Source organism: Centruroides vittatus, unplaced genomic scaffold (assembly GCF_030686945.1).
Source record: "Centruroides vittatus isolate TY-2023 unplaced genomic scaffold, ASM3068694v2 scaffold_861, whole genome shotgun sequence".
NCBI lineage: Eukaryota > Metazoa > Arthropoda > Arachnida > Scorpiones > Buthidae > Centruroides > Centruroides vittatus.
Genome location: NW_027122718.1, coordinates 10614084 through 10758262, shown reverse-complemented (window position 1 = coordinate 10758262; position 144179 = coordinate 10614084). Strand labels below are relative to the sequence as shown.

Sequence of the window (144179 nt, the reverse complement as noted above, 5' to 3'; positions counted from 1 at the left end):
ATTTAATATTCTGTTTTAATTTAATTTTCATACTTTTAATTTAATATTCTGTTATCTAATAAAACATCTTATCATAAATTTTTTTAGATTAGAGTTATTCAATTAAATTTGTATGCAATTTTTTTAAATACAAGGCAAACAAATAACCATATAACGAAATATGAAGGTAGCAACTATAAAAAATATTATCTAAAGCTGTCTCTAAGTTTTTTTAACGAGTTACATATTGAAAATTTTAATATAAATTATTCAAAATGAATAGAATTTATAAATAAAAGTGCTCTATTATTAAACAAAATTCAATTTAAAATACAACTGAGACTATAATGCAGTACTTAATGCATCTATACTTTGATTTTGTAGCCGAGTAAGAATGTTAATATTAATTACTTGCACTAAATAAACTCTCTAAAGATAATTTAATTAATTTTCTTTATATTTGATTATATAATGTTTTAAATTTTAATTAAACTTAATAAAAATTTACAAAATATATCATTTTATACAATAAATTATGCAATTTTAAGACTATTGTTCTTTCCTTTTAAAATAAAGAAACTTTGTCTTTAAAAGAATATTTTGTGTATATATATATATATATACATATATATATACAAAAACAAAAAGTCTTTTACATTTTTAAAAATTTATTTCAGATAATAAAGACGTTAATTAATATCTACTGAAGATATTTCATATAAGATTAGTTTATTCAAGGAAGAAAAGAAAAGGAAATAAACTGTCGGATCGATATACTGTAGTTGCATTCTTACTTCCATCCGAAAATATCAATTTTCTTGTATTACTGTCATTTGTAGAACTCGGTCCACTCTATTCTCTTTTTACATTTTGTTTATATTCCAGAATATACAAATTATAAAGAAATTTTAGTTATAATTTGGTTAGTAATGTCTGAGTTTCTGCACTTTTATCAAAGTCTTACTCGCGAGGAATTGTTTTTATTTTATACAAAAATTTAATATTAAGATATTTTAAAAATTGATAAGTTTAAAAATAAAACGAAATTCACTTTTATATAACCATTAAAATGTTATATTTTTTTGATATATTTATTTATATTCGTGTATATACAAGCTGTAAGAATTTATATTAAAAGAGATAACAGAAGTTGTTGTTGTTATTATTATAAGAAGTCAATAAAAATATTTGAAAATTTTATTTTAAAACTAGAAAAATGTTTATAATAAAAATATATTTGCATTATAACAAGTTAAAAAGAAACCTCTATATTTAGTAAGTAGGGGTGAAATGGGGCAGTTTCAGCAAACGCATCAATACAAACTCACTACACTAAAATAGTAATAAGAATAATTCAAAAACATTTTTTACATGATGGGTATAAGAAAAGGTCCTTTCGTGCTTACAAAAAGCTCTGTTCCTTACATAGAGTTCTGGTTTTTCTACACCGATTCCAAAGATTTTCACATTGGTTTTATTATTTCGGAAATTTCTAGGGGTAATTCAGCCTTCCGGGGAGCTAAGATTAATTAAGGTAGTCATTACAGGTGGCCAACCACCTGTAATGACTACCACTTTGTGGGTTAGGCCTTGCCCATAACGGACATAATATTAAATTAATTCTAATGCATTTAAAAGTATAAAATAACAAGTTAAGTCATTATTTCTATCATCGTGTTCCTACAGCTGTTGTAAATAAATTTTTATAATTCTAATAATAATGATCCCCGTTACGTAATTCAAATCACCCAATGAACAATGCAGTACGAAAAAAAAAGGATTTTTGGTTGTTGTCTACCTCCTCCATATTAGACTTACTACACATAATAGAGTCCAAACTCCCTCTACTTTTGCACGATCCACTTCTTTCTTTGATCTAATTCACTCCGGGTTACTGTATTCTAGTGTATTATTCTACGTAATTTCTATCTTATTAAATCTCCAACATTCCAATTATAAAATTATATTAAAAATCGAAGCTATTTTTGATATTTAGAGATTATAGAAATTTTAAATATTTTATATAATCTTTCTTCTTTTATATGATCGTTATTCTACAAGATTTTTAAGAAAAGAATTGTTCAAATATGAAATAAAAAATGCTGTATTTACGAGCATTTTTTATTGTGTTTTTCTGTTTATTTTGTCTTTCTATTTTTCAAATAAATTTTATTCATTTATTCTGTCCAATAAATTATTCTTCTATATTTTATTTCTTATATACAAAAGAATTTTATTTATTGCTTTCTAGAGTATTAAAGTATTGTATTCATAAAATATTATTTTATTTTTTAGCCTTGTTGTAGAAGAATATCCATTATTGAAATCAAATCAGTCAAATAGGTTTTCCACTTTTATATCTCCCAATACAATAAACTAAACTACGAATTTAACATAAGATTTTATTTTGAGGAAGATCATTAGGAGTTCATTATTAGAAGCATTTAATATTCCAATTTTAGATGATTTATGTTATTTTTATGAGAAGCCGGGGGTTACAAGTCGTTACTGTCAACCCCCTTTGATCGGTGTCAGTCCGTTGAGGACCGCTCACTGTGTCAGTGAATGGCATTAGTTAATGCATGTTCGAGGTTGTCGTTAAGGTATCGGCGATACACGAGATAATGCAACCATTTAGATAACTTAACAAGTTTTATATAAAAACAAAGGATTACAAGAGAATACTTAACAGTTGCTTGATTTAAAAGGGTCGTTAAGGACCAAATTTCCGAGCAAATCTATCTACTTACAAACTAAAGACCGAGAGAGAGAGAGAGAGAGAGAGAGAGAGAGTTTACAATAAAATAGTCAAACGTAATACCTATTTTAACGTAGTGCCGGTAGAGCGAGAGGTGTCTTTTTCGGGATTAAAGATGGCGACGCGCAAGGGGATGATTCTAAGAACGATGGCGCCGACGATCGGGTGCGAGTCCTTTTTATTCTCTCTGCGCGTGGGAGTAGAATCAGGTGATTTTGATTTAATGTGGTCTAAGGTCGAAATGTGTCACTGGTCTGACTGATACGGGCCGTAACAATTTTACGATTCGGCCGGGTTGTTGATACTTTTGCCAGGTGTTCTAACTCTTTTTATCATATAAGACAAACAAATTCGAGGTTCTTAGATGTCATCAACGAGGTGTTGTGACTCTTCTTACCTCATAATTTAACCGATTTTGACGTTTTCCTCATTAATAACCATTTGTTTGGATTTATTCTCGAAACTTATTCAAAACAACGTTAAAGATTGTTGATTTGTACGGTTATTTGATCGTCTTTCCCTATTGGATCAGAGGTCAACGGAAAGGCCAAGGTGATGAGAGAAGATGGTGGGTTTTTTCCACTTCTTAATTAACTGCATATTAATTTTTAAGCCCTTAATTTTAACTAATTAATCGGCCCAGGATCTCACATTTTAGTAGGAAAAATAAACATATCTGGTCTCGATTTTCGTCTATCTAACTCAGTTCTCTAGATCAACGAAGGACAGGCAACCAAACGGACGACAATGGGAATTTATAGACACGCAATTTGAAAATTGCAACCCAATCATATTGAAAAATCTTATTATCAATACTTAAACATTAAGAAAAACCAAATCTATTCATAAGCATTATAAATATATAAAAATATTTAAAACAAGTAAAACGGTGGGCCACGTTTTGGACCAGACTATGTCTCGTAGAGCGCGCGCAACGCATGCACAAATCTCGCAATCACCCGTTTGTAGAAACGGTCTCAGCATTTCGTATTTTCTTTTGACCCGGTTCTCGGTCCTCTGACTACCTACAAGTCTGGTTTATTTTATTTGCGCACGATTTGGGCACCAAATACTCTGTGCCGAATTGCAACTCCCGATATGTACTGTACTCCTTCATACCTCTAAGGTGTGCAGCCGTTGACAGAAGCGCGATTTTAGAGACTAGACATAGTCTCCTCAATTAATATTTTTAAAGCATTATTTAAATACTTGTATGACCTTTCTTCATTCTTAAGTATGTAAAATTTGTTATATTTACATATGTTTAAAGCCATTTACTTTTCTTTCTTTTATTTTCTATATCATATTTTTCTCTATAATTTAACTTGTTTTTTTTCGTAAAAATAAAAAAAATCCAAAATAAAATCCTTTCTAATTATCAAGTTTAATTATTTTAACGGCATTAAAGCATATTTTTTTGGTTTAGTATAACGTAATAAGATTAAATTCGTTCCATAATAAACGAGATATGTCTTGATAAATATTATTATATAAATAAAATATTCATAAAATATCAATTATTAAAAAGTAATAAAGACAAGCCTATATAATATATAAATAATTTATATAAAGTTTTCTACTTAATACAACTTCATCATAATAAAAGTTTTAATCTTGTATAACAGCAATAAGTGTATATGAGAATTCTATATAGATCCTTTCAAGAATATTAATCTTCGTTACTCTGATTGGTTAAAAGTTAAAAGTTATTGAAGATAGGCGTGGTTACTAAAGTTGTAGATTTCTATCGCTCTCTCTCTTTCGACTAATCACATTATGTAATACAGTCGAGTTCGCTTAAGGGTGTATCTTTGAGAGTGTAACTTTAATATTAATCAATTTTCTCCATTTTTCATGTCTTATAACTTATAATATAACACACTAGTAAACATTAAAATTCATTATTATATAATTTTATTGTAGTTATTGGTTTCCATTCTTATATCACAGTTTTTATTGTTCTATCGAATACAGTATATTCAGCAGTCACATTAGTTTCATTTATTTCCATAAATACAGGAAGAGGACTCGCTCAAAAGATGTGAATATCCTTGCTCCAAAATTTCTGAATGTTCTTGCATAAAAACAAATAAGTACAGTACAAGCCTTCAAAATCTGGAGACTAATCAAAAATAAAATCGTCATTTAGTAAAGATTTCTATTTTACACCTTATCGACGACCTCGCTAACCTTTCCCACTCGCATTAAGTTAACTAACGCCATTCACTGACACAGTGAGCGGTCCTCAACGAACTGACCCCGATCAAAGGGGTTTGACAGCAACGACTTGTAACCCCCGGCTTCTCACAAAAATAAAACAAATCATCTAAAATTAGAATATTAAATGCTTCTAATAATGAACACTTCAATTACTCCTTCCTAATGGATCTTCCTCAAAATAAATTCTTATGTTAAATTGAGAAGTTAATGATTCTATTGAATTAAATTACACATTTATAAAATTACAGTGTTGTATCGATGTAGAGAATTATGTATAAAAAGCGACGTTACTATGTTAGAGTTTTTAAAGACAAGTTTATGCACATTTCTCAAACGTTTGAACGTGTTTAATGTTCGAGAAGTTTAGTAGTGTACGTATGTCACACTATAGTTATTGTAGGTCAGCATTTAGAACAACTTTTGGAGCAGGAATTTTGATATTATGCGGGACTGAAAGGCAGTCCGAATTACACGTAAAAATGTGAATTTCCATCTTGATATATCTGCCAATGCTCAAAATGGTGTAATAAAGTAATATAACCACATTAGAATAATTTTCATATTTATTGTACAGTACATGTGCTATATCCATATGCTATTTTGTGTGTATCATTATATAAAAATGTGTCTATCTTTTTATCTTTATCGTCTACTAGATTTTTGGGGAAAAACGAGGTGTATGCTACAGAAATATTGCTTGTTGAATATATTTAAAATGCATTTCCTTCATTCACATTTCATCTTTTTTTATGGAAAATCTTGGAGACGTTAGCGATTAAAAAGAAATACCAAGGTTATATCCAGGGATGCAGGGAGACTACTGCTAGTTTAAATTGGTAAATGCACAGATGCCCGATATGATAAGGGCTTGAATATCTGGAAACTGTAACGTGATGTGGCATTTTCTTTCTGATTTTCGAAATGTACACATCGGAATTAATAAGAAACCTCCTTTATTTCTCCAGAGATAAAAACCATGTTGGATAGTGTTATTAAGGATATCGAAATACAAAACACTGTTTCTTTATTTAATAAATTTATTAACTTTTAAGGGTAAAAACAAATTGAAGCATAATTAAACTTATTACAGGCTGTAAATATATATAAGAATTCTATTTTTTTTAGTACAAACTCTTCTTTTAAGAAAACTACGTACAGTACATCATTTTACACTACGTACAGTACATCATTAATTCGATTTATAAATTAAGAAATTTTAGATTATGCTCTGTATAATTAATTCTTATTGATATTACATCAATAAGGATTTAGTATTCATAAATGTAAATCCATTTATAAACTCGAAAGAGAATAATTTTAAGTCTTATTCGTTGGAGCAAAGACCGTAGAATCATTGTAAATCATGATCTAGGTAAGAATAAATATTTTTGTATAATAAGATTGTATTATAATAGTCTCACTCCTCGTTAATTTTATTATATAAATTGCAGTTGTGTTATTAAAATACTTTTATCTCTCTCTCTCTGCTTCCCTTACTTCCCAATGAATACACTCTTGTTTTATGAAATGAAACTGTACGCCATTCATCTGTCTTTCTACTTAGTTGTCACGACTCTCAAATTGCTGCCCTTCTATCTTCTGATGCTATCCATCCAACTATTGCTCTCAGTAAGTCCTTCTAAAACTAGTTTGGAAATTCCATCTGCTTTTTTTCTAGATGGCCAAATATTTGTTGTTTCCTTCTTTCAGTGCCAAGATGTTGTCTCTCTCTTACTACCAAGTTACTCGATTCTTCATTCGTTACGTGATCCACATATGATATTCTCAAGGGCCCACGATAACATTTCTTCTCAAAAGCTAACAATTCCTTCTATTGTTTTCAAAGCAGCCCACGTTTCACTTCCATAAAAGAGAACCGAATTGACTAATTAGCAGTGAGTTTTAATCAAGTTTTGATAAATAATTATCACTCGAGAGGTTTGAGTCTCTGGAGTGCCTTTGAAGCATTTCCGATCTTTCACGTCATGTTTTGATCTCTCGTTCTTATTTATCACACTTCCCAGGTAGGTAGGATTTGTTACGTCTTCTAATAGTCATGAAAAGAATGAAAAAAATTTCGGAGGATTTTCTGTATGTATGGATGTTAATGTGTTTGTGCTGGATACGATTTTGTTCACCCATTTTGAAGAAATAGAGGGGTTCATTTGTTGTATCTTGTGAAAATCAAACTATGTATCATATAGGAGAAACGAAAAGATTACTCTAAAAACGAGTAAAAGATCATCGAGCTATCAGATATTATGATGTCACCATGGTATTTACAATATAGTAAAGCAAATTGTAACATCAATACAGATAATATAAAAATTTTGTTTAAAGAAAAAAAAAATACTATTAAAAGAAAAATTAAAGAACATTTTACAATAATAAATAATAAAAAAAACTGTAAATAATATTAATTTAAATAATGAAATAATGTTGATGCATGTTGGAATAGATTTGTAAACTGTAAATACACTGCGCGCGGACTGAATTGTATTAGCACCGGGGAGGCCGAAGCATCGTCGCTTTGGGGAAATACATTTGATAGGTAACTTATAATTGTATGATGAAGCGTAAGAAGTAAAATAACATTTTCCTAATTTAAGTGACGTTTAAATGTTTTTAATCACTTCTAAAGTAGGAAGAGGCTGAGAGTTCTTTTATTCGTATTTTATATGTTTTTAACTAAAATAAAGTAATAACAAAACTGTATAATTAGTAAGATGACAAAACGTTCATACATTGAGCCATTATTTCTTTTTTAATACATTTTTCTTCTTTCTAGTTTAATTTTAGTTACAATAACTCAACAATATAACTTAATTTAACTTCAAAATTTGTAGAAGACGAAGAAAAACAATAAGTTTAATTTACAAAATTATGAATTTAGAACGTTCTCCACTTGAATTAATGACACACAGCCAATTATACCATTGAATTATTTAGCATATAAGACTTTCTATTTTTCATTAATAATCGATATATACGTTACTGTTTTTGAACTAGACCTTTTATATTAAAGTGAAGTGAAAAGCTCATTCATCCTAAATGATAGTCTTATTATCATCGATGAATAAAGAGTATCGACTTTGTGTACAATAATTTAAAACATGTTAAATAAAGTGTTTTTTATCGTTAAATTTTAGAACATCTAAAAGCAATTCTGTTTCTAAGAATAAATAATATTAAAATGTAAGTTTAAAAGATCGTTTAGATTGGTAAATAATTCCCTTAGGTGTTGTGATTTAATTTCATCAAAACATATTTTAAGATTCTTAAACAGAAACAAGATATTTTCTTATTTTCAAAGAAAACTTTTATGTTATTACAATTTAATTCCTTAAAATTGAAGAATAAAAATAACTAATATTCAAAATTTTCCATCAATAAAATATGATTAAAGTTTCTTATAAGCTTTTACTTCAGCATAAAAAAAAATAAAGTAAATTTATTACCAAATTCATTAACTTTTGTTTGTATAACAATATTATATTTAAAAAGAAAGAATCTTTTTTATTTTTTTATTATTGTTAATAATAATAAAAAATAAAATTGTGTGTGGCGCCATCTATTATAAGATTTTATTATAAAAAACGTTTTATATTATAAAATAGTAAAAAACGTAATTTTGAGGATAGAGATTAGTTTTATAACAAATTATAAATGCTAACAACAAGAAAAATCATCATTAAATCCGACCTTACTTGAGATATGACACCTGATCACTCTCTATGTCTCCATCCCTCGACCTTTCATCACCAAAATTTAATAGCATAAACGCCCTTAATACACAAGCTAACGTGCCAAATTTCGTTTCTTAATTTTCATCTCATCCTGAGATATTAAACGAAATAGTCGCCAACACACACACAAACATCCACGGAATTTTCTTTTCCTTTGTTTTGACACTTTGAGTTTGGGAGGGGTCTCAAAACGTGAAGATTTGAAAAAAAACCCGAAAACTCGCAGGTCAAATTTGACCGGATTTCAGTACTTTCCCTTGTTATGTATACATAACAGCCAGAAAAATAATTTGGCTACGATAATAAAATATAATTGTTATTAATTTACAATAAGTTCAGATGATGTAATTAAAGACTGGTACTTTAATAACTGAAACTCAAAAATACGAGGTATTTTAATAAATTATTATGGTAAATTTTAGTCTTAAAAATATAAAAACAAATTGATCTTCTTAGAAAGTACGATTTTTTTGTGTTAAGTAAAGAAAATAAACAAACGGACAGAAATACTTAAAAGTAAGACTTTCACATCAATAAGACTGGATCATATTGTTTTTTTTCGAAGAAGAAAATGTGAAAATTCGAACTTTTACATTATAAAACATAATCTCCCATTATTGATTTCACGTCTACTAGACATAATAGCGGATCCAGAAATCTTTAGAGGAAAGTGAGGAAAAAATATATGCCTTATAAAACTTTTACTATCTGAAGTATCCGACTTTACTCAAGAAAGACCTTCAGAAGGAGTGCAGTTTCGCCCTGTGCACCCTCCTCAGATCTAGCAACTGCCATTAGTATAAGTTAGAGTTTACACAAAATATCCTGGCTTTGAAAACAATATGATTATACAAATAGAGGAAAGCTCGAATGCTTATTCTCTCGTGAATTCACCACTTTATTTAATTGATTTTGGAAGAGCTGACAAAATAAAATAAGTCTATTTTGGATAAACCACGCAAATGGCTTGGTGTTTTTAATTGTTTCAAGCATATAAAGATGAGGCACCTATTTTATAGAGGAAAATTTTTGAATGTCGTACGTTTTCGGGACTTGGTGTTTTGTGTGTCTGTTCAAATGGAGGTAAATGTTAACTATACTGCTGTTTACATTGCTTATTTATACTTTTTGAGTAAACTGTTTATGACACTCGATTAGGCGGGTCTAAATTTCACACGACACCGGAAACAAGAGATGTAGCAAGTTGCAAGTTCGTGCTACATCTCTTGTTTCCGGTGTAGTTAGAAGTAATGCTTGAAAAAGAACGATAATCGATAACTTTATTTGTAGGAAACAAAAGAGATATGGATTAATGGCGATGAACGTCGAAAAATTGGTAAGTGGAAGTACTTAATTAATAGAAAAAAAGATGGTAAGAGCTTTTTCTCGAGTTTCCAGACACTCGAACAAGAGTTAAGTAGACCATGAAGAAAAACCAATTATTTTCAATTATACTACGATATAAATTTAAATAATAACAAAAGCAAAAAGGAGTAATTTTGTTGAATTATGATAAATTTCTTTATTTAAAAAGTATTTAAGTTTGAAAAACACTAAAATAGTTATAAGGTAAAAAGACAAAAGGCTCAAATTTGAGGGTAGAGATAGGTTTTCTTTCTTTTTTTTTTTTTTTTTTTTAAATTGTAAACGCTAATAATTTGTAAAATTTACATTAAGTCTGATCCGACTAGAGATATGGCACGTGACCTTCTCTATCTCACCACCCGTTGACCTTTAAACCCAAAATTTAATAACATCAACTCTCCGAATCAGCGCCGGATTAAGCCTCTAGCGGGCCTTAGACAAAATTTAAATTGGGGCCTCATTTAAATAAGTTGCTTCTAAACAAATCTTAAATAATGTCACTTAAAATTTTTATTAATAATAGAGAATACAAACACTAATACAATAATAATTGTACAGCAAAAGAGTTTCTGATACAACGAAAATGTATATATACTCTAAATTTATCCATTAATCAGCCTTTAAAATATTAAAATTTTTCGTTTTTGGATTTTCATTTGAGAAAATTGATCATTCTAGCCGTTTGAGAGTGTCTCTTTCTTTAGTAAGCATTGTTAAAGACAGCCTTTCCTGTCCTATCGAATTTCTTAAATAATTTTTAACTCGTTTTAAAACAGAGAAAGATTCTGCACCGAAACCGGGCCCCTCCGAATTACGGGCCCTAGACATTTGTCTAATTTGTCTATTGGTTAATCCGGCCATGCTCCGAATATAGAAATAACCGCTCCAAGTTTCAAAAACTTTGGTTCATCTAAGTTTGAGATGTACGCAAAATATAGGCTGACATATAAACACAGTAAACACACACACACACACACACACGGAATTTTGCAACGGTTTGTTTTATACGTTTGGGCTCCTGGAATGTCAAAACACCGAAAAACGCAAAACAACCAGAGCGTCAAAATTCTTATTGGTCTGCAATTTGAAAAAATCGTAAACCTATAAATTCCCGCTGTCGTTCGTCCGTCCGTCTTTCCTTAATCTCGAGAACGGAGTTAGATAGCTGAAAGATGAGACCAGAATGGAAACGTTAGGGGTAGAGGCTAACTATAAAGGAACTTCCGGTCTGGATTGAAAAAATCACGTGATTTCAATTCAAACATTTTTCCCAGAACAGAGTTACATAGATGACCCGCATGATTGTGTTGTTATAACGAAAAGAATGATGTACAGGGGCAAGACACTACTGATTCGAAATCAAGAGCATAAGATATATCTTTTACAAAAAGAAAGAGACAGTACTTTAGTTGGTTTTATGTTAAGGGAAAAAATAAAACTGATATTTATATACTCCAATTACATACTATTAACATTTTAAAAATTGTTGAATTGATATAAAATATGTATAATTCAGTGGCGTAGCGTGGGTGTCAGCCGCCCGGGACGGAGAAAAATTTCACCGCCCCCTTATTTAGGTATTTTTACAAGATATTATTATTTATTGTGAAATTTTGCCGCCCCCTATAAGTGCCACCCCACTACGCCACACCACTGGTATAATCATACACTATGCATTATACTCTATAATAGTATCATGATTAAAGGGATAAATGTAATCTATAATAAAAAAATTTCAATCTAAGAGAATTGATAAATGAGTGCACCTAGACTTTCGTCAACATAATAATATTATTAATTAAATAATTAATAATATAATATAATATTGTATAATAATGCATATATGAGAGTAAAACACGATGATATTATTTTAAATTTATTTTTATGCAAGTATTAAAATGAAATAAAACCACTCCTTATTTAACTATCGAGTTCGGTTCTTACGTCGAGGTCGTTAAGTGAAGTAGTCGATATACGAGAAGCTTAATCATTTTAATTTATTCTGAATAAAGAAATAGTCTAAAGGAAACTCCAGCTTGATAACTTTGCTTTAATTTGCATCTCTTACACATTATAGAATATAAAAATACTGTTGAGATTTAAATCATTTGTCTCCTGATGGAACTGTGCAACCCCTTTGTTTATATGTGTATGTACTGTACTGTACTTTTAAATCTCGTTATTTCTATATCGTTTAATTCGAAATCTTCCATCGTATTATCTGTTTATAAAGATAGTTTTTATGCCCAAGTAGCAGTTTTGGTTTTACCAATTACATTGTTGATTTATTGGACGTTCCTTCAAGGTCATTTGGACATCGTACACGTTGCCAATGAAGAGAGAGAATATTTTTATTTTTATTTTTATGGCGGAAAACTGTTTGGCATTTAATTATTTAGGACCTTTTTACAAAAATCTAATTTTTCGATCATTCCAAAGTCCATTAAACGTGCCTATTCACGATAGAATGCGTGCATAACCTTAGGCCTTAATATAGCTTATCTTCATCAGATGACATGATTTTCGTAATCTCGAAGTCGAGACGGTGAACTTTTCATAAAACTAACCATTGTCCTCTAGACGAAATTCGCGGTAATTCTTATTGAAGCATTTAAGGTTTTTTCGTACGTTATTTTCACCTCTTGCTTTGAACGTAGTTTCATTATGTTTTCATTAAGTACACGTCAACTGACAGAATTTGGAAACGAGCAATTATTTATTGTGACATCGTCACAATGCCGGGCTGCAATTTTTAATCAGGTTTTTAATTTATTTAATTTAATATATATGCTTTCCACCTCAAATTAGTAGTGGCGTGCCCCTTTATATCATACTTTTCCTGTTAGCAAAGGAGTCGTGCCGGTCATCTATGTAACTCTTTTCAGGGGAAAATGTTTGAATTGAAATAACTTAACTTTCGGTATGCACCGGAAGTTCCTATATAATTAATCAGGTTTTCCTGCCCCTAAGCTTTCCATATTTGAGTCTCGTCTGTCATCTATCTAACAAATAGAGAAATTAACTTAGCTAAGTTTAGTTTTCTCCACTTCCGAATAACAAGTTTCTTCTGTTTACTATATATATTTACTTCATAAAATAATCTGTTATGTTGTATACAAGTAAAGTACAGTTCTCATAATTTCAATTTGTCACATCACATAACAAATCAATAAATAAAACCAAGAAAAAACTCTTGGAGGAGAATGTCTACATTCTCACAAACCATTCTATTCTACAAAATTTTAACAATATTCCTGTTTTCTATAATAATAAAGTAATATAAAATTTATTTATTCATTTTTTTTCTTATCGCAAAACTTTTAAAATGACACAATTTCTTGAATAAATAAAACACGAACACGCAGAGATACAATTTTCTTACTTTAAATGTTTAAATTGACACAAAAAAATGTGTAAAAATTTTTAAAAAAGATTTAGAATATTTTAATTTGAAAACATAACCAGATAATGAAAAAAACTGATAAACTTGTACGCAGAGTTTTCTTTTCTGAAGAGGTTCTGAAGTACAATTTATCAATTCACTTGAATATAATTGCATTGTGTTTTATTGTCGACTTAAAAAAAATCATTCTCTTTTAAAATATTAAAACAATTTAAACATTTTAATTGGCTATTTTTAAAAATAACGAATGAATAAATTTCTTGAATTTAGTAAAATAAAATTTAGAATCATTTTTAATGTATTTTTTTCGTATGTAATTCAAATACACTGAAAACTAATCAATTGTAATTATAAATAAATGAGGATAAATTATTTAAATTGAAGAAAATTTCAAAGTCGTTAAACAATAACGAATTGGACCATTAAGACACATGGCTAAAACTACTTTAAATTTTACATTTTAAAGATTTTTTAAAACACTTTTAACACTTTTAAATATTTATTAAAAATAAAAAGAAAAATCAAATACACAATAACAATTCTTAACCTATTTATAAAATGGTTTTAATGACACTTAATTAATCTTTTGGGAAAATTTTATTAAAAATTTAAGAACTATTTATTATTATTTTCTTATAAAATATGTTTACGAATTTAAAAATTTATATTTAATATTATTAAACATATTTAAATAATATATTAGAAAAATAAAATTACTGTAGAGATTTCAAAATCTAAATAAATAAACAGATACGTCCTTTAATACCCCCTACCTCAATGACTGTGTTCATTCTCTATGTAAGTATTAACATTTGTTTTTTTTTTAAATACCTTTTATGATAATTAGAGCATAAATTAAACAATATTACGTTCAAATTAAAAAAAATTCAGTTTGGAATTTTTTTAGCTTTAATAATTTCGTGTTTATTTAATATTTTGCCAATATAATTTAGTTTATAATTGAATACAATGGCCTATTTTCCCAGCACTCTAATTAGTAAAGTATTTAATTATGATAAGTAAAACATAATTTATGGCTCTATCCTTCTAATTTTTATAGTAAAACAATTTTCAATGGCTCACGTAATATTTAAAGTACAGTCTTATTTTACAGTATTTTGCCATTCGGTTGTTCTCTTGAACGTTTTCAAGATGTTTTTGTGGATTTGAATATATTATATATTCAATATTACATAATTTATTTTCATATAATTTTTTTACTACACTTTCAAAACTTGCAGCTACTTTCGGTATTCCAGATGTTAAATCAATTTTTATTAGAGGCAATTTTTGTTTACACTTCTCATCGTAAATATTTTTTACTTTCCAATGTAATTCGATGAAAAGTTTACAGCTTTTTAAAAAAAAATTGGAAATTCAACTAAAGGATTTCTTACAATAATTAAATGGATTTACGTGACAATTAGTTTACTAAATTAAGTAAATTATCTCGAAATGTCAATGCGTATAATTAATTAAATAAATAGTTCAAAGTCGCATGGGAACTGTATTTATTTTTTTCCTTTTCTGATTTATTTATCTAGAAATAAGGATATTTTATGATCGCTTCGCTTTTTCCCCCTTTTTTTTTATATATTTGAGAGCAACCAGTTTCTACTATTAATAAACGACTCGGTTGAAAAGCAAGTGAAAGGTGCTTTGTGCAATTATTCCAAAAATAACTTTCTATCTTCATCTTTAGTGGTATCTATTTCGCTTTTATAAGGCTTTTTTTCTGTGTGTTTGCTAAGGATTTCACAGAAAAGAAAAAGAATAATCAATTTACGATAATTTTATACCATTATAAACTGAAATCTTATTTTTATATTATTTTATACAATATTCTTCTTTTACTTAATATTTTTCACTAGTTATTTCTTTCCCTTTGTTATATATAACAAAGGAAAAGTATGGCAATTGCAAGATTTTTACATTTTTTTTTTGGACTCAGAGGACTTTGAAACGACGAGAAATGTAAGAAGGAATTTTTTTTTCTTTTTCTGTTAGTATGGATGTCTGTGTATGTGTGGAGATATAATTTTGTTTACTCTCTTTGAAGCTTAATAACTCCTGTGTCTTTTGTTGAAAATTTCTGAAATTTTTCAAGGAGGTGTGTATATTAGGGAAATTGATGCCATTAAATTTTTGTAGTTAAAGGTCCAGGGGGTGGGGAGATAGAGGTAGACGTATAACATATTTCGAAGGGGGTTGGACTTAATGAAGATTTTTCTCGTTATTAGCATATACATTTCCCCCTAAAACTCATCCCTGCCTGAAAATTAAGCTTTTTTTTGCCATTTTATTATAATTAATAATATAAAAAGATTTCGTTACTAATATATCATAACAGATGGCGCCAAACGCAATTTTAAGTGTTTTGCCAGGAAAGTTACGCAACTTGTTGCTGGATTTTTAAAAAAAATTGCATTTAATATTGGAATCAAATTTAGATTAGAGGAAAGGAATAAAATTCTATTAAATTATTGTATTAAATATTCATTATTATTTTACTTTTATAATTATAATTTAAAATAATAATTATAATAAAATATAACCATTTGAATTAATAAATGAGTATAATTAAATTGTTAAACTAAATCAACACAATATTTAAATAAAATTACTACAATTAAGAAATGTTTCCTCTATTTTACATAAAGTATAAATGTTAATGTAGTACTTGAATAATTTATATTACTGTTGAAAGTAGTGGAAGTTTAGTTATGAAGAAAACTTTTAACTAAAGTATAAGACTAATATACATAATTTTCATATAAATATTAAAAAGAAGAAGTTTTTGATAGGAAAATCTATAAAACAGTTATAATTAACGAGATATAAATTACATCGCCGTTATCCATAGAAAATTAATTATTGCCGTATTAATATGATCCGAATATGTATTAAAGTGTATTGTTAAATGGAATTTCTTATACTGAATGTTTAAGACCTGTTTTATGACTTAGAAGTGTGAAATTTGTAATAATTTTCTAGTTGAAACTCCGTGTTTCAGTAGAACCTACAAGTAAAGGTCCACCACTGGTAATTGGTTTAAGTTATTTCGTCATATTGTGTTAACTGTATAAAAATTTAAAAACAAATGTAATTAAATTATTGATATAAACTACAAGAAATGTATGAAAATTTAATATTTTATTATTGAAATGTAATATAATTTTAATATTTTAAGTATTTCTAGAAAATAAAATTAAAAATTAAGAAATCTCTTTTCACTAATTCTAAAATTTAAATGATTGAGTATCTTCATATAAAATTTTAAGTATTTACTATAGCGAGAGCACAATCTTAAATAAAACAAAATTATTTTTTATATTAGACTGAGATTATAAGTTTAAAACACGAAATTTTATAGATAATACACAACTTTTAAAAATCTATAAAACATTTACATACAGTACATAATGGCCAGTGTCTGTCTGTCTGTCTGCTCTTCGTTAATCTCGGCAAAAGAATTAGATAGGTGAAAATGGAAAATAGATTAGGGTCAGAAGTCATCTATTAATTTCAATAAAATTCAATAAAAATGGAAATATATAAAAAATTTAGTTCCTAAAGTCATCATCAAAGGGAATGTGATATTATAAATCATAGTCATCTTTCACAAGAATCTTCAACAGGTAAATATGATCCTATTTTCGTTACCAGTGGTATAATCTATAAAGGGCGTTACTAAAAAAAAAGTGAAAAAAGAAGAAAATTGAAGTAATTTTATGAAGCAATACGTGGTTTTTGTTTGTCATAAAATTATAATGATCATTATAGCTATAATTATATACTGTACTTGAAGAAAATTAAATCTCTCATTATTCTAGATTCAATTGTAATCAAATTAGTTTTTTTAGCGTTTTTTAAAATAAAAACGTGAATGAATAAATGGGATGCTTCTATTTTTTTTTCTTCTATTCAATTCCGAAATTCATTAGATTCAAATGATTCTAAAGAAAATCTATATCTAATTTTAATGAGTGGCATCATTATAATTTACTATTCATCCTCCATATTTTTTTTTCAAGTAACTTTAGGAATTAAATCACTTAAACGCACGAATTCTAGTACTTCATGTAAGTTCATTATTATTATTATTATTAAAGTTGGGGGCATTTCAGGCAGTCAGTGGTGTTGGCGTGAATTTTGTGTGAGTCTAACTTGAGAAAGAAGAAGGATTATTTAATGATGATTTTGTAGCGGTCTCAGGCATATTTATTAATAAATACACGGATTTTACTCATTTTGGCCGGAATTGAACAAAACCCCGGGCCTTTATCGCATTCTCCGTCGAAGAGAGAACGGCCTTCATTGACCAAAAGTAATAATGCTGTTAAGGTGTCTAAATATGAAGAAGACGGGAAAAATAATTTTGAATCTACGTTAGTAGATTGTTTTGAGCTGATGGCTCGACCACAGCTAGTTTTCGACAGTTGTCAAAATTAATTCAGACCTCACATAGTTCTATAACTGAACAAATTATGGAAGTGAGAACAGAAATTAGCTCGATACATCAGGATATTAAGGACTTTAAGACCAAGCTTGGTTCATTGGAACAGAAGGTTAATAAATTAGAAACGGTATTACTGGATGTAGACAGGAAATTGGAATCTGAACAATATATGGCAAATAATATCTTAAATATAACCAATCAACTTAATTTAATGTTATTTGGCTATCCGATGAATGATAATAATATTAAAGAAAGCTTAATAAATTTCTTTAGGGAGACGTTGAAGTTGACTGAATTCAAGATGGAGGAAATTACAAGTACTTATATTATAAGAAAGGAAGAGCCCACGATCCTAAAAATTACTTTAAGTACTGTTCAAAGGAAAAATGAAATATTATTAGTCTTTTACAAGTACAAAAAAGTATCTTGTTATGAGAATTATAGCAATTTGCGAGTATTTCCTGATCTCAGTCAAGAGACTAGGGATCGAAGGGCAAAAGTTCTTCCGTTTTTTATTGAAGCAAAGAAAAAACGAATGCAAATTTATTAAGAAATGATTATGTCATTTATAAAAATAAGAAAATTACTTATAGCTTTATAAAGAATTGCTTGGTCGATCTTTTTTAGATGTAGAAATCAATTGACTAATTCATTTAGTATTGTGAATACCAATGTTAACAACAATAGTAGCAATAATTTGGTCGAATTAAATTAAGCATTAGACAAAGACTCTGAGTTCAAAGTCATTAATTGGGATATCCAAGGAATTAGAAATAAGTTTTTTTTTTCTAATTATTTCAAAAAACTATTAAAGAACTAGGTTAATGTTACCTATGGATCCAAAATGGCGGCTCGTCTCTGATTCAAGGAAACAGAAGAAAGAAAACAGTGGGGATGCACGTTCTAACCTAACCTAACCTATTCTAATAAATTACCATAATTATTACCAACCAAATTATTAGAATAGGTTAGGTTAGGTTAGAACGTGCGTTTCCACTGTTTTCTTTCTTGTTTCCTTGAATCAGAGACGAGCTGCCATTTTGGAACCATAGGTAACATTAACCGAGAACTATGAAATTATAGGTCTGGAGGAGACTTGGTAGGCCGAAGGATTGTAATTATAATGGGACTAATCAGGTGGTTTATGATATAAGAAGTTACGATACGGGAATCAATAAGAAAAGGAAATTTATTAATTAAATTTGCTAAAAGCTATGATTATTTTTATTTCGAATGATCGTATGGTAGGAGACTATCCTGGTAGACATATTTTTATTTCGACTAGAGGTGCATCGGTGATTGATTATATTTTAGGTTCTGAATTCATTTTGGACCATTGTGACGGTTTTAAGGTAATTGATAATGATTTATCAGATCACTTTCCAATACAGTTAACTTTCAGATCAAGTACTAAATTACCAACTTCTAATGAGGAGACAAAGGAGTCAATTTACAAAAGAAGAAATATAAATATAACATTGAAAATTTTGAGTCTGAAATAGGCGATAGAATGAAGCTAGTTGAAAGGGTGGGATTCGGTAAAATTTATAATGAAATAAACAAAATTTTTTATGACTATATTATCGAATTGAGCCCTCATAGAATTAAATATTTAAACAAAATGACATCTAAGTTTAAACAGGAGTGGTTTGATTTGGACTGTTATAGGGCCAAGAGACTCAAAGAATATACTCTGGCATTATTTCGTAAAAATGGATCAAGAGAACGTTTAATTGAATATAGTGGTTCAAAAAGAAGATATAATAACCTTATAAAGGCAAAGAAAAGAAGTTATTTTAACCTGTTGATCAAAAAACTGTTATTAGAAAAGAATAACACTTTCTTCCGGTCAATAGTAAAAATATATCGCCCGAGCACCGGGATGGAAAACCAGGATCATATTGATTTTGTTAAATGGTTTGATTTTTTAAGGAGAGGAAATCGGATATACCAATTAATTTATCACAAATAGATGTAGTCGAAAGGTATGGTGATAAGATGGTGATGAATCTGCCAATACAAGCCTCTGAAATGGTAAAAATTATTAATAAACTAAGTGAATCTACTACTGTTGGACCCAATTTAATACCAGTCAGTTTTCTAAAACAATTGCCAATTGAAGCGGCTGAAGTTTTGGTTCTTAGTTACGGTTATATATGAACATGGTATTTTTCCAGTGTCGTGGTGCTCGGCATATTTTCGGATGATATTCAAAAGAGTGATGGGCTGAATCCTAGTAATTGTAGACCCATTGCTATATTGTCTACATTAAGAAAAATCTTTACATCAGTTCTCGCAAATAGGTTTGATCAATGGACAAGAGTGAATTCTTTAATATCTAACTCACAATTTGCATTTGTCAAGGGGAGTGGAATGGAAGTTGCAACATTTGTATTACTCTCAACTATTCAAATTCATCTTTCTAGAAAAAGACGTAAAGTCTACGCAGCGGTTTTAGATCTAGAAAAGGCATTTGATTCGATATCGATAGAAAAAATATGCGCTAAATTAAACATACATGGTGCGGGTCCAATATTCATAACAGCGATAAAATCTTTATTTGGTCACTATTCAGTTACAATTAAAAGTGGTAGGAATACTTAACCTCCTTTTGACATATGCGGAGGTCTCTTGCATGGTGACCCATTATCACCTTATCTATTTAATTTCATGATCCGTGATATTGATAAACAATTCAACAGGGAAGAAGATGGAATTCCAGTGGAAAATCAGACAGTTCATTCAATTCAATATGCAGATGATGTGGTGTTAATTTCGACTACGAAACTTGGTCTACAGAGAAAACTAAATCGGATGCAGAAATATTTTTCTCAGTTGGGAATGAAGATTAACCTCATATTCTTATATTTTGAAGAGGAGGAAGAATGGCTAAACAGGATCACGATTTTTACTTTCTAAATGACAAATTGAATGTAGTCGAAGAAATTTCATATTTAGGAATTCATTTTACTTCAACACTATCTTTTGGAAAACATGTCCTACAAGTACAAAGTAAAGCAAATAGAATAATAAATAATTTAATTTTTTTATTAGTTAAAATGAAAATAAATTCTATACAAAAAACAATTTCAGCTCTTTTCATCAATTGTCTTAAATTCGATACGTTATGCTTTCCCAGTGTGGGGCATGGATTGGTTATGTTATTTCGAGAAAATACAATTATTATTCATAAGAAAAATTTATTGTCTAGTCAGGGCTGTACCTGGTTACACAATTCGTCGTGATACTAATAGGTTACAATTGGAGCCATATATGGTAAGGATTATGAGGTTTTATAAGAGAATGGCCAACAGTGAGAACATATTGATTAACACAACATTGAAAGTACTTAAAAGATTAGCTGAGGTTAAAAGGAATTACACAAATAATTGGTATAATAAATTTAGTCTTATGTTGGCCAGATATGGATTATCATATGTTTTATTTAACAATACGGAAGCCGATTGGAACTTTGGATTTGTTACTTTGGTGGAAAATATGTTTAATAACTCAATTGACCAAGAAATGAAAAAAAAAGTTACAGAATTAGAAATTTCATTCGTGGTATATCAACATTTTAAGCTTTCCTCCTTCGAACAATTATATTAATTTTCAAATCCCATTTGAGATGAAAAGATTTTATATGCACTTAGGTTGAACGGTTTCTATGTAGTAATCGGTGCGAAGTATCTAAATATTAAGAATAGTCAATGCATAATGTGTAAAAATCAATTTTCTATCTATCATATAATTTGTACATGTAATGGATGTATAAATTTCAGAGATCAATTCGGAATTTCTACTTTGACTGTGTGTAAATCTATAGAAGAATTTCACAAAATGGGTCCAACTATGATAACTAGAGTATACAATTTTTTTTTAACAAATATATTAAATTGGCAGAGGATTACAGCGGTAATATAGAAAACGAGCCTCAAGTCTGAATTCACTGATTTAACCGTTTCATCAAGTGCCATGGAAAAATTTCCAACATCATAGGAATTATATTTTTATTTTTGTTCAACTTTTGTTTATAGTGTGTTAATTTATTCTAACCGCCTTGTAACTGAATAAATTCCATAATACGATAATAATTTTGAATTATTATTAAAGTTTGTATAAGGAATTCTTAATAATTAGTAGACAATTATTATAATGTGCGCTCAATAGCCCTTGATAATTTAACAAAACAGAAATAGTTTTATAATAGAAAAAGATAAGAAAGAAAATTCCCATGACAAATACGATAATGTATACTCTACCTGACATCTATCTTTAGAGAGGTCTCACGTCTCTATCAACTAGCGATGAAGATAGATGTGCAATGTTACCATGGAAACAATTGAACACTTAGCAAAATTGATGATAAGACGTCAACAGGGATGCAATCTTAACATTTTAACAGAAACACAATAAAATCATAATTAAATGCAATTTCTTTTATGAAAGTTTCAAATTGTTTCGTAATTAAAGTTTTAAAATTCAATAACATATTTTATTACGTGAAATATATCAACACATTCTGACACTTAATTTCTTAAACTTTAATAATATATATTTAATTAAAAAAGTAAGGCTTTAAGGTTATTTCTTTAAAGGTTTTTCTAAAGCAAAATACTTAAAATTATTAATTATTTATAATTTCTGAATAAATAAAATATTTCTGTTAAATTTATTATATAAATAACCTCTACAATTTGTGCGTGAAAATTACCATTAAAGAGCAATTTTTTAATTCTCTCAAAAATTATTATTATTATTATTAATTTTCGATATGTTTTCTTTGTCTTTATATAAAATTTATTTGAATAAGATTTAAGCGATGTTTTAAAATACCAGGCATTTTAATGTATTGGCTAGTGTTATAAAGAATTTTTTCATTTCTTCCGCGGTATTTTGTTTACTCTTTTTACAGTAATTTCTATTTTTGTGATTTATAATATAACATTTTTATTTTATATGACAACAAACTTCCTAAATGACAATATTTATTTCAAATTTAGAAATAATTTCACTAATAAAATTACAAAACAAGAGTAATTTAGCATGAGAATCTAAGATCTGTGATGGATTCTACACTTCTTTTTTTCACATTTTCTCCTGTTAATTATAATATTTGCTTCTTTTATGCAATATATTTAATATACAGAGTGGTCTTAATTAAATACTAGGTGTTCGGAGCTTTCCTAGAAAGAACTATTGAGGAGAATGAATTTTGGTGCTGCTGTCCACCTTAATTTCAGGTGTAAAAGAAGAGTTCTTCACAATTCTTTAACAGGAAAACAAGACTGTTCACCTGTTCAAATTGAGCACCAAAATTGGTGCTCAATTTGTCTGATGGTACGTGAATTCTACATTTCACCTCTGTAATTGAATTAAAGTTATACACTTTTGTTTCTTAATTCCCAAAATTCGTTAGAAAACGTACGTGATATGCATATTAAGGAGAGGGCATCGCTAAATTTCGCCTCAGTGACTGAATTTTGAAGTAAAATATTTTTCCAAAAATTGAAACTGTGAAAATGTATTTAAATTGATTGAGATTTGCTTAATAGTTCTTTATACAGAGAGCTCCGAACACCTATTTTTTAATTATTATTATCATATATATTTGAAATAATTATTAAGTTATTAAATATAAAAGAAAACCTATTTCTAGATATTAAAAGAATATTTATTGATTCTTGATATATAATTCTATAGTTTGTAATAATTTCTATTATTACCAAATTTCTAAATATTTGGAATGATAGTTAATTATAATAAAGAGAATCCTTAGTTTAATAAGTTCTCTAGTTTTTAAATGAATCAATTTTATTGATTTTACAAATCAGTACCAGATATGGAAAGCTTAGGGAAGGGAGGCCCTGATTAACTATATACGAACTTCCGGTTGAGACCGGAAATTACGCGATTTCAATTCAAAAAGTTTCCCCTGAAAGGAGTTAGATAGATCACTGGCACGACTCTGTTGTTATGAGGAAAAGCATGATGTAAAGGGGCAAGACATTACTAATTTGAGGTGGAGAGCATATATTTTAAATTAAATAAATTAAAAACATGATTAAAAATTGCAGTCCGGCATTTTAATGATGTCATAATAAATAATTCTAGTTTATTTCTGTATGTTTGTCGATGAAACCATTGAGAGTTTTCCTAAAGAGTGTAAGTTATTTGAATAGATTTTATTTTTAAAATAAATTCCCTTTTAAAATTTAACCCAATTGTCTTTTGACGTTTGATTAGAATAAGTGACAACATAAACATGAAGTGATATTATTTGTTTAAAATAAATAATTTAAAAAAAATTAAAAATTATAAAATTTATCATAGAAAATTTAGTGAATTGTTAAAATTTAATTCGTGTTTTAATGAAAATTAAATACTTATATATAATTTCCAAAGATATCTGAACAGTCAATGGATTGATTGAATGACAAGATAAGACAATACAACACATGGCAATCTGCAAAGTGATGTCTGCCACAATAAATTGTATGGAAAATTGGTCCGTATTTAATGTTTATTGACACTATACAACTGGCTGGTAGTAGGCTACCGACAATTATCCTTTTATATGTTACTATCCGTTTTGTTGGCGGCAATTATTAACTTACGGCAGGTGACGGCCGGATGACGCAGTTAAGACATCAGCCTACCGTTCTGGGAACCCGGGATCGAATTTTGACCCCTGATGCAGTGTGTCGTATCCATCACTCACCCGGCCGCCACATTAGGGGCTTGGGATGAGTATAGAAGAAAGACCCGCATTTAAAACCCAAATATTGATCAACACCGAAAGCAACAATACTTAACAATCGGCATCTGACTGTTCACACTAGGAGCGTGTAACCAAAGCGAACAGACACCGACAAGCATAACTTTCTCGCCAAAGGTGATGACAGACAACTTTTAGTGACTGTTGGTGTGAATAGAATTCATTAAAAAATTCACAATATACTGTTCCGTCGGTAGCCTGCTGTGTGAATCAGCCTTTAGGTCTTACGCGTTAGACACACAAAGAAAACACGAAAACCCCACGTGGCCAGACGGTGAGGCGCAAACTCGCGACCAACTATCAGAGTTGAAAGGGTTTATTCAATCGGCTCTCTCAACAATAATTCATCTAAAAGATAAATGTGATTAATGACATTCTGTGTTTGTTTTTAATGTTTGATATAAACAGTATAAATATGTATTAATTTATAACTATAAAAAATGTCTTAAATATATAAAAATTAGTTCAAAAAGATTAAAACTTTCAGATGCGTTGGCGTAAGCGTTAAGACAACCATTCAAAAACTATCGTAAACATTTACCAACAAAATTTATTATATTTGTCATTATTTCCATTAAATTTTATTCGAAAACATAACTCTAAAAAGTGAGATTTTAAAGTAATTTCTTATCTAAAATTTATCATATTTATTATATTATTTTAGTAAACATTCTGGTAATTGTTATTTATTATATTAAAGTAAATTAATAACATTTAAATACAATGAGTTTAATTTTGTTTTACACATTATACATATATACTTTATGTATATTTAAGTAGAGAATTTGTGTACTATAATGCTGTTGGATTATAGAGTAATGACGTTATTCCATAATACATCCTTGTGACTATTTTTGTTCAAGGATTAAATATATTGCTCAAGTTACTCTACCCGCACTAATCTGGAAATGGTAAACAAGTTATAAGCAGGAGTTTCTGACGTATAAGTGACATTCAATAAGTTATAGAAATTTTTATATTCGAATTTTAAAATAAATTTAAAATAATATTCTATTATTAATTCAAAATGTATTAACGATTAACTAGAAAATATCTATCAAAAGATATGTTGGACCTATCACAATTGAAAGGTAGTATTCATTCTAGAATATTTTTCTATTGATTTTTCAAGTCAAGGATGCTGCCTTTTGTTAGTCTTTCGGAACAAAAAAAAACTTTCAGAATAACAAATGTCACCTGTTGAAAAAATATCGTCATTACAAAGATGTGCTTTATGCTTATTATTATTTATTGATAAATATATATTTGCACTGTATATTTTTTTAAAAATATTTTTGTGCGTTTATTCTACAAATAAAATTAAATTTTCAGCTTCAAGATTAATACCAGTCAACCATTCGATTTTATAAAAAAAGTACCGTATTAATATAATTTAACACAACTTAAATTTGTAGCTTACCTAAACACAGCAATATCTTAAAATAAGCACTCTATATATATTTAAATTATATATTTTATAGCATTAAATATCAATAATATTGACTACGTAGATGAAAGAAGATTGAAGTTAGTATTGTGGGCGGAATAGTTGTATATAAAACCGCCAGGGAGCGTCGCAGTCGAGTGCTCTGTAAAGTTACCTCTTCACACACTCCAGTATAAGTCAGACGTTTGTCCTGGCAGCAGCGATATTGCTCCGTTATGGTAGAGATGATTGCTTTTCTATGAAATAACATTAGTGCCAATGACAACTCCTGTAACAGATTACAACTTTACTTCCAATGGGAATTCTACAAATTTCGAAGAAACTCCATATCCAGATTTTACGCAAATTTCTGCCGTTTGTATTACTTTCATAGTTGCATACTTCATAGTTATGTTACTGGCTCTGGTAGGTAACGCAATGGTATTCTACGTGGTGGTCAGTAACAGGAAGATGCACACCGTTGTCAATTATTATATTGTTAATTTGTCAATTTGTGACTTTATGGTCGGAGGGTTTGTATTGCCCGTTAAATTATTAGAACTGACGGCTCCTGCCAATTGGGGTGCCATGAATGATAATTTATGCACTGCTATGTCCTATTTACAGACTATTTTTGTATTTGCCAGCGTTTTGACATTAGTCGCTACCTGTTTAGAAAGGTAAGTTATATATTTCTAATCTAATCTTCTATATTATTTTTTCCTCGATTGCATAGAAGTAAATATTTTTTCGAAGTTTTTTTTTTCTATTAAATCTATTTAATTTGATGTAAATTCGCGCAAACATAAGGCATTTTTAGAAAGTTTTATATTATCTCAAAAAATTCTTTAAATTTACTCTATAATTTGCTATAAACACATATTTAACTACAAAAATTTAAATTGTCACTATGAATTATATATATATATATATATATATATATATAAGGCTGTATCATAAACTGAAACTTATTTGTTCTATTGATTTTACTCTTATGTTTAACTAAATGAACGTAATTATGAAACTAACTTCCGGTTAAGAATAATGAGTTTTCCAATTTGCTTATACAAGTAAAATGAATTAGACATTTACTGTATATACAGTAAAAAATAATCCTTCAAAACATATTTTTTCTACTTTGTTTCGTTGCCAAAATCGTTATTTTAAGAGCAATTTATTTTCTATTTTTGAATAATTAAATTTAATATATTCATCTATACATAATAAATTATAATTTAATAAAATAAAAGTTTTATAATTAATAATAATAAAAGAATTCCAAACATTTGTGTGATAATTTAAATATATTTCAAATATTCAAAATTATTTCTTACAGTCAAATGTTTAGGATTTAATTATATTAAAACAAGAATTTTTTTTACGTTTAATAAAATAGTTTCAAATTAATTAACATTATGATATTAAAATCGTTTAAATTTAATTATTATAACATTTATTAATATAATTTTTAAATCGGTATTTTGATTGACAATGATCTTTTTTAATTAAACAATAATTTTAATTGTTATAGTATAATTATGAGAAATCTTTATTAAGTTAAAAAAGTATATCGTTTAAGTTTAAAAATATTTTTAAATTTATATTGTATACGCTAATAACGAGTAAAATGTTCATTAAGTCCTATCCAATTCCAGATATGACAAATGACCTTCTCTATCCCCCCACCCCTTGACCTTTAAACACTAACATTTAATAGTATCAATCCCCTAATATACATACCACCTTGAGAAATTTCAGAAAATTCCGAGAGAAGGCACAGGAGTTATTAAGCTTTAAAGTGGGCTAACAAAATCGTGCCTCCATACATACATAGACATTCATACTAACTGAAAAAGAAAACCTCCGAATTTTTTTTGCATTTCTTAACTTTTCAAGGTGCCAAATCCAAAAATATAAAAGTTTAGAAGTTAATCTATTAGTTGTTTATCTAGTCACGAGGTAAATCCGTGTGAAAATGAGTGGAGAGTGTTTTCACGCATCACATACTACAGACTAAGAGCAACGATAACAGCTGGCGTAGTATAACTTCAGTAGAAATATATGGAAGAAAATTTAACCAGAACAAATATTTTACATGTCTTTAGGCTCCAACAATACATATTATTGCATTTTTTTTTTTTTTAAATCGAAATTCCTAGTATTTCCAAGAAAATAAGTCCCACCTGTAGGTTTAGCATTTATTCCATTCTCTGTTTCTTGTTATATGTATCTTATTTTTCAAAACAGTTGAGAAATTCATTTAAATTATATATACTTAGGATCAAATGATTATTGATTAATGTAACTGTTGAAAAGTGAAGTGTTTAATTGCGTTGAACACATCACTTTGCAACTTTGTAATTTGCACTTTGCAATTTAATTGTCTCTTAAATACTGAACGAATTTCCTTTACTTATACTAAGAAAATCATAATTCATTTAGGACACATAATTAGGGTCAGTTCTACTTGAATTTTGTGTGTGTATGTGTGTATGAATAATGATTTTTTGGCGAGGTCCAAAATTATTATCGTTATAAAAAAGACGTGTTTTTAATTAAAAACAAACATATATCTGACGTTAATTTCAAGTGCAATATTGTAATTAAAAATAAATATTTTTAATTTTCTTTTGTTAATGTTTTCTATGATATTGCCCTATTATTAAAACTCTCCAGGCTAAGCAGAAGATCGGTTAATAAGTATTACACACTTAATATGAATACATAATATAAATGCATTAGGAATATCGTGAATAAACTGGCCGTTTTTACATCAATTCGCTTCTTCCTACTCGCATATCTTCTCGATCTGAGCCAAATAAGTACCAGTATGCACATATGTAGTGGCATAATGTGCCTGCCAGCAATGTTATTACAACAAAAACGTAATTAGAGAGAATTTTAATGCGTCTTTATGAAGGATAATTTTGATATAAAATCCTCAAGTTCTTTGATGGCCCCGTAATATAAATGCACTACATTTGTTTTGGCAGGGCATCCCTGACATATAGCAGTAAGGAAGTTTCATATAACATACGTTTTCTGAAACTTCCTTATAATAACAATAACAACACTATTAGGGAAAGCGGTGTATATATTTTATTCAAAATAAAACACAATTTTAATATAATTATTAAATTATCACAAATAAACCCGGAAACATTTCTACACAATCGATTGAGACTGATTATTTTATATAAAATATACAATAATTACTCTTAATTGTTAAGTTTGATATGGAGTAAATATTTTCCGTATTTAATCCATAATAGTAGGATAAATAGTAGTAGTTTTCTTTTAAAACTTACTTATTAAGCACTTTTTTTAAACTAAAAAATAAAGTGTAGATCTATACTTTATATTAAAAGGTATGAAATATTTATGAATTAAGATATTTATTCTTAGTCATCAGTAATCACTGTTAAATAACAAACATTCATTTACTACTTAAAAAAAAATCATTTATACTAAAATGAAAAATAAAACAAAACGGAATTTAAGAAAATGAATTGAGGATAGGAACAATTTGTATGCAATTTAAGTGGAAAAATAGTGTTTTTTCGCTTTTGCTTTTGCACGTTTAAAACATTTATTCGTAATAAAATATAAACAATTTTTGTATTTCACATAATAAGTCTGTCAAGAAAATAAATTGTTTGTGACACTAACAGTAAGAATTTTACTCTGTCGAGCCTTAATCGTATATCGACGTGATAACATGTGACTTAATGTTATATTCGTTTTTTCCCCTCATAACGAATCGAAATATTCTACCGCTTTTATAATGTTTATCTTTGTTGTTAAAATTCGGAATGCAATCTCACTATCATACGCATTATTTATCCTAGGAACATCTAAAAAACGATCAGTAAATCCAACTCTGTACGATTGGTTTATTTGTTCCTTTATTCTATTCTCTATCATCTTACCTTTATTCATTTAACTAAAAGTATAAGCTAATATTTAATTTTAACGATAACAAGTATTTTTTAAATATGTCTATTAAATATTGTAAGTTTTAATAATTTTATTTGATTTATAAACTAATTAATAGAAGAGAAATCTCTTGATCTTATTTTAACTTCTGCTATCATCACTACATTTATTTACTAGGAAAGGCGCTTGTTTATTTAACAATTGTCTTCTCTGTTAAAATTCTTTGTTTCCAAGTGATTGAAAGTTTTCATGGCAATTTATTGAAAGAATCTGCATTTAATTGCAATAAATTGATATAAAATGGAGAAAAATAATACAACTAAAATCTTATAGAAGATCAAGAGCTTTTTTATATAAAATTTCTGCAGTTCAGAAATTATTTGTCACTAAATTTTTTTATAAAAATAGTAAATAATTTTTCGCTTCTTGTTTCTAAATCAAAAACACGAAGTATATTGATCATGTCAACATCTTTGGTGACGAATATTGATTAGAATATGCTTTAAAGGTTGTTTCTTTGTTATTTTTTATATATATAAATTTATTTAAACACGCTTAAAAGTTATAGTCAAACTTGCGATATTCTCTATCACAAATTATAATACCAGGTAATCCTCGTAATCCATATTTATACATGAACGAGTTAATTAATTCATAAATTAATGAACGTTTTATTAATAATTTAAAAAAAAAATAAAAACCTTAAAATGTAGGGTTTACAGAACAAAATAAAAGAATAATTAGTGAGAAAAATGAAATTTTGATAATATAAAATGAAAAGATTCTATGCAGTTTTTGTAAAAATGGATATTTTCATTATTCGAAAAATTTATCTTTGTAAAGACTTTTCTTTCTATTAAATTGCTAAATATTGTATTATATAAAGCATATAAAATATTTAAATCCATTGTAATAAAATCTATATTGCTATGAAACTATCCAGTAAAATTATTTTGATTTTCAACAAAGACGAATAAAAAAATAAAGAAAATTTCACAGCGTTAAACTGATTTGCGAATGTATTTCGTTGTGATAATCGAATTTTCGTAAATTAAAACGATTCATTACTTCATAGTTTCGAAATTTGTGTCTAGTTCTGGCTTAACTGCCCATATTCCTCTAATAACATTAAGGTACTACAAAAGGGATTGAACAATTGGTTAATAGGTAAATAATAAAAGAGAATAAATAAAAGTATTGATTAGATTATTCACTTATATACGACATAAGAAAACATGTGAGTTAGATATTTCTTTATTTAATGGTAAGGAAAGGAAAATCAGTTGAAATAATAAATAATTTTGTTTTACTCTAATTAATTAAAATTATCATTACTTGAGAAGTTTATAAAGTTTACTAAATTTCACAACCTCGTGAGAACGAATGGCATAAGTACTAATGATGTGACTAGAAAATAGCGTGAGTAAACTCCACAAGTAGTAATGAGCAAATAGCAACTACTCGTTACTTTTATACCCTTTACTCTCGAGGATTCGAAGTAGTGAATAATCTTTCTTAGAAAGTATTTATTCTCGAAATTAATAAACAAAGGAAAGTGAGTGAATAAACGAATACTGACGACCAGTTTCCATTGCATGTCTTATATTAACTGTTCTATTTAATTATTAAATTTAACAATTGAAAATTATAAACTGTAAAACGAAACTTATATTAACTTATTTGATTTTTAATATCCGTATTAAGTACCTGTAGATTTATATAAATCCCTTTATTGTTGAACTTAAATCAGTTAATTTCATATACGTGACAAATTCAATCGAAAGTGGATGGTTTAAATTGTTTAAGTATAAGATAAAGTATAGGACTTAGTTAATCTTTTCGGAGTAGACCCCTCATAGTGAAACACTGCATACAGTATCCCCTTTTAATGTATGAACTTCAGCTGATAAATTTGTAATCAATATTTCTATTAAAGATTCAAATTAATGCATAACAAAACCTTATATAGTAGCTTCTCTTTTTGGCTCTGCACAGCGATTAAAACTTGTTTTACCTGTAAATACTTTGTAGTTCAAACAGAATTACAACTGCAAAGTTCACATACTTTATTCCACTTCCATGTAGTATTTATCGAACCATGGGGTTTGTTGATATACCTTCTGTAGAAACCACGTCTACAAATGCTATATAAACCTCGGAGGGTCAAATTTGACAATACTTTCCCTTGGTATGTAGCCTATACATAACAACCGGGAAAGTAAAAAACAACTCCAAACCCATCGAGAGCGCTTATTTGAAGCACTAGACATAGCCAAACTATACATTGATTTAAGACGGTCTGTAAACAGATTTCAATTTACTTTTACTTTCCCAGCTGTTATAACACAACAAGAAAAAGTATTGTAATCATCTCAGATTTTAGGGGTGGGGAGATATAGGTGGTGTCATGTCACATCTCGAGAGAGATCGGACTTAATGATTTTACTCGTTATTAACATTTACAATTTTTTTTTCTTTTCTTTTTTATAAAACTCATCTCTACCCTGAAAGTTAAGAGTTATACCATTTTTATAATAATTAATAATATACAAATTTTTTATGATAAAATCTCATAACAGATGGCGCCACACACAACTTAATTATTAATATTATGATTAATAATATAAAAGTTATTTCTTAAAACAAAATCTCTTAACAGCTGGGAAAGTTACGCAACTCGTTGCTGGATTTTTAAAAAAATCTATTATAGAAATATGTGTTTTTTAGGTTAAGATAGCTAAATTTATCTCAGCTTTATCAGCTTTTGTAAGGACAAGTAGAGGTTCCTCAATAAGTTATGTACTTTTTTTAGGATTTCGTATTTTAATATAGAAACATCATCTATTCAAACCAAATAAAAACGATAAAATCTTACTATGTCGAATAATAAAAATAAAAAATAAAAAAAGATTCTAAGCTAGCACGAATTCAATAAAATTCTATTTCAGTAAAAGTTCCAAAATATATTCGATTGGTGTAGTAAATAAGTTACTCAATGAATAGTATCGATAGCAATCTAACTCATCTGTTACCACCCAATGAGTAACGAATACTAACAAGTAAGTAATGAATACAGAGCGTATGAGCGTCTATATCTACCCATTTCTCAAAAGTAACATTGCTAATGAACAAATAAAATGGTGGCTGGAACCTACGAATCATATAATAGAACCAGAACTACTAATATTCTAATTACAGAAGACTTTCGCTAATCCAGTCATTCTTTGCACAGAGGACCATAGCAATAATGGTTATTTTTATAAAAGAAAAATTAAATATAATTTTTTTTGCAATAACGAATCTATTTAATGAACTTAAATAAACAGAAATAATAAATTTAATCATGTTTCCTATACATTAGTACATCCTAAGAGAGTTATTTAGTGATTTCTGCTTTTAAAATCTAATATTGTAAAATATTATAAACATTTTAATGTAATTGAAATATATTATTAAAATTCTGAGATTAAAAAAGATTTCATTTTAAATTTTCTCTTTCTTGAATCTATTTTATGGAGTATTTGTTCTATTTGTTACGGCAATGCGACACTTGGACAATCTGGGGGAACAAGGGAATGCCTCCTGGAAGGACTTTCTATGGGAAATTGGCCCTTATTTAGGTATTAAAAAGGTAAAGAAATCCCGGAAGTCTTCACTTGGCGAGCCCGTTGGCCAAGCGCAAACCCACGACCAATGTTCAGTGGTTTTATCCACTCGGGCACTGGAGTGCATCACACAAATGAAATATTGAAGATGCAATATATATATATATATATATATATATATATATATTTGCATCTTCAATATTTTATAACATAATATAACATTATATATATATATATATATATATATTATATATGTTATTATTTGCAATTTTAATGCTTGGAATAAAAAGAGATTGTGTAGAATGTGTTACTGGTATATGTTAATATTTTAAAGATTCTTTATTGCATGAAAACGAAATATTCATTAAATGAGTTGTGAAAGTCAATTACTCAGTCTAAATTATCGAATGAACATTTGAAGTTCATCATAAATTTCAAATTAATTTAGAGGATAATGCTTTTTTAAGCTGTTTTTGCCACGGGGACACTAAGAGAGCCTTTTTAAAGCAAGCTCATTATGAGTTCGGCCAGGCCCACAATGAGAAGACTGGGTGGAGAGGGATGGGACCCTGCATATTTAGAAGCACCACCTCCGAAAAATTTCTTGGGATTATTGTCTGTATCAAGTATAACTATACTACAAAGATTTTGTATGTAGAAAACTTATCTACAAGAAACTGATTTGCAATAAAATTAAATTTTATAAAATCTAGAAAGGTACTGCCATAGTGGCTGTAAGTAAAACACTTATTTACGATTTTTGTCTGGTTACATTCCGATTTCTTCCCTTCAGCGATACGTGGAATGTGCGTATTGATAGTGTAAAAACATAAAAGTTAAGTATTATGAAAAAATCCAGTTCAATAAAATGCAAATGAGGCTTAGAGAATTTAAAATCACAATATACAACAACAACAAAAAAAACTTTAAATTACTAAAGAAAGCAGTAATAAATAATGTTTATACTTCTATTTTGGAAACATTGAAGAATAATAATTCGATAAATTTCCTTTAAATTATTGCAGTGTCAAACACCACAGTAATTTAAAAGATAAAACTTGTAATTTTTTTCGATATTGCTGTTTTCAGATTCTAATGTTGAGATATTTACATAATCCCGACTTTCTGAAATGTTTAAAACTAAAACATGTGACTTATAATAATCAGTGGGAATTCATTTACTCCATAAAACCACCTTAACATGTATGAAAAAATCAATTTTCATAGATACTTCAATGTGGAAAGATATGGATTATAAAATTGGAACTGTACCTGGTGAAGTCGTATAAAAGTTGTATAGTTTCAATTATATATGTGCTGTATTGACAATGCACGAAACAAATTAACAATAGTAAACTCCGAAAGTTGTTTATTCTAGAAGGGAGTTTAATCTGGTGCTGACCAGCTACAACAATATATTGTTTTTGTTTTTGCATAATACTTTTTGTACAGGGTGATTTATTTAGGACTGAACGCTTATGTGAAATATCTCTGTATAAAACGATGTGCATGAAACACAAACGGAATGATTCTTTATTTCATGATGAAGCAGTCGATCAAGATATGTTACTATCAGTACATGCTATTGTGTAATCATCAGGTATTGAACAAAGTGTTCAGTCATTACTGAATTTCCCTGTATATTCAACAGGTAAATGTAACCTTTATTATTATTATTTTTCTTTGTTTGTTTTAAAGTACTTTTTACCCATTTATCTTTATTAATATCGTACAGTTTGATCAATAGTTAATATTTTTGTAATTATTTGAATTTTGTATAGGCATATTGTTGGTTTGTTTATTTGATGTCTGTTGGTTTGTTCCTCGTATATAGGGTAAAATCTTTCTAATATACAAATAAATAATTTAGTGTATAAAAATAATCGTACGGAATAAAAAATGCAGAAATTTTTACAAATATTATGCTGTTTAGAAAAGAATTTTAAAACACAATAACAATATTTCTTATGCAGACTAAAACCTAAACAACGAATTTTTAAACAAATTTCTCTTTCAGGATTTATTTTAAAAGTAGGAAATACTTTTTACTTTTTAAGTTTGATGATTTTAAGACTTTTAAAATATAATCTCCTATTTTAATAACTTTTCGTAATCTTAATTTACTGTTATTAAAAGGAAATCAATAATAAGTCTGTTTATTTCTTGACTCCTCCTACTCATCGTCATGTCCCCAAATAACATTAGACTGCTACAGAATATCTACCTATTAGTCAAAGATCTTTGATGAAATAAAAGAAATAAAATAAAATTAATAATTCGGGTATTCACTAATGTTAAAAATATAAAATTTTTTAAGGGAATACAACTTAAGTAAAGATGTAATTATCAGACATTTCTTAATTTAGTGGTAAGAAAATGAAATTTAATTAAGACAAATTAATTAAGTCAATAATTTAGGAAACTGCACAACTGCGTTGGAAAAACCCGAGAGAATGAATACACAGTGTGCACGCGACACAGAAAATGGACAGTGGAATCTATAAAATATTCTATTCACCGTAAATGTTGGTTATGTTCAATTGTTTCTTCTCGTAAATTAGAAAGTCAGTTTAAATGAAGTAGCTCGTCATATCGAAATTTTTGTACTGTACATCGATTACTCGTAAATCGGGGCCGAGCTGTACAATATTGCAGCTATTCTCTGTTCTGTACGTAAGGCATTTTAAATATAAACAAAATTTCGGCTTTTTAAAATAAGATTTATGCACGAGTTATTATTTGGAGTTTCGAATACTATCCCTCGAATCCACAGTAAATAAATGTTCAAGACTTAAGTGTTTCTGGCAACACATTGCAAGGTTTATTCATATAATTGGCTTGGCACAAGTAGGTTGACTTGTGGCATGCCAACCCTACTTGTGCCTTGTAATGCATATTGTATTATGAATTCATTCTATTCAAATTTTGAAAATAATAAAATATTTTAAAAAAGCTTTATTATAAAATTTTTCTTAACTTAAAATGCGAAAATAAGCAATAAATTTGAAAATTAATTTCTACTGAATACAGGAAAAACTAATGTTTTATGAATCTTTGTTTTGATACGATCAGCCATTATCAATTTCAAATATAACAAAATATTTTTGTTTTATTATTACAGAAAATGAAAGATATTACTAGAGATCGATCAGATTTTGTAGAAAAATAAACAAGAAAATATAAATAAAAATCTCGCTGAGATTTATACATTTTACAACTTGACGTCTAAATCTTCAATATTGAATATAAAATAAAAGTGATTCTATAAATAAATGAGCATTACAAGTAATTTAGGCAAGATAACATTCTTATTACCAAGTAATGTATTTTCTTATCGTCCTTAAATTGCTTATTTATGTGAAGTTTTATTTTGTAATCTGCAATTTTGATATAAACTATTTAATTAATTTAACATTTTTAGGAATCATATTTTGTGTTATTTATCTACAGTAGCTTAAAATCAAAACAGCTGTTTTTCGTAGCGGATTTCACGAGTAGAATTAATTTAAAAATATGCACTTTCTTTACAGTTTAAATCAACATTAAATGTTGAAGTATATATAATATAGGCAAATAAATTTAATAAATTTGTTTGCCTGTTGTTTCACTGTATTTTAAAGAAGGTAAAGAAAGTAATTATAGGCATAAAATTTGTAGAAATTACAACCGAAATAATACAAAATCAGAAAATTATTAACACAATAGCTACAGTATGTAAAGGTCGCCTTTGGCGGCCTGTGTCAAAGAAACCGCCCGACTGAGGTAATTGCTCCCACCTGGGGTCGGGGCCATAAACGGCCGGAAGGATCAAAGGTGGAGCGTCCCCACTTAAGGGACAATGTGTTGGCCACGTGCCGGCCAGCTTGAGAAAACAAGAATAAATAAAGCACGGACGCAAATGTGAGCTACGTCGGCGGGGGATAGGGCGGACGTCTTGGAAGGCTCTAAGAAGGGGAAGGAAGTGATTGGTCGCAGGAGGCAGTGCCAGAATCCCTTAAATTGGAAGGGTGGCAAAAAAGCGAGGAGAAAGGGCGAGGGACCTGGTACGTGGCGGTCTCTAACAACAGGCAGACCTTTGAGGCGGATAGAGAGAGTGTTCTCCTCTTGGAAAGTCCTCTGGAGAAAGGTTGTTGTAGAGACGGACGGCCACGAGGTTAAGCCATCTCCGGAAGAGTGACTCGTGTTCCCAGGCCAGCTAAGTCGACGTGCTGCATCACAGCTTCGATACTGTAGTGTACGTAATGCTATTACATAGTGTATATCTTTGTAAATATTTGTAAATAAACTGTATATAACTAATTATCGAGTGTGGAGGTGTGACTTTCAACGGACCATTAAACGGACAATCTCGAGGCGTAAAGAACGACTCGGGACGGAACATTTGTAAAGATCACGAGACGAGTAAGAAGGATCTTCACTGGCGCAGTCTTCGACAGGATTTTCTTGCAAATCTTCAGGAGATTCTCGCAAGACGACAGGAAAGTACTGAGCCCACATTCGAGATAGTGAGAACTTTGGATACTTACGGAAGGAAGAGTAGCCGGAAATCAAGGCGGAACAGAACTCAACATTGGTAAGTTGTTCTTGATTATTTGTATTCAGAATGCCGGGACGCGGAAGGACTCAAGGGTCAAAAAGGGGTATGCCATGTTCTGAGGATCAGGGAGGTCGGGCTGATCTTAGTCAATCCCAGGAAATGGATACGGAGCCGGAAAAGGAAATTTTGGACCCCGAGGTCGAGGTCACAGACAACCAGAATGAAATAGAGGGACGTGAGTCTGACGAGTTAGAGAAATTACGCTTGCAGATTAGACTAGCCGAGATAGAAACTAAAAACAAAGAGATAGAAACTAAAAACAAAGAAATAGAATCTAAAACCAAAGAAATGGACATTAGAAAGAGCGAAAAAGAAATGGAAATGCAAATTAGACTAGCCGAAATAGAGTTAGAGAGAGATCGTCTACGAAGTGATTCTAGGACTAGTAATAACTCTGAGCTGGGAGGTAACTTGGATAGCCTAGCTAGAAAAATCAGATGGGCGTTACCTAAAATGCCAGACAAGGAGGCGGAAGTACCGTCGTGGTTTCGGGCCGTAGAGGTAGTGTTACAAACGTACGATGTGCCGGAAGAACTTCAGGGGCAGCTAGTTTTAACGGTGCTATCGGAGAAATGTAAAACGGCGTTAAATAGGCTTACGGCAGACGAGATCAGGGATTACCAAACCTTAAAACAATTCCTACTAGACGAGCTGAGACTGTCTGCCGCTGAGTACCTCAAAGAGTTCACTTCCGCTGAAAAGGGAAGCAAAGAAACGTGGCCCCAATTTGCAGCTAGAATGGAGGATCTATATCGGTATTATCTAAATAGTAGAGGCGTAGATTCTTTTGAGCAGCTAACAAAATTAGTGGTCTCGGATCACCTTAAGACTAAGTTAGATGCCGACACTAAGCGTTATGTTTTGTTGCAAGAAGGTAAAGGCTGGTTCCCACCGGAAGAGTTAGCCAGATACGCAGATAAGCATGCGGAGGCTGTGGAAAAGGGTGACGTTAGACTTATACCTGAACGCGAAAGGGATAGAACAGTCACTAGAACTGGAGGCATGAGCGCGAACAATGGAGGATCAAGAATGAGATGCTATGTCTGTGACCAAATGGGTCATCTCAGAAGGGATTGTCCTCGGAGAAATATTAAAGAGGAAGGACCAAAGCCTAAAGCAACGCGAGCGGTTAAAATAGACGAAACAGTAGAATCGGACGAGCAGCTAGTAGCTAGGGTAAAGGTGAACAGGGAAACGATCAGCGGAAACGTACCCGTTAGTAGAAACGAAAATCTCCTGCTCACTTGTAAAGGTAATAAATTTTCTGCAATAGTGGACACGGGGGTAGATATGACGGTAATTAGGAAATCTGTAGTGCCTGTTTACGTGTCGCGGGCAGCGAGAAAGGTTAAGTTGATCAGCGCATTTGGGCAGCAGGTATCAGCAGTGTTAGCGACAATACCTGTAAGACTAGAAGGGAGGTCGAATAAAAAGAAAAATGATTACGCTCCAGCCTTGATAACTTGCGCATTAACTGACGAACTTAGCTGCGGTACAGATGCATTACTTTCGGCAGCCGATTATTGCGTTTTGAGGAGAGTCGAACGGACGAAAACGAATAGGCGACGGAAACCAGTCGCGAGGGTTACGGTTGCGAAAGAAAGCGGGGAAAATAGGACGAGCCCCACGACAAATAAAAAGAGCGATGCTAGAAAATATTGTAAGGCGGGTCATAGTCGGCAGGCAAGCGTTCCCCTTCGGCTAGTTGACCGCACGCCTCTTAAGGAACAATCGGTCCCTAGGGCATTGGTAGCGCGGGATAATAAGGCAAAAATCGCGCACAGAAGAGGGAAAAATCGTAATGAGATCGACGTACTATCCAGACGGGAAATCAGGAGCAATCCGGAACCCCCAGATCGTACAGACAAGGCAGTTTAATTTCGGTATTAAGTCCTTCGGATAGATGTAATCAGTATCTACCAGGCGATTCTGAATGCAATGTGACGGGACAATTTGCCGAAGATGTTATTGACTGTGTAAAATATCTTTTTCTGTAAAATATTAAATACTGTATATTGTTAGTATAGTTTATTATTTGTAGTAACTTGATCCTTGTAATAAGAAAGGAGGAAGTGTAGTGTAACAAAATAATTTGTACGGTAAAGATTGCTGTGTGTCGCGGTAGTATTGTTTATGTCAAACAGGCTTTTGTTGAAGCGCAGTTTGAACCTTGTCGGTGGGAGGTGTAAAGGTCGCCTTTGGCGGCCTGTGTCAAAGAAACCGCCCGACTGAGGTAATTGCTCCCACCTGGGGTCGGGGCCATAAACGGCCGGAAGGATCAAAGGTGGAGCGTCTCCACTTAAGGGACAATGTGTTGGCCACGTGCCGGCCAGCTTGAGAAAACAAGAATAAATAAAGCACGGACGCAAATGTGAGCTACGTCGGCGGGGGATAGGGCGGACGTCTTGGAAGGCTCTAAGAAGGGGAAGGAAGTGATTGGTCGCAGGAGGCAGTGCCAGAATCCCTTAAATTGGAAGGGTGGCAAAAAAGCGAGGAGAAAGGGCGAGGGACCTGGTACGTGGCGGTCTCTAACAACAGGCAGACCTTTGAGGCGGATAGAGAGAGTGTTCTCCTCTTGGAAAGTCCTCTGGAGAAAGGTTGTTGTAGAGACGGACGGCCACGAGGTTAAGCCATCTCCGGAAGAGTGACTCGTGTTCCCAGGCCAGCTAAGTCGACGTGCTGCATCACAGCTTCGATACTGTAGTGTACGTAATGCTATTACATAGTGTATATCTTTGTAAATATTTGTAAATAAACTGTATATAACTAATTATCGAGTGTGGAGGTGTGACTTTCAACGGACCATTAAACGGACAATCTCGAGGCGTAAAGAACGACTCGGGACGGAAACATTTGTAAAGATCACGAGACGAGTAAGAAGGATCTTCACTCAGTATATGCATCAATTTATCAACTTAATCACTGTTTAAAAATCTCAATAAAAAGTCATTAGGATCTTATGGCATATAACTGGTCTGTATAATTTGTTTTCAGTATTTTCATAATTTCACCTACATAAACGAATTTGTTTATTTATGTCTGTATATTATTTCTAATTTCATGTAATTTCTAACTTATAAGCAACCAAAGGTGTTTAGTAATGATTTTAGTAATTACGAAAGTATTCTACATATGATAATTAATGACCATATCTAATAATATATAACTAATGATCATAAATTAAATTATAATGATGCATTGAATTATTTTTATTTTTTTATAGTGTTATATAATGTAAAATAATTATTATGTATGTTATAATAACTACCAAACTAAACTATGTATTTTACTTTTTTGTGCAATGACCTAAACCACATATCATTTTTGCTTTGACGTTTATATAATAATCTATTATTCTCACAATTTAAATATATAAATTATTGAAAAATATATTTTTATAATTATTAAAACTTTAAATGTATTTTTAACGAATAAATATTTTTAAATTATTAATTTTGTAGAATATGGTATAAGATATTTTCTTGGTAAACTTCATATTTAATTGAATATATTATTGATAAATATGAATTTTATGCTATTTACTATCCATTTATACAATAAAAAATTATAGAAAAAATTATTTGCAGATTGTTTATTAAAATTCAAATTTTACATACAAGCAAATCTCGGTATTCGCATATTTGGTATTCGCAATTGTCAAGTTGTGATCAACCACGTGACTATTCGCGAAACATTTTTGCGTATTCGCGAATCGCTTTTACAATAGTACTTGTAAAATATGGTAGTATTTTCTGTTATCTCCAATTTTTACTTTTTTGACATAAGCAAAGTACAGCAAAGACTATACTTTTAAACTTAAGTTACCGCATTACAGCTATACTGTCTTCTGCCAAATTGTATGTAATAAAGTTTATGCTACATTTATGTAAATAGAGCGTGCGCATTAAATACATAGTTCCATACAATAATAATAATAATAATAATAATCCGATATAATAATATAAAAGACGGGAAAGTAGATAGTCGGTGAGAGATTTGAGGAACGTAGACAAAAGATGGTGAGAGCATACTATACAAGACAGATGAAGAATCACTAAATGAGGAACTGGTCATGATGGCCATAAAAAGCTTCTACCACAGCGAAGAGGGAGATTGTAAACAGGTAAAAACGCTAAAGCTGCCAGTGACAGCTTACAAGCTTTCAAAAATATACAGCACTATTCATAGCTTGTGAAAGGAGTTGCAAAAATCAGATCCTATTCTTGAGAGCGATCTCAACTTTAAGCGAGGTTTGGAAGTAGCGTGGCTTCCATATGCTGAAATCTTGAAGGACACAAATAAAAAAAGGCCGTCAACAACATTAAGTCAGCTTTCACAAATTTTTGTAACTTCTCCACAATCGTCTTAAAATGTAAGAGTAACGTTTTAATATACTGTTTAACGAATATATTATTATATGAATAAAACCAAAAATTATTTTATTGTGACATTGTCGCAATGCTGGGCTGCAATTTTTAATCATATTCTTAATTTATCTAATTTAAAATATATGCTCTCCACCTCAAATTAGTAGTGTCTTGCCCCTGTACATCATACTTTTCCTTTAGAAACGGACTAGTGCCGATCATTTATCTAACTCGTTTCAAGGGAAATTTTTGAATTAAAATTACGTGACTTTCGTTCAAAAAGTGCACTATGTGTTAACTTTATAGTTAACATATACTACACTTCTTGATTAATTTAAATTTGTGCATAGACGTAGACTAATTATTCTGTAATGTAGGAGCACAATTAATTAATTGAAAATCATAAGTCATAAGTTAATTTTATGATTTATAATTCAATTTAAATGCATTTTATGTCAGTCTTAATGATGAAAATTTATCAAATAGTGATAATTACCTCTGTCACATTGTATTATTCAGTCTTATTTCAAATATATAGCTTATTGTTATTATTATAAAGATGAAGAATGTTATTATAAAACGTGTTTTATTTTAAAAAATCAATTAAAATTAAATTTACATATAAAACGATCCTTAATGTATTTTTAAGTATAAATAAAAACAATGATAATTTTTTAAGAGAAAGCTAAATTTATATGATTAATTTTTATACAATTAAAATTGAAGTTACTCATTCGATTTTTATACATTATTTTAATAATAATTCTATCAAATAATTTTTAAATGATTCAAATGTTCACATAGAAATGTATATAAAATTTTTGTCACGAATATTCATAATTTTATTATATCAAATTGAATGTAATAAATGCAATCAAAGTATAATTATGCTACATAAATTATAATAAATTAAATTTTATTTTTCCAAACGAAATATTTTGGTACAACTTTCTCCTTGATGAAGTAATTAGAACACTGTAAAAATGATATAAATTCTTAATTGGTTAGACCATAAAAATAAATATCGATAAATAATTTTATTTTTAGCCAATAAAAATAACGAATATAGTGCTTATTTGAATGCATTTTGTATGTTGCCTATGCCCAATTTATTTAGTTTTTCCTCTAGGCACTCCCCTAGTATACAAGTTCAACCGCAGTGGCTGTTTTAAATCGAAATTCCATTTTAAAATGTACAATATGACGTATTAAAATATATAGAAAAGTTAAATTGAATGGCTAATTAATCAACATTTATAGCTTTTAAAATTTAATATAATGAATAATCTGGTGATATACATATAATTTATTTTACTATATTGAGATGCACTTTTTGGAATGTCAATAAGGCAAACGAAGTGAATGTAAACATTCAACATTCGCTCTTTTTCTAGTTTAGAATTAAAGTGTGCGTTTATGTGAATGCTTAATGATGCATAAGTGAGAGTGAAAGTCAATACAGAAACATGAGGAGATACATAAATACACAGACAAATGAATTTTTAAAAATCTTTAATAATTATGGAAAGAAGTCTCTACCATTATTTTTTAAATTGTTAGATCTGCAAATGGTATCTCAATTTTATCTTATTCAAGTTTTTATATAATAATAAATAAGTTTTCAGAATAATAATGTTCATTATTTTAAAACTTTGTAATTCTTTTTTCCTGTTACAATTAACTAAATTTATTTTCCAAGGTTAAAATTAAGAAAAATAATTGATTTTTTAAAAAGTAATAAATTTGTTAATGTTTGAGATTCATTAACAGAGAGACGATGATTACATAAACCACATTAGTACAAAAACATTTTTACTAATGTTGTTTATATAAAATTATCTTTAATTCGAAAGAATAAACATTTATTTGCACCTGTAATCAATCTCTCAAATTTCATCCACAAATTAAATCAGTATAATAAGTCATATTAACATATTATAGTCACAATAGACTAATATGAATAAAATAATATTTAAAGGATTAGAAACATTAATTAATTAGTGAAAAATGTTTATGAGTTTCTTTCAATCATTATCGTTTTAATTTCGTATTTTTTTATTACGTTTATTAAATTAAAATAACAATTAACTAGCACTTAACTATTTAGTATAAACGAAATTTTTTGTAAATAAAAAAAAAGTTATAACTAAATACAGTATTTTTATTAGATACGTAAACTTGTACAGTTCGTAGACCTTCAGATTGGTTTATTTACACAATATAATTATTTACAGTGATTTTACAGGAGTATTAAACTAGCTAATTATATTTTAACGTGAAATAATATAAAAATCTTAAACTATTTTGTTGATAAGATAAGTTATTGGACTTAATGGAAACAGTAAATATCACATCAACTAAGATCATATCTCGTTAATCGCATGAGTTAATCAATACTCGGAAAGTTATATATTTTTTAATGTTTTATTCATCAAATTCAGAGAACCATTATATCGGCATCGAATAACACAAACATTTCATGAGCTAATATATTTCATTCCTTGAGGCAATTGCCTTTCTTTACCCCATATAAATTTAATATTGATACGAAGAGAAAATTTCCAGAGAGATTTTAACTTATTTAAACAATTTTTGAAAATATTTTATATACGGAGCAATTTTTCAAATACTTATATATATATATAAAATATATAGAATTCGTTATTTTGAATATTTTTTATTAACTTTATTCTTATATATAAAGCGAATGTTTAGCATGTTATAAATTTATTAACATATAAATACAATATTATAAATAAATTATAATATATATATATATTTAAAATAGAGCTATATTATGTTCTCATAATGTTTTGAGATGTTTTGTAAGTTATTATGTTTTCAATTATAAAATATTATCATATTTTCCCTCTATTATACATAACAGTAGGAAAGTAAAAACATGATTTATATTCTACATCTCGTACCTATAAATTTATCTTTATCTTGAAAAGAAATGAAATTTTTACCCCTTTTCACGGTTAATTCATTATAAAATTGATTAATATATTATTAATTATCTTATCAAATAAAATCAAATTATTGTGGATTATTTTTTACATAGAACGATGTTTATTTTACATAAATAATATAGAATTTAAGCAGAAATAAGGTCTATTCGGAAAGGAGATAAATGAAAGATTTTTAGTTTAATTAACGATTAATTTAATTTAATTTAATTTAATTTTTATGAACGATTTTCATTAACTACACAACGATATAATTTTTCCAAATTTTGAACAAATTTGGAAAAATTTTTCGACTGTCGTCCATTTGTCCGTCCTTAATCTGGAGAACGGTGTTAGATAAACAAAATTGAAGACCAGATATGGAAAGCAGGGATAGAAAACCCGATATACGAACTTCCGATGCAAATCGAAAATCACGTTATTTCAATTAAAAATTCCCCATAAAAGGAGTTAGATAGATGACCGGCACGACTCGATTGCTAAAGGAAAAGCATGATGTACAGGGGCAAGCCACTACTAATTTGAGGTGACGAGCATATATGTTAAATTAGAAAATTATTAAAAATATGATTAAAAATTGCAGCTCGGCATTGTGACCATGTCAAAATAAATAATTGCTCGTTGTATGATAATTTTATCAAAACTTTTCTAACAAAGGTTGTTACGCACCAATAAATCTAACAAGCCCAGCAAAAGAATAAAACAATATATTTTAAATATAAATAGAAAATATAAAGCCAAATTTATTCTGGTTGAAAATTTTACTGTAGTACATATAATTTCGTTGTATATATTTTTTCTTTACTACCGCTCGGTCTACACAATATTCTACTTTTATACAATAATAAAATGTCTTATACTTTTCTACCATCTATGGTATTATATAGTCCAATTTGTCGTTTAGAGAAATGTAATTTCTATATATGATACAGAGTCTCTGAAAAATAGAAAGGTTTGTTTTATGATTTCTAGGAACTAGGTATTATATATTAGATTCCCTTTTTCTACGACCTGATGTGCTACGATAGATTAATACAGACATACAAGACTGTTCATATCAATATCATTTATTTTATAAGCATTGAATTAAATTTTAACGAAATTTATAATGAAATATAAAGTCACAAATTTTTTACAATAGTTTTATAATCTTCTTAAGTGGTACAACAATACAGGGAATGATCTTCCATAAAAGTTTCATTAATACACATTCATAATATAATAAAACTCAAATCATTGACCAAAGTTGATCCTGATTATTTTTCGAGCTATTATCTGGACTATCGGAGGTTTAATTAAATAATTTAGAAAACTCTGATAATTAAATTACTTTCAAAATTAATTTCTAAATATTCATATTTAAACAAAGAATGTTTCTTAAACGCATCTCTTATGGAACAAATTCGATATTTAGGAAGTTAAAAATTACCTTTAAAATCGCTTGAGAATAATCAGACAATTTACATTTAGGTTCGTCCAAGATAATTAATAAACGAATGACAGAATTAGGGGAATAAAGGCTATCAAAGGCGTCAAATTACCCAATCGAAAAGATAGAATAGATTAATTTAAATTATTTTTTGGTATATTAAAAAATAGTCATCTTTGCTTTGTTTTCGTAAAAATAAATTGGCTATTGACTTTTAAGTAATAAGATTTTGTTTTTACTGTATTTGGAAAAATTACAATAAATTTGTATACTGAGAGTATTTTGCTTTGTGATTCCACTAATTGAGCCTTTTAGAAACTGCATGATACATTTAACAATTATTAAATAATCATTGAATCTCATTTATGTGCATACCAACAGTTAACAATTAAATATGCAAATCGTGCAGATAAACAAGTATTTTATCGTTAAATATTTTCTCATCATATTGCAAATTAGTAATGGAGATAATTTGCAAATTAATGTAAAGCAAATTTTATTTAACTATTCACTATAAATTAATTTAAATCTATTTAATTTTTAACTTCTGTTTTGTGAAATTAAATTACACACACTTTTTTTTTGAAATGTTTAACAAATTTATTGAACTTTAAAAAATTGCTAAAGGAGCAGACTTCCTGCAGCCAGCAGTGAAATAATAGTTTTGGGTCCTACCCGAAACTATGTGTTCGACCGAGAAAAATAATTATATTCTTGTTTTCATATAAATCAATAAGTAAATAAAGTTTGGTTATGATTTACTTTAGGCTATGCTGACCATAATTTGTCGATATGAAAACACGATTAAGGAGCCGCAGCTGATACAGGACCTCTCTTATTAAAATTTTGTCAATAAATATAGATGAGCATTATTAACAGTAAAGTTAGCGCATTATTACTAATATTGATTTGATGGCGTAAAAAAGATACGTAAATTTCTCTTAGAACATTGCATTTTCGAAAATATAATAACGAAATTGCAATAAAAATAATCACGAATTTAATAATTAAGTTGATATGAAAAGGTTTTATAGAGTCAAACCAAACACTTTTAACTGATTAACTTATTTTGTTTATGTTAATTTGTTTAAATTCTGGTTAATCTCAATTGTATTGTAATTCGCAGTTTTGCTTTATAATAAACATTGCTTTCGTGGCTTTAATATTTAATTTCGACTGGGGAATTCATAAGTGAGAATATTCTTTCTATGAAAGTTGTTGTTCCTGAAAACGAAAGGAATAACTGAATGATGCGATTGAATGAAGAAAAACTTCAAGTGTTTTGTTATTATTGTCTTTATTAACACCCAAATTTAGTCTGTTTCTGTTTTTCTAATGTGTTCCTTAAGTTCGTCGAAACTATTCTGTAAGCTATTTTATGCCATTTCTTACTCAGTATTATCCATTCAAATTTATGACCCTTGTCAACTCAGAATAAACATTTCCAACAGATCACGTGTTCGGAATACGATATACAGATGTGTTTACGATACAAACTAAAAAGCTAAGATTTTTCGTTTTTTTTAAAGGGACGAAAGTCGACGAGATGGCCGGAGACACGACAAAAAACGTTACTGTCCTATTCAAAACAGTTTCTATGGTCAGCTTACAATAGGCCATATATTTCTGAAGACACCAAATTGCAAACGTAAATAAGAATAAAAATTTTACAAAAATTAATATAAAATGAGCATTAATGAAATTAATAACGAAACAGAAGACTGTTTCGTTACTAATTTCTACGAAAAAATGTAAAGGTTCTTAGAGAAGAAACGTTTAATACCTTTGTATAACAAAGTATAAATTAAAATGATAAATTAAATATATTAAACATTTTATTAAAGCGTTTTTAATTTTTAAATAAATTATAAAAATTTTTTTTTCAACTACTCATTCGCGAATCTTATAGTTTGCCATTGCCTAACAGGATAAAAATAAATTAGAAATGATAAGGTTGAGGAAGTGGATCGTATTTGGAGATAAGCTTGCAATTTTAGATAAATTTAGTAGTTTTCAAGTAGGCTTATTTAGAAATCAACTTGCTTTCAAAAAATTGCCTTTATAAAATAATGCTTTTAATTTACAAAATTATATAACTAATTATATTATATTATATTATATTATAAATAACTAATTTTAATTACCATCTTTGGCATTTCCCTTTAATATATTAAAAAAACATCCTCCAAATTCTCTCTTGTTGATTGGAGATATGATTATATAATACAGTAGATCGCGAACTGTCTATTGAGAAACTTTATAATTATAAATTAAATTTCGACATTAAAAGTGTGTTAAAAAACTTATAATCATTTTAATCTCAAATATGACTTAATAGGAATTAATTGAATATTATCAATTTAACAGTATCAATTTTATAACTTTAATCTACAAATGAATTATAGATATTCATTGAAATATTTATAGTTTATTCTTTATATATTGTTTTAAAGTTTATTAATATATTTAGACTTTTATATTTATTTATATATTAATTATAATAAATGTAATTTTTTATGCATCTACAAAAAATGACAGTAAAACGAAATTACAATTAAGAATTGTATTATATTAAAAATCGATGAGAAATTACGTGGTTACAAAATTATAAATATTCAAAAAGTTACTGACTTGAAAACAATAATAATATTAAAATTAAATAAACAGTAATGTAAAAATTACTCAGTTCATACATTACGTTATGTATTTTTATCCTTGTAAACGTGAGATTGCTACTTTATTTACAACCTTAATATATACTGTACCTAATTGCATGTAACATATAGACAATAGGTAAAGTGAAGATCCTTATTACTCGTCACGTGATCTTCACAAATGTTCCGTCCTGAGTTGTCCTTTACGCCTCGAGATTGTCCGTTAGATGGTCCGTGGAAAGTCACACCTCCACACTCGATAAGTAGTTATATACAGTTTATTTACAAATATTTACAAAGATGTACACTATGCAATAACATTACGTACGCTAATGTACCGAAGCTGTGATGCCGCACGTCGGCTTGTCTGGCCGGGGAACACGAGTCACTTTTCCGGAGATGGCTTAACCGCGTGGTCGTCCGTCTCTACACCAACCTTTTTCCAGAGGACTTTCCAAGAGGAGAACACTCTCTCTATACGCCTCAAAGGCCTACCTAGTGTTAGAGACCACCACGTATCTGGTCTCTCGCCCTTTCTCCTCGTTTTTTTGCCACCCTTCCAATTTAAGGGATTCTGCTACTACCTCCTGCGACCAATCAGTTCCTTCCCTTTCTTAGAGCCTTCAAAGACGTCCGCCCTATTTCCCGCCGACGTAGCTAACATTTGCGTCCGTGCTTTATTTACATTTATTTTCCCAAGCTGGCCGGCACGTGGCCAACACATTGACCCTTAAGTGGAGACGCTACACCTTTGATCCTTCCGGCCGTTTATGGCCCCGGCTCCAGGTGGGAGCAATTATCTCAGTCGGGCGGTTTCTTCGACTCAGGCCGCCAAAGGCGACCTTTACAGGTAATTTACAGTGTAAATCGTCGTAACATGTAATCAAATTATATATTATTATTTAATGAACGTGTAAATAAAAAAACTACAGAATTTAATCATTTTATTATGTTACGATCCAAGCTACACCGTAAATTACGTGTTCCCTTTACAGCAAATACATAGGTGTTATGCCCGGAAGCATCCACTAGTGTGTTCCTTTGAACAACTTGTATTTAGCTAGCACATACACTTGTTTTTGGTATTTAAATTTACAAATCGAATTTTCTTTATTATAAACAGGCTACGTTTCTGCAAATATAAGATAAATTTTGTATGAAAAAGTAATAATAAAGACTTAATGCATAGTAGATAAACGTTGTTAAACTTGTTTGAAACAAAGTTGTTCTACGAGATAAATTATTCTATACTCTAAGTAGCCTAATCTGTTGAATAACGGTAACTATAACATTTGTTGTACTTATGTGCTGATCTTCAGATTTCTATTCCGTACAATAGCTTAGGCTTATATAGAATTAAGTTTAGTATTTAACGGTATCAGGTAGGAGCTGTCTTAATAATTTTTTTATACTTGTATACTTCGAAATTGTTTCCCTAATTTTATCCATTAGATAGCTGCACTCCAAGTGTTTATCAAATATTAATCTTAGGCAGGTAGTTTTTCATACAAAGGAAACCTCTGTACTGTCACTTATATATGATTTATCTTCCTTAACTACTTGTTTATTACGCCTAACATAAATATGACAAAAACACACGGAATTATGTAAGGCAAAATTGTACGTATATAAATAATAATCTATGATATCTTAACTAAAATTTTACTAGTGTTGTGGTTAAGGGCTGAAACTCTTTTCTGAAGAAGTAATTAAATTTATATCTCCAGCAAGCATTACTACTTTTTATTTATCCAATCGATATAATACTTGAAAAGCAAAGGGCTTAAAACAGACTTGCAAGACACCTCTGTTTATTTTAAATTTAGAAGAATCGTAACTGTTTGTGGAGATTTACGTTTAAGTCCCATGTGACAGGAGTCTTTCCTATCACATGGGGTAAATGGAAAGATTTGTATGGTTGTTTCTTTATGTCATATTAAGTCTGAATCACCTTGTGCAATTTCTTTAAGTAATCAAAATCAAAAGTTCACAATTTGATTTGAAAAATAGCACTTTAAAACTTTGTAAACTAAATTTATAGTCATCTTTTATCGACTGGATATCATCATTTATAACTTTTAATTGAGAGTTTATTTGCATTAAAATTATTTATATTACGAATAACTATAATAAATAATTCATATTATTATGAAGATAGCGATAAAGGTGAATGGGAATTTAAAATTGACAGATTACGTAAAGAATTACTATAAAAAAACATAGTAAAATCAGATCACAAAATTATATACTGGACGTTTTATTTTATAAATATGGAATATCTTTTAATTCCAAATATGCTTTTGACCTGAAAAGTTTAGAAATGCTAAAAATATATATTTGAATAAATAATAACTAAACACAATTCGTTTACAATAAATTATCTTTTTTGATCCCAGCATGATGGAAAGTTGTATTCAGTTTTATATTTTGAAAATTTTAAATCTCCCATCTCTATTAGATTTGTAGATATAGAAAGCGAAATTGGAATCATTTTTGCTAAAAATTCCATCAAATTTAGTTTCAGGAATACAATATACAAACTTGTAATTTGGAATTTTCAAGATTATAAACTATAATCAAACGAATAACCTACCATAAATTTCATTTACCAAAGATTATTAAATTCTTAAATGTGTTGACTTTCCTCAGAAATTTTGAGTCATTTACTTAACATAATATTGATAAGAAAAGAATAGTAAATTTGATTATTTTAACTCAATATTTCAATAAGTTTGAAAGGGAAAAAAAGGCTTTATTCTTCAACTTATTTCCCACGGGATCAAATTTCCAGTTTCTATTTGAAAGTATCTCATTTAACTCCTGACTTTCATTTATCATATGAAAAAATACCCTTAAAAAATAAGTTTTCTATTCTAAAAACTCTTAAGATGATTTTAAAAAGTTTAATATTAAAGCTCTTTGTGATTACAATGTTATATTTAAATTTACATATATTGAGCTTAAAATATATAAAATGTCTAAAATAAACTTCAATTTAACAAAAATAAACTAAAAATTTTAAGAATATATTTTTTGTGTAAAGTAAAAACTACAAAAATCTGTCCGAAACGCTTTACAATTTAATTTAATGTAAAATTCATTATGCAAAACAGAAAACAATGTACAGTACATTAATTTAATTTAAAGATTAAATAAAATTTTAATTACAAAGATTTTTCTTCTCTTATAATAATGCAAAAAACTTTTTAATGAAACGAAAATTTCACGTGTAAAAAAGTTACGAAATAAGTTTATAAGTTACTTAAATTAATGTATCTTAACAAATTATATAAATATTGTATATAAATTTCACATAGATAAATTTAAATCTGTATAATTCTTCCATAAGAAATATTCATTTTTTTTTTTTTTTTTACATCGATTTCACCATGTTTTCTGACATTTAAACTCAGTTTTAATACCTTTCAGATAATCGGTTAGAAAAGGTGGATTCGGTTTACAATTAAAAAATCCAGTCAAATTCTTCCCTATGGACTTTTCTTTATTTTTTAGTAAGATCCACTACTTAATAAAAAGTTTACCTAATTTCTCAACAAAATATTCCGTTTAACTATACACGAATTGAATGATAAATTCGTGAATATTGACAGTATTTAATCTTACAATTCTTATAATTACGGCAGGAAACTTAAAAAATAAATCATAAAAGTTTTTCCTCTACTATTCAATTACTTCAAATAAAAACAATTTGTCATCCTTTCATCTACGGCAAAGTTTAAATTATATAAAATAACACAAAAATTGCCTAGATCGTATTTTAGAAAAACAATGGATTAGTTTACACAACTAGTCCATTATTTTTACTTGGGGGATATTAATAACCACTTGAAAAAAAGTCGTTGACGTCACACAAACTTCATACTTTTCTATTCGATTACACTTAAGCACGAGATCAAAATCGATTAATCATTCTTTATAAAACTTGTTAAAATTGTTGAGAAATTTCGAAAATATTATACATAAACTTTAATTTATTACTGTTATCTATACAGTAAAATACGTGTTGATTGATGTTTAAAGTTTAATCCCTGATATATGAGAAATTTGCCAAGTTTATTTAACAAAAATTTTAATCGCGTATTTAAATTATAATAACTCATTTAAAGCAAAAGTATTGTATATTATAAATCATACATAATACATATGTAATCATTCCTAAAATCTTCCATTTTTATATTAAAAAAATTATGAGTTTACTGTACGTTTTAGCGCATTTTATGATTAAAACAGACTCACAACTTTGATTAAAAAATCAAAATTTGTAGATTTATGTTTTGATATTTAAGAAAAAGTCAATTCAAATTAATTATTATGTAATTTACTCTGTTCTTAATTCCTTTTACCTCCATATACTTACTCTTAAATTTCTGTGTATATGCTTTCTACTAAGACCTCGTTTATTAATAGGACTTATTATACAGGTGAAAATAAAGATATTTTGTTCTGCTCTCTTTGCTAATCAGAAACGACACCAGTATAATAAGTCTTTTTAATATACAAGGTCCTAGTAGACAGCATATACACAAAAACTTCTGTTCTTCTTTATTTATTTACTTTACGATTTAATAAAATGGCTACTATATATATATATATTAAAATTAAGATTTTAATGAATAAATTTCATTAAGTTTCCTAAACTAGAGTAAACTATAGGTGATAAATAACTATAAAAAAACATAAAATAATAATAAAGTACAATAAAATACAAACAATGAAATGATTTGTGGTGTATTACTCTCAATAGCCTACATAAAATAGTAATTAGTGTGTAATTTTAACCTTATTTTGGATATGTTTTTATTTATTTATCATCAATTCATATGTAAAACACTTCTAAGAAGTTTAAAATTAAAATTTAATTTAAAAGTTAAATAAATATCACACGCAATGATCTGTATAATTTTTTAAAGGATGGACGTGAAATTAGTATTTATATTAATTAATACTGACGTGTTTAAATTGAAATGTAAATAATTTAATAGAACATGTACTGTACAAATATTATGATAAATGTAACGTATTTAAATTAATTCAAAACATTTAAAATGAACGAAATTTTCATACATTAATGATAATTATGTAAAATATATACAGTTTAAGAATAATTCTTAATTTGCTGAAATTTCTTATAATTATTTTATTTGTAATATTTATAATAATTTTTTTTATTAATTTCCGTTAGAATTTTATGTAGAACGAGAATTAAAATTCAAAATAATTTTAAGAAAAATGTTATATAAAATATTTATTTTAATCAAACAAGCAGTTTTTTATTTGTTCTGGATAAAAAATAATAAATAAAAATGAAATGAAAATATTTATTCACTTGTGAAAATAATTTAAATTAAAATTATTTTGACACTTAACACTTCAAAAAAATTATATAAAGTATCTAGAAATCGTTTAGTAACAAAATATTAAATTGTATTAGAATCTATAAAATTTTCGTAAAGGATTGCTTTTAACAGAGTAGGGACAAAAGTGACACGACCTTGTGAATTGGTCCCACCTGGAGTTGTATTTATAAACAGGTGGGGAAACAAAAGGAGCACCGTCTTTGTTCATTGGACTTGTGTGAGAGCGGGCAATGTGTTTGCCACATGTTAGCTTGGTAGAAAAAAATGTAAACAAGTGACGAACGTTATAGTGAGCTTGTTTCGTCAGGAAAACAGCCGACGTTTTGGAAAGCTTCCGATGAAAAAAGAATCGGGATTGGTCGGAAGTTGTCGTCCAGAAAACTCTTTAAATAGTAAGACGAGCAAGAGGAAAAGAGAGAAGGGCAAGAGACTGGTACACGGCAGTCTCAGGCACTTGGGAACCCCGCTGAGCGTAGAGAGAGTGTTCTTCTCTGGTAAACATCTCAGGGACGGGTTAGTGCGGAGACTGGACTGACCGTGCAGTTGAGCCAACTCCACAAGCTGACTGAGGCCTTCCCAGAGTTTAATAGTTCCCGGAAGCCAATCCAATACGTGAGACACCACACTTTGTTGTCCTGTATGTGTTATGTTGTCGAACTTGTACATTCTACGTATTCTGTTTTGTAAATAAACTGTAAATACTCTCTGAATTGAGTGTGGAGGTGTGCTTTCATCGAACCTGAATCAACGATCAGATCGTGATACACACGGAACCCAACTCAACAAGACGGAGTTTGGGAAACAACATCACTAGATCTTCACTAAAACTTCACTATTTAAATACAGTAAAACCTGCGTAAACCGGAATTGTACGGTACCGAATATTTTTGGAAGGTTTTCGTTTTAAACAGGTTTTTTATTTTTTTAACATAGAAAATTACTCCGAAGAATTTTTCCGATTTAAACATGTTTCCGTTTAATACAGGTTCCGTTTTAGACAGGTTTTATTGTATTCTGATTTTATTTTTCTTGTAATAAATAGAATTATAATCAAATTTAATAATTTTTAATATAAATCTCCGATAAGGAATTCATGATTCTTATTTAATTTTGAATTTGTTTTAGACTAATTTCATCGTTTATAAGAGAATTAATTATTTTATTTAATAAAAATTATAAAAATTTATTGAGAATTTAATCTGATAGGCTTATATTAATCACTATTCTTTAAAATATCTCATCTCTTGCTTATGATATATTTATTAAAATATAATTTTATACTTTATCATAACATTTAATTTAACTTCAATATTTTAAAAGAAAAAATAAAATTTTTATTAAATATAACTTTGAGATATATTATAAATTTGATTTATATTTAACTGTGCAGACTGTCTCGAAAGTTTCTAGACATAATAGACATGCATATATCAAATGGTAAAAATCTGATAATTATAATGTTAAGTAAATCTATTTTAATAAGTTTTAGATTATAAACACCGAAAAGTTTATTCAGTTTTGAAAATATAAGACAAAAAACTAAAATATCCGCAATAAGTAACGATACTGATTAAGTAAAATGAGACCAAGTATATATAAGCAAATAATGCATAAACAACAATCTAATATGCATTATCGTATAAATATAACTTAGGTAATTATAAAAATAAAATACCTAATAATATATGCTAGGTAAACAGAGTATATAAAGTGTCTTTAATATGGAAGTTTAAGAGTGATGACCTTTATCTGTCTCAAATTTAATCAAAAGTTTGTAATTGTAAAGCCTCTATTTGCACTCAGATACAGAAAAATAGAATTTGTGAAAGCTACTTCTGAGAGAGATTATCAACAAATCAAACAGTGGGAAATCTAGGAAAATACCGTTTGTTTGCCAATGAGAATTTGAGAATATTGTTTTTAGGAGCGTATCTCTAGGCATCTGCAGACTATTCTTCACATCAGATATGCAACAGTAAAAATCGCCACCAAACACAAGCACTGGACACAAGCGTGGTTTCAAGTACTTTATACTGATGAAAACATTAATCTGGATTGTCTTAAAGATTGGCTCGATTTAAGAACAGAAATTGCCAATTTTTCAACAGACAAGATGGTGACTCAGTAACGGTGTGGGGTTGCTTTCAATTCGGTGGAACATCAGATATTAGTTTTTTCGACGACAATAGAATGCAGACAACTACTAAAATGTGTTTGAGAATAAATGTTACCTGTAGACGAAGTTACTGGGTAAATCAGCAGGTTAATGCATCCGTCCACCGTTCACATTTAACAATGGTATGGATCAATTGCCATCACGTGAAACTATTGAAATGGCCTACTAGCAGTCCTGATCTCAATCCAATGGAGAACTTATGGTCTATATTAGTTAGAGATTTGTATGCAGTATTAGACAATATAATTCTGTAACAGGAACTTAACTTGTAACTCATAAAGAGTTACAAGTTAATGTTCCAACTCTTTATGAGTTACAATAATCTAGATCAGACGTTCTTACAGCACATAATTCTTTCAATACCTGAGAGAGTATTTCAAATAGTTAAAGCAAATAGTGAATAAATTAGAATTTGATTTGTTAATGTTTCTTTTCGTAATTTTAAAATCTATAAACTTTTGAGACAGACTGCAGTCAAGTCTTAAATTTTATAAAATATTATTTCAACAAATATTCCTGAAAATTTACTTTAGATTTTATGTGAACTTATAATAAACGAGCAGTTATTTATTGTGACATCGTCACAATGTCGGGCTGCAATTTGTAATCATATTTTAAATTTACTTAACCTAAAATATATGCTCTCTATCTCAAATTAATAGTGCCCCTGTACATCATGCTTTTCCTTTAGCAATCGAGTCGTACAGGTCATCTATCTAACTTCTTTCAGGAGAAATTTTGACTTGTTTGTAAGTTTTACTTAAATCATTCTGTTCTTCATACTTTTAACAAATAAAATAAAGAACGAACTTAACCATTTTTATAACACGTCCTAAACTTGTAATTAGCAATCAAAGATAACATTTCAAATTCTAGCTAGAGTATTATCTCGTTAAACGAAATAATATTTAGCATCCTACGGCAATATTTCAACATATAAACACGAAATACATTCGTAACTTATTTTAATCGTTATATGTTTTGATTTGCTAGAATAATAATTCAAATTTTCATCTGCCTATTCAGTTTTATAACGTATAAAACAATTTTTACAAAAATGTTAAAAATTTCATAAAAATTATAAAATCTTTTCAACGAATTTGTTAGATTAAACCTAATATAAAAATATTTTATTCATTTTATATTTTTCTAAATTACATTCCTTCTTAGAATACTTTCAAACTTTTCTGAATAAAAATATTTCTAAAAGAAAATTTTCAAAAAGCTACAAAATTAATCCTGTTTTATAATTTGTATTAAAGAATTGCCTTTACTTTAATATTTTTTCACTACAAATTAATTATATTTTCTTCAATCCGTTCTTCTAATTTAAAAAAATCTTTTATTACTTCAATGTTTATTTTATTCTTTTATTCAATTTTATCATTTGAACTTGGAATTATATAATACAAAGCTTGATAAATACTCAAATATTATCCATTCCTGTATAAATTTCTTAATAATACTTTAATCTATTAAATCTTTTTTAAACAGTCTGTATTACTAACCAATTTGATATACTTCTATGTCTAAATAAAATATTATTTTATATTTTATTAATTATATTTCATTGTTTAGACAATACCCTTGGCCAGAATGAAGTTAAGTGCAGTGTCTTTGTGTGGAACAATTATTTAATTGCAATAATGTGATGTATAACATCAAATAACTGAAATCAGCTTTATAATTACATATCATGATAATCGCTTATTAAATGAGTTTCAATGACGTTAATTATAATGTGATTATTTATAAATTATAGTGCAAAAGTATTAAATATAATCAATAACTTCACGTTTAATTTCTAAAAGTAATGAAACTAAATATAACTTTAATTATTTATATGAAAGGTTTTTAATATTTATTAATATATGAATAAATTGAAATGGATTGTAATATGCTTTGCCTAAAATGTAAATAAAACGAGCAATTATTTATTGTGACGTCCGAGCTGCAATTATTAATCTTTTAATTAAAAAAAATCAAGTGACTTGGAAGTTCGTTTATAGTTAATCAGAGCTCTGGGGACCTATTCTGAGTTGTATTGTTAAGCTAACGAATACGATAAAAACCAGTTTCTATCGGAATCACATTAATCAACTGTGAAACTTAGCATTGAACGTCGCGAATCTCGGTTTTTCGTTTTCGAGATAATGCTTTTCGGCTGAATGATACACGCTTTAAAGAACTTTATCGTCTTCCGAAGCCATTACTATTACATTTATGCAATGAATTACGAGAAAAGCTAAAGCCAGGGCTGGATTTACAAGTACACTATGTAAGGATCTTCAACTAGTTTAGAGGGAGCTCAAAAATTTCTAGAAAAAAGAAAATTAAAGTCAAATTTTGTAATAATTTTTTTTTTACAAACCAATAAAATATATTTTACTTTTTATTTTGTATAGTATTTAATTATATTAATAACCAATATTGTTTATATTACATTTCTAGTGATTTCTTCTTTTTAATATAAAATTAATTTGATCTTTAAAGATAGCTTTTCTAAGCTTTTAGTAGCTTTTTTGCCATCAAAAAATGACGAAAACGACATTTTTTGGTGAGGAGCCTCAAGGGCCTCGAAATGCCTAAATCCGACCCTGGCTAGAGCCGAAATTGTTTTAACTAATATCTCGAACTGACAAGTTCGCTGGCTGCGTTGTCCCTTCTTTGATAACACTTTAACACAAAAAAGTATAGTAATTGTATGAGCAATAGTACGGTTTTACACCAGATGTTTTTAATCAATTGAAATAATCGTAATTCCGGAATTTTTCACTTTTTGAATAAAAAACACTGTTAATTATTATAACTTCAAATCCATTTTATAACATTTCTTTTAGAAAATATCACTAATTATAAACAGATCATTTTCTATTGTTTAATCGCTAATGATCTGTACGGTATGTATACAGTACATAAGTTATATATATATTGCAGATGCGTAACTGAAATTGCTTTATAAATGAATAAGCATAAAGTTATAGGATCGAATAAAAGATTCTAGAGCTCTCTGCATATTATCATCAACGAAGATAAACAATTTTCAATTATTGATATTATGAAATTATTTGCAGTTTTCGAGGTTTTATTAATTATAATTATTAATAAACAATTAATGCTTGTTTCTGTTAAAATTTTGAGTACCGATAAACAAGCATTACGTATTTAATAATGACATTAACATACCTATAACTTTATATAACTACATATAATGTAATATAGAGCATATAAATGCTCTATAACTCTGTATAATTTATGCTCTCTAAATAATAAGAAATTATATAGATATAAAGCTATATTTATTTGAATATAGCTTTATATTAGTTATATAGCTTAATACTAACTATTTGAAAAAATAAAGACAATACGAACAATATTCAAGTCCTTTAAATCATCTTTCACTTCATTCAAGAACTAAACTGTAGGATTACACGTCTACAAAACATTAAAAAGATGTTAAAAATTCCCACAATAGCATTCATGTCATATAATCGCACTTATTAACTGAAATCCTCTGGTGGACTTTTTGGGCAATTAAGGATCATTTACATAATCATACATGAGCCCAGGATTATTTTCATTTGAAAAATAGACAATACGAACAATGTCTTATTGTTATTGTCTTTTTTCAAATGAAAATAATCCTGGGCTTATGTATGACTATATGAACTAATTTGATGTAATTTACTTGTCACAATCTACGGTAAACAGTTTAATGACTGAAAAATGAAAAAATCCAGAAACGAGTTTGAAAAGAGAAGAAACTTAATTAAAGAATCCGGAAAAGCTTAATTTTGAGAGTAGGATGGGTTTTACAAAACATTGTACACGCTAATAACGAGTAAAATCGTCATCAAGTCCAACCATAATATACGATCTCTCTCCATCTCTCCATTCCTCGACTTTTAACCACCAAAATTTAATATCATTCATCTCACTAATACACAAACTTCCCTACAAAATTTCAGAAAATTTCGACAAAAAGCACAGGAGTTATTAAGCTTCGAAGAGGATATTCAAAATCGTGCCCCCACACACATTAACATCCATACATACAGAAAAACGACCCCGAATTTGTTTGCATTTCTTGCCTTTCAAAGTCCCCTGAGTCGAAAAACGTAAAAATCTGGTTGGGGGTAATTTTTTGACTATTTAATATTAAACATATATTTAGTTTATTACTTTTTCAGTATAAATTCATTATTCTTTAATTTAAAAAAAATATATTGTCTTAGTTTTAATATTGAATTTTATAAAACTAACTTAATTTAATATCTAAAAAGTTTATTAAAATTCTATTTTCATTTACGATTTTATTTTTTAATATAGTTAATTTATAGTTAATGATATAAAATTAAAAATTTGAAATAAAAATGTATAGTTTAAGTCGTTAATTTTATTCTTCGAGATGCAAAATTAATTCATTAAATTAATCTATCCAATTAAATTTAATTCTATTTAATAGATAAGTAAATTAATTATGATATTATATATATATATATATATATTTGAAAGCAATTCAAAAAAAGCTGAAAAATTAAGCAAGAAAATCTGCATTAAATATTCTAAAAATGTCTCTTTTCAATTGTAATACTGTTTTTTTTTTTGTACGAATTTTGTTGTTAACATTTAAGTTTATTTATTTTACGGAGTTTTCTATAAATATTTAAAAATTATTTTTGTTCTTCGGTAAACTTTCTATTTTTTCCATTTTATCTTCAAAATTGTATAGCTCAATTAGGTTTGCTCTTTTGAAATGTTTCCACCCTCCTGTGTTTTCATTCAGTCTTAATGAGATATAATGCAATATAAGTATCGTATTTATATACTTTTCATCGTGTATTCGGTAAAAGTTTTATTTACACAAAGATAGATTTATAAGATACTAAAGTTATATATAAAAAAAGTTACTTCTAAAGCAATTTATCTCCGTGTAAACGATGAAAAACATTCCAAAAATTTTCAATAAGAGCTTAACTTTCCACTCTTGGTGTTTTTGAGACTTCTTTTGAGTGTTATTAGTGAGAAAAATAGAATTGTGGAATACTTTTTAAGACCATTTATTAAAATATGATTTTTATTCCGAAGATTTATAATTTTTTTAAATGTATTTTTTATTACACGAATAGGAAATTAAATAGCTAACTTTATTCAGAAATTTAAACAAAATGAACAAGATTGAATTTGATATTGAATAATTAGAACTTAACATTGCTTATTTTGTGTTATAAAAACAAAATGACATTCATTAAATCAATTCTAATAAGAAGATTCTTAAACCTTCATTTTAAAATAATTACTTTAATACTAGGAAATTATTTTTAATGCCTTAAATAATGAAAGTAATGATGTTGAAATTAGACATTTTGTTGGGTTAATTCCTTTTAATTGGCAATTAATTATGTTTTTTATTTCAAAAATTCATTGTTCTTTTTAAAACTTTTCTTTATTTTTACATTTTAAAATAAATTAAATATTTTCAGCTTATGAATAATAATTTTTAATTAAAATATTTATATCAAAACTGATTGGAAAAATCTTTTTATGTTATTATTGGGATGCAAGTTTTAAAAAAACTAGACCTATCAAATGCCACTGGTGTTGTCCGTCTGTCTCTCTGTCCTTCAATCTCGAGAATAGAGTTAGACAGACGAAATCAGATAGAAAGATTAGAGGCAAGAGGCCCGCTTTAACTATATACGAACGTCCGATGCAAACCGGAAGTCACGTTATTTAAATTCAAACAGTTTTACCCCGAAAGGAGTTAGATAGATGACCGGCACGACTCTTCTAATAACAGGAAAAGTGTGATGTACAGGGGCACAATATATGCTCTCCATCTCAAATTAGTAGTGTCAACACACTACTAATTTGAGATGGAGAGCATATATTTTAAATTAAATAAATTAAAAATATGATTAAAAGTTGAAGCCCCGGCAATGTGACTATGTAAAAATAAATAATTGCTCGTTTATGATTAAATTTAATATGTAAATATTTTAAAATTTATTTTTTTTTCTATGCAAACTATAATTTTAAAATGTGTTCATAATATAATTTTCACAAATGGATTAAACGAGGAATATAAGAATTGTTATATGTTGCATTAAAAATTGAAAGTTTTAGGCAATAATTCTACTGAAAATTAAATCGTAGAGAATAATCATTAGAAAATCAGGATAGGTTGTACACACGACCGAGGATAATTCTACGAGTATATCATTGGATAAAAATTTTAAGATAAATTTTAGAGATTTGTGTCATGGATTTTGATATAAAATAATTACAATCCTCGATTTTAATTAGATATAACAAATTATATATCACAAGCAGACGTGTATGCAACTATCAAAATTACATTTGATTCGAACTATCCCAGAATTTATAACATATATCAGTAGATATTTCAACAAACAATTTTTATCTGAAGATGGAAAATTTTCTGAATCTTGTTATATCAGTAGCTAATGTAAAAATTCATGTCTTGTTTATATTCTCATATGAGAAATCTGTTTTATTTGAACTCTCGAATCTATGGTTTTTTCAGTCTCGAGAGTAAAATGTAAAATTTTTCTATCTTCAAAATCTTTCTTTAACTTTCACAAATATCAGTTAAATGAATACGATGGAATAAAATATCACAATCTTTAAACAGAATCTTCAAAGTCACTTGAAAATATTAATCACTTCAATAATAGTTTTTGTATGTTTAATACACTATAACAGTAGTGTCCTATTAACTGTAATCTCTGACCATTTTTGAGGAGATTAAAATTTTATCAGCTAATCTATTTCATGAAATAAAAAAAAATAATAAATAAAAACAAAGTATCATAAATTATTCATAAGCCAGAGCAATATTTATAACTTTTTCAACAACTATTAATATACACCACATCATGAATATCATCTATTTTATTGCTTATTTATTTAAATACATTATTCAAATAAATACATGATCATAATAATAAATTCAGGATGTTATAATGTAAATAAGTTTTGTTGTTTTAGACTTTGTTAAAAATTTAAAAAATTCTCACAATTGCCTGGCTATTAAATCATTTTTTTTCAATGATTCATAATATTGCCAATAGCATTATTTGTTTATTTTAATTTAATTGAAAAAGCTTTAAAATGTTGAATTTTAAAATTATATTATGTTTCTGTTTGAGTAAGTTAATTAGCCTTTAAAAAATTATTACAGCTTTTCAATTAGAATTTATTAAATTCATTACAGCAAATTTGCAATTCACAGAATTACTTCTAAATAAAAAGAATGTTTTCGAATTGTTTTCTTATCTTACTAATTAAGATTTATTTTCTTAATTGATTATTACTTGAAAATTTTTTCTAACAATTTAATTATTTTTGTTGCACTTTAAAATTATTTTTTCTATTTTTTATGTTTTATTTAAATTTATAAATTTTATATTATATACTGATTAAGATCAAATTAATTATTAAATAAGTAATATTTAATAACTTTGTATGCACAAAATAATTAATTTCTACATTATTTTCTAATGCTGTTAAATATTTTTATTTGCTTACCTTTTTCATGAAATCACATTTGACTTTTAGACATGTCCGTTTTATTAATACGAGTTTATACTTATGCTCCAGTAATGTTCTAACGCATTAGCAGATAGATAAGATGAATAAGATGATGGATGATCGTTGTTAACAAGGTCTATTCGGAAAAAAGTACTAGAACACCTGGACCTAAAGGCACCGTTCTCTCTTGATATTGATGGTTCCTTCACCATGTGTCCCTTCCGTCAATATCATGAGAAAGCGGGTCCTCACCGGACCCGCTCTCTCATGATATTGAGGGGAGGGACATATGGGGAAGGAACCGAGGAATGAAATGTAGGTTAATGTTACATATGGTTCCAAAATGGCGGCTCGTCTCTGATTCCAGCAAATAGAAGAAAGGAAACAGTGGAAACGCACGTTCTAACCTAACCTAACCTATTCTAATAATTTTGTTGGTAATTTATTAGAATAGGTTAGGTTAGGTTAGAACGTGCGTCCCCATTTTTTCCTTTCTTCTATTTGCTGGAATCAGCGACGAGCCGCCATTTTAGAACCATAGGTAACATTAACCGAGATGTATCCTTCGGAACGGAGGATAAAAGACCGGTCCATCGAGGACAAGAGTGACACGAGCAACGATTTATTAGAATCTTGCTTCTTGTAGTATTCAACCGTATCGTCATAAAATTTCTTTAGTTTTTCAATTTCTTTCACCTATTTAAAATGAATACGATGGAATAAAAACAGAAAATAAAATAATTTATTTGTCTACTATATGCATACAGACGTTTCCGTGATCGAATCGCTGTACGAAGGAAATCAAATGTTACACGCATTCTTCCCAAAAGTCACTATGTTTAAAAAACAATTTCTAGTAAAACTCAAATTATGATTTAAAAAAAATAATATAAAGCTGCTAGAAGAAAAAGTTTTACTTAAACAATAGATTACAAGTGGTTTCAATGGTTAAATATTTAGTAGTAGTACTTTCACGGCAAACTGACTTTAAATCTCATTTGAATATATTTTTAACCAAACATATCTTGCAATAAATAATTTAATTCAGCTGATGGCAAAAATGAATCTTTCGAGCATTAAAAATCAATGTAAGTTATTTAATATGATTATACTCCCCATGTTATGTTACGCTTCACCAGTTTGATCTCTGAAATTTACATTCTAATTTACATACAAAGATGCATGTTATATTCTTACGTAAAATACTAAGAACTGAACTTAATATGCCTGATTACGCCCTCAATCTTGATACAAATAGAGTATGGATCTACCCTTTCATATTAAAAACAACTAAGATACTCAAGAGGATTTACTAAGGGAAATCTTTCAACAGTTAAATAGCAGAGTATAAAATAAAATATAATAATCTCAATAATTTACAACTAAAAACACCTATCAGCAATTTATGGTGAATTTTTAATCTTATTAAATATGACTGGAAAAGATTGGCACTTCGGATCAAAGCTTCCAATACAAAATGACCTGATCATGTATATTAAAGGATCAGGACCTCTAGATGAGATCCTTTAATATACTTGAACAGATTTTGTCTTTTTTCTTACTTACTAAAATTTAATTTTAAACCTACTCACTTTTCAAAAGGATAATTTTAAATTTTAAAGAATTGTTTTTCTTTTTTTTTCTTTTAACAATTAATTAATAAACTCTAGACTTTTTCCTATAAATATATAAAAAATGGTAATATAATTTAAACACTCTTGTTTGTTACTAATTTATATTGTAAAGGCTACTCACATTTTTCTCCCCGAAATGATCTAGAAAGTTTCTTCCATTTCTACGGGATAAACAGATGCCACGCGTGAACGTATCATTTCGAGAATTCGGATTCGAATCTAATCCGAATCTTAGGCGAAATGAGTCAAGAACATTCTTAACTATTTTTGCTTACACTATTCAAGATTAACATTTTCCGTAATGAGCCTAGTTGAGTATAATCATAAAGCATGTAGGCCGTATTCACAAGGACTAAGAAGTTAACCAATTGTAATTCCATTAACTCTGTTTTGAGTTTGTGAATGCTTTTCAATTAACTTCTAAACTCTTGATCCTCGTTATGAATACGGCTGCTAAAGTATTAATGCCATGCAGTATCAAAACCAACTGTTCATTACTGTTTACACTTTTCTGAAAGAAAACCCTGCGTGATTCTATGCATTTCCATACCAACCGCGTTACCAGCTCCAAAAATGCACAGAAATATTGATTGTTCAAATGTTAACTGACTCTTTTCTACCAAATATAAAATAGTATCTTGAATTGCTCCGGCAAGAATAGATAGTTCCAATTCTTCTTATTAGACTGAAAAAAATTATCCATCCTTGACAGTTTCACCAGGTAAATGACGTCGTTTTCCTGCCGATATGTCGGGTTCTGAAAGAGGGATGAGAGGAGTTCTAGACAATGGGCTTGTATTTTGTCGGTCTCCACTACTAAAAAGAATTGTTAATAGAAACAATCAATATTTTTAATTCTTTGAAACGATAAACATCTTGTAAAAGTAGTAACTACAATTGGTTAAACAGCACATTAAGTCGATCAAAGCACTCCCTAGAAATATCGATGCAGACGAATTATAAAACTTTGATAAAATATTTAATTACAGATAGTGATTTTTATTAATAAACGTTTACGTAATGAGTTTTAATTTGCTTTGATTTACTATTTTTAACAAATATTATAAAGAATATTATTTTTGGCCGAACCCATAATGGGCTTGCTAAGAGGGGCCCACTTATTGCCCACAGGGCGAAAAGAATTTCTTTCATTGGAAATTGGAATTTATTACTAATATAAAAAGTATTTTTTAAAATTTTTTCCTGTCTATGGATATGAAAAGGACATTTTTACAGGCCCACCATAGGTTCGTAAGCCGCAATGGGAGTGTTCTGGCGTTGGCGTTGAAGGACGGGACCCGACCTATCCGAAACAAACTACCTCATGAAAAATTCCTGAGATTCCTGATCCTGACTTGAATTCGGTTCAAGTCAGGATCAGGAATCTCTCAAGAACGTTCAGCCATCAAGCGATATGCATGGTTGATTTGGATATAAAATAAAAACAATTCGTAATATTTTAATATTGATCTTACAATGATATTGATTTTGTTAATGCATTTTCTTCGAAATATTTATAATATATCAATATCTAAGTTCTATTTTTAGCGACATTAAATATTTCCTTAATAGATTTTTAAAAATATCTTGAATTTCTACGCCTCATGTAGTGAATAAAGAGGATAAAATGCATTGCAAATAGAGCTTTCACTTAATTAATACAGGTGGTGCGCTGATGTTGCAAGAAAATCGGCTAATTTAATTGACTGAATAAAAAAAATTATTATTAAATGCAGCATACACTTTAAAAAAATTTCCAAATTTGTTTATTTTATTAAAATAATAATAACCATGTGGTTTTGACCTTACCCATCCTCTCCCTACGTGGTCTTCTCCTTCCTCCTCTTAAAGTAGGATACATGCTTTATGGATGAATTCTGATGTACTGTACAAAGAAAAAGCCATTCATGCATCAATCTCGGGTTATTTGTGTATGAAGCAATAAAACGAAATACTGTTTTCTATTCATATCCTTTTCTTAATACAGTCAGCAACGAACAACAAAAAGTCAACATTGTAAAAGAATTACTTTATACTAGTGATGTAACGAATATTCGGTTACTACCTGGTATTTGGCCTATTCGGCCTATTTTTCACTATTCGGTCGAATACCGAATACCTAAAAACAGGAGTAAGAAATAACAAAAACACAGTAAATTAATCATTTTGGTAACTTTTATTAATGCTGAAAATTAAACTATAATTATTAAAGTTAATAAGAAATAGCATCTAACTCTAGTATTAAATTATTTCGTAATTAAATAATATTATAGACTTTATCTAGCCCGATATCTTATGGCATTGATGGCGTGTAGGTTAGAATGTATTGGGCATTAATATTATTGATTAGTTAATTATGTTATATTCGTATTCGCGTATATTTTAATATTTTTTTTACGATATTTTAAAATGATTTACAAAACATTTTATTGAAACTTATCGTATTTAATGAAAAAATCATTTATCTATTTCTAGAAGATGAGTAACTAATATATAATTTATTTTATATATAAAGCAAAGAATGAGCATTTCTCATTATATACAAAAGATAACATTTGAAATCATGTTAAATTTTAAAAATATTGACAAAAACAATAGCAACAAAATATCACAAAACTTCACAAATAGAAAACCCCTAATAATATATTTGAACTGTTCCACAACTGGGCAGAAACTAGACCATATTTCCCCACTAAAGTATATCCTTAGGGCACTATTCAGTCCACAAGTACGTATTAAAAACAAAATTTTAGAGTTAAAAAGATCGATTGCAAATAAAATAACTTATAAGTTATAACTTACATCTAAATACCAACAACTGCCGAATCATATCGGGCTATTTACGGCTATTACATAAATTATAAACCAATTTGGCAGTAGAGGTAGACGTTAGGCTCCATCTCATATTAACTTTAATAATTATAATTTAATTAATTAATTTAAATAATTTAGACCTACTGGAAGAAAAAAACGTAGTGACAGCGGGCCAATAGAGAGCAGAGTGCGCGATCCTTGCCATAATGCGGTTTGCGCGACAATTTTCGTACTTGCGTTAATCAAGCCGAATAGTTTGGCCAAATATTCGGCCATTCAGCCACGCTCCTGGCCGAATATTCGGTATTCGGCCACGCTCCTAGCCGAATATTCGGTATTCGGCTGAGGCCAAATATACTATTCGTTACATCACTACTTTATAATTGCCTCTATAAGCTGGGAATAGAGCTAGTGGAACTGAGTTGAGCGCCACCTGTACGCAGGCAAAGAAAACTGCTTCGGGAAATCACGTGCGTCTTTGGGTTGGATACGCAATGAAACGCGGTGCTTGTTTTATACCTGTGATAATGAACCACAGCTTTCTGCCATACAAAACTTCAAAAAATAACTGTTCTGTGGTCGGTTGTAGTGTTACCTATATTTAACTATATTACTGCGCCGCCAGGTACAAAGTTTTATTCGTTCCCGAATGAACAATGCCCTGGGAGGAAAGAGAAATGGCTGGCTGCAATTTAATTCCTGAGGTTAATTATATAATGATGTGTTGCATTCTAACCAATCTTCTGTTATAAAACCTCAGTTGGTTCTATTTTAAATTTAGTTCTCTGATGTAAACTTTAGTAATTTTCTTTTTTTCTTTTATATTATTTTGTTAATCTGACAGATATTAATTGGCATATGATGTGATATTTGAATTTAAGAGATCTGTGGAAGAAAGCAGTAAGAAGCAAAATTAGTATTTTGAGAAAATGAAGGTAAAAGGTCTCCCTGTTAATACAATACTATTAGCTACTGCCATGGTCCTTATTGAAGCTCCTCTATATATATGGTTAGTTATAAATTTCATTATTTACCATGCAATGGATATATAGTTTGCTTCTTCCACACCACCCTTTAAATCGTACAAAATTAAGAGTATAATAAATATCAGAATATTAATACTGCTCAGTCCTAATGATCTACAGTCATTTCTCGAGTTATGACGAAAAACTTTCACAAAAAATTTTTTTAAATGTATTAATTTTTTATAGTTTTTGTCAAATATATATCATATACATATATATTTTGCACGCTTCTGACGATTGTTTGCGTCATCTTTAGTTTTGTTGTACCGTGTGCTTATGTAAGATGGCTAACTGTTTTGTTTTAAGTACAGTCACTTTTCGACTTACGTCCGAAGTTGCAGAACCCCGTAGTAAGTCGGGAAGTAAATGTATTGACTAATGCAGGCATTAATTTGACCGTAAACTGCTGAATGTACGTATATATTATATATTATTTAAATATATACTTATAATATATAAATTTATAATTTATCAAATTTCTATTTATTAAAATATATTTTGTGTTACATGTAACATACAAAAATTCATACAGGATAAATTCAAATATTGCAAGAATGCTATTATTCCTCAATAACAATCAAATGAGCAAAATGTTGAAACAAAAGTAATGAACATGAAGTATTCCTCAAAATACTAATTATCACATTAAAAAATTACTGGTAAGATCATCATCAACAGAATCTTCCTCACTAGAATGTTTTTGTATGGTTGAAGCAGATGATGGTTTCCAAGTGTAACGTTTTATCGTTGGTGCTTTTAAGTAGCTCCTTTTCTAATAACAGTGCTTCACAAGAAGCGGTAAGAACTCGATTTTGTAGTTTAGTTTTTATTAAATTTAATTGCAAAAAATACGTTCAACTGCTGAATGAGAAAGCAATAAAAGCGTCTATTTACTGCCAAGGTATAGTAAAAAATATAGAAATATAGAATAAAAACGAATGTTTTGAAAGGTACTAAATTGAAAGGAAAGGTATTAGGATTTCATGAATAGTACTAGGAAAATGGTGTTGGGTATCTTGGTACTGGAACAAGTAAAAAGGTACTAGATTAGTACAAAAGTATTAGGTGGAACAACACTGGTGCCGGCTTTGTAGCTCCGATTCTGTTACCCGGCGTCGCCGCTAGAGGCGCCTCGATCTAGTTTCGTCGTTCCTTCAACTAGCTCTATACACTACACTATATAACACACCACAAAAGTTTTCCTATTATCACGTGACATAAAGGTTTCTATGACGTCATGTACAGTACACATACAGGGCGCGTTTACGTTTTGCTAGCTTCCAAGCTCGCCGAGCTGACACCTAGCTCAGCCTGACATCATACTAGCACGCTCGTAAAAGTATACACAGTAATGGCGGCTTCCGGATTAGTGTCAGCGGCTGTTGCAATAATTTCACAACTACAGTCTCTAGATTCGGAGTCTGAAGACGATGATCTGTTGCTAGAATGTGCAATATCTGCAGTAGGAGCTGAGGTGAATTCATCCAGTGGTGAGAACATCAAGTCAGTTGAGAAAGTAAAAGGGTATGTTGAGTACACCGTGCCAAGGTACCGATCGAAGGATTTTCAAGAACATTTTCGATTAAACAGAACAACTGTGGACATTTTAATGTCAAAATTAGCACCCTTACTTAATAACAAACCGAATTCAAGAGGACGATGTCCATTGACGGTGGAGAAAAAAATATTGTGAAGTCTCTACTTGTTATCGAATCAAGCTCCGTTCAGGTAAAGTACAGATCTATATCGTTAATTGATATTCATGTTAATAATATGAATTGTGGTTAAAATTAACAAAATGCATATATATTTTTGAATTAAAAGAAAACTATTAAGAATTTTTAAATGAAACTTTGGTACTTTGAAACTTTAAACCTAACTTATTTATACTGTAAAACAGAATTTAACAACTTTTAACATCATCACAAATTTTGTAAATTCTTGATCTTTTTGTGTCAATTAAATATAACTACACCAAATTTTTATATTTTAAAGGTAATACATACAGAAGCTAAAAATAGTACAACTAACATTAAATACGCCTGTTTGCATAAAATTACAGTTTGTCCCTCTTAATTTCTTCTCTAATAGGTAATAAATGACTTTTTTTAGGACTTCTTGATAATTTTTAGATGTTTGTCAGTTAAAATCCCTAAATTTGATAAACCATTAAATCCAAAGCAGCCCCCACAACATAACAAAACCACCACCTTGTTGACTGTTGAAAAACTGCACTTGTCTTTCCTAATACCATACCAGTAATTAGGCCATACAAATTAAATTTTTTCATTGCTGTAAAGGACTGGGAGCTACTAGTCATTCTACAGCATGTGACCTTTAGTCTACTGCATTCTTGACAATTTTGTTACTGATGATTTTTTATCAAGGCATAAAATTTCACATGTGGAGCTGCTGAAATTCTTTGACGAACAGTGCTTTTTGATATTTTTAATCCACTTTCACACAAAATTTGACAAGCTAATTTATTCTGTTGTGATGCAAGATGCACAGTTCTATCACTACCACTTTGACATATGATTTTGGGCCTTCCTTAATCAATGTTTAGAAGGTATTAGTGATTTTTCCAAAATTTTATAAATTTCAAGAGTAGATCTGCTCATTAAAACCTATTTCCTTGACACTACAGCCCCCTGCTTTTAATTTCCATATTCATGTAATTTCTTCCATACTAAACTCTTTTCCATGTGAAATTTTGGAAAGTTTTGATTCAGTATTTAAATTACTACTTGACAACAAAGTAAAAGTGTTATAATTATAAAAATAAATGACATCACATAAGTTTCTTATGCTTCAAATTTTGCAATTTTGTTTTATCATCTATACTTTTGGGAGCCAAAAAATATATTTTTGTTGTTAAATTATTAATATAATGATTAATTTTGAATTTTCAAAAATCAGTGTAAAATAATTTGCATAGACAAATGAAATCATCTCTTGAATTCCTAACCTAACCCAAGTGTGGCTATAATTAATTAACAGACTGTATAATGCTGTTAGTGTATTGCATTATATACAAATTATTAATATATATGTATATACAATACTATGTAGCAACTTAACGTGCATTTTCATTTTCAGGTTAGCTGCGGATCGTTTTAACATATGCAGACGAACAGCATGGAAAATACTGCATGACTTTTCTTCAGCACTTTTGGACTTAAATAAAAGAGAAGGCATACTTTCTTGGCCAAACCAAGAACAGGCATTCAAAACAAGTGAATATTATACAAAAAAGTTTGGTTTTCCTGGAGTGATTGGAGTTGTAGATGGTAAACATATGGCTATTAAAGCCCCCAGGAATGACCATTCATCCTATTATAATAGGAAACAATTTTATTCGATTATTCTCCAGGCTGTATGCAACGAGAAGTTGCTATTCACGGACTGTTATGTAGGAGAGGCGGGATCAGTTCATGACGCCTGTGTCTATCGTCGATCCACATTAGCTAAGCGAATTGATGAAGGTGTAGGATTTCCGGTAGACACTCACTCCTCGGTGATGCAGCCTATCCTTTAAATAAATATTTATTAACACCATACCAAGACAATGGCTGTTTAACTGAAATTAAATCATATTTCAACACAAAGCTTTCGAAATGTAGAAGCTCAATTGAAAGAGCATTTGGGTTGTTTGTTGGTCGGTTTAGACGCTTCAAACTTCTCGATATGCATCGATTGGACTTAACGGTAATGTTAATTATGGCAGGATGCATTCTCCACAACTTTTCTATCTTACAAGGAGATGAAACCAGTATTGAAGAGGAAAGGCTAGTTGGAGTGCCAGAAGTACCGGTAATTGAAAATGTCCAAGCAAGAAGAGATGCACAAAATAAGCGTAATGATTTGGCAAACATTCTTTTTGCAAGGCGAATACAGCATTAATGACATAAAAAAGAAATGCTAAAAATGTATATATATTATATAACTTTCTGTAATGTAACATTTTGTCTGTATATATATCATATATTAAATAATTAAGGTATAGTACAGTACATCCAAAAGTTTATGAAATAAAGATTACATCAAAAATATTAAAAACGAGTTTTTGTTTACTTTATATGAAATAAAAACTTTAAAAACTTTTTGTTTTCAATAAAAACGAACTTTATTTATAATTTTTCTAAAATTTTATCCAATATTTCGTGGAGTTTTTCGCGCTCTTTGTTTCTTTCCTCTCCCATCTCCTGTATTTCTCTTCTTATGTCATTTAAGACTTTGAGCAACTCGCTGCTCTCTCTTTTTCTTTTACGAGAACTGTTATTAGATGAAGAGGGCACAGGAGATTGGGTTGACGGGGATGATGTGCACGCCACAGGAGACGGGGATGACGTGGAGGCAACAGGACACTGGGATGACATAGGAGTGGGAGTGGGAGTGGAACTTGAGTGAGGATTCACTCTCACTCCATCTGTGTTGCTATAATATCCCCTGTTGCTACATGTAGCAACAGGGGATATTTCAGGCCGTTTCCCAATGACATCATCCATTAAAGAATAAAATTCCCAATGTTTCCGGTTGTTACCGGATTGGGAATTATGAAGTTTTATTTTTTAAATGTTTTTTTCAGCCCTCGCCATTTGGTGTCAACCTGGGCTGGAGTCACTGAAAACCCCTCTTCATTTAATTTATTAGAAATCATTTTCCATATCTATAATATTAAAGAAGGTTGTTAGAAATTATTTATGAAAGGTTCATAGGTACAATGTTAATTTGGCAAGCAGTACAACCTGAATATTAGTATACTGAGGTAATTCATATTTCTCCCTATGTTCATTGTACAATGATATCAATTCAATGGTCCTGGCTTTGGGCCACTGGAAGCCACAGGGTTCCTCTATAATAAAAGATAGAAAATATTTAGCATATGGAGCATATGGATTCTCGATCGAATTTAAAAAACGGAATTCTAAAATAAGTATTACAATAGCTCTTTGATAGTTAACTTTGTATTGTGTCGACCATCAGCCAACAATTGAATTACAACTGTTGCAATACTGGCCAATTTGATTTCTTAATTCGATTTAATATTGGACCAACGTTAGCTGTTGTTGGTTGACTAAAGTTGTCCATTCGACGATGAACATATTGTACACAACCGACGTGGAGTATACTACGGAAAGCATTAAAACATTGTTTGGTTAAACACTTCTTAATGTTTTTCATTTTACTTTTCCGGCTGTAACATATAACAGAGGGAAAGTATGACGATCGGTCAAAAATGAACCTCCCAAGATTTTTACATTTTTGGACTCGGAACCTTGAAGTGTCGAGAAATGCAAAAAGATTCGGGTTTCTTTTTTTCTTTATGAATGGAGGTTATTGTGTATGTGTTTAGGGAAGCACGATTTTGCTCATCCAGTTTGAAGCTTAACAACTCCTGTGCTTTTTGTCGAAAATTTCTGAAATTTCGTAGGGTGGTTTGTCTATTAGGGGAATTGATGCTATTAAATTTTGGTGGTTAAAGGTTGAGGGGTGGGACGATGGGATTAATGTGTCATATCTCGAGTAGGGTCGGACTTAATGAAGATTTTATTCGTGATTAGCATTTACAATGTTTTCTTAAAAGTCATCCCTACCCTCAAAATTAAGCTTTTTCCATTTTATAATAATGAATAATAAAAAGCTTTTTATTGATAAAATATCACAACAGTTGGCGCCACACACAATTTGAAATTCTTTTGCAAGGAAAGTTACGCAACTCGTTGCTGGAGATTTTTACAGTTATAAAGAATAGAAAAACCGTTAACACCTTTAATAACATTTTAAGATTTCTGCGTTTTCAATATTGTAAATTTTATTAATATTGATATTTTGTGAATGTTTTAACAGATTAAACGTTTTAAAAAACAATTTAATCAGTTACTCCAAATACAATATTTAATCTACAATATATGATTTTTTTATTATAAATTAAATTTAAAAAAATTAGAAACAAAGCAATTCGTGTTAAAAATATTTAATACTTTTACCTCGTATAATAAAAGTTTTGGAACTTCTTGATTTAACGATTGTATTGATCAATGTTTATATTAAGTCGTATTGAACATTAAAAGAATACAAAAAATTCAAATCATTATGAGAAGTCGATCTTAATGTGTTCATTAGATACATACAGCTATTCGGGCTTATTTAACTTATTTATTTTTCTTACTACTACATTAGTGAAATAAAAGTATTAAAAAGTTTTTGAATATTTTAAAACTTTCCACTACTTTCCACTTCCCAACTACAATAAAGAAGTAGTCTTTATTGTTTCTTATTTCAGTTTTATTCTAAAATACTTCCATTGTTTTATAGTCCGCGCTGTGAAAGAGTACACGCCTGTCAGCCTGAGCTGGAAAGGTCTATGTCAGATATAAGTGATGGAAGGAGACATGTGGCTACCCCTTCGGGAGTTTATACACGAACCTTTTTTTGGGACACCCTATATTAAAGGGTGCTGTTTATTCAAATAAATACGTTATTTTAATTTAATTTTTTTTAAAACGTTTTGAGTTATTGTTATAATTAAAGAAATTAATGGATATATTTAATATGATTTGTGTGCTAAAATTCTTTATGTAAATTTTTTTACAGCAAATAATAAAAGTAGCATGCCATATATTATTTTATTATTTTGAATTAAATTATTAAATATAATTAATAGAGTATATATTTTAAAATATTATTTTTTTTCAGATATTCTGCAATAGTTCATCCGTTGCATCATCGCATATTGCAAAGCAAATCCAGAACTAAAAATATTTTATTAATTGTTTGGTGTATACCTTGCGTAGTTGCGAGTCCATTCCTTTACCCATCGATGGCAGATTCAAATGAGTTGAGCAGTTCTTACGGAACTATCACAAGATTGACCTGTTTCATTACACTCGAACCGAAATTTCGTCAAGGTTATTACACATTCCTGTTTATATTTATCTACCTTCTTCCTTTAATATTCATCGGAGGAACGTGTTACCTAATTGCCAGATGTCTTCTTAAAGAGATTGCTTTTCATCGACAAGGTAGTCTTCGTCGTCAAGAAGCGTATCGAAGAAAGGTATAAAACTCAAGATTTTCCAATTAAAAACTTTAATAAAATAATCTAATTTTAATATTTTTATAGGTGGCCAAAATGGTAATTATCGTGGTGATCGCTTTCACCATATCTTGGACTCCATATTTTCTAGTTTCAATTATTACTCAATATCAACCCGAAAATTTTTTCGAACGTGAAAATTTCTTTTTTACCATGCTTTGCATTAATTTATTTGCATTCATCAATTCGTGTGTTAACCCATTCATCTACGCTGTAATGAGTACGCGATTTAGAAGTGGTTTTAGAAGAATTTTAATATCTACATGTTGTTATGTTTCTGTGGAAGCTTTTTTTTGTAACAGTACAAAAAACAAAAAGTTGGGATGTAATCATCATATTGTCATCAGTTGCGATAATGCCAATGCAACTTCATCCGATAGTACGTCACGTAGCGACAGTGTTCAACAAACTGCATTACCAGCTGAAACAACACGAAAATTCAAGTGTTTCTTTCGTATAAATTCTAGAAATAAAAACAATAAAAATACGAAAGTGCCAATGAAAGAACTAAATAATATCAAAATTTTCGATTTTTCATCAAAATACATTCCAAAATCTGATATTCTTGACATATCTGATGGATTAATTCTTCGAAGTAGATCATTAGAATACGGATTACCGTTTCCAAAATCAGTTATGAATATGGAAAATAAAACTAAAAAAACCTCTTCAGTGCCAGATTTATTTATATTTAACTTATAAGACACACCTGCTGATTTTTTTTAAAAAATGTTACGCACCAAAGTTGTTAAACTGGAATGAAACTTTATTAGTGAGAAAGTAATGACGGTAGTAATAAGTGATTACAAATTCATAGCAAAAGGATAATTTTCTGTGGAATATGCAGCGATTCAGTTGGTATTGACGTGTACAGCATTGTATGGTATCCTGCGGCAGATTTGCCACAGATGTTGCAACTGTCTCTCCAGATCCTTCACATGGCCAAAGTTAGCGTTCCATAAATACTCGATAGGCAACAAATCTGGAGATCAGACAGGTCAAGGATGTGTGACAACGTGAGTGAGACATTCCTAGGAAACACTAGTGTGTGCGTCCATGTATCATCTTGCTAGAAAATGACAGCTAGCAGCCATGACGTGAAAAACAACACAAGAGAGCGCAATTTTCCGAAAGTACTACTGTGCCACCAATGTCCTTCGCACCATTACTAGGAATGACCGAGTGTCATACGAAATGGCTTTCAGCCCAGCATGTTAGGTCCTTCACACACTAATATAGTGACTATCCGTTTCCAAACAGAACCAGAATTCCTTGTTAAAGACAATATGCTAACAGTTTATTTATTTTTTTTTTATTACGGAATCACTACAAACTAAACCGAATATGATGGAGTGCTAATGACAGGACATATCGGCCACAGTGTATGCAAATTTGTCAGTGATAGTCCTCTATCAATGGAATACGAAAAGACAGGATTCTGTAGAGAGGCTTGCAATCTCTCAATAATGACACGGTCAGTTTCCTTGGTGATGTCACTGGAGCGTACAGAGCTTGTATGCCGTACATGTTCCCTGAAGTATTCACTGTTCCAACACATTTCTCACAGTTAAGTCAAAACAACCCTGATGATGGACACTTCGACAAAACTGCCATCCTGCTTCCTTAGTCCAATGATGAGGCCTTTATAAAACTCCGACAGCTGTGCGAAATGTCTTTGACTGAGTCTTATAGGCATGCCTACGTTTCAAAGACCATCAAATAGTAATTACACTTAAAATTCTGAACACTGAGTATGTGGGGCCTTTTTTAGATACTGATGTAACGTTTTTAAGGCCGAGTTTTGTTGTAATCGGACAATTGTATCTGAGTGCGTAACATTTTTGTTAATGAGTGTATATTATGTTTACACAGTGATATCTGCTTTCATTATTTATTCTCTTTGAATATTAATGTAAATAAAAATTGTGGTGCATATTTTCGAAGTTATTTAACTATATATTTATATATTGAATAATATATAAATATAACGAGATATAAATATTGCTGTACAATCTGCCAAATGTCATGTAAGTGATGTAATTTATTAAGCAAACGGAATACGTTTACCTATACAGAACACTAATTTCGTTAATTAATAATTAATAATAATAATATAAATAAACTTCAGGTATGCAGCACGTATCTCGCGAGAACAAATAATTACAAAACTATTAAAAGAGAATTGACAAATATCAAAATAAGTTGGAATTTAATTAGCTTTTTGCTTCCTCTATCAATCATCGAGTGAGTTCATTCGATTTCTCTTTGTAAAATTACTGTCAATTTTACATAATGAATTAGTAGTTTATTTTTGTAGTTTTACAATAAAACAAACATTATATCTTTTAAATATAGTTATTAAATTACTGTAAAATTGCACAATGAAAGAAAAATTCAAGCTTAAATTTCTAATAAAATATTTTTTTTTTTTTATAATTGAAGAGGACCAAGTACTTGTAGAATATAAAATGCCCTTTACGAGGTACGATCCATTAATTTCCGGGTTATCGACAATCTTAAACTCGGATAGTCTTCTTACCATAAAAATTATTAATATAATAGATGTGGAAAAAGATAAGAAAATTACGTAATCCATATCAAGGCATATACAGGAACTGGGAAATGTTTTGGAAGAAATACTTGAACCATATCTTACAAACATAAATTACTAAAGCATTACTTTCATCATTCTTATTGGGCTGCAATTATCAAATTGTAGACCTATACATTCCCACTGTCGTCCGTCTGTCTGTCCGTCTGTCCTTCGTTAATCTCGAGAACGGAGTTAGATAGATGAAAATCGACACCAGATAGGAGTCGGAACCTGCCTTAACTATATACGAACTTTCAGATCTGGACCGGAAGTCAGTCAATTTTTTTTTTAAATTAAAAGACGATTAAAAAGTTAATTATAGTATTTAAAAATATTAATAATTGACCACTAATTAAAGAAATTAAACGATTATTATGAATTCTATTTCTCTCAAGCTGTGTGAAAATAATACTTTTATGAGGATAATTATTATTTATCTTCATTGTACAACAAATAAGATATTTCTCGTACAGATAAAAATTTTATTTTATGCTAATTCTTAAACACTTTTTTCCTTAACTTTAATTTATTTGTATAAAATAACGAGAAAATCAGGACAATGGGAGGAGCAAATATCATGTGAATAGCGTATCTTCCTGTCTTATACTGTCTCCATTCGATGAATAAATAGACCATAATTATCATTAAAAAAGTAGAAAACTTAGATGAATGGATATTAAAACTTTCGAACAATTGTGCAAGTCTCGAAACTTGCTCACTCAAAATAGCCTGATAGCAACAACCTGTTAAATAGGAAGATATTGGGAATTATAAAGTAATTTTTTTAAAATTAATCGAATATGTTGTGAACTGACGTTGATCTATCTGTATAATTGTGCACATTTCTCATTAAACCACAGTGAAAAAAGTGTGAATAAAAATTCAAAATTGTATTTAAACAACGTATTTTATTTTGAAAATTTTCTTCTGAGATGTATAATACTATTCTCTCATCAATTCTAAAGTTGTTAATTGGTATGTTTAAATGAAAAAATAATATTTTATTTTATATTTATATGTACTGTAAATAATTAAATTATATTTTAAAATATTGATCATTTTTCTTTTATATATGTGTAATATAATTGTTTATATATTTAATTCATATACAAAATAAATGTTTTTATTAATTGAAATTGAAAGCCACCAGTCACTTTCTTAGTTTGCTTTCATCTTCCGGAATACATTTTGTAGCAGCCAATATCCTTTTCTTTTTACATATCTAAAAAAAAGGTAGTTAATTGTTAAAATATACAATTCTTTTCCGACAGTTTATCAGACATAAAACTGTTTTAGACACAATAATAATAGATATTATTAGTTTAAAGACTCACAATCTTACAATCAATCTCCGAAGTTTTGTAAAAATTCCTCGTTGAAAGAAAAGAATTTAAGGTCATGACATTATTGCGATTGTCCCACGAAATAATCACTGAAAAGTTTTCGTGAGGACTCGATAGGCTTACAAGATAGGCTTACAATGAAAGGTGACAGTTTAATATACTAGACAGAAATTACATTTTTGATATTCGAACTCTTACGGTGTTCGAATTCTCACATTAATAACTACGAGACAAATACACTTAATTGCAGTTGTAAGTTCTCATATTGAGTTAAACAGGAAGCGCTAAAATGTATTAATTTCTTTTTATATTTTGCTAACTTATTGGGCTGCAATTTGAAAACATTGTAGACCTATAAATTCCCGCTGTCTTTCTTTAATGTCGAGACTGGTGTTAGATAAATAAACTTCAAGACAGATATGGAAACAGTACTGGCAGGAGACCCCGATTAACTATACACAAATTTTCGGTCTATACAAGAATTCGTGTTATTTCAATTCGAAACTTCCCCCTGAAAAGAGTCAGATAGATGACCTGCATAACTCAATTGCTAAAGGAAAAGTATGACATACAGGGGCAAGACACTACTAATTTGAGATGGAGAGCATATATTTTAAATTAAATAAATTAAAAATATGATTAAAAATTGCAGCCTGGCATTTTGACGATGTTACATTAATTGCTCGTTTGATTATTAAATATATTTATTGATATATTAGTTTTTAATTTTCTATTATTATCCCGAAAAGTATTTTAAAAAAAAATAATAATACTGTTAATAATTCAAATATTCGATTAGATTTTTATTTTATTTGAAAATATTATTATTGTGCTCTCTAATATAGCATTAAATAAAGAATCGTGTCGCATGAAAAGGGAAATCAGATAAAGAAAGTGACAGTTAGAGCGAGAAAATCGAAGAAATAACTAACGTCATACGTCATTGATGATTAATCACCGAAAGATGTACTCGTTAAGGATTAAATAAAATAGATGTGGAAGAGATGTTCTATAAATAACATCTCAAATTCAAAACATTTGAAGTGTTACATCTTGTCAAATTGAAATGTTAACATTAAAATCATTCTAACATTTCAATCTTTCAGGAATTACTCATCAGTGACGTCAGTTTATACTCGCTATCTCGCTCTTACTGCCATTTTTCTTATACAATTTCACAATTTATTGAAAAAGATTAATGTAGGAATGACGTTTTATCCCATAATACAACATTTAGGATTTTACTTTTCATGCATTCGTAATTGAGTATCGAGTTACGAATGCATTAATAAATGCATTCGTAACTGGATTTTGCTTTCATATACGTAAACGGATTTGAATTATTAAACGGTTTCTAGCAGTGAAGATTTTAGAATGTGAAAAGCTTTCAGGAAATATATACTTGCAAGTCCCATTTTATGTAATTTTATATGATACGTAGTAAAATCCGTATCACACGAAATATTATATATTGTATAAGATAGGCCTATAGCATTCTAGTTAATCCAAACGGGACTTTTAAATTTATAACAAAATAGTTTAAATATACTGCTAAGTATAGCTTAATAATTTAATAAGCACAAATAAATGGTAAAGTTTTTAATTATTACTTTCCCGGCTCTGTTATATAACAGAGGGAAAGTATGGCGATCGGTCAAAAAAATGAACTCCCCACCCCAAAATTTTACATGTTTGGACTCGGGGAACCTTGAAACATCGAGAAATGTAAAAAAAAAAGAACAAAAAAGATCGGGATTTTTCTGTATGTATGGCTGTTAGGGTATATTTGTGGGGGGTACGATTTTGTTCTCCCTCTTTGAAGTTTACTAACTCTTGTGCTTTTTGTCGAAAAGTTTTGAAATTTTGCAGGGAGGTTTTGATATTTCGTGATTAAAGGTCGACGGAGTGGGGAGATAAAGGAGGATCATGTGTCTTATATCGAGACAGATCAGACTTATGACGATTTTACTCGTTATTCGTATTTACAATCTTTTTGTAAAACCCATACCTACCCCAAAAGTAAATTTATTACCATTTTATAATAATTAAAAATATAAAAAGTCTTTTTAAAAAGATATCATAACAGAATGCGCCACTAAATGTTGCCGGGAAAGTTAAGCAACTCGTTGCTGGATTTTTTTTAAAACTGATATCCAATGTTTTATTCGTAATCTGCAATGCTTATTTTCAACGTTTACTCATTATTTTTGTACAATTTTATTATAAAAATGAAGAAATTACACAGGAACAATATCAAATCTCATCTTAATCTAAATGATGGAAAGGAATTCCTCGATAATTTAATGAAATCTTTTCTTTTGCTTTTTTTTACAATATAATTGTTTAGAAAGGTTTTTAAATAATAAAATTAAACAATTTTTTAAATTAAATTGTCACAACATTTGATAACATATTCAATTGTTTTGATCAGGTATCTTCTACATTTTTTTAATCTGGTAATTTTTTTCTCCTGATTTGAAATCACAAATTAACTTTTAATTAATGTTACGACTTAATTGAATAAACAAATTTAAATTTGTGAAAACTCGATTACATTTTTGGAAGCTTTTTGAACACCAAATTCAGAGAAAAAGTTTGATTAAATTGAATGTGGAATATGGAATGTGAAGTTCGATTAGTTATCGGGATAAGTGACTTGATAAGAGGAAATCATCTGTTAGTGTTAATAAGAGACGATTTAAGTGAAAAGTGTGTTTGTGAAAGTAAAAGTATGGTGTTAACTGGTTCCCCATTCAAAAATTCTGTTATATAGTTTCTGTGCAAGTGATATGAACTGCGGATTTGTTGAGATCTGTACATTAGTTTGCAGAATAACTTTAATGTATAAAACATTTTTAAAACTCTTTTATTGGTATGTGTTTTGAGATTGAGGTGGGGGATGGGGTGCGGCACACCTCACCATATATACCAGTCCATCACTATAACGCATTTAATAATACACACATGATTAAATTCTTTTTTAATTTAAACATGTCTTATATCAAGTCTATTAGACGTTAGGGTTTGCAACACGTGCGGGGCCATCACAACGTATCACTTTTCAAATATTAACAGTAGACCAGCATTAATTAGTAGTCGTTGACTGTCCTCTCTTCCGGGAGGTGGTCAAGTGTCAATACTACTATTGATCGAATCACTTCAATTCCCTTCCGCAACACTCTCTTCTTTATATCGGACCAGCGGTATTGTGGCATTCGAATAAAAACAATTACATAATACAAGGTTACTGGCCAACACAAAATATAATTTAATTAATGCTTGAATTTCTGGAACATTACTACGCAGTTATTGCTGATAGTTATTTGCCGCTCTAAGGAAACTGCAAGAGATATAAGGATATGCTAATGTATTGTATACTATACACAGCGCAAAATAGTCAAAATATTGTCTATCAACCATATAATTCAAACTTTAAGTCGGGTGGCATTCATCTTTTTCCTGTCTTGAAATACAGAAAACAGATGAAATTCACTGACGTAACCTCTGTTACCCGTCACTATAGTACCTGTCATCGTTCGGCTAATAATAAGGTGAAATATGTGAAATAATTTAGACACAACCCTTTCTTAAACCAGTAAAATCTTCATTAAATCCGATCCCATTCGAAATAAAATACTCTGCTCTACCTCCCCACCCCGTTGACCTTCAACCACCAAAATTTAATAGCATCAATTTCCCTAATACACAAACCTCCCTGCAAAATTTCAGAAATTTTCGACAAAAAACACAGGAGTTATTAAGCTTTAAATAGGGTGAACACACTAACATCCATACATATCGAAAAATCCCGAATTTTTTGCACTTCTCGACGTTTCAAGGTCTCCCGAGTCCAAAAATGTAAAAATTTGGAAGGTTATTTTTTGACCTAACCTCTGTTATATATAGGTATAATAGAGCCTGAAAGTAAAAATATATCAGAATTTATTCTTATAAAGTAAAATATTAGTTATTAAATTTAATGTAGCTTATTAAATTTAAATACAAGATTAATTTTATTTATATCTTAAATAAATATCAATTATTAAGAACGTTAAAGACAAAATCGGTTTTATATGTCATTAATAAATAAAGTTTTAAATGAAAAGATGAAAATTATTTTCTGAAATTTTATCCCAAATAGTAATTTAACATTTTTTTAAAATTTATTACAATAAATCTGTTCATCTTTAGTCAACTTTTAGAATTTAATTTGAAAATAAATTTTTTGCTTCAGAGTAATTTAAAACTTCGATTAATATTCATTTTCATATATATATATATATATTTATTTATATATTAAGATAGCGAGTTAGAAATTTCGAATTTATTTAAATTACTTTATAAATTCTGAATTAGTGAAAGAAATTTCGATATTATAAATTTTTCCCTTGTGTATTATAAAGCATATACATAACTTGTTAATTATCGAGAAATTACGATTTTAATGATTATTTTATTCTTTAAATTTCCACATTTATGGAAAATTTAATAAATATTTGCCACTACCCAATATATTTCCTTTCTACACACAAATATTAAAGTTATGTAAATAATAACACTTTCCACAGGGAATATATTCGTTTGTATATCAAATAACAATATCACAAACACATCAAATAAACATATCTAAACAATAAATAATATTTGTTTATTTAAATAATAATGAATGTTTCAGAATAATTTCATATACAATCGGTATCTATAATTTAAAAGCTATATTAGCGAATGAATATTCGTTAAATATACAAGCTTTAAGTCATTTAACGTGTACTTTCTTATCTACTGTATTGCAATATCTACACACAGGCGTTTGAGGTTGACATACATAAAAAAGGTGAAATGCTTATACGATCTTAAAATGTCGTCATTAAGATTTGTGTCGGTGGATTGACGGAGAGCAAGGCAACAAAACACATCGGTGATCTGCCAAAGGGGTAACTGTTCGCAGCACTTCCTGTTTGGAAACTAGATTTTGTTTAGGTGTTAGACACACGAAGAAAACCCAGATCACTGCATGGTGGCCAGTCCATTGGTCAAGCACAAACCGATGACCAACTACCAGTGTTCATATTAAAACTAGCAGATCAGTCTAATGTTGCCCAAGCAAAAAGTAACGATAGCGAAGATTAAGATTATCAGATTATAGCTGATTTTTTCCATTTATACTAGATGCAAGAATTAGGTTCACCCTCTTCCGAGACTAATTAGAGACTTATACGATCAATCTAAAGATATGTTTGATTTCTCGTAAAACGCCACGTCTAAAGTAGTACAGTTAAATCAGAATTTATCGTAATCCGTAAAACTTTCTCTCATTTAAGCTGGGAGAAATTTCGGAAAACCCCATCTTTGTCTACATTCTCATGACATACTCTAACTGTGTATAAAATTTTACATTTCAACTCGTAATTGTTTGGGCTCTGAGCTTAACACTATTATGTTAGGTAATGTGAGTTATACTCGGTTAACACCGGTGGCCGTTTACCATGAGGATTAGCATCAAGGCATAGTAACCAAAACCAAAATTAAAAATGTATATCGGTGTATGTGTCTGTATTCAGGAATTTCCTCACAATATTACTTATGTTCAAAATAGTGGCTTTCTGTAGTGTGATGTATGTGTTTCTATTCAATTGGAATGTGCCCAGGCTTTTGTGTACTGTGTGTGGTATGACACATGTAGAAGAGAGAACGACAGGTACAGTACAATAAGTACCCTATCCACCCTCCTCTGATGCGTTATTTCCTCAGCTAGTTCTGTGTACTTACTGAATTTTTCAGTGCATGTGTTTTGTATATTGTGCGTGTTTGGAATGGATATGTTTATAATGTATGTGATTTTATTGTTTGTTAATGAGTATAATGTCTAGTCTGTTGTGGTAAATTGTTTTATTGTGTGTGGCTCTGTCGTAGTACTGTACATTTGGTGCGTGTTGTTTTTCAATACCGTCCGTGGAATGTATTTGTATGCTTCGAGGATGTCTAATAATTTGTGTTTGTTTGCAAGCTCTTAGTGTATTATATTTGCTACTTGATTATGTCTATGTAAATAACCTATCTGTGACAAAAGCATGCAACCAGAAGTGATGTGTTGTATAGTTTATAGCATGATGTGACATTTTTGCATGTGTCATTTGTGTGTGTTTTCTGTAGTTTTTAGTATTTATAACCTGACCCTGTATGGTAATCATAAATCTTTCCGTCTCCCGAAAGAAGCATCCCCGTGCTAACCAGTTGTTTGACGCAGATTCGTCAACAAAACCTTGGGCCAGGTCATAAGGATGTCTGCCATGGAGTGCCATTAAACAATCGTGGGTTCAAAACCCACGATTGTTTAATGGTGTCTATGCTTTTTAAATGTTGTGTCGTGTCCATATGTTGTGAGTTTGTGGCGTGGTTTTCCAGCCTTTGTGGTCTGTGGATGCATTGCCACAGAAACACCAAGGCTTGGTTGGTTTCTCACATTTGTGGAGGGCATCGCAGCAGCCATGCTTGGGCCGTGCTGCTTTTGCCACCGGTAACCAAGGGCGACTGTTGCCTATTTTTAGAACGTGAGCCTCTGCCTAACTCACGATTGCGGACCTTGTTAACCCGGGCGACGTCTGACTCGGTATCACATTTACATCTGGTTACTACCATGATAAATATCTCCACAGAATGTGATTGTGGTCAGTTTTAGCCAATTTCTCCCCATAGACCTTACTGGCATGGGTGTCCCTACCAGGAGCTTGTGCTCCAGCCTGCATTTCCCTACCTACGGATCAGTAAAATTACTGGGCTCTCCCTCGACGACCTGGTGGTGACCACAGGAGAGATATTATTATTATTAACTTATCTCGATCATAAGATTAAGGTCTAATTTATGAGAACCTATTACATCTAATAGAAAAAAAAATGATTAAAGTTTGTCGGATTTCCGGATATATTTCCTGGATTAAAAAACAGTCCGAAATACAGGGATCATATTAGTGAAACCATAGTTCGAACATATTCGTTATTCTTGCACTTACGACTTGACCATAACTAACGAAATGATGATAAATTACAGCAGTATTAGACTCTAAATTTGTTAATGAGTTATAGCAACTCTATTTGCAGCAAATATTTGATATTTGAAAAACAATAATTATTAACTCGAAACATTAATAAACTATGATTAATCGAATGTTTTTAAATTATTTATAAATTATTAAGAGATTTTAGGAAGATCGACAAATTCTTGATTCTTGTAAAAGGTAAGATTATCAACTTTTAATAAATAAAACGATTAACGATATCAAGCATTAAGTGTTTACTTCAAAACAATAAATAAATTGCCAATTTCAGTATATTAAGAATATCGAAATTTAGAAAAATTTCATAAAAGAAGCTAACTTTGTAGAATTCCTGTAAAATTGTAAATATATCAATTTAATATAAGCTTTTGCTTTATATTGCTATGTAATGCTCATATTTAAAATTTTATTACACTTTCCCTTCTACAGTACTTCTGGTGATAAGAGCCTGGAATCTTATGGAGTTCACTAGTTGTTCGATTTTTGTATAAATCTCAATTTGATAGTTTCTTTCATTTTTTACGGCATTCTGTAATGTCATAATTAAAAATATACTTGATATTTTCAATTAAATATCTTAACTTCCATTAGTAAACCTGTCATAGCACTTAAAATGTTGATTAATTTTAAATTAAATATTTTTTTGAATTAAAACATGTACAGTACTACACACATATATAAATTGCGATACAATAAATAAGAAAGTAACCACTTTAAATATGACTTACATATATTTTATGTCTGTTCACCTTTTGACTCCGATCACGTTGAAGACATTGGTTCTTCGCGGGAAAATCTGAGAGAACGCTCATTGGTTGATATTGATCCAGTTATAATAGAAATGACCAATTACAGAGTAAAATGCGTATAAACAAGAAATTTAAAGCCAATTAACGGCAAGAAGGTCTCCCATAGACTTACTATAAGAAGGGGGAGTTTCCTGGGAATATTTATGACTAGAGATGAACTCATCTGTCGGTGTACAGTCAGACAACTTAAACAAAAGCCAATCAAAGTAATTTTATTGCAAACATTTATTAAATCTTAAATATTTGGAAATAATATAAAAAAAAATAAATAGCGTGTCTCACACCGTGGAGCTGACACCATTACAGCACGTGTAACTTAACACTCCACTGTCACAAATCACAACTTTGAATGTAAACATTTCGGGTTCAGTTGCAGCTAGAATGAGTTTGTTAGACACAGAAACACTTCAACTCTGTAACCAGTATGTTAAACAATACAATTTTTTAAATTAATTTTTTTTAAATGAAAATACGTCGATCTTTTGTCTCTCTAAAAAATTTTTTCTCGTCAAGTATAGAAACAATTACGATAATCAGAGAGACAGAAGTGTTTATAGACAAAATAAAAAGACAGAGCGTCTCTAGCGCAAAATGTTAAAAAAAATACGACAATTTTAAATTATATTACAAAAAATCTACGCCTCACAATTTTTCATTTTTTTAAATATAAATTTTGTTATCATCTCTTTAATTTATGGAAACTAGTGTAGCAATTTCTTTACGATCTGGCCTTAAATGTAATGCTCCACTATTTAAGTTTACTTATAAGAATATTTTCAACTGGTTAAATTATAAAAATTAATTTATTAAATTGAAAAATTTATATATTAATTTTTCACAAAAAACTTACCATTTGTATAAGTGTAAGATTTGGTTCTTTCTCTTGTATAATGATTTCTGCTTTATTGGAGCTCCAATAAAGCAGACACTATGTGTAAATTGTAGTCTTGTAAATGTTACTTACTTATCATAAATCGATTTGTACCGAAATTTTCATAATGAAAAGCAAAAGCAACTATTTTATGGGAAATGAAATTAAATCTCTAATATTTTAAATTCTGACAAATTAATGAAAGATCGAAACATCACTTCATCTTTATAAACTTTTTTATTAATTCATATTTATTGCAAATACGTTTATCTGTTAGGATTGCTGTTTTCTCTCCTTTTACTATTTTCGATTTTTTTCTTGGTTCCAACATGTGGAATTGGCATTATTTCTATGAAAGAGACTTGAGAAAAAACTGAATGAGTAGGCCTACTTGTAGTGGTGTAATCAGTGACCGTTTCTGCACCCAGATTTGGCATGCCTTCGCCTTCATGGTTTTGGTTGTCACAAAACGATCACCTGGTGTGTCCTGCTGCTTAAGGGGCCTGCTTGTCGTTTCTGCAGCAATAAAATCTGCCTCCGAAATTACTTCTGGATTCACTGGCCATATTCATGTTGAACCTGGGGCAAGATGAGGTACCCCATCTTGCCCCAGGTTCAACATGAATATGGCCAACGTGCACTTTTCATACTGACTGCAAACACGGTAAACTTTATTTCAAAACTAAACAATCACAGTCTTAAAGGTTATATCGAATGCCATAATATCTTCATATAAAAGGTAGTGTAAAAGTTCACAATGATACTTACTTTGTAGAAACTTTGTAGCATGCATAAAATTAGATGAAGTATTTCTGAAACATGAAAAAGTGTCTTACTTCCAAACAATCCTTTTCGATTTCCGAAAGAGAACGTTTCGGACGTTCTCTCGTTCCATGATCCCTTTCGAGGTTGATATTTAGTTCCCCAAATAACAGCTAAATGAAAGCCCGTTAACCACGAATAAAACAGACGTCCCCTTCTTACCCCATGGCCCCACCCTGCTTATCCCGGGAAATCCCGCAAATTTCTTAAAAGTTCACTTTTTTTTTTATTTTGTGTTAAGGTTGTGGAAATTTTGCAAATAGAAAGTATAATTAACTCATAAACTGTCAGAATATATTTGTATTTATTACTTTTAAACCTACTTATTAGTTGTTTTCAATTTTTGCTCGTTATGGCATGTCAATAATCAATATGTAGCTTATTTGTGGCAGGGCTCTAAAAATTCTTTACTTGTCAGAACCTGTAATATCTGGAATAATTGTGCTTATGCTGTCTTAATTTTTAACCATGCCCAGTAGCTTCAATAACTGCGTAACGCCAGGTTGTGCAAATTGGCAAGGATACAAACGAGTACGAAATCTGCAAGTATGAAGTGTTTCTTCATAAACCTGATTGTTAAAGCCGAACGAACCGCCGAATTATCGGGCTATAAGCTCGATGCCGCTATTAAAGTAGTCAAGGTAGACAAATCGAGAATACTAGATGGCAAAAGAAATACTGTAAAGCATCTCGAAAACGAACTAGAAATCTTCCAGGCTACAGGTGGAAAAAAAACAGATAACATTCGTCTTCTATTAAATGCATTAAAGACGATTTCACCCACATCAATTGAACCGGAATGGGCATTCTTGTTAGCAGGACTTTTCATTAGTTAAATAAGAACCAGATTGAGTAATCGGAGTATTGCTTTTTAAAATCTTATTATAAAGTTTACAATAATATTTTGTGTTATGTTTTACTAAATCGATAATATTCTTCTTTGCCCACGGATTTAGTATGAAGAGTAGAATCGATTTGGCTAAGATTTATTATATAGAAAACCGAAAATTTAAGGCAGGTTGTATAGTAAAGCAGTTTCAATACGGGTGGATAAGCAAAACCAATGAATGGCATTTTCGTTTAATTTTGAAACGAACTACGTCATTGGCTCGCTTATCCAGCAGTATTAATGACGATTTACCTGATAACGAACCCTTAGCATTCTATAAATAATATAACACAATGAGAGGGTAGTGAAGTAGAGAAAGACGATTTATCTATTCATAAATGGTAGGAATAAATTTCAAAATTTCAATCACTTAACATTAGAAAGTTAATTCTTCTTCTACAAATTAAATCTTCAGGCAGAAATCTTGTGTATTTGATTGTGTAAAGATAAATAGAGAATCAAAACTTCTAATTTTTGATTGAATTTTTGATATTTTGACATATTTTCTGAGACAAAAGCATTGTGCGTCTGTGCTTAATGCTAACATGCATTATACTGCGATAAGAAGTTATTATTAATCAAATTAAAATCCGAATAGTTCCAAATCTAATTTACTTTATTGGCCTTTAAGAGAACCATTCGCTATAACTAATGGAGTGAATCTTTACTTTAGTAATATTTATTATCCATTAGTCATTATCGAAATTGATGGGAAATTCTAAATTTATGACAGTATCTAAAATGCTGTTTGTAGAAATCAAAATATTTATGTATTACATAAAGAATATGATCGATTAAATAATTTAATGTAATCAAGTAATATACTGATTTTGAAAAATAATTTAATCTAATACGAAATTTATTAATGCTTGTTTTATATTAATGGACCATTAAATAAACTAGAAAAATGAAGAAATGAAAGCGCTTTTGAAAAATAATTTAATCTATACGAAATTTAGTAACGATTGTTTTATATTAATGAATCATTAAGCTTATTTATAATGCATATCTTTCATAAGATTTAATGGAAACAATAGCATGTAAAAATTTTTTTTATAAAACCCAAGTAGAATTAGAAAATAATATAACAACAAAATACATGTATTTTCGTAAAAATTAATAATTTTATATGTTTTAAATTACTTTTTTATAAACACGGAAAAGCCGAGTGGAACAAGCTACTAACTATATGAACTAAATTAATATAGAGATCCTTTCGAAATAAGTTTTTCGTGTTTTCAAATAATATCAAGTAAGGAATTAATTGAATTATATCTTTTTGTATGAATTATATTCAGTTCATTAGTTTTTATATTTTATTTGCTGACAGATGGCGGTACATATTAAGGCTAGAGGTCGGATGTGGACTATTTAAGTTAGAAGCATGTTAACGTAACGGGCAAGTTTTAAAGCAATTGGTTAAACAGCCTAAGAATGCATAGAGAACAAACAAACAAACAAACAGACCAAACATAAGTGAACCATTTCATGAAATACTTAATGTTCATGTACTACCGGTACTTTTGGTACTTTTTCAACACTTCACTAATAGTTCGATCCGTTTAACCAATATGGTCGTCATACGGAATTTTCCGGGTTTTCTTTACGTGTCTAACAAGTAAATATGTTAATCATTCTGGGTGCCCCAGGGAAGACTTTTCTATTTCCATATAATTTCTTATCGGAACGTCAAACCTAGGCAGATTGCTCAAGTTTTGCGTTGCTTTATTCTATCAGTCTGACCCAATCCATCTTTACTCGGGCGTCCATTGGCCGAATCCACGATGGACTTAATGAAAAAAAGTGTTCTTAAGATTCAGAATATGGAAAGATTTTAAAAACTAACGAATAATCCACTTTTTTATGTAATCTCGAAACCACTTGCATTTAGTTATTACATTGCAATAGGAAGACACGGCCTGATGCAATGAGTGAAGATCCTTTCTACTCGTCACGTGATCTTTACAAATGTTCCGTCCCGAGTCGTTCTTTACGCCTCGAGATTGTCCGTTTGATGGTCCGTTGAAAGTCACACCTCCACACTCGATAATTAGTTATATACAGTTTATTTACAAATATTTACAAAGATATACACTATGCAATAACATTACGTACTCTACTGTATCGAAGCTGTGGTGCCGCACGTCGACTTAGCTGGCCGGGGAACACGAGTCACTCTTCCGGAGATGGCTTAACCTCGTGGCCGTCCGTCTCTACAACAACCTTTTTCCAGAGGACTTTCCAAGAGGAGAACACTCTCTCTATCCGCCTCAAAGGTCTGCCTGTTGTTAGAGACCGCCACAAATCAGGTCCCTCGCCCTTTCTCCTCGCTTTTTGGCTACCCTTCCAATTTAAGGGATTCTGGCACTGCCTCCTGCGACCAATCACTTCCTTCCCCTTCTTAGAGCCTTCCAAGACGTCTGCCCTATCTCCCGCCGACGTAGCTCACATTTGCGTCCGTGCTTTATTTATTTTTGTTCCCTCAAGCTGGCCGGCACGTGGCCAACGCATTGACCCTTAAGTGGGGACGCTCCACCTTTGATCCTTCCGGCCGTTTATGGCCCCGGCTCCAGGTGGGAGCAATTACCTCAGTCGGGCGGTTTCTTTGACTCGGGCCGCCAAAGGCGACCTTTTACACAATGTTTGTATCTAAGCGCTGTACAAGCAATTTAGATAAAAGCATCTGCAAGAGAGAAAATTTAACTAATAATCATCATTGTGATAGACTTGTAATATTTGAAGGATGAGTCCAAACCTCGCAGTGAAGCCTGCTTTCCCAGTCATTGGCTTTTCTTTTCGCCTTTGGGTATTAATAAAATTTTTTTCGTCATGTCTAACAGAACAACTTGTTTTATAAAGTGTATATATATATGTTGTCTATCATATTTGCTATTTTCTGTTAGATACCGAATAATAATGATAGTTTATCGATTCTTTCTAGAAGCATTTGACGTAATTTCTTTAAACAAAAACTGATTTCTGAGCAATCAATTGCGTTTTAGAAATATAAATAATTTGTTTGTTTGCGATTATTTTATTGCGACGTGTAGCTTTGAATAATTCTGCTTATCCAGTTAATCATTAAAATGGAACACTGTTTGGAAGTATGCATTTTGCATGGGAATTATTGTGTTTACAATATTAGTAAACCCGGACGTTAGAATTTTGTTATTCAGAACAATTCGCGATTTTCTGAGCACAGCGGATCATAAATTTAATGTACTAGACCGTTCGAATGATTTCTGGAACATACGTGATGGCTCTGCATAATGAATTTTAAATTCTTTCTAACACAAGCCCAATAAAACGGGTTTTTTAAATTTCATATCCATCGTGGTTTTGGCCATGTCCGCATGGAGGAGGGTAAATGTTGAAAAATTGAATAGTACAAAACAACGGAAACCACGGTTATCTGCAAGGGTAAGGTATTTCCAGAAAGCACTTTCTATAGTAACTGGTCCCTATTTAGTGTTAGATGCGTAAAAAATTTGGGAAACTTCCAGGATTTTAATACAAAGGGCTGTTTGGTTTTATCTTATGTTTCCAACGACATTTGGAATTCCATAGAAAAAGCATGGCATATTTACGTCACCTGAAGGAGATCGCGTGCATAAAGAAAAAGGTAAGTTCGGTTATTTCTGATTTTTCTTGAGATTCAAGTATTCAAACGCTCACGAAATTCAACAGAAAATTATAAAATGTCTTGTGTACACTACCTTCCTTTTTATAAGTTTTAATTTTTCTGTCTCTTCTTGATATGTTCCGTGTTGATAGGAATATCGTTTACTTTATTAATTTTGATAAACGTTACTAAACTTTAGTACGTTACATCGAGAACACGCAGTTCGAAACGAGAGATATGAAAATTAAAGTTCGAATCAATTAAATACACTGAAACGTAATACAAAATAATAATTTTTGAATGTTAGCAGCGTAATCTAAGAAGTAAAAGTTAACTGTAATTAATGATGTGTACACGTACAAAATATAAGAAGTAAAAAATAAGTTTTACCAGGGTGTCATATCAATTGGTAGTAGATCAATTAGAGAGTTTGTCTTGTTGGTTTCGGCAATGCAATATTTGGGCGAACTGCCTAAAGAAATTCTTTCAGGGAGATCTTTTTAAGACTAAGTGACCTCTATTTAGGCGTTAAAGGCGAGAAAAAACCAGAAAATCTCTATATAGCCAGCCCGTCCTCGCAAGGAGTAACCCACGATCGAACCACTAGTATTTAGGAAATGGAAGCACTTAGTCACTGGTGGGCCCTGATTAGAGAAAAATATGTCGAGTTGAAAAATTTGTTGGAGTGGTATCGATTGTTACACGAGATCATTCAATAGAAACGAGAAACTTAAGTGTGAAATTACCGCTAACATGACTGTAATTTGCGATATAGAAGAGTATTATAAAATGCTTAATTTGGAAGGCAAAATTTAAAATTTTTAAATATATTCATTTAAAGTAAACAAGAAGCAATTCAATACTTCTTTCGTGACATATTAATAGGATTAAAAAGTTGTTAAAAATACTAAATGAAACGTGATTTGTTAAATAATATAGGAATTGAATGATCAATCTCCTCATCCACGAACACAGAAAATCGTTAAGGAAAGTCTACGTGTAACAAACATTACGTAAGGAAATTATAAATCGAACAGACCGTATCGGAAGAGAGTCAACATGCCGCTTATTCACAGATGCCATCCCACTGCTGCACTAGTCGCGGGAGCGTTTGCCTGCAATTCCGACCTGGAGACCCGAGTTCCCCTTGGTCATCATATCACACGGGCCTCAGTGCGGACATACGATCGCCAAAGAAAGACGAGGTGTTCACCCCTCTTTCAGCCGTTCTCTGGTTCCGCCTTCCAGCAGATGAATTTCAGAAACGTGCCATCAATTCCGGCCAACAGCAGCTTTTTCGGAATTGTCACATATGTCTGACTATCTTCGACTGTTTTTGCTCGTATTCCTAATTTTTCTACTCGAAGATTAAATCGTTGAATATTTTCTAACACGTAGTCCGTTGGAGATTCCTAACTTACAGGTTTCGATTTTTGTATTAGTCGAACTTAATTATTATCTTTAATCGGAAATGGTCCTAATTGCTTTCGTCCAACGGATCGAATTTTGTCAGTTTCGCTTAACTGAGATCGATGGAAAGAAAGAATTAACAAAAATTCATTTATTGTAAATTGTTAAATGTTGTTTCAATTAAATGTATTTAAGTTTATTAAATATTACTTCCTCGAATTAAAAGTAATATTTGATAATTATTATTTTCAATTTGTATACTATTTTTGCACGTTTTTCTTCACGGATATCGGAGGATATTAAACAGAATTTTGAAAAAAAAACCATTTACAGAAAGGTTTCTGCTATTTTGAAAGATTTCCACAGGTTATTTGTAATATTACAATATCATCTCCAAGTAATAAATAAACTAAAAATAAAATAAAATTTAAACCTCCGACGTCAACATAGCTGAATTTCATAAGGAAAAGTCTTTTTCAATTTTTTGGTCAACAAAGGATAAAAAATTATAATGACACATACGGATTAACTTATGCATATCCCTGTGAAAATCATTCTAACATAGCTTTGTCTCTTTATTTACACCATTTTGAACTTTAGCAGACAAATCAGAAAGGTAATCCACATTTTTACATGCAACCTGGACCATGTTTCCATCTTGCATGCTATCACTCTTCCATCCGTTTTTAATTGATCACAAATTTATTACTGGTAAATGCAATTTTCTACAACGTTTCACGAGTGATTGCATTTTAAATTATGCTGTAATGTACTGTACAGTATACTGTTTATGATAACATAATAAAGCATATGAAAAAATTACACGAGAGGAATATTTACGAAAACGCGAACTTACTGGCATAACATTTACAAAAATTTCATTTTGTTAGGTATTTGGAGCAAATAAAACAAAATTTTATAAGAAAAAGTTTTTATTTAAGGTAATGAAAATCCAATTTCTTTTAGTTCAAGAATGCTAAATCGTATAGTGCTTTAAAGCTGTTAACAACTCTTGACAATTGCCTGTGATTCTTGTATATGTATACAGAACCAATGCAATATAGATCATATTCTAAAACAGTGATGTAAATTTTAAGTAGAAGAGAATTCTTTTGACTTCGTTATTTCCAAATATTTAAGATTTAATAAATGTTTGCAATAAAATTACTTGGATTGGCTTTTGTTTAAGTTGTCTGACTGTACACCGGCAAATGAGTTCATCTCTAGTCATAAATATTCCCAGGAAACTCCCCCTTCTTATAGTAAGTCTATGGGAGACCTTCTTGCCGTTAATTGGCTTTAAATCTCTTGTTTATACGCCTTTCAATCTGTAATTGGTCATTTCTATTATGACTGAATCAATATCATCCAATGAGCGTTCTCTCAGGTTTTTCCGCGAATAACCAATGTCTTCAATAGTCACGTGATCGGAGTCAGAACGTGAACAGACGTTAAATATATGTAAGTGATATTTATAGTGAGTTACTTTCTTATTTATTGTATCGCAATTTATATACGATTAGTAAGCACACTTATCTTTAAAAATGTTTATGCGTGCCGAAGTTTAGACGTCAAATAACGATATTTAAAGAAATGATATCTCATTAAAAAATGCTGGATAGAATTTACGAAGTAATGAATAAACAACATAATGCTCATTAACAATAAGTAAAATCATTTATTATTTATTTATTTATAGAATGAGACATGCGAAATCAAAATTTGTCATGTAAAGTCTACGGTCTGATTGTTCGGGTCTAACTTGGCTTTGAAAACAAGAGACGTTTTTTGTTTTTGAGGCCAAGTTTTGGTCAACATAAAACGAACTTTAATGGGACAATGAACAAATATTATTCAGTAATTTCTTTTATATTTACAGAATAGGCTAGAAATAATGAATTTTCTGTTGTTTGTTAATTTAATAAAGGAATTTCGGGGCTCCCCTTAAAGATGAGGAAAAAGGCATCCCAGGAGAAACGGAAGCACGTGGTCCAAATACACCCATGTATGGGCGCCTCTTTAACAGAATTAAGTATAGACTTTAATTTCTACTTTTCCATTTTTTCCGTGTTTAGATTTTGCATCTGATAATTAGTTCCTTATCTTTAATCATTAAATTTGCCCAGTAAAATCTATACGATTATTAATTTATTTTCTTACTAGGATTGTTATTATGCGTTAATTAATTAATGTTATAAATTATTTATTGATACATTTCTGTATATTTAATCGAGTATACAAGAAAAAAACAGATATATGTTTTTAAATAATTTATCGTTAATATTTTTGAGAGAATTGAAGTAACATCTATAAATCATTTTATTGTATAATTTTAAAAAATTTAAATTTTATTAATGGATATTACATAATGTCTGTGATAAAAATGTCTCTGTATATTTCATTTAAAATCAAAGAATTTGATATAATAAATTTCTTATTTAAAAATTTTATCAAGAATATTTTCAAATTTAACAAGAAGATTGTCATACAAGAAATAAAAAATAATAACAGTAAAATTTTCTTTGAAAATAAGATTTTAATAAATGAAATTTAAAAAGAAAAATTATTTATAAATGTTTTAGCACAATATAATTTAATTATACTTAAGGAATAATAATTAAATTAATTACCTAAACAATCTTCAGGATCACAAAAAAACAAATTAGTCAACATATTGTTAAGATTAGATTATTTTTTAGTTTTACTTCTGATTTTTACTTTATTTTCTGGGGAAAAAAAACAGAAAAATTTGACATTTAAATAATAACTCGTATGCATGTAAGTTTTTGGATGAAAAGTTTCGGCCATTATTAAAAAAAATTATCAAATTCCGAAATTAGTGTATTTAGTAAAATAATAAATATTTAATTAGTTTAGAAAATATTCTTGATTTCATTTGTATTCGAAAGAATTTCGCAAAATTTTCATAAAAGTGACTTGACAAGATTAGTAATAAACGTATAATTCCATCTAATTGCAAAAAAGCGTAAGTAGGTGCAATTAAGATCCTGCCAAATATCATGATTATTATAGGAAATAAGGTTGTTTAACTTGAAAATAAATTCCGCTTTGACTTAAAAATGAAAAAAACCACAAAAAATTCTTAAGTGAAAAAGTTATAAAGTTTGTTATTAATTAAGAAATTTAACCAATTATTTTAAATTTATTTATAATTTAGATATTTAGTTCAATTCTCAGTGAAATAATTATATTAACAAGCAAAAATGAAACAGGCTTGTAAAATTTATTAATTACATTTATATTAAACTTCATATTTCTCCTTTCTACTCTTATCGTTTTTATGTTGAATTATTTTTTATTTTCCTAGCATTAAAAACTAATTAAGATCCAGACAATGCAACGTTCACTATTAATTTATAAACTGGCTCCTATTTAGGTGTTATAACGTGAAGAAAACCCAGAAAACTCCACCTTAGTTTTCTTGATTTTCTTCACCCAGTGTTCAGTGGTTTCACCAACTCGATCATTACTGGACTGAATATAGGATAAAAATAATCACCATATTATGTATATAATGTAGATGCGATATAATGTAACAAAATCTACATTATATATATAATGTAGATTTTGTTTGTGTAAGTATATATATACTTACACAAACAAAATTTACATTATATCTCCATTGACATATTTGTAAAGCATGAATAAAACATGTCATGAACAATATACGAATTATCAAGTAACTAAAAGAGATATTGTTTAAACAAAATAAACTAGTAATTTTAGGAAGGAATATTTATAAATTCTATAAATGTTATGTATTAATCTATTGTATAAAGTTATGCATTTAAATATTTAATATTTCACACCTTGAAACTGGTTTAAAATGCATATCTTATATTATTATAAAATACAATGTATAATGAAATGTTTATCAATTATTTTAAAAAAATTGGATTCGTACGAAAATATCAAAAATTCTACTGCTACTTATTTAAAAACATCTCAACAATAAAATATATAAAATATAAAATTCCATTCATGTTTAGAAGAAAGGCTAGATCAAGTAGTCTGATCGATAATAGCCTGCAGCGAAAACATTTATTAATATTGAACTTTGATGCTAATTTCCAAAGTATCAGGTTTATCAGAGCCTGCCTGAGACAAAATACTGGGGTCCCCTAAAGCAAATTAAATTATTATATTAAAGTAATAAAAGATTTAAAAAAAAAATAAAAACATATTGTATAGGTGCCCCTACCTTGCTGAGACCAGGACAATTGGCTTCGTTTGCCTGTCTATCTGGATGACCCCGTTGTTTACCATTACAGAATGTGTTGTAATATATATTTTCACAATACAATACTTTTATTTAAAAATTTAATTATTCCAGCTATTAATATAGAATCTACTGTATACTGATGTGACTGTACAGGATAACAAGTAAATGTAAATCTTACATTCTAACGATAATTAAAATGAACTTTGACCCGAATTCTTCAACTATATCTTGATCTTTCCCGATCCTGAAGTTTAGGACTTAAATTAAAAAATTCTAACAGTACAATTTCATAACTAGATACTGTAGAAATATAATTAGAATACAATTTTACAATTAGTATTATAAAGGTTAAATGAATCGTAAACAACATATCTCATGTTATGTTATATTTTTTAATTATATTACTTTAATAAAATTGAAATTATAATAATTAAAAAAATATTTATTTAAACCAAAATATGTTATTAAAGTAATTAAATTAAAAATATGTTTTAAAATCGATCAATAGAAGGTATCAAATGGTTAAAAATATAGTTTGTATGAAGCATAAATTTATATTTTGAAAAATGGGCAAAAAAAATTAATAAAAGATAACATTTATTTATTGTTATAAAAAATTGTATAGGATATAATCAAGATTTATTATTATCAATATATTACTTTAGATATTTTGTTAGTTAATACTTCAAATTAAATTCATTTATAATCATTTATAAGAAGTTATAAAAATTTTTCAAGATGAAATATTAAATAGATTAAAATGAAAATAAAATCAATAAATTAAATTATTTTAGATTTATTTGAAGTCAGCTAAGATGTTATTAATTAAATTCAAAACTGCAGAAGAACTTATATACTTTAGGCCTATTTAGATTATGTAAATTTTACCAAAGAATTTGTAGAATTTAAAAATTTATTTTCTAATAACTTATTCGGAAAATTCCCGAAATATAGTAATACCTCGGTTTTCGTTGACTTCGGTTATCGTCGGTTTCGGTTTTCGTCGATTTTTTTCACGAAAAATATGTCTCGATTTTCGTCGATTGCCTCGGATTTCGTCGGCGTGCTCAAGTCACTGCTAATTTTGCGAAAACAAAGGGCGACCCACGCGTTTTCCGGTGCAGTGTGGCGTTATTTCTCATTGTGTGAGCATTATTCCACGACGGCTTACCACTGGCCAACGGTTCCGTTCCCTGAACACTAGGAGTTTGGTCGTGGGTTCGCGCTTCGCCAGGACGGGCTGGCCACGTGAAGTTTTCCGGGTTTTCTCCGCGTCTGTAATGCCTGAATTGGGGTCAGTTTCCCTCAAACGGATTTCCCGGAAGGCATTATTTCCCTCGATACGACCATCATAAACGCATACAACTACTATTACATGACAATTACGTCACACTTTACCACGGGGCGATATAGGTTAGAAGTTCGTGTCCAACTAGCTTCTACAAGATAAGACATTACTCTGCGTGTCTAGCCGTGTCTATGCTAATTAAACTTTTATGTTAATTTCTTATTGCTTTTAGTATTTAACCTTATATTAATTCTCTACAGAATGTGTTTTTGGTATGTATTTTGGAGTGTCTAGAACGAATTAATTGGATTTGTATTGATTCACATGGAAATAATTGCCTCGGTTTTCGTCGGTTTCGGATTTCGCCGATTGTTTTCGGACGGATTATCGATGAAAACCGAGGTATCACTGCAATTCAATAAATTCAAGAATACAATAGCACACGATTATAATAGGTTAGATAAACCAAGTTTTAATTATCTACTGTAATTTGTTAGAATTTATATAAACTATATCAATAGAATAGACTGCTTCATATTCTAATGTAGAAAATAATAATAATAAATACTAAAAATAAAGAATATTCTTAGTTTAAAAACAAGTAAAAAATACTCTGATTTCTTCAGTCTTCGAGGAACGATACAAGTTAAACAGATAAACAAACGATGATGAACTGTTTAACTTGTATCGTTCCTCGAAGTCAGAGTATTTTTTACTTGTTTTTAGACTAAGAATATTCTTTATTTTTAGTATTTATTAATTATGCCGATACCATTGTTTTTAATCATTGAATTTATATATTATTGATAATAATAATCTTTGTATTCATCAAATATGTCTTCTTTTAGCCTCCTGTATTTTAAAGATGTGACTATGATAATTTCACATGATAATTATCATATCATATTGATAAATATCTAAATTTCATTTTATGAATGTATAAAACTTAGCATGTTGTTACTACGTGTGAAATAGCTTGAAATAATTGTTATATTTGTTATAGCATTATGCTACTTTACATTTCTCATGCATTGCATAATGATACCTTACATCTGTTTCTTTATTTCATCCAGATGGGCCAATGAGATGTTTGATTCTTTTGAATATCTTTATTGGACTATTTTTAGTTGTATTTGTTTTTTTTATTGCTGTGGTATATTTTTTTACATCAGAATTCGGTTCTCCTCGTTCACTGCTTTTTTCCGACTTCATTACATAAGAAATATGCTAATTTAGTTTGGAATTCAGATAGTTGCGTAACTTCTATGTTACTCAGTGTTGTTTGCACTTTCTATACAATGTCCAGCTATTTTCCATTGTCATGTCCAGCAGGTGATAAAAAGTTCGCATACTATATACCATTTCTTACCACCAAGTGTTATCTTATATCTGACCATGTTGCTATTCATCAAATCAACACCTCTTTTTTATAACAACAGGACACTCAATAGATACGTACTCTTGTCTTTACTTCTTTCGAAATGTCCAATGGTAGATGCTTGTAATTTTTCAGCAAAAGATTACAATAAAATTAAAGGTTTTTTTAATCCTTTTATGCTATATTTGAAATTTCTATTCCATCAGAAATATCCACATGTTCAAAACTGGAACCACTTTCTAAATTTCTGATATAATTCTCTTCTGGTAATTTACAGTTTTGTATTCTGTTTCTTCTTGCTGTTTCCAGACCGCAAATACAATTTAGAGCAAAATATACAATGACGTCTACAATAAAAATACATATTTTTAAATTACTACTACATATTGGCATGATCAATGGGAAAATTTTGCACATATTCTACAGTACTGTTACTACTACAGTTTGCTTCATCACTGCAATGATTGTGTATATTTAAGCCTCTATTCAAATTAACATTGTTTGCGCTGAAAATATCCATTGCTGTATTTCACTCGATTATTTCATCATCTGTTTCGAAATCTAAATCATTCTCAGGAAAATATTTGGGGTATAAATCATCATCATCTGAAAAATCTAACATGTTTTCACTATCACACTAATTATTTAATATCTAATCTAAAGTAGTGTCTGTATTAAAAATTTTCTTTGGTTTTTCGATTCAAATTATCAGCAATATCATAATTAGCAGCAATGACTTTTCTATAACAATTGATCGTCCGTTGTGCGGTTTTTCCCAGAGACAATAAATCGGATCTTTTCATTTATTTTGGTGGCAACCGATTTATTCTTTCCTTGTTAATTAATTTTTGTTGAACCCAAATCAAATGGAATTGTTAAGGCAAAATGAAAATTAATAAATACATCAAGTCTGTTATTTCCCACTGTTATATATGTATGCACATTATATCCCATATTATCACCGTTCTAATTAGTCTGAACATCAATTAATTAGAATAATTTGAGCTCATTCGTGATCTCCTTTTCTCTATTTTGACAAATGGTTTGTGTTATGGCAATCAACAGAACTGTACTGTTTGTATAAACTAATTTCTGTAATTATATAGCAAACATTAGAATCACTATATTTAATAAATAAAAATTTTATTATAATATTAATTTCTGACTATGAAATTTTTATTATATGTAACACGATCATTGGAAAAATTATAGACCTGTAAATTCCCACTTTCGTCCTTCTATCAGTAAATTTCCCTGAAAGATGTTAGATGGCTGGCACGACTCGATTGCTAAAGGAAAAGTATGATGTACAGGGGCAAGCCACTACTAATTTGTGGTGGAGAGCATATATTTTAAATTAAATAAATTATAAAATATGATTAAAAATTGTAGCCCGGCATTGTGACGATGTCACAATAAATATTTGCTTGGTTATATATCGTATTGTTTAATTTGTTTTCTATAATCTTCTGTCATATTATTAAATCTTTATTGCATTTTAAAATTAATTTGCTTTAGAAATTTATATATGCCTTACAATTTAAACTAAATTAAGACAATACGAATATTTTTTAAAGATTAATGCAAGTTGTTTTTGCAATACTCGCTAATTTTTCTTTGCAGAATGGATAATTTCAAAGAATTAAAGAAGTGGTACACACGGAGCGATGCTAAACCAGAGGAAAGAGCCTCGTCATCCTCATACTTCTCCACTTCGCTTTGAGTAATACGGTGCTTCCGAATGATGCAGAGAGGAGCGATGAGCAGAGGTTACATAAACCTGACAACAAACTTAAATAAAACCAAAACACATATTGCAGTCAGTATATGTCCAAACCAGAGTGATACCTACTTCACCAAATTTGTATATTGAATTGTCTTGATTGTGCATAAATTATTATATTTAATAAAACTTAATAAACTTTATATTAAGTAATAAAAGATTCGATATTTTTAAAAATAAATATTAAAATTGCGCAGTTTTAGATTAATTTTTAATTAATAATAATATTTCACATAGTTATGATAGATGACGGAAAGAGAAAAAAATGTACACGATTCATAATAAAGAAAAATATACAAATTAAATCAGCAAAACATATTTTTAAGGTTTGAATCTTGTAGTGAAATAATTGCTTGAAAAATAAAATTGCATTAAACTGGAGTCCGCGAACCCATTTTAAAAATACGCTTATTCTTGTTAAATAATGTTTCGTTTACTTAGTAATAAATGAAACATTAATTAACAATCTGAAAACAAAATTTTTTCTCTTCTTATGAGATTTTATTTAAAAAATAACTTTTATATTATTAAACCTAATAAATAAAATTCTGTGTGGCTGCCATCTGTTATGAGATTTTGTTGTAAAAAGTTTTTATATTATTAATTATTATAAAATGGAAAAAAAACTTAATTTTGAGGAAAGTGATGGGTTTTATAAAAAAATAAAAAAATCTAAATGCTAACAGCAAGTAAAAGCTTCATTAATTAAATCTGACCTCATGCAAGATTTGACACATGATATCGTTCTATCTCATCATTCCCTTGACCTTTTACCATCAAAATTTAATAGTAACAATGCCTCTTATACACAGGCTACCATGCCAAATTTCGTTTCTTTATCTTTATCCCATTCTGAAATATCAAACGAAATAGACGTTTACATACATACACGAAATTTTTTCCCGTTTTACTTTCCCGTCTGTTATCTATACACAACAAAAGAAAGTATTGGAATCGTGTCGTATTTTACCCTTCGATTTTTTTGCAAATCTCCGTGTTTTGAGACCTCCCGAATCTAAAAATACAAAAAAAAGCAAAAAATTTCATGAATGTGTGTGTGTCTGTGTGTGTAATTGTGTTGGCGACTGGAAATAGTCGCCAACACAATTACACACGCTTAATATTTCTGGATGGGTTAAAGATTAAGTAACGAAATTTAGCAAGGTGGCTTGTATATGATGAGCATTTATGCAACTAAAGTTTGGTGGATAAAGATCGAGAGGGTGTGGAGATAAAGGGGGTCGTGTGTACCTATAGTAGGATCAAACTTAATGATGATTTTACTCGTTTTTAACATTTTAACTTTTGTTTTTTTATAATAATTAAAAACATAAAAAAACTTTTTATAACAAAATCTCATAACAGATGGTGTTACACACAAGTTTATTAAGTTATATTGTAATTAAAATGATAAAAGTTGTCTTCTAAATAGCATCTCATAATAGCTGGGAAAGTTATACAACTCATAGCTGGATGCTTTTTTACTTCTTTGGGTTCGGAGTCTCAAAATGCTCATTGAGCGAAGAAATCGACCACAACACGGAATTCGTGTTGTGGAACTTTCAAAAATGTGCACAAGGCGTTTTGCCATATTTAGTAAGAGCACAAAGTGAAATTCGTGTCTCAGTTCTTTTAATAATCTACCAAAAGGCCATCAGGCGAGGTAAAAATGTCACAACGCATTTCTGACGCTTATAAGTGCAGCCAAGATGCAATGTGCTAAAAATATCTGTGTAAAAAGAAGTAACAGATACAGGTAACTCTCGTATAACACGGGAGTTATGTGCCAAAAAATGCCGTGTTATGCGAATCCGTGTTATACGAAACAAAGAACTGATACGAAAAGAGGGGTTAGGTTCTAAAAATTAAAAAACATGCTATTATATTTTTATAATTAAGATAAATATCCTTATTAAAATTTTCTTAAGAGGTGATACATATTAATATAAATTAAACAACACCAAAAGCAGAAGCGTCGAGATCTGGCAACACTGAAACAAGTTTCGAGAAGGACCACGTGTATCGACAGAAGGTGGGAAAAGAAAATTTACATACTGTACTTAAGTACTAATAGTTCACGAAAATTATGCAGGAAAATCTGATAGTACGTACGAGCTCGAATGAAAAATGTCAAATGAGGTATCTTTCCCACTTAAAAGCTTTATCACGTTTATTGAACTGTTGTACGGGGATTTCCCTAATTTCAAATTAGATAAAGTTCGCTTTTAATAGTTTTTATTACATTTCATGTTGTACGAGGGTTTTACCCAATTCTCGGACCGTGTTAGAGTGAATCCGTGCTAAACGGGGTTACCTGTATTTGCAATAAATTATTTATGTATAATTTTACCAAAAAGTACTTCTGAACAATGTTTATAATTAGAAAAATATCCATCTTGTCACAAAACGTTACATAATTAAAAGAACTCTAATACAATAAACGTAACTGTTCATTTTTGTCCGGGGGAAGCCCAGGCTACTGGGGTAACGTTTGCACTTTTTGTCCGAATTTTTAGACAAAGGTCCCACGGTAAATTTTAATGATTTTGGTGTCATAATGCTCACTATAAACGTCTCCATTGCATAAATTACATTAACGAAAATATAATTAAATCTGAGAAAATATCTATTCAAAAAACCAAAGTGTCGACTTTCGCCTCTTTTACGCTTAATAACAAAAAAGTATATTGACATTTTTGGGTGTTGTTTCCTGAAATATAAAGCCAGACAATTACTTGATATTTTTCCAGAGTTTGATGAATTTCGGTCTAATTACGAAAAAGTTATCAGAGTTCTAAAAAAAGGAACCGGATTTACGTCCCTCATTCCCACTAGATGGCGCCACGTTACCCAGCTCTTCAATTGCCTAGCTTTAATAATAGGAAGCTTCTGGAAAAATGCGAACTTTGCCATTTTTTTCAGGGTGTAGACTTTTTGATTTCATTTTTGTACAAAAATATAGTCGATTCTGTTTAATTGGGCTACCGGTTAATTGGAGAAGCCACTTTGCGGCAATGGACCAAATCTCAAAGAACAAAAACCACTAATAAATTAATACATAATTTAAACGTTTAATTGGGACAGTAGCAGAAAAGGAATTTAGCAATTTTTTATATATTTTAGGGATCTTCCGAAAATATGTCAACTCTACCTACACTTATGTCGTGTAGGGCTAACGGTTGGCAGAGACAAAGCAATTTTGTCTTTCAATCGGGCGGTTCGGTTTTTCTGGAGGGGCTCAGCATAGTGAAACGTATCACACCGGGATCCTACTCTTTAAGCACAGTTAACGAAAATAGATTTTAAGCTCTTCATTTCTTATCAAGATAAAATCATTTGTACAAACATATTTGGTGTTTACTGTTTGATAATTATTTTCTTTAAAAATAAATATTAAATTTACATAAAAATAAACTTATACTAGTCTGAGGTGAACCCGAATGCGAGCTACTGACCCTGCTCCGGATTTGGACCATCCGAAATTTTCAACTTTTATGTAACTATTTCGAATATATGTTTTTTTTTTTTTTTTTTTAGTCGTGTCAAGCGACTCACCCACGTTATGTTTCAGACACAGTTCTGTCAGTCGAGACTGGATAAAATCTCAAATGCGGCTGCTTTTAACGAACCACTGCAATATATCCAAGACTTTTCCCGTTTAAATTCCAACTGATCTTATTTTATTCTTCTTTTATTTCTTATTTTTTAGTTTAGTTTTCTTTATTTACTTTACTTTAGTTTAATTTAATTTCGTTATTACACTTTTCTTTTTATCTGTAATTTTCGTCGTAGTTATTTTTATTTTCTCAACAATAAATCATTTATAATCTTTCATTTGTGACGTATTACTGCTCAAACTGCTCCCCCAGACTAATTACATTGATAAACATCGTCTCGAGTTTCTCGATGTTACCTATCTAGTCTTTTATAATTGACAGTCAAGAAGACAATTTGCTGTTAATTGTTTTGTTTATGAATCCTCGATACCTTAAAATCCTAGATACATAAAGTAAGTCAAATACAAAAATTTATTTGCAGGTCACTTTGTCAATCAATTGCAAACTTGTTCGATAAAGACACTCTCATAAACAGACCAACTCCAAACAAATTTTTATATTAATATTAGTAAAAAGACAATGATAAATAGAAGTTTCTGTCTTAGAAATTTAATGCTTGGATTAATGAAGAAGTTTTCTACTTATTTGTTTATAACGTAAATGTTTGTGTGTGTGATGTAATAACACCTATAAAAACATTAAATTGTTTCGCTTGTAAGCATCTTTTAGTAATTATATTGAACAATTAGTTGACGAACTATTCACTTTGGCTATATAATTTATTTTTAAAACTCAATATATAGTTTTATTTTAATAATTAACAAAAGTAAATGTCGTTTTCAGTTTGTCTTATTGTACAAATAGGAAAATTCCACGCAAACCCACGATTAGTGTTCGGTGGTTTTATCCACTCCATGGGGAAAAATATCATAACAAATGAATAATGAATGTGTTTTGACTGAACATATTCCCCAAAACAAACGTTTGTTACAGTCACTATTATTGAATAATTAATATTTTCTATCTGAATTTTATATTATTATTGAACATTTTATTATCAAGATATTTGTATAAATTAAATCTGTACAACCCCCGCAACACAGATAATCCCTTTTTGCTAATAAAGATTATTTGATTGATAATTAATATTTTCTTTATAAAAATATTAATTATTTAATTGTAACCACACTGAAAACATTAATTTAATTATATGACACGTTTTTAAAGTTATATATTTTAACATAATATAATACATTTTATATGAGTTACATAATAAAAATTTTAATAAACATTTTCTAATTTCTGTAGAAGGGTTTTAGTTCAAGTTTCCAGTTTATTTAAGAATATGCTCAGTATAAAATTTGAAAGTCGACACGCAAGAAATTTATATTCAATATAATTAACATTTTAATTTAATATATATAAATATGAAACGTTTTTAAACTATTGATTGTATGAAGCGAAATATAAGTATGTATTAATGGAACGATACACGTGAAAAGTCTGAATATATTTTTAAAAATTAAAAATAATGGTTTAAAATTTAGGATAAATTCTGTTTTCAATTAAAAAGAAAACAATTTTCTGCAGGTCCATATGAAATTTAAAAAACTTATTCATTTATAAATATTTTATTAATTATTACAATATAAGTGTCTACATTTTTTTCGTTAATATTTTTCTTATTTAACTTCCCAAATAACTTGTAAACACGAAAACATTGTTGCTCACACCCGTTCAATTATATAATTAATTAAATATAGAAAACGTATGAAAAAATACTTTTCTATATATTTAGATACTTAAAATTTAGTTATAAGATTATTTTTATTATTTTTTTTTTACATAAAATTTATTATTAGTCGTCGGTGGTTATTAAATAATAAAATATAAAATTTAAAAAAATTTAAAAATTAAATTATTAACAATAAGTTAATTATTTAAATTTTCGAATGATTTCGATAGTAAAAGTTTAATTTAACAAGTTTTACCTAATTCAATTTTATAATTTCTATTTAATTATAAAATATAAACAAAAATTTATTAAAAAGAAATAATATTTTTTTATTCTTATTTTTTTTTTATCAATCAATTCATCTTTATTTGTATTAGGCCTTGGCTTGTTAGTTCAATATTCATTAACTACTCTGGTCAGCTGACTTACCCAGTTCTTTCTCGATTCTGTTTGTAATGATTTCCGATATAATTGGTTCAAAAGACTAAATAACAGCTGACCACTGTCTCTCACATTCATTAAAAATTTTACGCATCTCTTAACCAACATTGACGTCATTCTGAATCTATTCAACTCTAGTCTAAGAATACTTCCAGGGATTTTATAGTCCAGTAAAAATACTCTCCGCATGAACTTATTTTGAATCGCCTCTAACTTCTGATATTTTGGCAAACACCAAATTGGAGCTGCATAGCTTGTTGCGTTAACAATTATTGAATTAAACAATTTAAATTGATTATTTTGTACAGGCACAATGAAATGACATTTTTCTCAACACTAGGCTAGTTGAATCTTTTATTTAGTTAGAACGTTTTTTCCATACATCAACGTTTCGGGCATCAGCCCCTCTTCAGCTAACTAAATATATAGCGTAGTTCTTTTCTCTGTGTGTTTCTTTCTCCATATCTTCCTACATTTTTCTCAACTAGCCTAGTGTTGAGAAAAATGTCACTTCATTGTGCCTGTACAAAATAAGCAAATACAACACGGTTTCAACAACATCAACGAATTATTGACATTGAAACGGCAGTTGATATTAATATAGGAAGATATGGAGAAAGAAACACACAGAGAAAAGAACTACGCTATATATTTAGTTAGCTGAAGAGGGGCTGATGCCCGAAACGTTGATGTATGGAAAAAACGTTCTAACTAAATAAAAGATTCAACTAGCCTAGTGTTGAGAAAAATGTCATTTCATTGTGCCTGTACAAAATAAGCAAATACAACACGGTTTCAACAACATCAACAATTTAAATTGAATTTGGATGTTTTTTAATTTAATTTTTGAAAATGGCATTACTATACTTCCTATTAACTTATTTGCCTTGACCAGTGACGCATTGACTTGTTTTTCAAAGGACAGCACAGGGGTTCAGATTACCCCTAAAAACTTTATTTCGTTGAACACTTTTATTTCCTCTTTATTAATATAAAATGACATGTTCTTCTTTGAAATCCTAGAACCATTTCTAAACACCATGATAGCCGATTTCTTCGGATTAATATTCAATTTTAATTTATTAAAGTATAACGTTGTTTGCTGGATTTTCCTCCGTAGAGCAGCAGCAGTGGGGGCGATTATCACAATATCGTCTGCATAGACAATGGAGTGAACAATATTATCATCAATCAGGAACCCATCCTCTTCCCTTTCAAAACTGTTATTTAAATCAAAAGTGTAAAAATTGAAAAGGTGGAAGACCATGGGTCACCCTGTAACAACCCACGGTCTATCCTAAACGGAGCCCACTGCATATCATCTTGTTTAATAGTCGCTTCATAGTTACCAAATAACAATGCTATCATTTCTACCATTAAAGTCTCAGCTTGATAGTATCGCATTTTATTTTGAAGATCTTTAATATTAACTGCATCATATGCCTTCTCTATATCTAGGAATAAGGCGAAAACTTTCTGTCTCTTCTTATACAGCTGAATTTGTACAATGGCCATTAACACAAATAGAGCTAACTGAGTCCCACCTTTTTTGACAAAGGCAAACTGCGTGGGATTCCTAAGATTTTCTCTATCAATCCATGCAATAAACCTGGAAAGCAGCACTGATGTAAACAGCTTACGAAGCGTCGGTAATAATGCTATGGGACGATAGTTGCCAGGTACTAACCTTTCCCCTTTCTTGTATAACATGAAGAATATTACTTTATTCCAGTCAACTGGAACTACTACTCTTGTGTAAAAGCTATTGTATTGTCTTGCAAGATAACTAAGTATAGATGCTGGTAGACTTTTTATTAATTTATTAGGAATATTATCTATACCTGGTGCTGATTTCACTTTGAGTTTCGCAATGCTACGTTGTAAATCCTGGACACTAAACACTTCTTCACTAGTTTTTATCTCAGTATAAGATTCTTCCACATAAACTTGATCCATTTTGTAATGATAATCGGCTGAGAACCCTTCAAAATACTGGAACCAACTAGTGAACGATACACGACTTGACTCTCGTAAAACACCAATGGGTCGACGAAAATCATTTATAGCATGGACTCAAAAGCATTCCGGGATATTAGCTTCTATCAGTTTATCATTAAGTTCGAATAAATATCTTTTCTTTTTTGCCTTCACAAAATTCCTGTACCATCTTTTGTTCTGTACATATTTCTTCCAGGCTGATTCTTGATTTGTTTTCTTAAACTGAGCTAAACTCTTTTGTTTCCTTATCTTGTAGTAGTAACATCTATTGTCATACCAGATCTGTTTGAATCTCCGTGGTTCACATCCCTGCCTATACTTTACACGACACGCATCTATTATCGCAATAAGATTCTCATAATTATCAATCGGTTTGTGGAGTGATTCTTGGAACAATATCTCCTCAAATTTTTTTTTGCAAATCTTCTGACAATTTCTGTTTATCAAACCTTCTACTTCCTAACGATCCCGCCTCTTTATGTTTCTGTAGTTTGTTCTGGCAGAAATCCGTTCTCGAACTATCTCCCGACAACAACAACTGTACTGGAAAATGATCTGAGTGATCAAAGTCAAGAATCGACATCTTTATACACATACGAAGCAACTCCTCTGAACAGATGATGTAATCTATGACTGACTTGCCAGTGTGACTTATAAACGTAAATTCCGCTGGAATATCTCCGGTAAATCTCCCATTTAGCATAAAGAAATTATCATCATGTGTAAAATTTAACAGTATTTCTCCATTATTGTTTGACACTCTATCCTTCGATATCCTGGTATTATCAATTCTCAGACTTTTTCCTTTATATGTCGTATCCAGTTTGTCGCCTATACGGCCATTGAAATCTCCACCTAACACCCAAAGGTCAGAATATATTAACCATTGGTTGATTTTTTCTTGTATCTCTTCAATGTGCCTTAGAGCAGATGATGATAGGGATATATATACTAGAACAATACCCAATCACGCTTCTCCCCACAACAATTGTAGACTCTGGTTTAATTCCATCAAGGCGAACATAAAACTGGAAGTAGTATGTGATTGCACTAGATGACCAAACGATTTCCTAATTAATAGTAACAAACCTCCAGCTGGTCGACCAAATCTTTGTGGCTTTTGAGCATTGCTATATAAAATCCAAAACTTATCTTCTAGGGATCTCTTCCCTATCTTATTTATATCTGATATCCAAGTCTCTGTAAATCCTATTACTTCATGCGATTGTAAAAATTGTATAACAGGGTCTTTATAGATTTTTCTAAATAGACCTTGGATATTCCAAAAGCTTATGCTTATTTTTTTTAGGATAGCCTGAATATTTTCTTCGAGTTGGTCTGGAGGTAACGAGTTTAATGAACTCTCCTGGTGGAGATTACAATTTTCCTTAATATTAGTCAGCTTTTAACCTCAAATTCCAACCTTTCCTGCTCACGACTATCTGTATCAGCAGTCTGGCGACTCATAAAAAATAATTAATTTGAATTACTTCTTCCAAATTTAAATCGTACGTGAAGATATTACCATCTTTTATGAAATAATCGTCTCTGGCCATTATTTTATGTCCCTTTGCCTTTTCTTGAGTTATCGTTAAAGTTAATTTTTTCCTTTTGATCCTGGATCTCTTACATAGATCTGCTATAAATAAAAACTTTCCCTTTCCTATACTTGATAATTTTGACCTCTTTTTCCAAAATTCTTGCAAAATCGAGTTTCTCTCATAGATAGAGCTTAGTATAATTTTCACAATGGATTTATCGTCCCCACCTGACACTCTGACCAAACTATCAGGCAATCCTAGTTTGTTCTTAATATAATAATTAATCTCATCCGTAAGATCGTTTGTCTTAAACGGGAAGTTCAGGACTGTAATATTGTTCTTTACCTTCTCGTTCCTCAAAGAATCAATTTGAAACTCCAGCTTACCTTGCAGTTGTTTACCAGACTTAACGCTTCTGGTCGAGATCGGTCACTCTCTGGAAGACTTTATCCTATTCCTCTCTCAATTCTCTATTCTCTTTCTTTAGTGAGGTTACTTCTGCTTTTATCGTACTTAAATCTGAATTTAACTGCGTAAACTTTAACTGAATCAAATCGTATATTCCTTTTAAAATATATTTAGTCTCTTCCGTTTCGTATTCATCCTCTTCCTCTGCCAATCCAAAGTAGTCTTGAATGTTTGAGTCTCTCACTATCCCACTTTTAGTTATAGAAGGAGTTTCTAGAATTTGTTCTTGTTCACCATACATCTGATTCAATAACTCATCTCCTCTCTCTAATTCTTTCGCACTACCTTTCCGGGGTCTTCCATGTCCCTTACTTTGCATATCTGCACGATCAATCTCCTGAGGAGATCTAGCCAAAGGCCCAGGGTTCGACTCTATCCCCGCAATTTGCAATAAGCACCTTATTAAACTTATTCTTAATATATTTGTGTATTCGCGAACTTTCTGATACACCATATTCAATTACATTCCACAACACTACAATAAAACGTCACTTCTAACCTCGAATGAAAAGTCACCGACACCCTCCACGACTCCCCTCCAATTTTTCGTAATATTTTAATACATTTCGAAAAGAAAAAAAAAACATAAAAAATAATTAAATTTCTAATTTATTATTTAATTACATAAAAATATTATTCAAGATATATTTTATTAAATTTCTAAATGATTTTTTAAGTTAAAAAAAATTATGTTTTAACCTGTATTTTATTTAATTTCTTTACTTAAAATACAGCACGTTCTTTACGAATGTATGAAACAAGTAATCCATATTTATTTAGATTTCGGATGCAATTTATTTTCTTTTATGCTTAGCCACGTTACATACCTTTGGGAAATTTGACAGTCAATATCAGAGAAAACACGTAAAATAAGACTTTTTAGTATTATTATTATTAAAATGACAAATCTCATGCGAATTTTGTTGCAATATAAATAAAGGCATGCGATAAAAAACTGAAATAAATGAAAAATAAACTGGAGAAATTCTTCATAAGAATCCTCGTTTTACTGAATAAATGTTTCATATATTTTAATGTATTAGGTGTAATTATCTTGCCAATGTCAGGAGTTAAAAATATACATGTTTAAAGTTAAATTTTCACGAGTAATTTATATTTCGAAACTTTATAAGTAGAATTCTTTAAGACACAAATTATTTTTTATTGCACTTTTTATTTGTATTCAGAAAATATATCTTATCGAAACTTTAATATATATAAATAATGTATCAATCTGATTTATGTGTTTCTTATACCTTAAAAATGTATACAAACTTTAAACAAGCAATGAAAACAAAAAAAAAAAAACCTTTATTTTCTTATACAAATACAGAAAATCAGTCTATTTAGTTAATTATAAAGTATATTTTTGTTTTAAACTTAGAAAATAAATATGTAATTATTGCATTAAAATTATATACACAACATATATTAATGAATTTATTAACCTGTACGTTTAAGCTTTAAATATATTACATTGAATAATCATTTACCAGCATTTACTTGATAAATGTAATCACTGAAAGCTTACTCAATCACAAATATCAGTAGTTACTGTTTACACTTCAGTAAATCTACGAGTATTTACTTAACTCTAGACTAGATTAAATAGATTAATGTCAGGAAAAAAGTAAATATATAGCTATTTAAAAAAACACATATATTGTAATTTAATTAGAATCGGGGGAAAAACTATATTAACTACTCAAGTTTCTAAGTTTTTTTTAAGAAAGAAGTGTAATTACAACAATGAATATTTGTTTTTATTATAAAAGTATACATTTCTTACATCAAAATACAGTAATATAGCAAAGATTTAAGATATAAAAAACCTAAAATTGTTTATAACTAATCGAAGAGCGTAACAATTGTTTATAAAAAAAAGCTTAGAACTGAAGATACTCAATTTGCTTTATAAATCTTCCTGAATTTCTTTATGGGATATCAATAATGCTTTTATTCCTCGTTAAAAATAAAAATACAGTAAGTTTAGTGACTGGATCAATGCCTTTAAAATAATCAATACAGTCGTACAGATCATGGATAAAAGTATATATACTTTTATCCATGATCTGTACGTTAATTTTTTTATATACATTAAAAATAACAAGGTTCTCGGAATTTTCTAAATTATATAAAGATAATATTAATTTTTGTTTTGTTTTAAAATACAATGTAATTTATTGGCAGTAAAAATATTTAAACGACATTACAGTATGTACTGTACACTGCATTACTACAAACAAACTACTTCAAACAACCTTTACTCTGCAGTAAAATTAATTCTTTAATCTAACGTTTTCTGTTAGCTTTACTAACCTTCTTCAGGATTGCCAAAAAAAACCGTTATTTCGAAAAATACGTTCGAAAAACTCTTTACAATTTAGAACGCTTTTAAACTTTCCGGCTGCGCAATCTCAGATCATTCTTTCACAGCTGCATATCGGCCGCTCTCCAAGCGGAAGAGATTCGATATGATTCTTTAAAATTAATGCTTTGCCCTTTTTCATTGTACTTGCCAATACACCACGCCTCCGTATATTTAAGTTGCCTTATATTTGCCACTTTCTGTAAAATTTTCGCATCGTCCCAGTTGATAGACACCTCGTCCGGATCCGCTATCGCATAGTTGGCTAACGCCGTAACTGGTTGTCTGCATCTTACATTTCTTTTATGTTCCTCTAACCTTACCGCCAGCGATCTCTTCGTGGCCCCTATATAATACAGATCCGTATTCCTCCTTTTATCCTGCACTGGTATTCTGTAAACCCCTAGAATTTTCATTCTGTCTATGGGCGCTTCGTCGTTCCGTAGCAACTGAAATACAGTAGGGTTCCTCCTGTATGCTATTTTTTTATTCTTCTCTATTCCTATTCTTCTATATATGTTGCTTAATTGAGCTCTATACTTCATTATGGTAAATTCTCCCTTTTCTTTACTCTCGTTATTACCTTTCTCTATTTCTTGCACCAACCGTTTTATTTTGCTACTTTTCTTCCTATACTTTCTGCTATTTTCTTGATGTATTCTACCTCCCTTCTTGTGTCTTGCATCCTGCTACAATGCGTGTACGCTCTTCTAAGCACTGCTCTGAAGGCTGCCAACTTGTAGTTCGTCGGGTCATGGGAAGTCCATGGTATCATCTCTGGAATGTACGATGGTTTACGATACACTTTAGTAGCTATTTTTCCTTCTTCCTCCAGTTCTATATCTATGTCCAGGAAATGTATTTTTCTATGGCTCTGCTGTTCTATTTCTAGCTTCCAGCCCGAAGATATTGTTATTTATATCTCGACTAAATTTTTCCACGTCTGGCTTCTCGTTCCATATAATACATACATCATCTACATATCTTGCATACAGCAATATTTTTCCTTTGTATTTGTGCAATTTGCTACTTTCCAGAAGGGCAAGTGTAAAGAACTGCTAGCAGATTACATAAAGGACACTCAATGCAAGGTAACGCACCCAAAGATTGTAGACCAGATGCAAGCAAGAGTAAAACGGTTTAGTAAGACAGCTTTGGCTAAGCAGCTGCGAATGACGAAGATTATCGTATCCTCCCCGGCCGTTCCAAGACTATTCGGGTTTGCGAAGACCCATAAACCGGGAAAAAGCATAAGGCCGGTGGTAGATAAGTGCTCTGCTCCTATGATATTGCTAGAAAGGAAGCTCAAAGAATTTATTATGATAAACATGCCTGCACATCAGTATAGCGTAACGCAGGCAGTAGAGGTAATACAGAAGTTAAAGCAATTGAAATTAAGCGAAAAAAGCTACATGACAGTGTTCGATTTTAAGGCAATGTACCCATCGGTAAAGTTGGAGCCATGTTTTGGTCACTTGAGAGATTTTTTGTTAGAAAAGGTAGAAATGCAGCAAAAGTAAGAAGGCAAATATTAGAATTGGCGCACTTAGCCACTTTTTCGTCGTTCTTCGAGTTTGAAGATACTACATACAAGCAACATAGGGGCGTGCCAATGGGTAGCCCTGTGTCAGGGTTATTATGCGAATTAGTAGTAAGATCTCTGGAAAGTAGCAAATTGCACAAATATAAAGGAAAAATATTGCTGTATGCAAGATATGTAGATGATGTATGTATTATATGGAACGAGAAGCCAGACGTGGAAAAATTTAGTCGAGATATAAATAACAATATCTTCGGGCTGGAGCTGGAGCTAGAAATAGAACAGCAGAGCCATAGAAAAATACATTTCCTGGACATAGATATAGAACTGGAGGAAGAAGGAAAAATAGCTACTAAAGTGTATCGTAAACCATCGTACATTCCAGAGATGATACCATGGACTTCCCATGACCCGACGAACTACAAGTTGGCAGCCTTCAGAGCACTGCTTAGAAGAGCGTACACGCATTGTAGCAGGATGCAAGACACAAGAAGGGAGGTAGAATACGACATTACAGTATTATACATATTTTTTCCCCGTAATATATTAAAACTTGTGTAAACTGGAATCACACAGTACCGAATGTTTTCTGCTTTCGTTTCTGTTTTATTCAGGTTTTGTTCTAGAGATTAAGGAAAGACAGACGGATAGACAGACTGGGAATTTATAGGTATACAATTTTTTTTTCTCAAATTGCAGCCCAATAAAGAAATAAAAAGTAAATATAAACGTTATGTAAAAAATGTCCACGCATCCGCTTAAAACGAGATAATTTTTCATGAAGGAGACATTCAATCGAGGCCCATATTATCTGCTCTTCGATTAAAAAAAATGGATGTGTGTGGAAAAGACAAATGAAAATGAGGAGTATGAATACACGTGGTGTTGCGGGTGTTTCTTCCGGGGATTCTTTAGCCAATGTTGTGGAATTAAACCGTTAAAATATTTAGAAAAAGAAAATACGATCGAAATATTTAATTCTCCCGAAGAAATCCGGAAATCCTATACTTACTTTAGCAATATTTCGGTTATTGTTTGTGAGAAGTTACTAAAGTTATTTAAAAGTAGATAAAGTTTAGCAAGTCCTCTCAGTATTTTTGCAAGTAAAGAGGGTGTTCCCATAGACCAAATAGAAAGGCAATAGTCTAGGAGGGATCGAAAATTAGCAAAGAATATGAACCGTAAAACAGATTTAGAGGATATGGTTTTACAAAAACGCCATAATATCTCTCGAGGGATAGCCAATGATTTTACTATCTTGTCTATACGGCTTTTGAAACTTAATTTAGTATCAAAAATAATCCCAAGATCGTTGTATATGTTGGAATATTTCAATTTATAAATAGATTCCCGAGTAAAGAAAAACACATTCGATTATTACAGATTTTTCTATATCGATTTTAAGGTTAACTATAAAGGCAGAGGATAAGAGGTGTAGATCGAATTGGAGAGCAGTGGGGTCATGGTTTAACAACTTTATATCGTCTGCATAGGCGATAACGGAAGAATTTATATTAATAAACAACTTGTTGATATATGCAGAAAAGTCTACTTCGAATCGATCCGTGTTGAATGCCAAGGATCGAGCGAAGTAAAATCCCTACTTCGATCTTGTACGATCGGGTTAAAAAGTAATTGTTCAGCCAGGAGTGAAGAGCAAGGTTAATATCAAAATGGTTACGGAGCGTAGCAAAGCGTATATTTGGAAGTATAGAGTCAAATATCGATGTAAGCTGCGTAAATCGAATGTTTTTCTTTATTTTTTCAAAAGTATCTAGGATCATAAAGATTGTATGAAGTAAGCTAGTAATAGTTGATTACGCATTCCGCAGTGTTGGATAGGTAAGAGTTTTGATGTTATCGTAACGTAAATTTTATTCAAGCGACATAACTCAAAAACTTTAAGCATTACAATAGATAAAGAAATGGGTCGAAAAAATTTTTTGTCTTTTTTTTTGTATTGGTATAATGGTAGATGAATACCATTATTTCTGTATAAAACTATATTCAAGTATCTTAGAAAGATATGTGTTAATAATCGGTTTGAGTTTTATATAGAATAATGAAGAAATAAAGTCAGGACTGAAATTGGAGGTATTTAACTTATCTATGGCATCATTTACTTCCAAAAAAGAATAGCTTTATTGATAGTATAGATTTAAAGGCATCAAATATAATTTCATCAGAAATGGAAGTTGATGTATTTTGAATTCTTTCATAACGTTTTGGGATGAATTTCCAAAACGTACGGCGGTCGAAAATAAGTGTTTACGATACTATAAAATAGTTTTGAAATGATGTCTTGCATTCTTTATAGTATTGTTTTTGCATGATACGATGTATATAGAAGTCGCGCGGATTCCCACTTGGTCCATTGCTTTCTATTGATATTAATCTTTTAAATTATGAGAGAACCACTTATATGAGGAAGTATCAACCTTTCGATATTATAAAAACTTATTAATAGTAGAATAACAAAATCAACAATGATTTGAGGAGGTAATATTGGAGATTTCAGTAAAGTCAAATCAATAGAACAAATGTATTAAGCGGCTTTTTTAAAATTAAATTGATGTCGTAAAGGGATTCTCGTAAACTTCAAGAAAGATTGTGCAATGATCAGATATAAACCCTTCCGTTGGATAAGCGTTGAGACTAATATTTGAAGAAATGGCTTGATCTAAAAAAGAGTTGTGACGAGTCGGAAAATGAGCATTTTCAGTAAAATTGAAAAATACTAAAAACTTTTCGCTGGGATCCAATGAGGAAAAGGTTGGCCCGATGGATGAACAGGAAATATTGGACATTGTTGAATTAGTTTAAACATTATCTATTGTTTTTAAGAAGAGGTGTATTAATTAGAAGAGGTTGGTCACTTAATTAAATATTTCAGAGTTTTACAGTGCTCATTTAAAATTGTTAAGTATTGAAACTTACGAATATGTATATATTCTATTATTTTATAGTTTGTAAATCGTTAGCAAAATTTTATTATTAATTTTACTGTTAATTTTGAAATAGGCTGTAGTTTATTGTAGCATTTGCGGAAAACTGCCTCTCCATCATTTTCGATATTTTTTCTTTTCTCTTTCTCGCTTCATTCTTTTGATAACCTTACTACACTATTCTTTTCTATGTTTATGCCATTCCTTTTTACTTTTTTTTTAATCCAGTTGTTTATCGATTCTATCTCGCATTCTTTACATTTTATTCTGTACCCTGTTCCGTCTTGTCTTATTAACTATTTTTCTCAGTGTGTCAGTTCATTATATCAATCTTTAAACTTATCTCAGAAGGTTATATCAAAACAAGTCACATCATTATTTTATTCATTCTTTTCTCTATATTCAAGTTTGTAGTTGCCTGTATTGTTTGATTTAAATTTTTTTCTCAGTTATTCTTGTACTATTCATTATAATAGTGTCTTGTTGTATTACTTGTTCGTCTACTTTTATTTTTATTTGTAATTTACATCTTATTATGTTTTTAATATCGCCTCTAAATTAATGCTATGTATTGAGCTTATTTAGTTATCTGTATTCTTGACAAAACTTAACATTTTGCAACTTGTAATGTGTCTGCATAGCTTATTAAGTTAATAAGTTATATTTATTTTTATTATGTATAATTTGTAACTATTTTATCCATTATAGTATATAATGTTAAGCTAAGTAAAACTCCTTGTCTTATTTTTCTATTCATATACAGTATACAGATTATATTTAGTTGTTTATTATTATTTCTTTTGGTAAATTACGCTGTTTATAGTACTTTAATACATTCTTAGTTTTATTATATCGAATGTCTTTTTTTCCACATAATATTAAAGTAGTACAAAGCAAATTTATAACTAATTTTCTGGATTACTCTTCCATATCTCTTGATTAGGAGTTTTTCCCCATTCAGCGAAATTTTTTCCAATATTATGTTTACTACTTTTGTCAAGTTTCTTGTTGTTTTCTATTTTGTAAATTCTAACAATTTATTATATTATTTATCTACAGGAATCATGTTTTGCTTTTTTTAAACATGTTTTTGTACAGTTGTTACATCCATTTTAATACATTCCATTATTGTAATTGTTTCCATGATTTATTCTTCTCTATAAAGCGTCACGAAATATTTCTCTCTCTTCTTTTCGTTTTGTGTTATTGATAAATTCATATATTTTATACTTTCTTTCCAGTAATTTCTTCTCATTTTCTGAATTGAAGCGGTAAAAAATCATATTCTAGTTGCTTAGCAGTGGCGTGCCGTCATTGGAAGCGATGGAAGCGCCGATTCCACCTTCCAATGACCTTCCCTTGTACTTTATAAAATATAAATTTTCATATTTTAACGTACAGCATTAATTAAAATTAATTTTTTACTATAACTGCATTATGTATCTTTTACAAATTTCTATACTACATGTGAAAAAAACGATAAGATTGCTATTGTATATTCGAATAATTCGGTGGCGGAAGGAATGTCGAAACCGGGTCAGTTTCCAATCAGCCAGATTATATAGGCATTGACACATGCGGTTTACAGAGCACCAACCTCACCCGGTTTAGCTGGTAGAAGCAACACACGCGTAAAGCGTCCAATTTTATATCCCGGACCGGTTGTGGGCTGTTAGCCGCCTGCCTGCTAGATATTCGGCCGTCCTCGCCCGATTATGTGAATCAGGAGTAGACTAGATCAACGGCGGGCAACCCCCGGCCCGCGGGCCAGCTACGGCTGGCGAAAAGTTTCTATCCGGACCGCGAGACCTTTAATAGATTATTAAATTGGAAAAATAACTAATTAATAGTTATTTTTCCAATTCTTTGTAATTTTCGAAAACGATAAGAGAAATAAATGTAGTAATTAACTTTTTATTTATTTATTTCATATTTGCAGACAAACAATTACGAGTCACAAGAAGGCGTCAATTAACTACTACGGCCCGTGGAAATAACGTAAAATTTATTCTGGCCCATGTTATAAAAAAGGTTGCCCACCCTAGACTAGATTTATAACTTAACCCAACCGATAGGTATTTACTGGTATGCTTTTATGATAGTTCTGTCTAGTTGACAAGAGTTTTAAAAAAATCCATTAAAATATTTGATATATTTATTCTGCGTATATTCTGCTTTCCCATCTTATATTACTTACGGATTTCAATGTTAAACTGGTGATATTACGATTTAGTATGTCCCATCTATAAGGGGATGCAGAAAAAACATGTACAATTCTAGTAGTGTTAAAAAATTAACTGTTACTTTGGCAGCATCATTTACAACCAAATTTAATGAATGAAATGGTACAAAAAAAGCTCTAGAATTTATTTTCTTTAAATTTACGATTTATGTATCGGTTGTCATAAAAATTTCTTTTCACTTCTTTCCCAAGACTACAGATATTCAAGTACAAAGTACCGGTTTCAACTTATTTCTATTTAAGTAGTAGTTAAATAATTAAGCAATTAGGGAATTAGAAACATAAATAAAACCCTGATGAAAGAGCCGAAATTTTACTTAAACAGAAGCTTAACCGAACCAATCTCTTGCCGAGTACAGTGGGGTCTGATCTCTTCGTAATATTAGATGTAATAAAGACAGAAATTTTTCCAGTTCAATGAGAGTGACCCGAAAAGTTGTAAATTTTGGAAATTTCCGTGAACACTTGGTCCTAAAACCAATTAGTTAGAAAACGAACGACGGACAATCTGTTAAGTTTAACATATTTAGATTTTTACAGCTATGGTGAGAAACGTTTAAAATCTACAACAACCCCGTCGCGTCCTTTGATATATACTAGTGATGCGACAAAAGAGGCATTTGACATTGACCGGTATCGGTACCCTCCGGGATTTGGCACGCACACACCTACCTGGACCGTCTCTAATTCCATTCATTAGCCACTCGTAGGGAGCTATTTTCACTAACTTGTAAGTGGATTGTTTTAAGATTTAAAAAGTAAGGAATATTTTGTTATTTTTATGTACGTTTCTTCACAAAGTTATATTTAATTATAAATTTCTTTAAAAGTATATTCATATAATTGAAGAATTTTTTGTACTAGGCATGTATGTTCGTCACACATTTTGTTTTACTAAGTAAGTTTTTTTTATAATTTTAATTTTAGCCCTTATATCGTGGCTAGTGATTCAAAAATTTATTTTAAAAAAGTTTTGGTTCAAGACCGTATAATGAAAAAGAAAACATTATTAAAAGAGAAAGACCAATGCCTAAATTAAATATAAATACGTCGACAAAAAAATTTCGACATTTTGACGATAAAATTTATGACGAATGACGATTCTTTCGTAAAATTGAAGCAATTTGGAAATCAAAATAGAATAGAATTTAACATTGGTAGACAATATAAAAGAAATATTGAAAATTATAACGAGATAATTACGATTAATAGATATATCTAAATTAATAGATGTTATGTTTTTCTCAAAGCAAGAATTGGCATTTAGAGGGCATAGGGAATTTATTGAATCTAATAACGAGAGGTAATTATATTGAACTTTATTTATTAAGTACGTCAAATAATCTATTAAAAATACATTTAAAGAAGTATACGGTTTTTACTGGCTTATCGAACAAACGAATACGAACGGGCCCTGACGCGCAATTAATTGATCGCCCCTGTAAGTCGGCTTCTTACAGAAACACAGCTTCCCTATCATCAAATGTCACAGCACGCCACTGTTGCTTAGAAAACGTCTTTCAATATTTCTATTTCATTACTGTTATCAGTCTAATCTAATTCATTTCTTTCTTTTTTATATATATCATCGTTTATTTTACTTTTGAATTATCAGGTGTTTTGCCGATAATTAATTAATTATTTGTACCATGTTATTCATTACTTTTTGTACTATTAGATTTCAGTTTATCCTTCTATGTAATTTTTTGCGCTGTATCCATACGTAATTAACTATTATTTTTATATACTCTGTGTCTATACAATTTACATTGCAATAACAATTTTGAATTTGTTTTCAGTCTTTATTTTTTCTGAATTTTTTTTTTTTATTATAATTTGAATTTATTCAATATGAATTCGTGTTTACTTCTTATTTTGCACATAATAAATTCCCAGTTATTATTTGTTCTGATTTAAATTTTCATTAGATATTCAAGAATTTTTCCTATCTTAATAATTTATGCAATTTTAATATTAAAAATTAACGTAGTTCTTGTAATTAAAATAATGAAATATGCCGCTGTTGTCTTTTAATTTATCCTATAAGAGAATTTATATTTAACATTTTATATCAAACTTGATATAAAACTTGAAAATAAGGATATAATTTGTTTATTTTTTTAGTATCTAATAAATCAAAATAGCTGAATACGTTTTTCTTTCTCAAGAAATAGATTTTTATCAAGTGCAGAAATAAAATTCGAATAAAAATATCGTATCATAAATTTATCTTTTGTACAAAAAAAAAAATTATATATATATTATATAAATCTGTACATTTAAAAAAACTCTGAGAATTTATAACTATTCTTATGGAGTACATTCAACAGAAAATAAAGCTAATATTTAAATAACTTCTTTTTAAAAATTTATATTCTTACGTTGTTCAAAAATGAATTGCTATTTTACGAGATAAAATTCAAAATAAATTTACAAACAATAAATATCTTTATTGAAAATCTTAGAAATGTTTCTAAACGTATAATGTTTAAATATATAAATAAATACACGCTATTTGATATTATAAATATGACTAAAACTTTAGCTTAAAGATAAAGTAGGTTTTAAAATTTTAATACGATATAATGTTTAATAATTTAGCAAGAAATCTATATTTATTTATAAAATACTTTGAAAATATTTATTTATATTTTACTTGAATTCGTTTTCTACTGAAATAATAAATGTCAAATATTCAATCAAATCAAATCAAAATTAATTTTTTAAAACAAAAGTTTAGATAATAGGCATAGATGAGTTATTTAAATAAAAGTAAGCCAGCAACGAGTTGCTTAACTTTTCCGGCAACATTTAAAATTTTGGTGGCGCCATCTGTTATCATATTTGATTTTAAAAAAATATGATATTTTTTAAAATGAAATATTATAAAAAAATTTAATCAGAAAATAGTTTCAGTTGTTTGGAAAGTATCTAAAACTACCTTTGATATATAAATAAATATATACAGTTTATTATTAATAAAAAGAATCTCCTAGATTCAATTTATCCTTCAAAATAATAATAATAATAATAATAATAATAATAATCAAGTAATAATAATAAGGATCTCATCATAACTTTTCCATAATCATTCAGCGTAAGACAAGGATTAGATTATTATTATTATTTTTTTAATATTTGTATATTCTAGTTTTAAAATTTTATAAATATTATAAATAAAATATAGTATTGATTGCTTGTTTATATAAATTTGTTTTCATTAATTAGTAAATTATAATTTAAAAAAAAATAATAATAATAAAGTCGACAGTTTGTTTCGGGTTAAAATTATACAACCCTAAACCATAACATTACTCTAAACTATGTAGAAACAACTAGGAAAACATTATTATTTTTTAAATTTCTTAACAATTTTTGTAGTATTGAGCGTATAGATCTTTTTATTCGTTAAAAAATGTCAAACTGAGATGCTTTAGATGCACCACGCGATTTTCTGAATTGCAATGCGTACGTTGCGGATAGAAATGTAATGTTTGCTTTCATACTCAATCATTTCTATTCCTTTCATGCCAGCTTTTCATTGATCTGAAATACTTTTATTTGGATATAATCTGACTTATGATGAAATAAATTCTCAAATATGTTTTTCCATAATTTGAATTATTAACTTTAAACTATTATACAAAGTATAATTGAAACTCTTCTTAAATTGAAACAAGATAGAAATCTTCATGAGTATGTTTTAATTTTAAAATGCGATATCTTGATAATGTACGGTACGTACAGATTATTTGCATCACCATTTAGTGGCTTTATCATTCAGAGGGAAAATAGATTTTCATCAAAAGATTATTATGTTTAGTTAACTATTACCAGGAGATATACTAAAAATTATAACATTATTCCATATTTATATTACAATTAAAAAAATCCATGATTAAAAAACAAAATATTCTTTCGTATTCGAAAGTAGCTAAGAGTAGAAACTATTGAAAAAATATTTAGTCCGCTGCTACTGAAAAACCGCTGCTAAAATCTTAAAAAGCATGAAAAAATCTTTTATTGTAATCTTCATTAAAATTTGATTTAAAACAATATTTTTGTACTTTGTCGATCACATTGTATCAAACGTTTTATATTACATATATTTACATTACCTTGGATAATCGAGATTCCGGCCCATCAGTGGCCGAGTAAATAAAACCATTAAACACTTGTAGTTGACGTGGGTTCGCGCCTGGCCAACGGACTAGCCACGTGGAGATTTCTTCACGTTAGTAGCACCTAAATACGGGCCAGTTTCCCATAAAAGATCTCCCGGGAGGCATTCCCCTCGGCAGATCGCCCATGTGTCGCATTGCCTTATACGAATGAAAGCAAACCAAACAAATCCAGATGACCCACCAGTGTCCAGGCGGTTTCGTTCCCTGAACACTGGGAGTTCAGTCGTGGATTCGCATGTGAAGTTTTCCGGGTTTTATCCAAGTCTATAACGCCTGAATAGGGGCCAGTTTCCCATAAAAGATCTCCCGGGAGGCATTCCCCTCGGCAGATCGCCCACGTGTCGCATTGCCCATGTGTCGCATAATCTCATTTATTTGAAAATCGTGACAAACTTTTACTAAGAAATCATAACATTTGTCTTTATACAATATATAGAATATTAATAAATATAACAGGTAATATAACACATAAATATATACCTATTTATCTCTTTCTTATATATGATATTTAAAGTGTTCACAGACTTTTTTATCACAAAAAATAAAAGAAATGGAGGTACCGAGAATGATAATTGTCACCAAATCTTCGAACAAGTGGGGGAAAGCTAGAGACTCGAGCTTTGCTTACCCCATGAAAGAAAGGCGAAACTTCCTTAGTGTATATATATATATATATATAATGTATTATCAGTAAATACTGTGTAGGTTTGTGCGCGAGCAAAGATATAATTTATAATTTTGTTCACCCAGAAAGTAGACCGAGCTTTTTTATGTCTTTAAATACAGTAATCATCTTAGCCACACGTGTAAAGTTCCAAATTTAACCGTTAATATCGCCAAGAACGATGAACTAATTTGGATGAAATTTAAAATAGTTAGTGTCCGTGGACAACGAAAGTCTTAAATTTTGAACAGATTCGTTTGATCGTTCTGGACTTAACACAATCTCGAACTCATCATTTTTACTATCCTGGCTCTTATATATCTCAGAGGAAAGTATGGTGATCGGCCAAAAAATGACCCCCCCCCCCAATATTTCTACATTTCTGGAATCAGTGGATCTTGAAACGTCGAGAAATGCAAAAAAAGAGGTTTTCTGTTTCAAAGAACGAAAACGCTCATTGCACGAAAAAAACGTCCACAACGCGATATTCGTGTTGTGGCACTTATAAATACAGCCACAAGGCATTGTGACAAACTCAAAAGACCACAAAGCGAAATTTGCGTCGTGGCTTTCATGATATTTGTGTGTTGCTGTGATTAAGAAACGCGTTCTGAACGTTAGCTGATGCAACCACGATACGATGGACAGGTTGTAACTTGTCAACAGGCACATTGCAAACACCTGCCGAGTTTGTGCTGTGTTCATTCTTGACTGTCATTTCAGAGTGTGAACAGCTGGACGCTAATTATGGCTAGTAAAAAGAACATATTTTATGATAAATTAAGTGCGTTAATGAAGACAAATACTGATCTCAGTTTTTTTTTTATCAGTGACTAACGATACGAAACGCTACTTCAAAAAACAAAACAGGATCAGCTTCTTCGAAAAAGCAACCAATCTCTATCTAGTAATAGTAGGTGATTTCACTATCCAACTCAAAATTTCCTGCAGTTGAATTTGGTTCGAATGTTTTAGTTAGGGTGCCTGATGTTGATAGGGGACGTGCAGCTCCCAGGAATATTTTAGCTGTTGTTATGAGCATTAATCCGTCAGGTCTGTATCAGTTAGGAAACAAGGAATGTCTTCTTGATCGACTTTATGCTCGTAATGAATTTACAATTTCTGACAGTTTCTTTATTAACATTCAGGACGTACCCTCAACTTCATTAACACTTCGCTCAGCATCCATGTTAACATCTGGAAGTAAGCAAGGGTTTATAATGTGTCATTGTAAAAGATACTGTATTAAAAGATGCAAATGTCGCTCAAAGAACATAAAATGCAACTCAAAATATCACGGTAATAGTCCTTGTAAAAATAAATAACTCTGCAACATTCTTGATTCTCATAAAAAAGACTGATTTATTAATAAAAGTTCCTGACAAAGTAATTATTTTTAGTAAATTAGTTGTTTGAAATGTTGACATCTCGAGCACCGGAACAGATTTTCACGAATTATTAAATGTTGAAAAGTAACCAAGTGACATTTTTGTTTGTGGTGAATAATTTTTTACCTACTTATATAAGCTGCAATTTCAAACCTATAAATTCCGACTGATAAGTTTTATAAGAATGCATAAATTTTATGGAGTTTTGTTGAATCAATATTAGTAATTGGCAACTGCTCAATTGTTGGTAAATCAGAAATAGTACATTTATTCAATTCTTTGCACTTAAAATTGCTCTTACTTTCCCTTTAAAGGTTCCAAATATACAGGTACAAACAAGAGAAAACTGAAAATTTTGTCCGTAATAGAAAAGATATACCTGATAAAGACAGAGTAGAACCAAGTTTTGGTTCTACTTTTTTCGCAATTTTTGAGGAAAAAAAAAATTATATTCCATTCAATATTCTTTCTACTTATCTGGAAAATGAGAGGATTTTAGGAAGCTTCAATAAATAAGCTGAGATACACGAATAAGGCTTAAATGTAAGTATCCAGATGCTGAAAAGTACGTGCTGAAATAGTTTTTACAGTGTAAAGATAAAAAAATTAATATCGATGGAAAACTTCTTAGTGTAAAAGCTAAACAATTCGGACTTCAGTCGAGACATAGCATACTGTATTCAAGTAAACAAAGGATGACTGAATAACTTGACAATCTGTGATAGAAGTGCACAAGTTCGACAGTTCAAAGTGACGAAACGGGTTTATTTTTTACATGTTTGCCGAATAAAACAACACCAAATACAACTTCTATATCGTAAACTTTAAATTACGATACAGAAAGCCTATCATTGAAAAGATGTTGCATGTTATTGAAGAATGATCACGTGAGTTCGAAGAGAACCTGCTAAATGCCATGCTTCATTCCAAGCAAGAAATGCAAGTAACCATTTGCATGCTTGCTTGGAATGAAGATGCACGAAGCTACGTGCACATTGTTTTACAAAAGCAAAAAATTAATGCTGAAATAACCAAGTGGTCTGCTGACAAATGGTTAATGTTACCCTTGGCGCCAAGATGGCGGCTCATCTTTGATTCCAGCAAGGAAACAGTGAAACATACGTTCTAACCTAACCTAATCTATTCTAATAAATTACCATAATTATTAGAAACCAAATTATTAGGATAAGTTAGGTTAGGTTAGAACGTGCGTCTCACTGTTTCCTTGCTGGAATCGGAGACGAGCCGCCATCTTGGCACCAAGGGTAACATTAACCAAATTTTTATTTAATGCAAATGATAATTCCCACATAACAAGTATAAAATCAGGTAGTTATAATATGTTTGAATGTAGATAGATTTTTAAATACTTTAAAATTTTTTATTAAAATATCTTATTAATGATTATGCAGCAAAAATTAATAAAATTCTTAAATTCATATTATAAAATTTAATTGATTAATCAAGAATGTTCGTTTTTATTTAATCATTGCTTCATTATCTTGACTTATTTTTAATGAATAACGATAAAATTAATTAGAAATTAATAAATTATTAATTTTTTAATTATTTTAAAATTTTTTTTCAAATGGAATTCATTAGAACGTGTAGTAAGTCACTGAAAATTAATGAAATGTAATTAGGAAATAAAAATAAGAATTTCATAAAGAGGATGTTATACTTATTAAAATGGGAAGTAAAAAGTAAATGCTAAATTATTCTATTAAAATTTAATTTTAAATATTAAAAAAACAAATACATACGAAATAAAAGTTCTCAGGGCATTTTGTTATTAAATTAAAAATTACATAAATTGTAATTAAAAACTTACATCTATAATTTTAAGAAACTTTTTAATTAAATACACTCCTCTATATTTAAATAATTTCCTGCCGCAAATAATCAATTAAATTTACGTTCCTTTCGTTATTTTCACAAGAAATATTAAACAGTTTATTTAAAGTAAAGCAACGAAAACTTATTTTGAAAAATATATATTTTTCGAAAATAGTCTCTTCAAATAAACTGTAATAAATAAATAGAGGTTGATAAAAATTATTTACTTTAATATTTTCTTTAAAGAAAATATTAAAGTAAATAATTTTTATCAACCTCTATTTATTTATTACAGTTTATTTGAAGAGACTATTTTCGAAAAATATATATTTTTCAAAATAAGTTTTCGTTGCTTTACTTTAAATAAACTGTTTAATATTTCTTGTGAAAATAACGAAAGGAACGTAAATTTAATTGATTATTTGCGGCAGGAAATTATTTAAATATAGAGGAGTGTATTTAATTAAAAAGTTTCTTAAAATTATAGATGTAAGTTTTTATTACATTTATCAAACTTAAAGTATATACAGACTATACAATTGTATAGAATTCTTCCAATAAATGATTTACAAGAGGATATAAAGTACTTATCAAGAGTAAATTTTATTAAAAACTTAACTGAATTAATCAATTTTAGATACATAGTGAATACAAAAGAAGAGAAACTGATGAATACAGTAGAGGAAATGAGATGAAACAATACGTAATGTACTAATTGTCTAATTATTATGGTCTTACTGTCCTTATTTAATTTCTTATTATATATTTTGTCAACGTGGACATTAATTATTAACAGGACAATTATACTGGTGTAAAGCATTTACGCAAGAATTGAGGAAAAAGTTCTTAAAGAAAACAGATTTTATTAAGATACCTGTACACATACAACGATTCACATCTACGTTTCGGGCTATCATGCCCGAAACACTGATGTGAATCGTTGTATGTGTACTTTTCCTTTATAACAGAGGGTAAGCATAGCAACCGGTCAAAAATGAATTCCAAAATGTTTACATTTTTAGACTTAGAGACTTTAAAACGTCGAGAAATGCAATAAAAAGGATGTTATGTTCGTATGTAGCTCTGAAAACAACAAAATTCATATTCTAGAAAGAAATATAACTATATATTTTATATTTATATACGACTGCTATACACTATTATATACGAAATAATAATAAATAAAAATATCAGCATATATATATGACAGGCTTGGCAGTTATATACGTAGGAAACAAAAAATTTGTCACGATTTATTCTATTTATAAGAAATAAGAGACAAAGTATAACAACAATAATAATTTTAAATGCATTTAGTAAATTAAAATACACAATTACAACACACTCAAAAGTATTTATTAAAAACTTTATTCCAAAATACCATATCGGTTTATGTATAGGCCCTAAACGTTTGGTATAGGATTAGTGAATATAACAATGAATACAATAAACGATAGCAAAAAAAATTACAGTTAAATACATAAAACCATTTTTTTTCTTACTGTATGTGTCAAACAGTTTTTCATGTAAGTACAGTTACCGAGTCTAGACACTTACTTTTCAATAAAAGGCCATAATCTACCAGAATTTCTACTAACTCCACCTTTGATTGACGTCTCAGTCTATCAGATTTAGTAGAAAATCTACTAAACTATCTAACTTGACAACATTAAGTAAGTCAACCGCTCTTTATATACTATTCCTTGACAGAAACTCTTCGTATTAGCAGCCCTAAGATACCGAGTGATGAAGTTGGTCGCTATAACTACCACCCCTACAATGGAAAATATATTTAAAACACTATACACGTGGTTAGTGTGTATTCAAGTCTAGACAATTATCAGTAGTGGATAGGATGTAACTATTGTAATCGTGTGAAACAAGTATAATTCTATGCTCAAAAGAGACATACAACAAACATTTTTTAGGCATAATATGTCAAATAAAATTTTTAAACATTTCTGGTATTTACTAATTACAAATAACGTTAATCAGAGAATAACCAGGAGCGTATTTTATGTAAAATAATGAAGTTATTTTATAAAAGGAAATATGTTTAATTAAAGAAAAAAAACATTAAGTAAAATATTTACACGTAAATGTATATATTGCGTGTTTAAAATTATTAATATTTAAAAATAGTTTTAAAGTTTACATTATTAAGGAAATTCGTTTAAATAAACTGAAAGTACGAGGTAAATTACTCGAGTGTGGTCGTTTAACACGATATTACCATGTATAATTTCAGATAAAATTGTTGAAATACTCCAAAAAATTGAAGAAATTAAAGAATGTTTTAACATGTATCAGAATTATTGGTAAATTTTACACAGGAATATTGTTTTAAACTTTATTTGGGATTAAATTATATCATTTACAAATGAGCAAAGCCCAGGTTTTATTTTCCTTTCTTATTTCTTGTTTTTTAAGACGACAACTTAACAGAGAAGATTTAAATTTTTCTATATAAATTTCAACAAATTTTAATTCTTATATAACTTACATCAATCTCAATAAAACATTTGTTTTATCATTTTTAGCCAGGAAGATAAAAATGTCAGAAAAAAAAACTGGAAAAAGAAAACAATATATATTATTAATGACAACTGGAAATATCAAAAGGATAAAACGGAAAAATCAGGAAAATACAAACCTATCCAGAAGAACAATTGAGAATTAACCTTAAAAATATAACAAATAATAAAATAAAAATAAATATAAACTCGACTAAGTTAAATTCAATAATCAATTAACACAAGTAAAAAAATTTTTTAACTGATAACCAATTAATTATCGTCTCTACTGACAAAACAATGATTTTAACAATATTTTACACTACAATTTAAGAATTTTCAGACTCAATATTAAAGTTATAACACATAAAATACAATAATCATATAGACTATTAGTAGATATTAAATTTTACTTTTTATATAATTTTAAAACATTCATTAAGAATAAATTAAATTAGTATCCAATTCTGAATATAGTATTATGAATACCGACCAATTTATTGAAAACCTTAAAATTTTAATATTAATGTTGAGCCTAGACGTTAAAGGTATGTATCCATCTATATATATATATAAATATGATAAATACGTAAATGACTGTTTCATCATTTATTATAAAACACTCTAACCAACCCCTAAAATAAAATAAAATAAAGGTTTATATAAAATTTCCTGCAGTTACCAACCGAATTATCAATACATAGGAGGACTGAAGAGGGGTGAGTAAGACCCGAAATCCAGTAATAAAGTCTATATCAATAAGAGTTCCTTATGTAATGTAAGTTACTAAAAGTATCAGTTAACTTTAGCATTATCTTTTGAGAAAAAGACATTCCACAATTGTCTGACTTCCAATTAACAGAGAAATAAATGATTCAGAAATATTGGATTTTAACATCAAACAGTATTTAAAATGATTGATATCCGGTATCCACAAAATATATAAAGGACCTATTTCAGTCAACTTTGCCAATGTGTTTTTAATGCAGTAATTCTTAATTGTTTTGCCAATAAAGGAGACAATCCGGATATGATAAATTCAAAGAAATAAGACGGTAATACGTTTAACAATTAACAGTTTTTCACATCTCAGTGTATTTAGGTTGTTTTTAGAACTGTACTAATTAATTAATCAACTATAGTAACTGAGTTATAAGTGGTATTCATCCTCATTGTCAATTCTAGTTATTATTTTTCGCAACGTACACAACACAATACTTATTTATAATTAATTCTAATATAATTTCAAGTGCAAAAATTAAATAAAACTTTTAAAATTAAGCTCTTAAAAATCTATTATTTGTATATTATCTAACATGGGTTTATATTACACAAAATTTGTAATTAAAATAAGAAAGTTTCTAATTTTCTTACATTAATAAACTAACATTTTAATTCTTTCGTAACAGTAAAATTTCTATATTTTGCTAAATTTCGGTGTTGCTGAGTGTTATTTTTAAACATTTAACTAATTGTTTGAGAATTATTTTTAGACTCAATTTATAATTTATTATCTATTATCTATTTCTATGTAATAATTTATTATCTATTCATATCATCCACTGTATTATAATACCACCACTCTTAATGTATATGGATTTCGGGCTTTAGCTCCTCTTCAGTACATGCTACATTAATACAATAAACTGAGTTAACAACTAAAAATAATATAAACAAACATATAAACTTCTACATACCTTTATATAAAATAATTAGTAAAATGTTTTCCTTTATCTAGAGAACGGAGACTCTATTGTTAAAGGAAAAGTATGATGTACAGGGGCAAGACACTATTAATTTGAGGTGGAGAGCATATATTTTAAGTTAAATAAATTAAAAATATAAGGAAAGAATAGTTTAATGAAGAAAAGGTACTATTCGTCACTGAAGATCCTACGCTGAAAAAACGTATAAATATAAGTAGAAAAAAAAACAGTTAAACAGGAATACACAAAGAATAGAAAGATTGAAATACAGTAAATGTTGGGAATGGTCAATAAATAAACAAACAAAAGTAGGATTCTGTTAATAGGTAAGAGTTTACATTTTCAGTAATAAATAAATATACAGAATGGAAAGAACATACAGCATAAAATTTGTGATAATATTTCTATGAGTACTTAAAATCCAGAATATTCTATCATTTCTTCAATATCATCTATGTTACCTATAATGAATAAATTATAGGTAGCACAGATGATATTAAAGAAATGATAGAATCGACGGAGTAAAAGAATCTTAGCGATTAAGAAGATCAAATGGATCATATAACAGTAAATGCTCCTGCTTCAGTTATAATATCACATTACTTCCATAATTCATTCGAAAAACATAAATTGCTTACATCTATCATATTTCCACCTTTTTATAATTATATCATTAATATTAAAAGATTTTTACAATATTTCTTAAACGCAAAATAGAACTAAATAAGTTGTTATTTGTTCGTGGTATCGATGTTTACGTAACGTCAATTAATACGATATAACCATCAATAAAATTCAGTATTGTTTATTTTATACCAGAAACACTTGCTAATGAAAGAATAGAGGATAGAGATTCCATAACGTGTAAAATCTGTTTAGTAAAAGCCCAGAATTTTTAGTACTCGGTTATATCGCGCTTTTTCTTTGTCTCTCTACAAGCGCGGTATAACGAGGGGTTATTGTAGTTGAAATTAGAAAGTTCAAGTCAGTTTTCTCTTGATTTTATTTCCAATTAAACTAATTTAGTTACATAAAATCTCAACTTTGAAACGTTTTTGTCACTTTACGAATTTCATCTCTGCTCTGCTTTTTTTCAATTTTACTCTACTTTCTTTACTTTTCTAACTCCTTTTCATTGGCTTTCACTTTTATTTCTTATTCCTATCTCTACTTTTTGCATTTCTGCTTTTATTTCCATTCTACTTACTCTGTATTGCCTAATATTTCGTAATCTATTGCATTCTTTTTCAGCTTCCAAACTTTCTTTCTCTGTTTACTTCTATTATTTACAGAATAATATTATTCTTTATATTATATTAAAAATAGAGAAAACTTTGTAGTTTAATCAAATAGTTAGTCGGAATAAAAGTAGTTTGATCTTCAAAATATATAGAATTATACAGTAAAAATAATTAACGTTATTTCTAATTTGATGAAAACAGACCCTGTTGGAAATACGCTTCAATACTTCTATTTCTAAATATTTGAATATTGTGTTTTAAAAATGACTTTAAAATTTTAAAATATGGCAATAAATATATCTGATAAACTTAACTATAACTTACATTATAGATAAATAGCTATATAATGATTATAAACCACACAATGAATAGCTGTAAACGTTAATTTATTCTATTCTTACTTTGCTCGTGATTAAAATTTTATACATTAAAATATATTTTATAAATATAGAATTTAAATAATTAAATGTATGTTAAATGACCACTCAAATATGCAAGAAATAAATATAAAAATACGTAAAAAGTACGTAAAGTTTTGGAATAAAATAAACTTTTGTATCTTTGTTAACATTTTATTTCAAGTGTATTTTCAAAAACTGAATTATTTAAAATATAAAAAAAAATATCAAAATTTATTTCTTAGAAGTATACAGTATGCATGTATTGTTACTTTAATGCAAAAACTTTTCATGTATTTAAGGCAATATTTTATTACTTAATTCATTTATTTTACATGGTCATAAATAAAAATAATTTAAAAATTTTATTTTTAGAATAAGAATTATATTTCATTACTTAAAAAATTACTTATTTATTGCGATCGATATTAAAATTATTTCTGAAAAATTCGCTATTAACTTAATCTTTATTTTCGATTTAGTAAATAAATAGAAATAATTCTTCGTTTAAAAGTTCTATTAAAAGTAATAAATAAAATGCTACCTTAATAAAGTGATTCAAACTTGTAAATTAAAACAATAAATTAACGAACTTGTCTAAGATTCATTAATTTAATGCTTATAATTTCAATCTTTACTCTGAAAAAAGTAAAATTACTTTCCATTCACGTTAAAAAAGAAATTTATTTACGTATATTTTCGTTTATATTTAAATAAATAATTGGAAATTATCGTAAAATATGCAAGATATGTATAAATTGAATTACATAAATAATTTCAACTGAAATTTAATATTTGTTTTCTCGAAAGAAAAAGAAAAAGAAAAGTGTTTTCTCATGATTGATAGTTGCAAAAAATTAGAAATTTAAAATTTTATCATAAAATTAATAACAGTATTTTAAATTAATTTTTCAGTTTTTTCCTTAAACCCAATTAATTTAAAACATTAGACACCGAACGTAAATAAATTAAAAATCGTTTTAATTAAACTCGTTCGTAGTTAAAACATTCTTTTGCTACGTCTATTGCTTGGACAACTTGTTAATTCTTCACTTTAAAAAAGAGCTTTTTATTTTTATTAACGTTTCCGGTGTAATTCGAAAACTCAAAGTTTTAAATTTTTTTCCCTTATTTTCTGTTATTTTTAGCTTAAATAATGAAACATAGAGAATAAAAGTTTAATATTTTTTTTTATAATATACTCTAAAGACGTAAAATCTGATTTCTATATGCACTCTTTAATGGTAGAATATTAGCCAAATTTGCATTCTAGAGGTGTAGTCTCTGATTTTATATACGGAAACAAAAGGTCACCCAAATAAATTTGTTATAATAAAGACTAAACTCGAAATGATAAGCAATTTCCCTAGATCTTAATGCAAAAAGCAAAAGCTAGAAAGCCTAGAAACTACTGTATAGATGATAAAGAAGTCCAGCAACGAGTTGCTTAACATTCCCGGCAGCATTTATTAGTGCCATCTGTTATGATATTTTATTAAAAATCTTTTTATATTTTTAGCTGGAGGAGTGTCTCGACTGTCGAAGGTGTTGGCGCGATAATTTCAAGAGAATAGTCGATATAACACTGTGAGATAATGATTTGCTATTGGAGGAAAATTGAACCTCAATTGAAGTGGAATTATAAAAATGAACTATCCTTGCTACTGATATTAAGTTTATTGATTATTTCGGGTATAGAATCTAACCCAGGACCTTTATCTAGATCACCTCAATATGGTGGCCATACAGATATGCAGAAGAAGAGCGGGGCCATTCCTAAAGCTATAGAAAAAACAGATATATCTGATATTGCGTCCAGTCACAAAATTCTGCCTGAAGAACAGGATTATGATAGAGAGGAATTAAACGATGTGAGAACTTCAAAAATACACGACTACTTTCATACCGTACGAGGAGCAGACATTCCAACAGCAGAACAAAGGTATTCGCTGAAATCCATATACGATTTGATTCAAGAAAAATTCAATCAATTAAACACTGAATTGCAAAATATCAAATAAGAAGTTAATAATCTGAAAGAAGAAAACAGAGCTTACCAATTGGAATCCAAAAGAATTGCACAAAAACTGGAAGAAATGGACTTAGTAACTAAGGATAATTCCCACACAAAAGATGAGCTAGAATTTGAAATAGATCAATTATTAAATGAAAAAACGAACAAAAATATAGTAATTATTAATTTTCCATTTGAAACTTCGGAACATCTAAAAGATATAGAACTATTTATAACAAGAGAACTACGTATAACAAATAGTCCAATAGACAGTTTAATTAAATTAACTAATAATGAATACAAACCTATGATAAAAATAGTATTATTCTCAACATATGATAGAGATTTAATATTTAAAGAATTTTGGGCTAAGAAAGCAAAAATCAATTTAATGAATGTAAAAAAATTATATTCAAAACAAATCTGTGTAGAAGATCGAGATTGAGGAGAAAAAATTTGGTATCAATAATTCAACAAGCAAAAGCCAGAGGCATTAAAATAATGATGACAGATGATTATTATATAAAGAAAGAGAATATCTACACATATTATTTCAACTTACAAAAAGTTATACATTTAAAGGGTTTTTTAGGATTAAATTGAATGGTCTATCAAATACACATGCCAAAAAGTTTTACATTTCTATGAATAATCGGAGAACAGAAGATTCTACAAACCAAGAAATACTAGAAAATAATAAACAGCAAGGATACAGAATAGAGCAGACAAATTACCAACTTTATAATTAAAAACTTTTCGATTGAAGGTATTCATCTATTGGCTAACCTATACAATAATTTCTATAACACGGGTACAATACCTGGAGATTGGAACAGAATCATCTTTCAAATGATATTTAAAAAAGGATAAAGAAGCTGTCCAGCCAACTATCGGCCTATCGCTCTTTTGTCTGGGTTTTGCAAACTGTTTACAGCAGTACTAACGGAAAAGTTTAACGAGTGGACCGAGAATAATAAATTATTCAATTAGACACAGTTTGCCTTTACAAAAAATGGAGGCACTCAAATTGCATTATTTTCATTGACGGCAATAGTTCAATTGCAATTATATAAAAAAAGGCAAAAAGTCTTTGCATTGTTTTTGGATATTGAAAAAGCGTATGAATCGGTGGTTATTGCAGTGTTACTAGAGAAGTTAAGCAAAAAATGAAGCAGAAACAGGTATGATTAGAATAATTGATCAATTGTTTGGACACTACGAAGTAATAATAAACAATTTGACAAGAAATGATCAGCATTACAAGTGAATAGAGGTCTACTTCAAGGTGACCCTTGGTCCCCACATCTTTTTAATTATTTTCTAGCAGATATAAATGAATGTTTCGAGAAAGAAGATAATGGATTTTTTTATAGACGGCCAAGTAATCCACTCCATAGCATATGCTGATGATATCGTAATAGCCGCACCCACAGCAGCAGGACATCGCAGAAAAATTAGAAATGTACAAAAATATTTCGATACATTAAAATTAAGCATCAATCCAAGAAAATCTTCAGTTATGATATTTCGCAATGGTTCCAAACTTGCAAAAAAAGCACATCGTTCTTGTTGGACAATGTGCAATTAAAGATAACACAAGAAACAAAATTTTTGGTAATTATTCTGACCCCCACAATAACCTTCGAAAAACAATACAAAAAAGTCGTTTACAAATCAAATTGTCTGATTAATTAATAACATGGTGAAACTTTGTACACACATTAAGCTGAAACATATATTCAATCATTTTAGATTGTTTACCTCTATAATTTTTAATGCGATATCCTATGCCTAACTAATTTGGAATCTAACAAATTATAAGAAACTTGAATAAATTCAAAATAAATTTATTCGAAAAATGTTTACTCTGGACTACAATATTGCTGGTTATGCTCTTAGAATTGAACTCAATAGAATTAGATTAGCTCCTTTCTTTGTCAAATGATTTATTAATTTTCTATATAAGATCAAAGACAATGGCAACCTACCAACAAAATTATTATATTTGCTGTACAAAAATGTACCTGGATTAGTCAGATGAAGAATATAGTCAATAAATAAGGAGTTTCTATAGCTCCACTATTAGAAAATTCAGTAATTAGTGATTTCATAAGGAAGCAAGTAATACAAAATGCATTGGAAATTACATTAACTCAAGATATTGAAGAAATATATAGGAGAAGAGAACCAAAATAGTATAAAATATTGGTAAACTACCCCTCTAATAATAACTATATGTTATCCAATATGTTGTTTGCAGTCAAGAAATTTTTCATTCAACTGAGATTAAATAGCAATATGTTTATAGTTAATAATAGAATCTACGAAATTTCAAAAAGTATCCGTCCAAGATGTCAAGAATTATTTACTAAGTATCACGTGTTTTGTGAATGTAAAAAAGGTTATGAACTAAAAGATAAAGTGGATTTAAATCAATTAAATTTTATTACAGAAGATAATCAAATGTATCTTTTTTTCCAAGATGCAAATACTGTTATGATTTACAAATTATATAATTATACAAAAACCTTTTGTAAGCAATCCTTTTAAAAGTTAAAGTATTCGAGTTGATCCAATCAATGTATGTAATAAGATGAACAGATAATATCAAATGTTATTATTATGGGTATGATTAATGTATATTCTATGTAATAACTCCTTGTAATAACAGGCTATGGCCTAATATGACTAATAAATATTTATTTATATTTTTAGCTATTATAAAATGGCAACAAGCTTAATTTTGACGGTAAGGATAAATTTTATAGAAAATTGTAAATGCTAAGAACTAGTAAAATCATCATTAGGTCTAACCCTACTGGAGATACGAATGCTCCCCTTTATCTCTCCACCCCTCGACCTTTAATCACCAAAATTTAATAGCATCAATGCCTCTAATAAACAAACCTCCCTGACAAATTTTCAGGAATTTTCAACAAAAAGGATTTAGAATTTATTAATATTTTAAGCGATTTATTATTTCGCTTAAACTTTAAAGTTTCTTTTTAATATTGTTATATTAAAGAAGTAAATTCTTTTTAATGAACATAAAATACTTTGAATTTTGATTAATAAAAATAATAACGGATATACATATCGCGTACGTATCATGTATGGTAAGCAATACAGTAATATGTAATATTTTTAAAATAATCTATCTTATTTCAAAAATACATTTAAGCACCTTATATGCAATCATTTTAAAGGTGTAAAATTATGATAATATGGATATTATCCAACTTCACTTTGCAGCAGAACTCTTCAATCTTCATACGCGTGTAATATGAGAACAATTAAAATATATCAGTGGTTTTCAATCAATATACAGAGGATTTCTCATAGTTGTATTACAAAATTTAAAATGCTAATTTGTTTCTCTACTTTTAAAATATTGTTTGTATGTAAAATATACAAATCTTAAATGTCACTCTTCGTTTATATATATGAGTATGTTTAAAGATATAGATCTAGGTACAGAGTTTTCGACCAAATATTATAAGTATGGCACCAGATACAAAGATTGGAAATCACTGATTAATACAGTATTGGATTTCAGTTCAAAATCCCCAAAATTCGATATCTTAACGTTCAAAGTATCGACTAGATCAAAAGCCAAGACAGAGAAGAATCTCAAAAGCATCAAGGGCATAACCAAATCAAAATTCCGATAGGATCAAAGCTCGATTGATCAAAATCCTGTTATGATCAGAATGCTGATGCAAGCGAAAGCCAAATGTTAATATAGTTTCTTCGTATTCTTGACATAGTAAAAGATTAGAAAGCATATTTTACTAATAATAATCGAATGTTTTTATTTATTTTGTTTATAAATTTTTACGATTTCCGGAGAAAATTAAGTGTACAACATAGGTAACTGAGTCCAGGATCTATATCATCTGGCTCAGATCCTGGTATTAGAAAGT

At 29.4% G+C, this 144179-nt stretch overlaps 2 protein-coding genes across 2 annotated transcripts; both read left to right on the top strand.

The window, feature by feature from the left end:
• Nucleotides 1-26339: 26339 nt before the first annotated feature.
• On the top strand, nucleotides 26340-79109 carry LOC136990237 (QRFP-like peptide receptor). Its single transcript, XM_067288626.1, has 3 exons — nucleotides 26340-26814; nucleotides 76972-77332; nucleotides 77399-79109. Exons 1-3 carry the CDS (start codon nucleotides 26414-26416, stop codon nucleotides 78071-78073), a joined length of 1437 nt encoding a protein of 478 aa, XP_067144727.1. The 5' UTR covers nucleotides 26340-26413; the 3' UTR covers nucleotides 78074-79109.
• A 39938-nt stretch (nucleotides 79110-119047) lies between these two features.
• On the top strand, nucleotides 119048-119686 carry LOC136990172 (uncharacterized). Its single transcript, XM_067288538.1, has one exon. The coding sequence runs from the start codon at nucleotides 119048-119050 to the stop codon at nucleotides 119684-119686; it is 639 nt and encodes a 212-aa protein (XP_067144639.1).
• Nucleotides 119687-144179: the final 24493 nt, after the last annotated feature.

Coding starts and splice junctions, on each gene's coding strand:
- LOC136990237 (XM_067288626.1), top strand. CDS start 26,414: ATGACAACTCCTGTAACAGATTACAACTTTACTTCCAATGGGAATTCT. Junction 26,815..76,971: donor GTCGCTACCTGTTTAGAAAG/GTAAGTTATATA, acceptor ATTTTTTTTCAG/ATATTCTGCAATAGTTCATC. Junction 77,333..77,398: donor AAGAAGCGTATCGAAGAAAG/GTATAAAACTCA, acceptor ATATTTTTATAG/GTGGCCAAAATGGTAATTAT.
- LOC136990172 (XM_067288538.1), top strand. CDS start 119,048: ATGTTTTGGTCACTTGAGAGATTTTTTGTTAGAAAAGGTAGAAATGCA.